At 41.5% G+C, this 138,610-nt stretch overlaps 5 protein-coding genes across 7 annotated transcripts in view; 2 read left to right on the top strand and 3 right to left on the bottom strand.

Moving 5' to 3' along the window:
• Positions 1–14,925, top strand: part of PWP1 (PWP1 homolog, endonuclein) — an 18,635-nt gene extending 3,710 nt beyond the window's left edge. The window contains exons 4-15 of the mRNA XM_061125433.1: positions 706–791; positions 892–988; positions 2,523–2,633; positions 3,447–3,577; positions 4,203–4,264; positions 6,610–6,706; positions 7,376–7,437; positions 8,937–9,048; positions 11,004–11,094; positions 11,192–11,313; positions 13,667–13,772; positions 14,576–14,925. Coding sequence (XP_060981416.1) covers positions 706–791; positions 892–988; positions 2,523–2,633; positions 3,447–3,577; positions 4,203–4,264; positions 6,610–6,706; positions 7,376–7,437; positions 8,937–9,048; positions 11,004–11,094; positions 11,192–11,313; positions 13,667–13,772; positions 14,576–14,685 — 1,187 coding nt within the window. The 3' untranslated portion in view covers positions 14,686–14,925. The remainder of the gene's footprint in view (positions 1–705; positions 792–891; positions 989–2,522; positions 2,634–3,446; positions 3,578–4,202; positions 4,265–6,609; positions 6,707–7,375; positions 7,438–8,936; positions 9,049–11,003; positions 11,095–11,191; positions 11,314–13,666; positions 13,773–14,575) is intronic.
• Positions 14,926–32,824: 17,899 nt separating this feature from the next.
• Positions 32,825–56,377, bottom strand: PRDM4 (PR/SET domain 4). 3 transcript variants are annotated; one of them, XM_061125431.1, is made up of 12 exons: positions 56,282–56,377; positions 55,661–55,927; positions 51,371–51,504; positions 49,580–49,765; positions 47,195–47,989; positions 42,810–42,959; positions 41,708–41,847; positions 40,695–40,780; positions 39,605–39,732; positions 38,579–38,893; positions 37,294–37,462; positions 32,825–34,525 (listed from the first exon to the last, which is right to left on the bottom strand). In XM_061125431.1, the coding sequence occupies exons 2-12, from the start codon at positions 55,669–55,671 to the stop codon at positions 34,213–34,215; spliced, it is 2,427 nt and encodes an 808-aa protein (XP_060981414.1). In that variant the 5' UTR covers positions 55,672–55,927; positions 56,282–56,377; the 3' UTR covers positions 32,825–34,212. The 3 variants fall into 3 exon arrangements, with proteins under 3 accessions (XP_060981414.1, XP_060981412.1, XP_060981415.1); XM_061125429.1 differs by lacking the exon at positions 56,282–56,377 and adding an exon at positions 56,108–56,186; XM_061125432.1 differs by lacking the exon at positions 56,282–56,377 and having other exon boundaries at positions 41,708–41,826; positions 55,661–56,051.
• A 4,712-nt stretch (positions 56,378–61,089) lies between these two features.
• On the top strand, positions 61,090–68,119 carry ASCL4 (achaete-scute family bHLH transcription factor 4). Its single transcript, XM_061125428.1, has 2 exons — positions 61,090–64,078; positions 64,274–68,119. Exon 1 carries the CDS (start codon positions 63,479–63,481, stop codon positions 64,001–64,003), a length of 525 nt encoding a protein of 174 aa, XP_060981411.1. The 5' UTR covers positions 61,090–63,478; the 3' UTR covers positions 64,004–64,078; positions 64,274–68,119.
• A 5,944-nt stretch (positions 68,120–74,063) lies between these two features.
• RTCB (RNA 2',3'-cyclic phosphate and 5'-OH ligase) lies at positions 74,064–91,575 on the bottom strand. Its single transcript, XM_061125427.1, has 12 exons — positions 91,397–91,575; positions 88,618–88,696; positions 87,428–87,495; positions 86,080–86,179; positions 83,878–84,034; positions 82,106–82,262; positions 80,983–81,142; positions 80,439–80,614; positions 79,438–79,626; positions 78,631–78,741; positions 76,928–77,047; positions 74,064–75,199 (listed from the first exon to the last, which is right to left on the bottom strand). The coding sequence occupies exons 1-12, from the start codon at positions 91,487–91,489 to the stop codon at positions 75,092–75,094; spliced, it is 1,518 nt and encodes a 505-aa protein (XP_060981410.1). The 5' UTR covers positions 91,490–91,575; the 3' UTR covers positions 74,064–75,091.
• Positions 91,576–94,026: 2,451 nt separating this feature from the next.
• Positions 94,027–133,714, bottom strand: BPIFC (BPI fold containing family C). Its single transcript, XM_061124162.1, has 16 exons — positions 133,628–133,714; positions 125,710–125,845; positions 123,984–124,104; positions 119,053–119,181; positions 117,259–117,414; positions 117,070–117,133; positions 114,932–114,992; positions 112,444–112,535; positions 111,243–111,419; positions 110,065–110,118; positions 108,714–108,884; positions 107,993–108,060; positions 98,010–98,052; positions 96,180–96,243; positions 95,358–95,434; positions 94,027–94,495 (listed from the first exon to the last, which is right to left on the bottom strand). The coding sequence occupies exons 2-16, from the start codon at positions 125,843–125,845 to the stop codon at positions 94,376–94,378; spliced, it is 1,533 nt and encodes a 510-aa protein (XP_060980145.1). The 5' UTR covers positions 133,628–133,714; the 3' UTR covers positions 94,027–94,375.
• Between the last annotated feature and the right edge of the window lie 4,896 nt (positions 133,715–138,610).

Below are 138,610 nucleotides of genomic sequence, written 5' to 3'. Positions count from 1 at the left end.
TAGCCTGTCAGCAGTTATGAGACATCTTGCAATAAAGAAACCCACTTCACTTTATGAGGCTCATCAGTTTACGATTTTCTTTGACCAGGCAACACTTAATGTGTTGATACCAGTGTTTTAGGGACCTATTTATTTCTGGGTCTATAAGGCCACCTCTCTGTAGCACTTTTGAATAATGATTACAAGGAGCAAGCTAGAGATCTGAGTAGAGTTCTGATATTTTCTAAAAGGAGGTTTCTTGGTTTGAGTTGATTCTTGTATTGGAAGAGTGTGTATTTCAAGACTATTAGATGTGCATTCCAGGACCAAAAGTAAATGGCTTTTAAATTCCTATTTATTATTATCTACAATTTACTTTCCCAGTTATAAATGATTCAGAGTTAGTTATGAAATAGACAGTCGGATCTAAGTTCAAAGATGGGATGTGTGTGTGTATTTTACCTGCTCAGTCTGTCCAGCTCTTTGCGACCCCATGGACTGTAGCCTGCTTAGCTCTTCTGTGCATGGAATTCTTCAGGGAAGAATACCGGAGTGGGTAGCCATTTCCATCTCCAGGGGACCTTCCTGACCCAGGGATCAAACCCAGGTCTCCTGCGTTGCAGGCGGATTCTTTACTGTCTGAGCCACCAGAGAAGCCCATGTCTTAGGAAAAATGCTTTAGTCTAAAGGACTGGCTTATTCATTTCATTGTATGAATTCTTATAGATGCTGAAACTCTTGGTGAATCTCTCTTGGGTCTTACGGTCTATGGGAGTAATGATCAAGATCCTTACGTCACTCTGAAAGATACGGTAAATATCTATGTGGTTTTTCTAATTATCCTCCTTAAGTGTTTGAAAAACCTTCCCAAATAGCTGATTCTAATCAATAACTTTTTCTGTCTCCACTTAGGAGCAATATGAACGTGAAGATTTCTTGATTAAGCCCAGTGACAATCTCATAGTTTGTGGCAGAGCTGAACAGGACCAATGCAATTTAGAGGTGCATGGTAAGTGGAATATCTCTTACTAAAAGGTTCTGTACTTAAGTGATATTAAAATAACCATCATAGTAACTACTATGGATTTCTAGGCACCAAATCCTGTTGTATCTCATTTTAGTTGATTCTGTTCATCTGTCTTAAAATTTTGAAGCTTAAAGAGATTATTAGGTTAATACCTTTTTTTATAGGAAACACAGTTACATTGTATGAAAATTAAATCCCTTGGGCTTAATGTTTATTGGCACCTTCTAGGTTACTTGTACTCTATTAACTTGGATTTCTTTGCAGCCTTTAAGTTTGTTGCAGTTAGGCCATTTTTATCCCATGGCCCATTGTGATCTATTTATACAATCAAAAAGACTTTAAATAGCAATTATTTCAATGTGAAGTTATTTTTCTAATTATCTTTGAACTTTTTACATATTTTAAATGTAAACCATGTTGGTGGGATTTTTTAAAGACCAATTCAAGTTTCAAAAAATTGGAACTATTACAGTTAGTCATCACTGATTTTTATACATTCTCATTTGAAAGTTTAGCCATTCCTTTGAATCCTGTGATTCACAGGAGCTGAGAAGTTGAAGTAAAGTAATTGTATTCCTGTTTCATTCTAAGTTAGGTCATTAATGATATGTTTTATTTGGATTTGGTGTGAATCTCCCAAGTTACTTGGTATATCTCTGTTCAGGAATAATTTCAAAATTTCTCTCTAAATCTGAAAAAAAGACATGGTCAAAAGAAGATTGTTTTAAGGTTTCATCGTCATCTTTCTTTAAAATGTAAGCTGAGTACATTGACCATCGTTGAGGTTCTTACAGGACCACAAGTTAATAATTTTCAACACACATTCTCATCATAAAGTGATGTGATAGAACATTACATGGAATCTGCTAGTCCCAAGATCTACCCCAAATACCATGGTCTGAAGAATTTTTTAAAAATCCTTAGCTCATCTTAAATTGCTTCTTTCTAGTAAAAAGCATATTGGGGAGAATTTCTGGTTACTTAGGCTCTATGTTTATCAGTGTTTCATTATATAATTTTTAAGATTTCTTACTGATTTTAATAATAAATATTAAAGCAATTTTTGATAAGCATTTAAATTTCTAAAACTATGAGTTATTTCTCTCCAGTACTGACTTGTTTTGACTTATGACCAAATAGATCTTTAAAAGATAAAATAGTGATGAAGCACTTTTAATGGAGACCTTGTGAGCGTTTTCTGTAGTCGGTGAACCAGAAGGTCGGAGCGTTTTAGCCAGGGAACATGCAGATGGAGCGTTCAGCCTGATGATAATTTTCTGTCAGTGTTTGTGTTCCCCTCTGGGGCTTACCAGGTACTAGGAATATATTAGACATGAAAAACTTTTGCCTAACAGTAAATACTTTGGAATTTCTTTAATGTCATCACTTTAAGTGTATTAAATGTATGACTTTAAGCAAGTGACTGCCATAGGTTTAAAAGGGAGTCTCTGTTCTCTTGAGTGGGATATGATTTCTTACTCTGATGTAATAAAGTCTCTTTTCCCAATCTTTTCAGTTTATAATCAAGAAGAAGATTCTTTTTATGTCCACCATGATATCCTGTTGTCTGCATACCCTTTGAGTGTGGAATGGCTAAATTTTGATCCTAGCCCAGATGACTCAACTGGTAATTAGAAAAAGATTGCTCAATGGTTCTACTCCTGTGTGTTTTTCCTAGCTACAGACATCATCTATTTTGTATGAATGTTTCCAGAATGGTTGATGTTTTATGAAGTTACAGAGTTTTCAGACCACAGCCACTTAATTGTTTGGGGTCTGTATGTCTCCAGACTTTGAACACGCTAAAGAGGTAGCTGCTCACTAGGCGGAAGGACAGGGCCTGATGAGGGCTCAGAACTGTGAGGAGGTCTCCTGAAAACCCAGTGTAAACTGGCATGCTGTGTCCATTGTCATCAGGTAGAGTTCAGTGCACGACCCTTTTCAGAAAACATGAAGTAGAACCAGAATGAAGAGAGAATTAGGCTCTTAGCTTAGTCCCTTTGGCCTTAGCGGCACACTGTTCATTGCCCCATCACACTTAATAATTAGGGTAAAAACTGTTAATACTCACACCTCACGTCTTGTTTGCAAAACTTGTTCACATTCATGATCTAGTCAAATCCTCATCCTTACCACAGCCATGAAGGTAGGAAGGGTTCTGTCATTGTATCAGTGAAGACCCTGGGACCAGGAGACGGAGTCCTTGTCACTCACGCTGTGGTCTGAGGACCAGCAGCGCAGCATTGCCGCCATCTGCGAACTGGTTACAAATGCAGTTTTAAGGCCCCACCCAAGACCTCTGGAAACAATATGCATTTTAACCACATCCAGGCACATGAAAGTTTGAGAGAACTTTCTCTAAGCCATGAGTCAGTCTGCAGTGTAATGTATTTCATTAGAAGTTATTTTTTAAATCTCAAATTATCATTGCCTCCTGTAGGAAATTACATTGCTGTGGGAAATATGACCCCTGTTATTGAAGTATGGGACCTGGATATAGTGGACTCTCTAGAGCCAGTCTTCACACTTGGAAGTAAGCTGTCAAAAAAGAAGAAAAAGAAAGGAAAGAAGGTAAACAAGCTAATAGATATTTAAACTCTAATGATAAATAGAAATAGGTTTGGGGGGAGGTGGGAGCAGGGGTTGAGAATGCGCTGTTTCAGTTAGACGGTTTTGGTGGAATAAGATAAAGTAGTTCCAGAGTTACTGTAGTTTCTAGTTTCAGAAGGCCCATCCAAGGAAAGATCGATTTCTGATTACATATAACCTACACTAGCACATTATTCATCCTTACACAAGACAAGTTACTCTTAGATTATGATCCTCCTTATGTATATAGTGGCTATTCACACTAATATGCTACTTTTGAACTTTTAAAATGTTTCTCTTTAGCCTTGAGTATGTTGAATTCTAAATATCCTTGTATTCCTATAACTTTTTAAATTGTTACATTTTTGGTTGGGGGTTGATTTATAGAATTATAACAGATAAAGAACTACTATAGTTTCTTCCCTGTAAAGAACATTTATCATATCTCTGAAGTAAGAGGGAGACAAGGTGTTTCTTTCCCTAGATCTTGGAGCAAGTTTATGTAAGATCAGAATAATCTTAAGGTTTTAAAGAATCTTTCAAATTAATAAACCAGTTTTATTGGGGTGATGCTTTAATACCAAAAGTAATTAAACAATTATTACAGAATTCCTCAGCAGATGGGCATACAGATGCTGTCCTTGACCTTTCTTGGAATAAGCTGGTCAGGTAAGAAGAAATACTATTTGCAGGCTTGTTAAAGACTGTAACCACTGTGATTTTGCCTCACGTCTTCATTCAGTCTCTCTACATTGTGTTTTCACATCTTTATGTCCTTGTTTTCTTCTCTTTCCCTGCAGTAGACATTGCTGGGATGCAGGAATGCTGCTATCTGTATCCTTGCAAGCCCCCCCCACCTGCCGTCTCTTCACTTGGCAGATGCTCATTACCTGTGTGGGGACCAGGTGCCCTTCTTCCAGCACCGCTGGGAAAACCAGCATGTGCTGCGGTTGCAATGCCAGTGGTGTGGGAGAATTGTTACTGCAGGGAAGACATTTTTCTCACGTCGTTTAGTTTTGACAACATCTTGTCCACATGTTCTTTTTTTGTAAAATATTATCATTTTAACCATGTTTAGGTGTACAGTTTTTTGGACATAGTTTTTCTGGACATCTCACACATTGTGCAATCATTACCACCATTCAACTCCAGAAGTTTTTCTTCTTCCAAAACTGAAACTATATGCCCAGTAAATTCCCCATTTCCTGCCCACCCACGCCTTAGTAACCACCATTCTCCTTTCTATCTCTATGAGTCGACTCCTCCAGGTACCTCTTATAAGTGGAATCATATAGTATTTGTCTTCTTGTGACTGGCTTATTTCACTTAGGAAAAGGTTCATCCATGTTGTAGCGTATAGCAGGAGTTCCTTCCATTTTAAGATCAAATGATACTCCATTGTACATATATGCCATATTTTGTTTATCCATCTGTTATGGACACCTGGGCTGTTTCCACTTCTTGGCCCTTGTGAATAATGCTGGTGTCATTGACATACGTATAATAACGTGGGTTTACATGTATTCGTTAGAGTCCCTTCTTCGAGTTCATTTGAATATACAGCTAAAATTAAAATTGCTGCAGCTAATGGTATTTCTACGTTTAACTTCTTGAAAAACCACCATACTGTTTGCTACAGCAGTTGCAGTTTACCTTCCAACCCCAGTGCACAAGGGTTCCAGTTTCTCCACATCCTTTTGAACACTTGATACTTGCTGTTTTTGTTATTGTTGTCTTTGTAATAGCCATCCTAACTGGTGTGAAGTGGTATCTCATTGTAGCTTTGAGTTGCACTTCCCTAGTGATTAGTGATGTCAAGCATCTTTTCCAGTACTTATTGGTCATTTGTATATCTTCTTTGGGGAAATGTCTATCCAAATCCTTCTGTCCATTTTTTCAGTTGTTTGGTTTTTTTTGCTGTTGTAAATGAATGAAATGTGGTTTCCTTGGTGGCTCAGATGGTAAGGAATCTGCCTGCAATGCAGGAGACCCCGGTTCGATCCCTAAGTTGGGAAGATCCTCTTTGCTGTTAAGTTGTAGGAGTTCTTTATATATTCTGAAAATTAATCTCTTAAGAGATTTGTGATTTGCCAATATTTTCCCCCATTCAGTGGATTGACTTTAACCCTGTTGAAGTGTCCTTCAAAGCACACAAGTTTTTCATTTTGATGTGGTGCAGTTCATTTTTACTTTTGTTGCCTGTGCTTTTAGTGTAATGGAGAAGGAAATGGCAGCCCACTCCAGTACTCTTGCCTGAAGGATCCCATGGACAGAAGAGCCTGGTGGGCTACAGTCCATGGGGTCACAAAGAGTTGGACGTGACTGAGCGACGTCACGTTCACATTAGTGTAATAGTGAAGAAATCATTGGCAAATCCACTGTCACGAAGATTTTCATCCCTTAAAGTTTTATAGTTTTAGCTCTTAGGTTTAAGTCTTTGATATATTTTGAGTTATTTTGTATACTCTGTAAGGTAAGAGTTCAACTTAATTCTTTTGTGTGTCATCCATGTATTTTTTATACTTATTACCTCAAAAGGGCCATTTTCCTAATAGTACAGTTGGTTTGAGGGGCTACTGAGGCAAGGAAGGTAAGCATTAGAATGAGTACAACTTACTTAGAGGGGAAGAACAAACTTGATTACCCAAGACAGTTTTTTTAAAGGCATTTCTATTACTCTGGACACTTCATAATTTGAGCATTCTAAGGAAGATCCCAGAGTGCTAGCTTACTGAAGGATATCCTGCCTTCTCATTTGTGTTCAGACCTCTACAGAGTTACAACTATTTGGGGAAATGGACTTGAGAACGTTGTTTAGGTTAGTATTTCCCAAACTTAGCTGCAAATCAGAACCTCTGGGTAACCTCTCAGTATATTGAAAATCTTGCATTTCTTTTGTTAAATTTACTCCTAGGTATTTTATTTTATTTTTTGGTAGGGTTATAAGCGGAACTCTTACATGTAATGCTCTTGATTTTTAAAAGATTACCCGATTTGTTTCCTCCCTTTCTCAGAAATGTGCTGGCCAGTGCATCAGCTGATAACACTGTTATTCTGTGGGATATGTCCTTGGGGAAGCCAGCGGCTAGCCTTGCCGTACACACAGACAAGGTATAGTGATTTCGTGGATAAAAGGGATTCTAAAAAGCTGGGGCATATATTGACTACAACAAATAATCCCAAACATTTATATATGACTTTCGTGAATTACAAAGTGCTTTGACATGCTAACCCACTGGATCTTCACAGAGCCCTTTGTGATAGTTATAATTATTATCCTCTTGAGCAGTGCAAAATTAGGTACCGAAAGGTAAAGTGACTAGGAACATTAGTGCTTTGGAACATTTTTTACAGAGGCTCCTAGAAAGGGATGAAGGGCGTCAGTCACGTAATGGGGTTAAAGAATTTAACAGTTGATACTGCAGAACCCAAGGATCTAATGTGCTAATGCATGTTGTGAAACTTCCAGAATGTGTAGCATTGCCCAGTAAGTTTGACCACTCCCCTTTTTCTTCTGACTGTACTTTAACATCTGAGGGACATAGGTATTCTGCCTAGCACAATTTGGGGAATGCTGCATTGGGTCTTTTAAGTATCAGCTTTTATTTAGAAGTATGTTTTGTCCTTCTGATTATGTAGTACGTTTATGCTTCTTCACATAATACATTTCAAAGGAAAAAATTTGTAGGAACACTACTAAGTTGATTCCCATCACGTATTAGGCAGTTTTACCAAAACCAAACAAACATTTATCTATTAATTTATGTTTCTTCCTCTTAGGTCCAGACTCTCCAGTTTCATCCATTTGAAGCACAGACTCTGATTTCTGGATCATATGATAAGTAAGAAAGCATTTTAGGAATTAATTGTTGTTGGTTTTTTCCCTCTTGAACTAACTCAGAAAGTGTCACTGAATGTTCAGATAGAATTTATTACTTTGGCTTTTATGTGTTTAAATCTTTACTAGTACTTATTTGTCCTTTCAGCTTGATCTTCTCAGTCTGCAAGGGAATATGGTTCTGTTATAATTCCCAGCTAACATCTTCAATTTTTAGAGGGTGTATGAGTTGGACGTTGCTCTGAAGCAAGCCATCCCCAAATTCAGTGTCTTAAGCGATGAATATTTGCTTCTTGTCCTGTGCAAGGTTGAGCTAATCGAGGCTAGATTCAACTGATAGCTCTACTAATCTTGACTTGTTTAGGCCCAGAGACTCTGCTGTTTCACATCCTTTTAAAACTAGCAGGCTAGTCCACATATGTTGCCACAGCAAGGTCAGGAGTACAAGCAGAGACACCAGGGCCTCTTAGACATGGGCTTAGACCTACTACACATCTCTCTCACTCTAGGCTGAAACAGACATCACATGGAGTGGAAAATGAACTCTGCCTTTAGGGGAGGAACTCCTAGATCACTGACAGAGGGCATGGATGTGGGGAGAGATGAAGAATTGGGACCACTGCAGTCCATCACAGGGGGTTTCCAAATCATGTGTGTGCTCTTTACGGATTGGAGATGGGAGAGGTAGCTAATAAAAACAGAAAATAAGTTGCAGTCTTTTATTTTGTATCCTTATCCTTGTGTAGTTTTGTATCAGTCCCAACTACAAAAGTCTATTCATCTGTTCCCCCAACACAGTAACCTGCTTGTAGAGAGTAAATGTGACTGAGACATGTTAACCTGGCTTCCCTCATAGCTCATTTGGTGAAGAATCCACCTGCAATGCAGGAGACCCTGGTTCGATTCCTGGGTCTGGAAGATCCGCTGGAGAAGGGACAGGCTACCCTCTCTAGTATTCTTGGGCTTCCCCTATGGCTCAGCTGGTAAAGAATCCACCTGCAATGCGGGAGCCTGAGGTTGGATCCCTGATTTGGGAAGATCCCATGGAGAAGGGAAAGGCTACCCATTCCAGTATTCTGGCCTAGAGAATCCAATGGACTGTATAGTCCATGGGGTCACAAAGAGTTGGACACAGTTGAGTGACTTTCACTTCACTTCATTCATCTGTTCCCCCAACGTGGTAACCTGCTTATAGAGAGTAAATGTGGCTAAGACTGGCTCTGAGCAGTATTGGAGAAAGACAAATTAGAAATTGTCCTTTTCTTTGGGTAATGGAGACGATTCATCTTTGAAATAGAGGATTCAATCTGGGGGAGGTCAAGGCCACTGTGACATCTGGAGCCACCAGTGTCTTCAAGTGACAGGACCAGAGTTCACCAATTAGTAAAAATCAACTCATCTGTTCTTTTAGAACCTTAAAATAGGCTGTAAATAATTGGGTCTTGATGTCATGGTGGGGGTTATTGAGCGCTTAGAACCCTGACTGTGCCTGGACACGCCCAGGTCCGTGGCTCTGTATGACTGCCGGAGTCCGGAGGAGACACACCGGATGTGGCGCTTCAGTGGGCAGATTGAGAGAGTGACCTGGAACCACTTTTCACCGTGTCATTTTTTGGTAAGAATATGCGCATTGCTGTTTATTAGATTATTAATGACTTATTTTCTTTACTTCCATTGTAGAAAAGCTTTTTCTATATCAACAGTGTGAAGTATTTGCATTTGGGGTTTATTTAAAAAAAAAAAAAAATCTCTCAACAAGAGAACAATGAATTCACCACAAAAAAAATGGTAAACATGTAAATAATTTTGCTAATTTCCAACCATTCCAAAGCATGCCACATTTTTAGTTGTAATAATTAGTTGATCATTGTAAAATTATTTTGTAATACTGAGCATGACAAATACTAAGGCACACATATTTTCTAGGTTATTTGCTAACATGGTTATCAGTACTAAAATCACAGAAATTCATTTTGTTTCCAATGATTAAATCAGTTCAAGAAAATTTTCCTTTATTTAAATATTAGTACTTCAGTGGAGCTCCAGTGATGCTAATGCTATCATGTTTAATAAATATAGCACTTACACCTTCTCTGGTGGTCCAGACAGTAAAGAATTTGCCTGCAGTGCAGGAAACCCAGGTTCGATCCCTGAGTTGGGAAGACCCCCTGGAGAAGGAAATGGCAACCCACTCCAGTATTCTTGCCTGGAGAATTAATTCCATGGACAGAGAAGCCTGGTGGGCTATAGTCCATAGGGTCACAAAGAGTCAGAAACGACTGAGTGACTTAACACTTACTTACTAATGTACCACTGTCTCCCAGATGGGAAGAAAGTTTATGATCATTTTGTGAATACCCATAATATCTGCAGAGAACAGTTTTCCATGTTGCATCCAAAGAGGCCACTGATATTTCAGTTCATGGAAAAATAAAATCCCAGCTTTTATCTAGAAGCCAAGGAATCATGTATTTCCTAATTTTCCTAAAGCAAATATCTAGTGCTTTATAAATGAGGGACAGAATTCTTTGGGGAAAAAAAAAAAAGCTTTCTTTGAATATGTGAGGTTTCAGTAAGGTTCCTGCAGTTGTGATTCTAGGGGCATATCATCTCAACCCTCTGCAGAGGTGCGTGTGATTCCCAGCCTGAGCCACCTCAAGCCAGATCCCATCTTGCAACATCTCAGGTGAAGCCCCAGTTACATTGGAGAGCTGGCTCTCAGCAGGCAGGTGCACACATGTCCTAGGTTATTTGCTGCCAAATGGTTATCAGCCCTAAAATCACAAACATTTAAGGAAGTGGAAAGTAATCAAAGTAAAATGGTGTACCTCCATCCCTCAAGTCTCAAAAGATGAAACGCCCCTCCTTTTCCTTTTTTGTGCCCATTACAGCCCCACCTATAAAACTGCATCAATTGTCCCATTTTTGCCACTCTTTCCTGACTCTTGCCCTTGGCCTATATATAGGTGCAAGTCTCTGTCTCCCATCAGTGACCAGGTCTGTCTCTTAATCCCTTCAAAGTTTTCTCTTCCTTTCTTGAAAATGGGACTGTAATCTGCCTCAGTCCTTTCCTGATTAAACCTCTTTGCCCAAACACTGACAGCATTGTCACTTTCTTTAGAAGCCTTGCCTCCTTGGGTTCTGTTATTTTCCTTCCCTCTTTGATCCTGACCTCTGTGAGCTCCTCCTCAGCCTTTACCGTGAGTGGCGTGTTCTCCAGGCCTCTGTCCTCACACGGCGCTCTAAATTCTGCACTCACAGAGCAAATCCCTTCTCTTCTCATGGATGTAACTTCTGCCTCTGTGCCACCGTATTTCTAACCCCAGTCTGTATCAACTACATTGCTTCATACTCATATCCAACTTCCTAATAGACCTGTCAGCTAAACTAGTCCTTGTAAGAGCCAACTCACCGTACCACAAGTGAATTCCTTATGTCCATGCTAGTTTTTAATAAGCGTCTCAGGTATGTCAGGTCCATAGCTGATTTTCACAAGGATTTATACTATTTACCCATTGCTAAGTTTTATTATCATGTAACATTGCTGTGCTCATCTTTTACTCTTTCCAGGCCAGTACAGATGACGGCTTTGTATATAATTTGGATGCACGTTCAGATAAGCCAATTTTTACACTTAACGCACACAATGATGAAATTTCTGGTGAGCAAGAATATGGTTTCTTTCATTTCTGTTAACCTATGATGAAGTAAATTTATTTCAAAGTGAGAGTCCCTGAACTAGTCTTATCTTCCTCTAGGTCTTGATCTAAGCAGTCAAATCAAGGGCTGTCTTGTGACTGCATCAGCAGACAAGTACGTGAAGATCTGGGACATATTAGGAGACAGGCCAAGTCTGGTTCACTCTCGCGATATGAAAATGGTAAGAATACTCATGGGCATCTTGGTTCTTTCTGTTTCTGATCTATTGTTTTTCTCTAGGAATCACTGCACAAAAGAATATGGATTTGTTGGGAAGTTAATTTGGGTCTTAGTCAAATTCTGGAAGTTTTCTAATTTAGGGCAATTTGGGGAGAAATCAATGACTGTCTGGTTCCTTTTCCAACTTTCATGATTAACAGTTGCTTGTGGAAAACCAGGATGAGGAGGAGGTGGTTTTCTAGGACAGAAGTAAAATGGCTACAAATTTTTTTTTACAACTTTACTTTGGAGTATGGTTGATGAACAATGTTGTTTCAGGTGTCAGCAAAGTGATTCAGTTATACTTACACATGTATCTACTCTTTTTCAAGTTATTTTCCCATTAAGATTGTTACATAGTACTAAGCAGACTTCCCTGTGCATTGCAATAGGTCCTTGTTGGTTATCCATCTGAAATACAGCAGTGTGCGCATGTCACTTCCTAACTCCCACCCCTGCCCCCATTCCCTGCTGGTAACTGTATGCTCCACAGCTTTTTAACCTTAAAATCAAGCCCATCTCTGAAAATCTTGAACCTTTTAGGGCACCACAGCTGTTGAGGTCAGTGTATCACCTACCTCTTTGTATAACTATTTAATAGTTCTTACTACACTGAAATTACTACATAGTAGCAAAAGTTTTAGAAATGATTAGAATTCAACAATTCATCAAATATTTATTGAGCATAGTGTATACCAGGCATTTTAAAAATTCAGCTGTAGATATAGAACACTATACAGCCGTTGAAAACTGTATACATGAATGTTTGTGTATTTTAAAATATGGGTAGGCAGTTTTATAGAGCATTTTTTCCAAGTATTTATCTTAATTGAAGGATAATTACTTTACAATATTGTGATGGTTTTTGCCATATATTAATATGAATTGGCCATAGGTATACATGCCCCCCCCATCCTGAACACCCCTCCCCACCTACAGAGCAGTTTTCATAGTATTATCCCATGCATATATTTAAATACTTAAGTGTTCAATGTTTATATGTAATTCTAGAAGACCCTGTGCCAAAACATGAACAGCTGATTATCTCAGAGTTATTTTTATACTTCTTGTTTATATTTTCTATGATGCATGTAGGCTTCCCTGATAGCTCAGCTGGTAAAGAATCCTCCTGTGATGCAGGAGACCCCAGTTCGATTCCTGGGTTGGGAAGATCCCCTGGAGAAGGGATAGGCTAGCCACTCCAGTATTCTTGGGCTTCCCTTATGGCTCCGCTGGTAAAAAATGCAATGCGGGAGACCTGGGTTCAATCCCTGAGTTGGGAAGATCCCCTGGAGAAGGGAAAGGCTATGATGCATGTGTTATCTAGTAATATGTTGGGGTCCTTTAATGGACCGGAACCTTGTGGTACGGAGTCGACGATAAAGTAAAAGAGAGAAAGAGGCTGATATCCCTTTGTTTACGCAGAGGACCAATAAAGTCCTTGACACAGAACTTGCAGCGCTCACGAAGGCACCAGGCGCCCTCTCGAGGGGGTCTTAGAAGCCCGGGCAGAAAAGTGAGCACGACGGGTCTCCACGCTCCAGAGAGTCAGCCAGAAAAAGAGAGAGAGCGAGAGAGACAAAAAAGACCCGGGGACCTAAGCTCTGATGGAGCAAAGGTGCTTTAATGATTTTCCTATGAGTATATATAGGCTGTGGTACAAGAAACTTCTTTCGGGAATGATAGAGATCAGAAAACCGAACGTACATCAACCGTTACCAAGGGAACAAGGGGTAATGTTAGTCACAAGGTCAGGAGGCAATCCATATCTCAAGAAAGGGGAACGAGACTAAGCAGTTTTGTCCTAAAGAGAATGTTTACTAAAGGAGACCCAAGCCTGCCTCACACAATGACCTCAGTCCCTGGGAGCAGCGTGCTGTTCCACTTGAAGAAGGACAAAGGACTCATGAGAGACAGCACGTAGGAATCCTCCCATCAAACATTCCCTGACAGTAATAGAGTTAAAAAACAAAACATTAAACTTTTAACATTAAATGATTGTACTATAGCATTATTACTTAAAAAGGAGAATTCGTTTCTGGGAGTATTAAGCAGATTAAATTTACTAGGAAATCCCTATTAGATGATAATAGAGATGTGAGCCTGAGTGGTCAGAGCATGCACCCAGTCTCACAGAGATAATCCCACCAACTTGACTGTTTTGACTGTGAAGTACCTTTACAGGAGCCCTGAAGGAGATTCTGGTGGGTTGGTTTTCAGTGACATTCAATCGTAGGGTCTTGTAGACAGGAGTAGGGAATCGAGATTAGCGCTTTCTGGGAAGATTGAAATCACTGACTGTGTTCTCTTCTCAGGGAGTTCTCTTCTGTTCTTCCTGTTGCCCTGATTTGCCATTTATTTATGCTTTTGGAGGTCAGAAGGAAGGGCTTCGGGTCTGGGATATAAGCACAGTCTCTTCAGGTAAGAATTCCTAATTTCCTGCTTTTTCTGGGTAAGTTCTGTAAGAGCTAACATAGAACGTGTGGCTTGAGTACATCAGGGAGACGGCAAAGACAGACCCAGTGTTCATCCTCCAGTACAGTCGCTCAGGAAACCGACAAGATCAAGTTGTAATATGGAAATGTTCATATTCACAAATAAGTTTGTCTTCATACTTTAATTTTAAAATATCTATGACAAAATTTGAATTCTAAAAATGAAAGATTTTATTTAAAAAAGGGTTTTATTGGCAAGCTGGAAGGGTATGTAGTATGATCTCCTCTCCCACACTCCCGAAATCCAGCTTCCCTGAAGGGGCCAGGTTCCCTTCTATTACTTTGATGTAATTTGGAATGCTGCAGCCCTACTCTGATTCCTGCATCTTCAATTCCCTGACGAAAACAAGTCCTAAATCCCCAAAACAATTCTATTGTGGTCATGAAACGGAGAAAGATGAAGGCAGGAAATAATCAGAATTAAGTGTAATAAGGGAAGGACAGAGTCACTGTCATGAGGGATTGGACATTTGTTATCAAGGTGGATTCAATAAATCTAGGACAAGGCAAAGAAAGTAAAGTATAAAAAAAAAAGTAGACCAGTATAAAACAGTTAACCTCATTCAGAACATTATTTTAGACTTTGAGTTGGTTACTTTCCAGTTTATAAAGTGCTAAACATGTTTTTCAAAAGAAGATCTCCCACAACAGGGTAGAGAACCTCGTTGCTCATTTTTTTATATTATTTTCTGATCTGGTAGTTTCTTAACCATTTATTTTATGTTTTAGTAAATGAAGCATTTGGAAGACGAGAGAGGCTTGTTCTCGGCAATGCAAGAACTTCGTCTATTAGCGGCCCCTTTGGGAACAGGAGCTCAGAAACACCAATGGAGTCTTAATGAAGATCATAGTTTGCTGTTTTATTTATCCTAACTGAGTTTTAAAAAGCTGGCCTAAAGATGCCCCTTGTGCAGCTGCAGCCATCCAAGTGACTGGACCAGAGCTGCCTGACCCCCCCTGCAGCTGTGGAGGCAGCACTCGGGGCTGGCCTCCATGCTGACCTCTCAAGCGTGTGGCACACAGGGCTCCACTTGCAGTCACTTCTTGAAAGGAGGAATAAAAAGGTTTTTAGAAATTCATTCCGTAAATGTGCCATCTGTCACAGGTAGTCTAGGATGTAAAATAAGTAGTACTTCATGGAATCTGAAAAGGAGAAAATCCTGTAATCTTAAGAGATGGGTAAACCTAGGCCTTGGAAGGTGGTGATTAGGCCAAGGGTCCAGAGTAGACCATGAACAGAGGTGGGTCCATGGGGGACTACACTTTCCTGACAATTGTTCTCCAGTTAATGCTCAGGAGTTAGAAATCTTAGTGCTGCTGTTCTATAAGTGGCATGCCTTTTCTGTCCACAGCATGGTATTCAGTGTTACCAAGCAAAAGAGACATAATGATAAAGGGTTCAGTCCACAAGAGGATATAACATTTGTAAATAAAGCAAATGGTAAGTGACTCATTAGACCAAATGGACTCAGATAATACATGGAATATTCCATCCAAAAGCAACAGAATACACAGATCATGTGATGTTACACCACAAAGACAAGTCTCAATAAATTAAAAATCTTACAAAACATCTTTTCTGACTACAGTGTTATAACATTAGAAATCAGTTACAAGAAAAAAGGTAAATTTTACAAACATGGAGATTAAACAACATGCTACTAAACAACTAATGTGTCAGAAGAAATCGAGCAATGAAAATACAAAATATCATAATTTATGGGCTACAGCAAGAGTAACTTAAGGAAAGTTCCTAGCAATAAATGCCTACAATCAAGAAAAAAGACTTCAAACAACCTCACTTTACATCTCAAGGAACTAGGGGAAAAAAGCCCAAACTTAGGAAGGGAAAAGGTCAGCATGGGAAATGGAATAGAGACCAAAAAGACAATAGAAAAGATAAATGAAACCAAGAGCTGTTTTCTTGGAAAGGTTAAACTGACAAACCTTTACTTGACTCAGTAAGGAAAAAAGAGAGAAGGACTTAGAACTGAAAGGGAAAATGTTATATAACCTTGATACCCCAGAAATACACAGGATAATAAGAGACTTCTATGAGCAACTGTATACCAACAAATACCAAGACTGAATGATGAAGAAATAGAACATCTGAATATACCAATTACTAGCAAGAATGTTGAATCACAACAAAAACCTCCCACCGAAGTCCTGGACCAGATGGCTTCACTGGTAAATTATATATATTAAACAAGCTAACTTTTAAACCAGTCCTCAAACTTCCATAAAATAGAAGGGAATACTTCCAAACTCATTTTAGAAGGCCAGCATTACCTTGATGCTAAAACCAGGTAAGGATGCCACAAGAAAAGAAAATTAAAGGCTAATATTAATATCCCTTATGAATATAGACATGAAAAATCTACAAAGTATTAGCAAACTGAATTCAGCAACACATTAAAACGATCATACTCCATGGTTAAGATTTACCTCAGGGATGCAAGAGTGGTTCAACATCTGTAAATCAATTAATGATACCACATCAGTTAATATGAGACCACATTAACCAAAAAGTCATACCTGACAATTCAACATCCACTTATGATAAAGTGGGTACAAAGGGAATGTACCGCAACATAAAGGCCGTATGTGACAAGCCCATAGCTAACATTCAATGGTGAAAAGTTGAAAGCTTTTCCTTGAAGATTAGGAAGAAGATAAGGATGCCCTCAACTTAAATTTTTATTCAGTGTAGTATTGGAACCCTTAGCCACAGCAGGAAAAATAAAAAGCATCCAAATCAGAAAGTAGTAAAATCATCACTGTTTATAGATGACAAGTATAGAAAACCCTAAAAATGCTACAAGAAAAACTTAGAACTAATAAATTCAGTAAAGTTGCAGGATCCAAAATCAATACACAGAAATCTGTTGCAGTTCTATACACCAATAACAAACTATCAGAAAAAGAAATTAAGGCAATCCCATTCTCAATTGCATTAAAAAGAATAAACTACCTAAGAATAAATTCAACCAAGGAGGTAAAAAAGCCATACATTTAAAACTAAGACACTGAGGAAAGAAACCAAAGACACAAGTGGAAAGATATTCAGTGCTCACGGATTAGGTGAATACTGTTGAAATGCATAAACTAACCAGAGCAGTCCACGTCTTCAATACATCCCATTTTAAAATTCAAATGGCATTTTTCATGAAAATCGAATAAATAATCCTAAAATTTGTGGGGAACCAGAAAAGATCCTAAATAGTCAAATCTTGAGAAAGAAAAAAGCTAAAGGCACATGCTTCTTGAGTTCAAACTATGTCACAAAGCTATAGTAATCAAAACACGCATAAAAACACACATAGCCCAATGGAATAGAATAGACAGCCCAGAAATAAACCCACATGTTGTTAATTTACAAAAAGCAAGGACATACAGTGGGAAAGGGCAATCTCTTCAATAAAAGTTGTTGGGAAACTGGACCACACACAAAAAATTTACTCAAAGTAAAGACCTGACTAGTAGACCTGAGACCATAACACTCTCAGTTCAGTCACTCAGTCCTGTCTGACTCTTTGCAACCCCATGGACTGCAGCACACCAGGCCTCCCTGTCCATCACCAACTCCTGGAGCTTACTCAAACTCATGTCCATTGAGTTGGTGATGCCATCCAACCATCTCATCCTCTGTCATCCCCTTCTCCCTCCCACCTTCAATCTTTCCCAGCATCAGGGTCTTTTCAAATGAGTCAGTTCTTCGTATCAGATGGCCAAAGTATTGGAGCTTAAGCCTCAGCATCAGTCCTTCCAATGAATATTCAGGACTTATCTCCTTCAGGATGGACTGGTTGGATCTCCTTGCAGTCCAAGGGACTCTCAAGAGTTCTCCAACACCACAGTTCAAAAGCATCAATTCTTTGGCACTCAGCTTTCTTTATAGTCCAACTCTCATATCCATACATGACTACTGGAAACATACACACTAATTTCCTTGACATTGGTTAGAAAAAGCAAAAGGAAAAAAAAATAAATATGTTGAACTACATCAAACTAAAAAGCATCTATGCAATAAATGAAACCAAAAAATGAAAAGGCAATCTACAGGATGGGAGAAAATATTTGCAATTATATACCTGATAAGGAGTTGAGATCCAAAGTATAGAAAAAACTCATACAACTCAAGAGCAAAAACAATCCAGTTTAAAAATGGACAGAGGATCTGAATAGACAGTTTTCCAAAGACATACAGAAGCCATAGGTACATGAAACGGAACTCAACATTATTAATCATCCAGTAAGTGCAAATCAAAACTACAATCAGATACCACCTCATACCTGCTGGAATGACTATTAATCAAAACAGAAATAATATGTTTCAGCAAAGATCTGGCGAAAAGGGAGTGTAAACTGGCACAAATACTACAGAAAATGGATGGAGGTGCAGCTACTCAGAAAATTAAAGACCACGCTAATGTATGTTCCAGGAATTCTACATCTATGTATTCAATCGAAGAAAATGAAAACACTTAACTCGAACAGATACATGTAACACCAGTGTTCACTGCAGTGTTACTTACAATAGCCAAGACACAGAAACAAGCTCTGGATGGATGAATAAAGAAAATGTATACACACAAACACACACACACAAAAACTAGTCATAAAAAAGAAGGAAATCCTGCTGTTCGTGACATGGATGTACCTTGAGGGCATTATGTTAAGTGAAGCAAATCAGAGAAAGACAAATATTGAACTGTATGATTTCACTTCTATGTGGAATCTAAAAAAAAAAAAAAAACACTACCACTCAAGATGATAGCTACAGAGAAGAAACTGGTCGTTGCCAGAGATGAGGGGAGTGGGTAAAGTGGATCAAAAGGTATAAATTTCCAGTTACAAAATTAAGTTCTGGGGATGTAATATACAGCTTGGTGACAATAGTTACTAACACAATGCTACATATTTGAAAGTTGCAAGGGTAAATTTTTTAAGTTCTCATAAAAATTGTGTTGAATGGTGTTAACTAGGACTTACTGTGGTAATTCACAATATAGGCAAAATTAATCATTGTTATACATCTGAAACTAATGTTATATGTTAACAAAAAAGGGAAAGAATGTAAACCAGTAAGGGTGTGCACCTTTAAGCAAAAGACAAAATATATCTTAACTGCCTCTGTCAGTAGACAAAGTGTATTACTTCGCCCAAACTTTATTTCTCCTAAAAGAACTTCCTCTCCTCCAGTATGAGTTAAATACAACAAAAAAGCAATGATACAACTATATTAAAAGTGAAGACTCAGAGTGCCCTAGAACTCTGTGGCAGGTTAACTGGGAGTACTCTCTGAAACAAAATCTGTAATAAATAGGGAACAGAATTATGTGGTGGTAAATCAGACTTTATTTTTTGGGGCTCCAAAATCACTGCAGATGGTGACTGCAGCCATGAAATTAAAAGATGCTTACTCCTTGGAAGGAAAGTTATGACCAACCTAGATAGCATATTAAAAAGCAGAGACATTACTTTGCCAACAAAGGTCCATCTGGTCAAGGCTATGGTTTTTCCAGTGGTCATGTATGGATGTGAGAGTTCGACTGTGAAGAAAGCTGAGCACTGAAAAACTGATGCTTTTGATCTGTGGTGTTGGAGAAGATTCTTGAGAGTCTCTTGGACTGCAAGGAGATCCAACCAGTCCATCCTGAAGGAGATAAGTCCTGGGTGTTCATTGGAAGGACTGATGCTGAAGCTGAAACTCCAGTACTTTGGCCACCTCATGTGAAGAGTTGACTCATTGGAAAAGACCCTGATGCTGGGAGGGATTGGGGGCGGGAGGAGAAGGGGACAACAGAAGATGAGATGGTTGGATGGCATCACCGACTCGATGGGCATGAGTTTGAGTAAACTCCGGGAGTTGGTGATGGACAGGGAGGCCTGGCGTGCTGCAGTTCATGGGGTCGCAAAGAGTCGGACACGACTGAGCGACTGAACTGAACTGAAGGTGAACCTGATAGGAACTTTGCACAGATGTCCCATTCAAATCTCTAGCCCTAACGCTGAAATGACCTTCCACAGAAGTCCTAAACTGTCACTGAGCCCCTACCAGCCAACCATTTGGTTTAGGTGCCCAAAGGAATAAGCGGTCTCCCTGAGCAAGGCAACTGCCATAGGCTGACAGCCATCTCCAGAGAAAAATTCAGTTGTGAGCAGTCATAGGCCAGCATCTCTGGAAAGAGGTTCATGAAAAGGATTCTAGGCGGTCCAGCCCAACATCCACTACACAGTCCAACATCTAGTTGCACAAATGCTGGACTAAGAAATACAGATCATAGGAAATCCCAAGGAACTAAGTCACTGAGGAACTATAGCACCAACAGCCAGGAGAAAAGAAACAGAAAACTGTACCAGAATTTTGGGACTATTTTTTGCTCCTTAGGAACATGTGGACTATAGAAACGTAGCAAAGGGCCTGAGAAGCTGACCTTTTTTTTTTTTCACTGAAGTGCTAGTAGGAACCAATTGGTATTGAGAAGCATCAAGTAGGTGCTACTTGAATAACCTCCCAAGGCTTTGGGTTGGCCTAGAAGTAATGACTAACCAGAAACTGTACCTCCCACAAACAGACTGAAGGCAAGTTTTGAACCATCTGAGTTGTATAATTCATGAATGTAATCCAGGATTGTTAGTACCCTTACCTGCCTACCAAAACCACAAGTTCTCTCTAGGGGAAGATAGCATCATATTGGGCCATACATTTTTATTATTTGATATGTGATGAAATCAGGGCATAAAAATAACCAGGTATAGAAGGAAACAAAACATAATTGAAAATAGAAAACAAAACAAAAAACAGATAATAGAAACACACAAGAGATCCAAACAAAGGGGTTATCAGAAACAGATCTTGGGGCATCCCTGGTAAAGAATCTGCCTGCTGATGCAGGAGACACGGGTTCAATCCCTGGTCCAGGAAGATCCCACATGCCACAGAGCAGTTAGGCCTGTGCACCCAGGAACCACAACTGTTGAGCCCACGTGCCACAACTACTGAAGCCCCGTCCCCTAGAGCCCCTGCTCCTCAACAAGAGAGGCCACCACAAGGAGAAGCCCACACACTGAAATGAAGAGTAGCCCAAGGCTCTCGGAAACCAGAGATAAGTCCAGCACTGCCAAAAATAAATAAAAGTACCTATTAAAAAAAAAAAAGGAAACAGATTTTGCAATAACTATCTTTAACATGGTGAAAAAACTTAAAATGGACAATTTTGGCCAAGAACTAGTAATTCTATTTAAGATGTAAAGTTTATATAGACATGACAAAGTCCATAAATGGCCTTAACAACAGATTAGATATAACTGAAAAGAGGTTCTCTAGAAGAGAAAGAGTGAATAGGACAGAAGCAATACATGCAAAATTACTGGCTCGTAGGTTTCCATGACTACTTAGTCATCAAATTACTGACTAAACAAATGGCAGATTTGAAGGGACCAGCAGCCCCACTACAGAATATACCAAAGAAAACCCTATTTAAGCACATGATGGTAAACTGCTGAAAACTGTAGCAAAGGCTAAGACACAACCACAGTGAGGCAGAAAGGAGAATTTATCTTTTTTTTTTTTTTTTTTGAGGAGAATTTAAAGGAGCAACAATTCAACATACAGTGAATTCTTAACAAAAATAACGGAAGCTGGAAGATCACAGAAGTATATATTTAAGGTACTGAAGGAAAACAGCAGCCAAATTTGAGTTCTCTATCTAGCAAAACGATTCTTCAAGAACAAAAGTGAACGTTACACTCAAATGAAAAACAGAACTTCCTGTCAGGAGACCTACACTAGAATAAACGGAAGAGGCAAATATTAAAATGCACAAAAGGTAATTCTGTGACAAAGAGAAATCTAAAGAATCAAAGTGCCAAGAAAGTACTGGTCAACAGTTTTATTAAAATTTTTGATATGCAACAATCAGGGCATAAAAATAATCAGGTAAAGAAAGAAACAATAAAACATAATTGAAAACTGAAAAAAAAAAAAAAGACACTAGAAAGTGCTGCAAGAAGTCAGTAGCCAAGCTTGAATTTTACTCTATTTCTTGAGGCAAAAAATATCCTTCAAGAACCATGAAGAGTTTTCTGATCACTATAACCTAAAATGGGGGTTGGCATATTTTCAAAAAATAGCCACATAGTAAACATTCTAGCTAGCTGCATATGTCACAACACACTTAACTCAGTTGTAGCACAAAAGTAGCCACAGACAACATACAAATGGACATTAAAAAGTAAGAGAGAAAAGGCAGACTGTTCATTCATTTTCAAATACCGAACACTTATTCTGTACCTAGTGCCATACAGACGTGGAAATTCAATGTGAATAAGAAAACAAAACTGTCCTAATGGGACAATTCTATTTACTGATTAAGTCCTCCTATTAAAAGTGAATTTCAGCAAGCAGTAAAAATTAGCTTATGAGACCCAAACCTAACTTGATAAAAACTATCAGTTCATGAACCATTAATATTTCCTGTGTAATTCATGAACATGACTTCAGTCATTTTAGTGTGAATCCTGCTAAAAGACGCTTGCTCCTTGGAAGGAAAACTATGACAAACCTAGACAGCATATTAAAAAGCAGAGATATCACTTTATTGACAAAGGTCCATATAGTCAAAGCTATGGTCTTTCCAGTAGTCATGTGAGAGAGTTGGATCATAAAGAAGGTTGAGCACTGAAGAATTGATGCTTTTGAATTGTGCTGGAGAAGACTCTTGAGAGTCCCTTGGACAACAAAGAGATCAAACCAGTCAATCCCAAAGGAAATCAACCCTCAATCTTCATTAGAAGGACTTATGCTGAAGCTGAAGCTTCAATAATTTGGCCACCTGTTACGCAGAGCCGACTCATTGGAAAAGACCCTGATGATGGGAAAGATTGAGGGCAGGAGGAGAAGGGGCACCAGAGAATGAGATGGCTGGATGGCATCACCAACTCAATGGACATGAATTTGAGCAAACTCCAAGAGATAATGAAGGACAGAGGAGCCAATTATGTTGCAGTCCATGGGGTTACAAAGAGTCGGACATGACTGAGCAACTGAACACCTGCAGAATGACTTGGTATAAAGCTACAGCAACTTGGGTTCACCAAAATCTCTCTAGAAAGGACTGCAGACTGAAGGATGGAGTAACTATTTTAGTTTTGTTTTGATTTGGCTTTATGACCATCCCCAGACTAGGGACAGCTAGAGGCCGACTTGGCATTTAGCCTCAATAGGTAATTCTCTCTCAAATTTTGTATTCTCCTATAAAGAATAGGTACCCAAAAAATGCATCTTTCCTGGATATCTCAGGAAAGTTCAGTTCAGTTCAGTTCAGTAGCCCAGTCATGTCCAACTCTTTGCGACCCCATGAATCACAGCATGCCAGGCCTCCCTGTCCATCACCAACTCCCGGAGTTTACTCAAACTCATGCCCATCGAGTCGGTAATGCCATCCAGCCATCTCATGCTCTGTCATCCCCTTCTCTTCCTGCCCCCAATCCCTCCCAGCATCAGGGTCTTTTCTAATGAGTCAACTCTTCACATGAGGTGGCCAAAGTACTGGAGTTTCAGCTTCAGCATCAGTCCTTCCAATGAACACCCAGGACTTATCTCCTTTAGGATGTACTGGTTGGATCTCCTTGCAGTCCAAGGGACTCTCGAGTCAAACTACCACACAATTGCACTCATCTCACACGCTAGTAAAGTAATGCTCAAAATTCTCCAAGCTAGGCTTCAGCAATATGTGAACCAAGAACTTCCAGATGTTCAAGCTGGTTTTAGAAAAGGCAGAGGAACCAGAGATCAAATTGCCAATATCTGCTGGATCATCAAAAAAGCAAGAGAGTTCCAGAAAAACATCTATTTCTGCTTTATTGACTACGTCAAAGCCTTCGACTGTGTGGATCACAATAAACTGTGGAAAATCTCAGGAAAAGTTAGGTATAAAAAATAAAGACATTTCATTATTTTATATAAACATATGGCTCTGCCTAAACATATGTATAATAATATGCATAAGGATTCTTATTTAACACATATAATAAACATTTTAAATGGTAAAACAGGACTGACATTCCTATTTCCAGCTTGAAAGTACTAGGTGTGATGAATGCTAAGTAATGGGAAGTACATTCAGAGTCAAGATAATGGGCCTCTGAAGCTACTCCTTAGAGTAGATCTGGACAGCTGGGATCAAAGAATGGGTCTAGGGGACATGGGTGTACCTATGGTTGACTCTTATTTATGTATGACAGAAAACCACAAAATTCTGTAAAGCAATTATCCTTCAATTAAAAAAATAAATAAAAGTGGCAAAAAAAAAAGAACAGGTCTAGGCTTGCAGTTGCTGCCAAAAGCCAGCACAGGCTGTGGTGACTGAGCAGACAGGCAACAGTGCAGTTCCATCGCTCAGTCGTGTCTGACCTTTGCAACCCCATGAAGTGCAGCATGCCAGGCCTCCCTGTCCATCACCAACTTCCGGAGTTTACCCAAACTCATGTCCATTGAGTCGGTGATGCCATCCAGCCATCTCATCCTCTGTTGTCCCCTTCTCCTCCTGCCCCCAATCCCTCCCAGCATCAGGGTCTTTTCAAATGAGTCAGCTCTTCACATCAGGTAGCCAAAGTATTGGAGTTTCGGCTTCAGCCATCAGTCCTTCCAATGAATATTCAGGACTGATTTCCTTTAGGATTGACTGGTTGGATCTCCTTGCAGTCCAAGGGACTCTTGAGACTGGTGATGGAAGTAAAGTCTGATGCTATAAAGAGCAATATTGCATAGAAACCTGGAATTTTAGGTCCATGAATCAAGGCAAATTGGAAGTGGTCAAATAGGAGATGACAAGAGTGAATGTCAACATTCTAGGAATCAGTGAACTAAAATGGACTGGAATGGGTGAATTTAACTCAGATGACCATTATATCTACTACTGTGGGCAAGAATTCCTTAGAAGAAATGGAGTAGCCATCATAGTCAACAAGAGTCCAAAATGCAGTACTTGGATGCAATCTCAAAAATGACAGAATGATCTCTGTTCATTTCCAGGGCAAACCATTCAATATCACAGTAATTCAAGTCTATGTATGCCCCAACCAATAATGCTGAAGAAGCTGAAGTTGAACGGTTCTATGAAGACCTACAAGACCTTCTAGAACTAACACCCCAAAAAGATGTCCTTTTCATTACAGGGGACTGTAATGCAAACATAGGAAGTCAAGAAATACCTGGAGTAACAGGCAAATTTGGTCTTAGAGTACAGAATGAAGCAGGGCAAAGGCTAATAGAGTTTTGCCAAGAGAACGCACTGGTCAGAGCAAACACCCTCTCTTCCAACAACACAAGAGAAGACTCTTTACACATGGACATCAACAGATGGTCAATACCAAAATCAGATTGATTATATTCTTTGCAGCCAAAGATGGAGAAACTCTATACAGTCAGCAAAAACAAGACCAGGAGCTGATTGTGACTCAGATAATGAACTCCTTATTGCCAAATTCAGACTTATATTGAAGAAGGTAGGGAAAACCACTAGGCCATTCAGGTATGTCCTAAATCAAATCCCTTATGATTTTACAGTAGAAGTGAAAATTCATTCAAGGGATTAGACAGGCAACAGAGGTAGTCAAACCCAAGGGATTGTGGAACATAGAGATTCAGATACAAGTCAGGAATGTAAAGAGATGCAGCCACTTTGGAAAACAGTAAAACATACATCTACCATGCAACAATGTAAATCCACTCTACATACACAAGAGAAATGTAAACATGTCCACACAAAGACTTGTATACAAATGTTCAGCATTATGCATAATAGCCATAAAGTGGAAATAATCCAAATGTCTATCAACTGGTGAATGAACAGACAAGATGTGCTATATCCATACAATGGAATTCTGTTCTGTGATAAGCAAGAATGAACTCCTGACACATACTGCAACATACATGGGCCCTTAAAACACACTAAATGAAATAAGACAGACACAAGAGATCACAGACTGTATGATTCCATTTATATTATCTATCAGAAAAAGCAAATCTGTATAGACAGTAGATTAATAGATTTCCTGGGATGAGGGGTGAGAATGGGAGTGACTTCAGTGGGCATAATGGCTTTTTTTGGGGTGATGAATACATTTTAAAATAAGATGGTGACAACAGTTGCACATCTCTGAACAGACTGCTGTGCCTGTGTGTGAAGTCACGTCCAACTCTTTGCAACTCTTTGGACTGTAATCTGCCAGGCTCCTCTGTCCCTGAGGATTCTCCAGGCAAGAATACTGGAGTGGATTGCCATTTCCTCCTCCAGGGGACCTTCCCAACCCAGGGGATTGAACCCATAGCTCCTGCACTGCAGGTGGATTCTTTACCTATTGAGCCATTTTAAATGGATGAATTTTATGGTAACTAATTACCCTAAGCAAAAGTTTGTTTGTTTGTTTTTGCTGCACCATGCACCTTGCAAGATCTTAGTTCCCCAAACAGGAACTGAAGTCAGGCCTTGGCAGTGAAAGCACCAAATCCTAACCACTGAACCACCAGAGAATCCCTAAAGCTATTTTTTTTTAAATGAAATAAAGACATTTTAAGACAAAATATCTTGAAACTGAGAAAATACATTATCTTTAAACCTACATTAAACTTAAGAGTGAAAAATCATCTCAGATGGGAACATGGAAATGTAAGAAAGAATAATGATCAATACAGGTAAATTTCAGTAAGTATTACTTTATAAAACAACAAAAAATCTGTATAGGACTTAAGATGTCTGTAAAATTAAAATGCCTGACAATAACATAAAAGGCTGGAAGTTGATAAAGCCATGAGTAATACTGATCATAAAACACACATATACACAAGTTATCAACACCAGGAACAAAAAAGGGGAGGTTGTTACAGATCCTGGAGACATTAATAATATGGGAACTTTATATTGTGAAATTTAAACATGTATAATAAGATGTAAAAGTTTCTAGAAATATATAACTTATCAGAAGTGATAAAAATAAAAAATCAGAATACTGAAGCACACTTAACATTCATATCTAATTGCCTCATAGATACATAAGCTAAGTGAGGGACCCATGGAGTTGTCCATGACTGCCCTGAAAGAATTTCTTCCTTCTTTAGCTGTAAGGCTGACAAAATGTCAAACCAGAAGCAGAGTTATCCTGTAGATTATTGTCTACAACACAGGTTGAATTCAGAGCTTCAGCAGATTTCTTGAGTGAAAATTACAATACTGGTGGGGAGGGAGTACATCCTAAAAAACGGAACAATGAGATTTAAGAGTTAATAACTCCAGTCACTCCTAAATGCCCAAAGATTTCCACTTGTCAACAGAAGCAGCTTCTCCCCTGAGAACAGTTTTGACTTTCTTGAATACCCTGTAATGACCACACCAAAATAAAACTCCAGTTCCTTTCATTTACCACTCCTACAGCCTCCTACTGCCTCAAACCTATGACTAAACCAAACCCTCAAATTCTCTATAATTCCAAAATTTGGAGAAGAAAGCTTATGTAGTAACAGGAGCTTGAGGAATATGTCCAAAGGATGCTAGACTGGGAAGGAGAAACATAGTTTCAATGAAGCTGAACGCGTTGTTTTGGGCACATTTCAATATAAGTGGTCACTGGTGATGATCTAAGTCATGTTTCAGCCAGGGGACGAGGTACAGTTTTGTACCCCATACTCTAATAGTAGCTGGATCCTCTAATAGTAGCTGGCTGAAACCCAGCCAGGTCAGACAACTAATGCAAGATCTTATTTCCATGAGGATCTACTTCCTGTACTATTTCTGAATACCAATTACGTGATCAGCTTTCTTATTTTCAGAAAACAGAATCCTCTCAAGCTAACCAAAAGGAATTTACTAAGCAGTATGTGCTGTGCTTAGTCACTCAGTCACGTCCGACTCTTTGTGACCCCACGGGCTGCGGCCCGCCAGCTCCTCTGTCCATGGGGACTCTCCAGGCAAGAATACCAGAGTGGGTTGCCATGCCCTCCTCCAGGGGATCTTTCCAACCCAGGGATTGAACCCAGGTCTCCCGCATTGCAGGTGGATTCTTTACCATCTGAGCCACCAGGGAAGCAGTATAGATAGCTCTTAGAATCACTGCCAAGGTTTGAAATGGAGTATAAGCTGAATTCTAGGAATGACTCCTAATCCCTTGCCGCAGAAGTGAGTTTGCAAGGTATGGTGCTGCTTCTACAATCAAGAAGCTACCTGTCACACGAGAAAGCCTCCATCCACAGAGCCACCAGTGCCAAAACCAGGTCACCCTTGTTAAGATCCAAGCCTACATAATAAATAGATGCCTCAGGCCCTTCCTGTTTCTGCTCCACCATAACTCAGTTCTGAAACAAAAGTCTCACACAAGTGCATTTGTTCAGAGGAACTTTGGTTTTGTTCACAATCTTAGCTCTAAAGGAGTCTGGGAAGCAGTCATCCTTTTTCACAGCAGCACTGTATTGCTCAGTATGAAAGCACCATCAATTAAACATCCCCTTTCTGGAGGACACTTAGGTTTTTTGTCTTTGCTGTTAAAAACACTGATGTATCCCTTCATCCTAACCACACATGTAAGAAAGGACTAGGATCCTGAATATATTTTGTTTTTCACATGTGTGTACAAAAAACTGGAGACTGGATTTCCTGGTCACGAGCCATTGTTTTTATCTCCCTCCCCTACCCCGTTAAAGTCGAAAATGTTCCTTTTGCAAAGAAAAAATATATATACTGAATGAATGGATCATCCTCTTATTCTTTTGCCTCAAAATATTATTTGCATTTGTGAATTTCAGATGCAAAATAGCCTTATTGGCTTTTTTTGCTACAGCCTATCTAGGTCAGGCATCTTGAAAAAGTCCCTGACAGAATATTATGTTATCAGGCATGCTCTGGACTAATTCACTTTTCATAGCTGAGTGCCAAATGTCTCTAACCAATTAAATGCAATGGTCCATAATGGTGTCCTCTGCTTATAAAAGTGCATTTCACAACCCCAGCACAAATACACAACTAGTACAGGTAGCAGTGTGGTGCACCCTGAAATGAGCTGTCAGAATGGTGACATGTAGACTCACGTGGAAGAGATCCCTGCAGGAGAGATACATACATTTTTAAATAAAGTGCTTTTTAAAAAGTGCTCCCAGGCAGCAAAGCAATGAATATGAATGTGGAAAATCTTAATTTTCTCTGAACTTCATTTTCAACAACCATAAAATAAGGGTAAAATCTACTTTTATAATATGGAGTTGCAAAGAGTCAGACAGCAACTGAACTGAACTGATGAGGACTAAACAAATGCGAAACTAAAATATACTTCTGCTGTTACAGAGGATATCCACAAATAAATGTGTCACCCATGTCCTGTAACGTGTCAACCAAGAAGGCTAGAAGTTGTCTACTGACCAGTGATAGCTCAGTCAAAAAGCACTTTCCCAAAGTTAATACTTCTTTCCCATAGAGATTTTCTCTCCTCATTCTGGCCATCAACAGATCTTGACGTTTGTCCCACCCTAAAGCCCAACTCCAGTCTATGCCTCAGGACAAAAGGCGGGGTGGGGGGGGGGCGGATAGTTGGGGGGTGCTACAGCAGAGAACACAAAGACCAAAGCATGCTTTCCACAAGCTCCCTAATTCATGTATATAAATATGCTCTGTCTAAAAGGCAATGGCAACCCACTCCAGTACTCTTGCCTGGAAAATCCCATGTATGGAGCAGCCTAGTAGGCTGCAGTCCATGGGGTCGCTAAGAGTTGGACACAACTGAGCAACTTCACTTTCCCTTTTCACTTTCCTGCATTGGAGAAGGAAATGACAACCCACTCCAGTGTTCTTGCCTGGAGAATCTCAGGGACGGGGGAGCCTGGTGGGCTGCCGTCTATGGGGTTGCACAGTCGGACACGACTGAAGCGACTTAGCAGCAGCAGCAGCAGCAGCAGCCTGCATGTAGGTCGTGGTGAGATCCCAATTTTAGGCAGGTCACTACTTAAGAATCAATAAAGGTCAGTGGGCTACGCACAGACCCCACTTACCAGCCATGTAACTTTGGCTGCTCTTTGGCTTGTGGGATCTTAGTTCCTTCACAGAGGATTGAACTGGGCTACGGCAGTGAAAGCCACAAGTGCTAGCTAACCTCTGGACCACCAGGGTTATGCCACCCCACCTATGCCTTCTTTTATAGTGATCATCACAAGCCTACTGTGCCGATTAAATGTGTTATTTAAGAACACATTTAGAACAATGTGAACTGCCACAAGTGAACACTATCATCGTAATTAAAAACAGTAAAAACAACAACAAAAAAACCAGCTACTGATCTGGTAAACTACTCATTCTAAAATGTTTGGCCTTGTATCTCAAATGTATAGTTTCAGCCTTATTTTTACTATACCACAGATCCAGGCTTGTCTCACCCACTTTTCCTTACTGTTCTTTTCTTAATCTGACAATTTTCACTCCTGCCCCTAGATCTTATGACCTCTTGTACCTGGAATACTTGCCACGTCTGGCTCACCTTAGGTGTAGGTGTCTGCACCCATCTCTTGCATGGTCTCCAACAGAAGACTCCCTCAGACCGCTTCAGGATCACCTGCTGAGTCCAGGAGGCTCATTAGTAGCCTGGAGCTACCCTTGACACCTGACTTTTCTCATTTCCTCAGGTGATCTAGCGAAGCATCCAGATCTCTGCAAATCTTTTGAGTTTCCGGACAAGGGCGTAAGTTCTGGTCATTTTCCTGTTCTCCTCCAATGCCTTTAATCTGGGCCAGAACTTAATAAATGAATGTTTTGGTTTGGTTTTGTTTGCCAATAGATGGTTTTGAAAAGAAAGTTGTCCTTGTCAGAGGACTACACAGGCCTGAGGGCTGCAAGATTGTCAAGTGTGTATATGCAAGAGAAACAAGGAATAACTAAGGAACAATTCTATCGCTTCAGCAACACACTACTGCAGATTGTCTGCCACGACACAGCTGATGCCTTGTCAAACTGTGGTGAAACTGCAATCACTCCCCAGGCAGCTGCTCCTCCATAAGCCATCTTCCTAATGATGATGTGTTCAGTTGGATAGTATTTCCTTTGCCAGGGCTGCCACAACAAAGTATTACAGACTGGGGGGCCCAAATGAGCAAAATTCTTTTCACAGATGTGGAGACCAGAAGTCAGAGGTCCAGATGTCAGCAGAGCTATTTCTTCTGAGACCTTTCTCCTCGGCTTGCAGACACCGATCTTCTCCCTGAGTCTTCCCTCCACGCTTGTCTGTTCAAATTTCCTTTTCTATAAGGAAACCAAGTCACACTGGATAAAGATGTGCCCTGAGGACCTCATTTTAATTTAATCACTCTTTTGAAGACCTCATCTCCAAATACACTCACATTCTGAGGTACTGGGGTTAGAACTTCAAAACACAAACTTTGAAGGAACACAATTCTGCCCATAACAGATATCATTTATGTTCCTGAAGATATGTTTTTGAGTCTTTGACTCTAACATGCAGCTTGATGATCAAGTAATAAACATTTACATACTTGATAAGAAGCTGACAGCTCTAGCAATGTCTCTATTCCTCAAGGAACAGTTAAAAGGGTGCTTACTGGGAAGTGTGTATAGTGTGTATATAGGTTAGTAATTTCTAGACTTTGGTCTTGAAAACTCAATTCATGCCAGTTTTACTTGTCTTACTAAAATCCAGCACTTCTTGGGTCATAAACAGCCATATTTTAAGCATAGAAACCTATGCTGGTAAATTTAAGGGATATCAGCTAGTGTTTACTGTATGGTAAACACTGTGCCAGCCCTTTGCATGAATTAACATCAAATGATACTATGAAATGCAAACTATTGAGTAGTCTCCGCTTACAGTTAAGTAAACGGAGGCATAGGAAGGTTACGTAACTTGACTACGCTTCCAGACCATCATGCAGCAAAGCGCAGATGAGAGAACACTCAGCCAGGCTCTGGAGCCCACCCTAATAATACCCTGTCTCTGCATGAGACCATTCACCCAACAGCAGCAACAGATGAGGCCACATGTGACGGGCAGAAAAGGCTCAGAGTAAAATCTTGTCAAAGGGGCAGCTCCTTATTTCCTCATCCTGTGAGAAAGACTTAGAATGTGCCATTTAAGTATGAGGTAAAAAAAGAAATGGAAGACAGTCATTAGCAAGAAAAAACAGCTTCATTCTCACTTAAACTGTTTTTCAGAAATCCTCTCCTGTTTTTGCTTGCTTTGACATAATAACTATCTTGGGCTTCCCTGGTGGCTCAGACAGTAAAGAATCCACCTACAATGGAGACCCAGGATCAAGTCCTGGCTCCAGAAAATCCCCTGGAGAAGCGAATGGATACCGACTCCGGTATTATTGCCTGGAGAGGTCCATGGACAGAGGAACCTGGTAGGCTACCATCAATGGGGTCACAAAGAGTCAGACACGACTGAGCAACTGACACTTTTAACTATCTTGGGCAGCATTCCAACCAGCATCTGGAGATGATGAAGCTTACCTCAGCAGGAGTCCAAGAGAGAAAGGGCACTTGGAGCTCGGGCACCAGTGGCTTCCCGGGGACAGGAGTGGCTGCCACTAGGACGCCTCTCCCAGCTGGAGACGCTGAGCGTGGCATTGCCTCAGCCCCACCAGTGCTCCCTAACGGCGGCTCAGGACCTCATGTTGACAGCCACCTCTAACCACCACCACCTCACCCACTCCCTCGGCTGCAGACCTGGACTTCTCCATGGAGGCAGCAAAGAAGAGGCATTACCTTAGGAAGGAAGAGGGCAGGGGCGAGAGCTGGAGACGCAGGAAGCACGATTTGTCTGAGCACTGTTCTGCGCAAGCATGCTAAAATTTAATTTCAAAGCTAAGGTACTTAGGAAATACTTTCTCCAACTTCTGACCTTAGAAAAACTCAAGCTGGACCTCATTTTCCCGTAAAAGCCTCAATCCTCTCCTTCCACAAAATGAGATTACAAGAGGTATCGCATTTTTTAAAAAGTTTTTATTTTAATCCTTCCTAGAGGAATACAGATTTGAATGAAATACATTCATTCCATAAATATATTAGCAGCAAAACCTTCCCACCAGAGTCCTCTCCACTCCAGCCCAGAGGTTGCGCCTTAGAGCAGGAGAGCATGTTCCATCAACCGTTGACTTCAGGATGTGTTCGCTTCTTGGTGAAAGCAGGCTATACATGAGAAAGACCAGGTGACAGATAGATGGGTAGGTGAATTAAGCTGGAACCCTGAAAATACATACACAAGGTGACCATTCGACCTTCTGCACTTTCCAAATCCTCTGGAATCCACCGTGTTTAACTGATGAGGTCTTTCATCACAGACAGCTGGGAGCGCCTAACCTTGCAAATGCACCAACGGGTCTTCTGACTTGGCAACATTTTGATGGTGTCTTGACCCTTTCCAGAGAGTGTCCAGATAGAAAGGATCACTCCCTCCTCCCTTTCACGGGCCGAGGTACCTCCTTGTCAGTTGGTCCACATGCCCTTGCTATCCGGAGACAACATAGCAGGCATTACTTGGCTTGTTACACCTCCAGATACTCTCTGTCCGGGTGCTAGAGGCTTCACTGGAGACAGAGATGTGTCGAAACCTTCAAAGATCTCTCAGAACAATCAGATCTCTCAGCCCAGCTTCCATCAGAGCACAGGAGAGAAGCCCTCTGGACAGTGGCCCAGGCGCCTCTCCTTTTTTTCTCTCCACCAGGGCATGCTGCCTGACTGCTCCTTTCTCACCTGCCCTCTAGGAGCCTGTGAGATTCTGAGAAGCAAGATCCACCCTCGACTCCCCAGCAGCCAGGAGAGATGAAGGCAGGTGGTGCTTTAAATATGTGAGCCGTGGTCAGAGTAACAAGCTTACCCTGTTACGTTCCAATCCACTCTGGGATGAGTTTAAGTCACAAGTCTGCATAAAATGTAACACCAGAACCACAATCAGGATGACTGGGACACAGGGACCAAGTCAACGGTTGCTACCAAATCAATGGGTTGGGAGAAAAACGAAATAATCAAAGAATTTAAAATAAATCTCATTTGATGGGCAGAGGGCAGCTCTGACTCAGGTATAAATGTTATCACCCAGATTATCATGTAAATAAAGAATAGATCTCAAAAGCTGACACTTGCCTCCCCATACACCACTTAAAAAGAGGACACGTGCTCTTTTCTCAATCTTTATAAAAGTGTTTTCATTAGGATACTCTTCTATAAGTGCTTTATCCATTCCCATTTAGTCTGTTTTGACTGTTGGCTGGAAGGAATCAAACTATTTTATATAAAAACCATTGTAGTGAATAACTGGTTATGTGTTTTTCCCTTTTGCATTTTCTATCCAGAAGTCAGCTTCTTTCTCTTCTATTTATGTGCAGAGAGAGAGTCATCTGCTGAATACACAGCACTGCCTATGCGACAGTCCTCTGTCCCCACCGAGTCCGCCAGCTCTTCCTCCTCTGAGTCGTCTTCCTCCTCCTCCTCCTGTGCTAATGAACTGGAGGTGGGCCCTTTGCAGGTTTTTAGGTGTCGGGTGAGATGATATTTGGTAAGATAAGCCTTTGTACATTTTTCACAGACATAATCTCGTTTTCCTTCATGTGAATTGAGATGTTTCTTTAAGTGATTTGTCCTCAAGAACAGCTTGTCACACTTGGGACATTTGATCTGGCGTTCTCTAAGAGGAACACAAGGAAAGAACAAAACAAAACATTTGATTTGGGGTTACAAATACAACTGAGGCACACACTTTGCACAACCTGAAGACCTTTGTCTGAGAAGCTCTACCCAACTAGAATCAAACTTCTCTATAGGAGATGCATCACATAAAACAGTCATAAGACGTGTGCAGTTTAAACAGCACAGACTGATTTTGCCTGTTTTAGAATTCTAGGTAAATGGGACTGTACTGTATGTATCTCTTTTGTGTTTTTGCTTCTTTTTGAAAATCAGTCAAGTTGCTTCCATGGCAGGAGGCTACTTACGAATATACCACAACCTGGCTGTGGCACTGGCTCTGTCTGTGGTTAATGGGTTCTCTGGTGGTTTTGTTTTTTATCACCACAGGCAAGACTGCTATGTGAACATTTCTACACTGGTATGTGGGTCTGTTCCTCTAGGGTATATACTTAGGAGAGGCACAGCTGGATCCAAGGATATGTACACCTTCAGTTTTACCACGATGATGCTAAGCTGTTTTCCAACACTGTTGTATATTTCAATATCCATGTCCATCAACAGCCATTTCAGAGCTCCTGTTGCCCCACATTCTTACCAACTGGAAGACTCAAATTTGAAAATGTTTGCCAGCTGACCAACATAATGGTATCTAACTATAATGTTAACAGTAGCCCGTAAAATTATCCAATTCAAGATGTGAACAGCATCAAGGCTGGAGTAATAACTCTGGCCCAGACATCTTAGAGCTGACAAAAAACTTGGGGATCATACAGAGTATGAATTTTTAAGCTTTTTTTGAGCATCTGAACCCTGTGTCTTAATGAAAATCCAACATGTTAAACAGAAAAAATGGGGCACTCAACCCTGACTGAACCTTAGACCCACTTGGCGAGCTTTTTAAAAATAACAAGGCCAGGGCTCTGCCCCTGATCAGAATCCCTGGAGGTGGGGCCTCGGCACCAGTCATTGTTTCTCACATTTCCCAAGTGACTATCATGAGCAGTGTTAGGGGCTGAATACCTAAATTGGTATGCTGATGCTTCAGCTCATAACGTGATGGAATCTGGAGGTGGGGACCTACGGTTAGAAGAGGTTATGAGAATGGGACCCCCATGATGGGGTTATGTCCTCAGAAGAAGAGAAAGAAAGATCAGAGCTTGTTCACTCTCTCCTCCACCTGAGCACATAACAAGAAGGCAGCCAGGAAGAAGGCCCTCATCAGAACCCAACCATGCTGGCACCCTGGTCTCAACTTTCAGACTCCAGAAGTTTAAGAATATAAATTTCTTTTGTTTAAGCCACCACTCAGTCTACAGTATCTTCATGTGGCAGCTCAAGCTAATATAAGCAGCTAGATTAAATGACCCCAGAGAGCTCTTTCAGTTCCAACTATGTAAAACTATATATAAAATTTGATAATTAATGTATCTAATTTTTAAAATTTCATACTAATGAAACCACTTAATGAAAACTTTGTTTTAAAAGGTCATTCTGAGAGTCAGGAATGTAGATCCAGACTCCTTTGGTATTTTAGTGTTTCAGGTTGCACTGTGATTACAAATCATATAAAAGAGCTGACATGAAAGCAAAATATTTATCTAAAACCCATGATAAGAATAAAAGTTCCATTTCTGATGTATTTCTAAATAAAATACAAGCTAATGTTTTCTCCCACAGAATCTGCTCTATTTGTCACTGTAACTAACACAGGTTGGACAATTAATTACAGTTGGATTCATGCAATAAATTCCTAATGGCTGTCCAATATTTGGCCTTCTCCTCCTTCCACCCCCTTGTCCTGCTGCCAGAGTAGTCTCTATAAAACAGACAACTCACCATGACATTCTTTCCCTTAAAATCCTTCAATGCTTGTGCAAGAATGTGAATACATTTAACATCACTGAACTACATACTTAAAAAGGGTTAAGACAGAAAAATTTATGTGTTATATACCATAATGAAAATACACACAGGCACACACACGCACAAAGCCGAGTAGTTCCTGGTACATGGGGAGGAAAAATGCCCCATGACTCTCCATTATTCCCAGAATGAAATTTAATTTTGAACTGGATAAAAGGCTCTTCATCATTTGGTTGCTGCCTCCCTCTATCGCTCTCACATACATGGGATGCTCTCACTATAGAGAATCAGTCTTATTTCACAGTCTTTTTCACATTCATGTTTCTTCATACCCCATTTCGTCTGTCTAGAAGACTGTTTCCTGAATAATTCTAATTTACCTTAATACTTAGCTCCAACTACCAGGAAGCTTTCTCAGGACACTCACAGACTGGGTAAGGTAACCCTCTTCTATAGTCTCTCAGGATCCTACACTTACTCTAACATCTGCAACACAGCATGGCAATTATTTACTCTTCTGTTTCTCTTAATGGCCTCTGAGCTCTTTAAAGCCAAGGACTATTCTCATCTTTGTATTTTCACCACTTAGCAAGTCACTGGACTTCAAGGAGGTACTTTAAAAGTCGTTAATTAAATGAAATTATGTTTCAAAACTACAAAAGAAAAAAGGAAATAAAGAGAGTAGAAGTGAAAATGAGAAAACAAAGCAAGCACGTCAACTCTTTCAGGATAAACCAGAACCTTAGCTTTGTGACCTATGTGGTCGGAACACAGTCTGTGTGGTCAGAGAACACAGGCTATGTGGAACACAGGGGATACAGGCACCACAGCGGGAGAGACAGTGAGCCGGCACACACAAGCCCCATTCATCACCCAAGCAGCCGTCAGCTACGGGTCACTCACTGTGTGTGGATGAGCACGTGCTGCTTGAGGTCCTGCCTCCGCATGAACAACTTGTCACAGTAGTCACACTTGAGGTTCTTCTCCCCCGTGTGGATGACCATGTGGGATTCCAGGTGAGCCTTCTGGGTGAAAGACTTGTCACACAAAGTACACCTGTAGTTCTTTTGACCTGCATATTAACCCGAATGATCACACTGTGAATCAAAGTGCCACGAGCACTCTCAGCATGAAGAGACACATTGTACAGGTATGTGGCAGAGGCAGGAATAAAACAGAACTGACTGGTAACTGGAACCTCACATTCTAGGACTGTCTACCTAGAGCCACTCAGAGCCACTGAATTATATGCTACAACTAAAGCTAGAGAAGTTAACAAACCTGACCTATGACTGCTTACCTACACACACACTCTTTACTGTTTATAGCTAACACATGATACAAGTTCTGGGGGGAAAAAATCACTTATAACCCTAGTGCCTAACTTAATTCAATCTTTTTTTTTTTTTTTAAAAAAAACCTCAAGAATTTTGGTACTTGTCCACAAGCAAACATATTTTTACAATCTAAATTTTAGTTTTCTCTTTTAAAATATATGTCTTCATAAACCAAGGATGAAATAAAATCTTTTTAAGAACGCAGGAAAAAAGTTACTCAGGGGTTAACAAACCTTTTCTTATAAGCCATTCCAAATATTAAGGTTTGTGGGCCACACACACTGCTGGAACTACTCAGTCTTAATGCAAAAGAATAAGGAACAATTTTACCTTCAAAGTTTTGGAGAAAATGACCCAACCAAGAAAACCAAACTAAACCAGTTATTGTTATAGTGCATATGATAGAAACTTATGCCTAAAAGAAAGGGTTTGGTGTGCATGGAGTTTAGAAAATAGAAACTCAATAAATTCTGGTGGTGTTCAACAAACAATATTCAAAGGATAGAAACTGGCTCTGGCTAGTGACAGGGGTGACCTCTAATAGTACGCTCTAGCTGTTTCTGAAGAATTACCTTCAGGTCCAAACACACAGATGAACTCCCTGATTATTAAATGCATTTTCCCAGTCACATTCAAACTATGACTAGGCCACCTGGAAGATGGAGCAAATTAGTAATATTCTCTGAGCAGGCAGTTACTCCACACAATTCATGACCCAATGAAGTCCTCCTGTCAGCCAGCCGATTCTCTAACATCTGATCTCAACCCTATTTGCCAGACTTGTCTTGCTGCCACACCCTTACCAATTTGTAATTTTTCAAAATTCCACTTTATGGTCCAGGACAGCTTACCTGTGTGTATCTTGAGGTGGGTCCGCAGGTTGCTGGGATCACTGAAAGCCTTGCTACAGAAATCGCACTTGTGGGGCTTCATACCCATGTGACCCATAAAGTGGACGTGAAGTTTGGAAGGAGAGATAAAAGCCTGGGGGCACATGGAGCACTTCCACTTCCTCTCTTTGCTATGGCTCGGCCCATGGCTGTTGCTGTGGCCGTGGCTAGGAAGGTGGTTATGGATGTGGCTGCTCAGGTGGGCTTTGAACTCAGTATAGGAACTGCACTCCTTGCCACAGTTACAGAGGTGCACATCTGGGTGTTCAGGAACACCTTTAAAAAAAATTACTCAATGTACTTACTTCAATTTTAAAACTCAAATTTTAAAACTTAGTGATTGTTGCTTCTAATTTTCCCTTCTATCAAAATTTCCAGCTTGCCCACTAACTGTAAAATTAAACACATTTTGTTCAATGCTCTAATCCCAGCACCTCAAATAGTCTGTCAGGCACATAGGGAACACCTAGTAAACATTAAAGTATAAGGCATCTTCCTAGGCAAAAAACTGAAGATTTTGTTGCACGCAAACTCGTGTGTATGTGTGTCAGAAGTTTTATTACAGTGAAAAAGGACAGAGAATGCTTCTGACGCAGACATCAGAAAGGGGACAGAGTGTTAGCACTTGTCATTATGACACAGTGCAAAGAAAGACTATGAAGGTTAAACCAACTCACAGCGTTGTCCTTTATGAACTTAAAACTGTAATGGTTGGAAAAGGAACTCAGGAACTTCAAATTCCCCAAATCAAAGTCCTAACACAAAGCTCATGCTGCCTGGCTGGTATGGCTGCCTGGTTCTTCAGCACGTGAAGAACTTCACAGATCTTAACACTTCTATCGTAAGGTTAATACTCTGCTTTTACATACACAAAGGCATGTGATTTGCTTCTGCTTACACGTAAATCATTACCAAAACTATACTACTGATCCTCAGTATTTTTACTGTGTCACATTCATGACAAACAAGTCTTATATATAAACTTACCAATCTGCTGAGCATAATCCCGGCTGTAATAAAAAAGCAGTTCATTTTCAGGAGGGATATCTTGGGAGGTGCAGAAGTAGATTTTTCCATCATGGGGATAAGCCACCAAATTCTGTTCTTCCCGATTCCTAGGTTATCACATTTAACAAATCAAGCATATTAATTTTATATTATTTATTTACTTAAAAAAATTTTTTGGCCACACTGCATAGCTTGTGGAATCTCAAGTTTTCCATCCAGGGAATGCCCATCAAGCATATTAATTTTGAAATATATACTAAACACATCATATCCCTATAGCAACATCTTATATGAAAACTTAGATGTACTATTTATTTCTCTGGGTCATTTCTCCAATTACCTATATTACCTGTTAGGGTTAACTTGTTTAGAAACAGAATTCTTACTTCAATATATCAGCTCACTGCTCTTTATAGTCAGAAACACTCTAATCTATTGCTAGAAGAAAAGTGAGTAAAATGAAGTCTTAAAACAATATGACAAAGACACAGAAATAGATAGCTCAATAAGAATTAACACACCAGCCTAAGGGGTTGATTGCATGCATGTGTGCTAAGTTGCTTCAGTTATGTCCAATTCTTTGTGACCCTTCAGACAGTAGCCCTCCAGTTCCTCTTCTCCATGGTAATTCTCTAGGCAAGAACACTGGAGTGGGTTTCCATGCCCTTCTCCAGGGGATCTTCCCGACCCAGGGATCAAACCTGCATCTCATGTCGCCTGCACTGGCAGGTGGGGTCTTTACTAGCGCCACCTGGGAAGCCCAAGGGGCTGACCAATAGCCAATATAAAGAAAAGGTACCTACTTGCAAATTCAATGGTAACTGTGTCATTTTTTATTGCACTGGTAAACTGAATAAACTGCTCATAAAAAAGGGATAATTTCTATTTTAATTTATAATCACCATTAGTCAACAACTACTGGGGTGAAGAAAATAAAAAGCCTTAGACTTTAAGCTATGTTCAGATATCACTGTCATTGGATTCTTCAATTCTTTCCTATTTTATTCAAAGTTTTCTACTGAAAAATATCTGAATCATAACTATTTCTTGCATCCAAGTCTACTCTCACCTGGCTTTGCGCACAAACATCATCCAATTACATTCATTTTCATCAGTTGTAATGATGCAGAATTCTAGGACACCATTGTGGTATATCTGCCAACAGAAGGCAAACATACACATCAAATGAACTGACAAGTTCTAGCAATAATCTCATTTACTTTGCAGTAGGTACCAGCTTTCCTAGTCAGTGTGAAAATACATGGTTGTCTTCTCATGTGTCTGTCATTTCACCAGTCACCCTATTTCCAGCAATACAATAAAGACCACTAGAGACCTACAGTTAGTGCTCAGTATACAGAATCACGTTGCTCTTGATTAGTCACATTTTGGCTTGACTGGAAAAGACATAAAAAACTCTAGTTGTCTTCATCACCCACCACCACACAAATGGACATTAAGGTCAGAGAACCACCTCTTCCTATTTTTTGCTCCAGTGAACCCAGCATTCCTGCGTTCTCTTCTGGACAACACAATTAAAGTCCCCAGTGCCAGTGGCACTTCACCTTTTCAACTATCACAAGACCCACTTCTGCCTTAATTCAATGTTAACAAGCATCATTCCCAATCTACTAAGATTCTATACAAACATGTAATAGGAATAGGTGTTTATATCAGAAACTTAAGTTTTCAGTCCCTTTCATTAGAAAAATAGAGAAATAATTTAGCTTCCAAGTCTAGAATTTTTTCCCAAGCTAAATATTTGAGGAATGCTTTAGCTGATTACAAAATAAGACTTTCAACATATAAACAAAGTCCAAAGCCTGAGCTGCCACAAGTAATAAAAAGGAGTAGTCATTGGGCTACTAACAAAATGGAGACTAAAACAGTTTATCTTATATTCAATATCTGACATTTTGTTATGTATTATAATTTGGCTACCAAGAACAGAAAGTAGTATTCAGTGACTGATGGATGAATGGCACTGTATGAATCTTGGCTAAGTGACTTTTACATCGCTTTTGACTACCTCATTACTATAAAAGCATCCAAAAGTCACAGAAAAATTTCAACAACACTGACCTTCCAGATATGATTAACCGCCTTGTCTGTCCATTCTGCTACTTCCATGGAGTGACTTTGCTGGCCAATGAGAGGCCCAAAGCAAGTCCGAACAGGGATGGTTTCTCCAGTCCACACACCTAGCAGTGGAAGGACACCAACTACACAATCAATGATTTAAACATCTAACAGGATAGAGAAGAGTAGCTTAACTCATGCAAAGAATCTTATTTTCAATGAATCTATGAACTGCTGATATTCTAGCACCTCTGAAAGGTAGGTAAGTCTTATGAATTCTATTCTATAAATCAGGAAAAAGTAATGAACAAAGTAGACTGGGTTCAGAAGAAATAGGCAGAGTAAGAAGCAGTATCAGAAATTCCTGAACCACTGTTTATACACAAGGAACCAACCATGTCCCTCCAAGTTGATACATAAAAAGGACTAGACAATATTATTATAAAAAAGTAAAGCAATTACTACAAAATAAATCAAACTTTTAAGATCATTTGTGCTTAAAGCACCGCTCTTTATTATCTAAGAGGTTTAATGCTTTCAACTGACTGATGCCTAAGCTACACCTGAAAGAACAATGAGTCTAGTATCGTATTTTCAAAGAATGGCACAAAAATTCAGATACCATGTTACATTCCAGTATGGATAAGCATACTGTGGCACTCTGTATTTCTTACTCTCTTTTCCTAAGGAGTATTAAGCAATTTATAAACATTTGATAGAAGTATTTTTGGTGATAAAAAGTTATAAATGGTGAATTTTCCGTGTTTTATAAAAGAAACTAAGTTTCATGGAGTGATCTGTCATGATAACTGACAGTGGATGATACAGCTGAAAATAAAAGCCAAGTCTTCAAAGATTCAGCCTTTGAGGATTCTCTCCTCTAGTCAATCCTGATCCTAAAAAAGGGGAACTTTTCAATAAAGTGTTCAACTTGATTTAGTGCTATCACCACTGGAAAAGTATTCCGTAAAAGGATAAATCTTTAGCCATAAATTGACTTTTGGATCAAGTAAGTAATCTCTAAAGCATACACATCCACTTTTACAACTCTACCCTACAAAGGAAGAAGAGACTTTGATCGAGTTTTATGGTTCCAGGGTCTTACCAACATCTGCTCCCACCATTGACTGGCGGAGAACAAGCTGCTTTGGGAGAGAAAGCCTGGCTCTGCTCTCTATTGGACTGTCAGGAACAAAAGTCACCGGTCCGTGATCAGGGCAGTCTGAGGGATAGGCTCGGTCACAGAGAGTGCACCCTGCAGATGACAAATGTGAGACATAAATGGGGTCAGTTCCAGCAGACAGATCAATGACCACCTGCTTTATTTAAATGTGAATTATTAAAATGTAACCAGTATGAACCAAGGTTCTAGGAGAAATGCTCTGATCAAAGGACCACTTTATTACACTTACATGTATATCCACTCATATCCTTCTTCAGCAAGATTTGATTTCTTTGATTTTTTTTTAAATACAACTGGACAAGTGTCCTATTCAGTGCATAAGAAAAACACGGATCAAAAAATAACACTACATTACTTCAGGAATCAAGTGTGTTATTTCTTACATTAAGTGGGTAAGAAATTCCTTCAGATACGATGTTCTGAAGTCAAGAGGATTCAGTCTACCAAACTCTAAGAGGAAAGTGAGCTGAAACACTGCTGGTGATGCAGCGACAACACAGCACAACGGAGTCAGAGATGCTTGTACCACCGCTCGCTCCTGCTTCACTGTTAACAAGCTGGCTGACCACGTCTGGATGACAGGTTCTTAAGGCAAAGAAAATACGCAATCTGCTCTTTAGGACAGCAGGTAGGATCATATTCTTGCAGACATATTTGTTTAACATTCTTAATTTCTTATTGTTCATATGGTCTTTTTCTATTGTCAAAAAAAAAATGTTGACTTCATACATTGTTCTATGCTTATTGTAACTTCACATTTACAAGCTCAGGAGTGTCCTCCTTCTCCACAAATCTTTTGCTCTTTTACTTTACTTTCTCCTTGATAAGGAGTAGTATTCATGATCCTATTTAGTCACTGACTGTTTTCAAACTTTCCAAATTCATTCACAAAATAGCTGTAATACATAAACCTTAGAACCACAGTCTTCTAGGTGCCTTTATTCCCCTAAACAACCTATTAGAAATTACCACTTAAATGGCATAAAATATCAGTTAACTTTTCATATTTAGCCAAAGTAGTAATAATATATTACTTCTTCAAGTACTGCTTGATTTAAAATTCTTTAAAATCAGACTAGAGATCCCCTACACTCTATGAGGACTTATTCTCCAATGCTTTTAATTATAAACCATGTTAACTCTTCAAACAAAGGAGATTCAGATTTCATACGGCAAGAAAGAGTCACAGGCTTCCTTCAAAGAGAATACCAATGGCGACTAAGTACGTGTAAGATGCTGAACATCATTAGTCATTAAGGAAATGCAAATTAAAACAATGAGATGCCATTTCACACCTACTATGATGGCTATAAATAAGCATTTTTTTTTTACAAATAAGATTCAATTATTACTAGGAAAAAAAAGGAAATCTTGGCAAAGATGTAGAGAAACTGGAACCTTCATACACTGATGCTGGGAATATAAAATGGTGCAGCCACTTTGGAAAACAGTCAGGTGATTCCTCAAAAAGAGGAATTTCATTCCCATATATATCCAAGAATTAAAAACATTCATTCATTCAAAAACTTGTATGTGAATGTTCATAACAGCATTGACTATAATAGTCAAAAAGGAGAAACAAAATGTTCATGAAAAATAAATGGATAAACATTAAAATGTGGTATATCCATACAATGGAATATTATTCTGATACATGCTATAACATGGATAAGCCATCATAACATTATGCTAAGGGAAAGAAGCCAGGCACAGCCATATACAGTAGGATTCCATTTATATGACATGTCTAGACTAGGCGAATCCATAGATAGCGAAGTTTAGTGTTACCTGAGAAAGGGGGGTGGGGGTGAGAGCGACTGCTAGCAAGTTTTCTTTATGGAGTAACAAAAATTTTTGAATTAGATAGTAGTGATGGTTCACAACCTTGTCATTATACTAAAAACTACTGAAGAGTCCACTTTTAAAATGTGTATGTGAATTATATTTCTTCTGAAAAACACTCAGAAGTAAGAGGTTCCACTTGCCCACTTGAAAAATGAACAGACTTCCCCGGCAGTCCAGTGGTTAAGACTCTAGGTTTTGACTGCAGGGGGCACAAGTTTGATCCCTGGTCAGGGAATGAGGATCCCACATGACACTAGGTATAGCACCCTCCCCGCAAAAGGATAAATAGACTGATTTAAGCCACTTCTTACCTTCTCCTAAATTAATGACCATACATTAATTATAATCCTAAATTATTTTAAAATTATAAATTTGAGACTTTAAAGGGTTAACACAAAAGGTCACCCCACTGCCTGGCTTCAGTAGTACCAGAAACCGCCTCCTACTTTTCTGACCATCCTGTTCAACTTACTTCAGAAGCTCTTCCTCTGCCACTGTACCTTAGCATACCTAGGCTTGTCATTCCACACACTTAACTAGGATAGGATTTCACCTCACTTCCATGGCTATGATTAACACCTTAATGCTAAGGATTCCTGAATTATTTCCAGATAGATCTCTGAGCTCCAGATTCAAGTTCTCATTTGACATCTCTAGGTATCATTGAACACTGAAATCAACATGTTTGACACTGGACTCACCTACACTCGTCAAAAACAAAACAAGGGACTTCGCTGGTGGCCCGGTGGATAGGAATCTGCCTGCCAGTGCAGGGGACATGGGTTTGATCCTTGATCCGGGAAGATTCCACATGCCTCGGAGCAACTAAGTCCACGGGCCACAACTACTGAGGCCCATGCTCTAGGACCCGTGCTCCACAAGAGAAGCCACAATGAGTAGCCCCCACACTGCAACCAAGAGTAGCCTTCACTGGCCACAACTAGAGAAAGACCTCGCAAAGCAAGAAAGACCAAGCGCAGTCCAAAAGAAAGAAAAAAAAATCCACTCCACCTCCATCATTCATTATCCTAAGGAATGGTCACAATCCACCTAGTTTCCCAGCCAGAAACCAGTAATTTCTCCTTAAACCTTCTCTCCTCCAACTTCACCCAATCAAGAAGATCTATTGAGTTTTCTGTTAATATTTTCCATCATTATCTGTATTCTAGATTGAAATACCATGACCTTACACTTAAACTATGGCATCGCCATCTTTACCTCTCTGCCACTAACAAGCCTGCTACCCTCACACAGCAGAACCCCTGTCCCAACCCTCCCTCCTCAAAATCCCTGTCTGCTCTTTGAAGACCTTCTGGGTTCTGGCTCCTACTTCTCTCATCACATACCCTCTCCCCACCTCTGTTTATTTTTTTTTTTTTGGGGGGGGGGGGGGTTGTACTTTTTTTGGTTGTACTGTACCACATGTAGGATTCTAGTTCCCTGATCAGGGATCGAACTTGTGCCCCCTGAAGTGGAAGCTCAGAGTTCCAACCAATGGACCACCAGGGGAGTCCCTCCCCACCCGTTTTATGCTTCAGCAATTCTGAACCACTCACGACTCTTTCAAACTATAGGTGCCAGTTCCCATGGGGGATGCTGCTCCTCCTGATTCTCCACTTTGGACATGTCTGCTCTTCAGGTCTGTGTTAACTCGTATGTAGTCTTCCCTGTGCTTTCCATGGTCTGGTGAGATGCTCCCCCGGCTCAGGCTCCTTTAGCACCGTACACTTAATCCCATCTTTTCACTCAGTACACCACAATGCAATAGCCTGTTCACTGGCCTGTGCTTCCCTTTGGACTGTGGGCTCCTTAAAGCCTCTTGCAGATTACTTTTTATGCTGCATCTAGTACACAGGCTGGTGCTTACTAGCACTCAACATGTTGACTGCATGGATGAAGCAGTAGTGACACCAACAACTCGACTATTTTTATATTTTGTTACTATTGCCCCATAAAAAGAGCTTTTACATGCCAAACTGTGGTAATTTATATGCATTCTGAGCAAAAAAAAAAAAACACAAAATTTCACTTGTATCTACTTACATTTCTCCAGGGGGATGAAAAATTACACATGATCTAATAAATTTGTCTTATGTAGAAAAAGCACATGGCAGGTCACACAGAACACCTTACTGAAATTTACTTATATAATTAACTCTGTGAAATCTTGGGAAATACCTTAAGTATTAATAGGCTAAGCTTATCTGTAAAATACAGAAATGATTGCTTCCTTACTTCAGGAAGATGCTCTAAGAACCAACAGAATGTCTATATATCACTTGGCTTATTTGAGAAAAAGGCACCACATTAACACAAAGGACAGTACATAGGCAAATAAAAGTTTCAAAGTCCAGTTACTTTCTATACTTCCTTAATTAACACCTGACCTTGTGACTAAACCTGTTAAGGATGATGACCCTTTGTATCAATATCTCCAAAAGAAAAAGGCTAAGCACACTCACAAATTGTAAACAAGGTTGCCATATTTTCCTTGTTTGAATTGGAGTCTTCCATTTGCAGTGAAGGTGGTACAAAAGAAAGACTGTCTGAAGACACATCTACATGACCCGTCCCCATGGCAACCTCCTGGGTGATGGAGGAGACAGCCACAGGTTCTAGGCTGAGGCCAACTTCATGGAGGGAAACGGACTCTAGGGAGGCGAGGTTGTGTGAGGTAGAGAGTGCCACGCTTACAGAGTTGGTGCTCATGGCCACGGTGTGGATGGAGTCACTGAGGGCACTGTCAGACATCCCGCTGACCCGGCTTGCAATGTGGTCTGTCTCCATGACCACAGGGAGCTCCAGGCCGTTCCCATGCATGGGCATCACACCACCATGGCCCACAGTCTCCGCTGCAAGGTTGCTGCTCACAGAGTCCACAGACAGAGGTTCGTGACTTCTGGAGCCATTTGGGATCTGGGTGTGCTCGCCTGCAACACCATCCATCGCCAGCTCTTCTGCCATTCCATCCGTAGAGATTGGGCTGGTGACCCTAGAGACGTTCTCCATGGTGATTGTTGTGTCCAAGGCCACCTCATGACCATCCGTGGGATGAAGACTCTGGGCACCATGTGTGTTCACAGAGCGAGAGTCTATGGAAACAATGCCTGGTTCTAATCCAACATTTCCATTGGACTGATAGGGATCTAGCGCTGAAGGGTTATTGGCGATAGATAATGCTGTATTACCATCAACATTTATGGAGTTAGGGTGAATATACTGAGGAGGTGGCCTGTCAGCTAAATAAGACAAAATGCCTGGGAAAAGGAAAAGATGAGATATCAGGAATTTTTCAGTGTATTAAGAATTCCAAATGCTAAAAGCTATTTTTCTTACAAATGCAACTAAAGTAAAATAAGCTCCTATCTATTTCTTTGGTTTGATATATACTTTATAAACAGCAACATAATACACCATAATTCAGTTTTGTGAAACTCAGAAATCATAAAAATTAACTATGTTCCTTTGAAGTCACTAGAAATTAACCATTTCTGCCTTTAATAATATATACATGGTTGGAATTCCTGAGTCCTAAGATGCTGAAATTTGCTCTGTAAGAGTTAAAAGGTCAAATCATTTAAAAGCAGATAGTCCATGTGAAAAATAAAATTTAATTAAATATAACTAAATTTTTATTTATTAAACTATCAAGCAACATTAGGCTCTATTCAAAATAAGTCACAATTATACTTGCTTTATTAAAACAGAAAAAATATTTGAACATTCCTGTTAATGAGTATGTGGTGAAATGGTACATGTGGCATCTCCAGTAGAAGAAGCCCAGATTTCTAAAATGTCTTTGCAAAGTATTGAGTATATATAATAAAGACCTCAAAAATATTCATGCCCTCTTGCATTAAGAAACTCCACTTATGGTAAACAGCCCTAAATGCATTTTGTAAATAATATACCCAAAGACATTTACATAACAGTAATAAACAAACTGATAAAAAGTGCCCATCAATAAAGACTGATATAATAAACCAAGGAATGAAGTATCAGTAGAATATAATGTGTCATTAAAAAGGATAATTATGAAAACCATGTAGCAGCTGGGGAAAATAACTATGTAAAAATAGAGAAAAACATTAAGTGAAAAAAAGGGTACATAATTGTATTGCAAGTACTACAGTCTTCATTATGGAAACAGTAAAAACCCCTACACAAAAATAAAAGGTAGGATGGAAGTACACCAAAAAAATGGATAATGGGACTATGAATAATTCCCCTCCCTCTTTATTTGCTAAATTTTCTGAAATGGGTATATAATATTTTAGAATAAAAACTCAGTAAACTTTATAATAAATAATGACACTATAGCAGGACATGTGGTTGGTAGGAATTACAATTGGAGAATTATAAAAACTGAACCAAGAAGGTGCTGGAAGAGACAAGGGAGAAACTGTGCCATTAAGAAATTAACCTTAGTCAAACTGCTATATTAATAATATCCATATGATCTAAGAGGAGAAGTACATAAATACAATTTTCTTCCCCACATAACTTAGTATCTAACAGTGACAAAGAGAAAAAAGCATCATTCAAGTCTTCGAGAACTGAAGTTAACAGTCGGCTGCTATAAGGACTTCCCAGATGGTCCTGTGGCTAAGACCCCACACTCCCAATGCAGGGGGGCCTGGGTTTGATTCCTGGTCGGAGAACTAATCCCACATGCTGCAGCTAAGATTTTGCATGCTACACCTGAAGATCCCACATGTCTTGACAAAGATCGAAGACCCCAAATGCCACAACTAAGACCCAGGGTATCTAAATAAATAATTAAAACAAAACAAAAAAGGGTCGGATGTATTATTTCTTGTAAATTCCCAAATAACCATAACACTTACCAGGTAGAATGGTCCTGAAGTAACTGCTCTCAAGGTGGGGGTAAGGTGGTGGAGGTAGGGTGTAGTTTCTTTCAGGTAACCCACACATCACCCCTCGATCCCCAATACCCATTGGGAGCATCAGAGACAAAGCAGAAGGTAGAGAGCTCAGGGAGGGACCCAGGTTTGGAATCGCCACTGGCAAGCCTACAAAAAAAAATTGTTTTCCTCAATTAAAAGTAAGTACTTTAAAATTCTGTAATCACTGGCTAAACTCTTAGGAAGGTTTTTGCAACAGGCAAAAATCTCACCCAGTAGCCTTTTACATCCCCAGATAGACAGTACTGGCAGACATCCACAGACAAGCCCTAAATTTAGTCCACAAGTCAGTTTTAAAATGCCAACTTGATCGTTCAGTTATCTGTATTGCTCTTGGGTACAAAAACATTTAACTACAATTTAAAACCTAGTTTAAATACAATTTAAGAAAACAAATTATTTAGACATAAAAAGAATGGGAAGAAATATACGCCAAATTTCAAAGAAATATATCAAACTTCAGAGTGGTCTCTGAGTAGTGACAGTACAGATTTCTAAAAAATATTTTTTATTATACTTTCCATTTTATATGGTGAGAATGTATCACTTTTAAAAATTTCACAGATATGCTTCTACTTGGGGAAAAAACCTAAAGTTAGATGTAAAACTGTACATAAATATCTTGATATAATCTTTTGCATATATGCTCTACTTCATGATTTTTAAAAATTTACACATTATATCCACCTTGGACTACATCTATCCACACAATGCTGAAGTGACCCTGTGGCTTCCCATCATAATGAACTCACCAACTTGGACAGTGCAGATTTGCACTATTTTTGCCAGTGGCAGTATTTTTAAACAGGTTTTTCCTCCTTAATAAGAGTGTCTACTAAATGGAATGCCTAAGAAATAAAACAAATTGAGTTAAGAACTAATTTTTTAAAAATTTCTTTTGTGGACACTAAAAGGAATACAGAGACCCTAATTTAGATGACTCTTATTTAACTGCTACATTTTAGTAATTAAGCAGGTAATTCTCTAGAGAGAACTATTTACACTTGTAGATTTAAAATATTCTTAAGCATTAACTCATATTTTGATAAAAAGAGTCCAATACATTACAATGTCAGAGACCCGCAAGAATCACTAGCTTACTGCTGTAAGACTCAAGAGCTTGCTTCTTTTCTATTTCAATAGAAAGAAAAAATTCAACTAGGCAGATAAAAAGGTTTTAAATGTACAGTGATGGGGGAAAATGAGCTTTCCCTACACTATTATTCTGTCCGAGTTCTGAGGCTCAGGGGGAGGTTCCATATAGGAGCTTCATCTCTGAGACCTCCTCTTTGGCCATAATTCTAGGTCTGGCGCATTTGTGGTTAGTGCCGGTTTCAGGCATGATAGGGAACAAAGCTGAATTTCTCATGTGTTCTAGGAAGAGTTAGTACAGTAACTCTGATTCTCTTCTAATAACCCAGGGACAGAATGTCAAAGGCAAGAATAGATGAAAGGGCAATCCTAGATAAACCGCCAAGTCAACTACAGCTCTGGACAAAAGGGCACTGACTCAAGAAGAGCACAAGCAGGACAGCCTGCCGCCCCATCGCCCACTGGAGCCTCAGCGCTCCACAGAGACTGCTGCCGCAGGTGAGGCCGCCACTGACCTGCGGGGCTGCTCCCGTCCTCTCGGAAAGGGGCTCTGACCCGCTCCACTGGGAAGGGCTAATGCAGTCAAGTGCTGAAATCCAGTCCCTCTCCCTTACCACTCACCTGGAGCAGGGATGGCATTGTGAGTGGGTGAGGCAGCCAAGCCCAGGTGACCCCCTGAGACTGGCAAGGCATTGCTCACGGAGGATGAAGTCAGCTGCTCCATCCCCACAGGACTCAGGTTCATTTCATTCATCCTAAGAAAGATTGGACACAACCAGTTATACAAAAATTGCCTCAGTGACTGTTCAAGGTACCGAAGAGCCTAAAACAATAGTGGTGCAGAGATTCGACTTGATCAACTACAACTTCATTTCTAAGCGCACAGCTCTCCAATATTCTATTGATAAGGAAATTAGGATTCAAAGATGTTAACTTGGCTGTCATACAGCAGAAACAGGATTTAACTCAGGTGTGCCTTGCTCCAAATACTAAGCATGCTATTTATAGCAAAGTTTGCAATCCTTAGAGTACACTGGCAAAGAGGCGTTTTTGTGTTTTTAATTCACCTGTTTTCTTTCACAGTATCTCATTTCTCCAACTGGTTTATAACTTCAAACCAGGACTTGTTTTAACTTACTCAAAGAATTTTTACTGACTCTTTTCACCAGAAGGTAAAAGTGATACTGGGCCTGAATTAGACTGCAAACAGTGTGAAGAAGCACCATATCTTCTCCATGGAGCAGCACTTTATTAACACTCTATATAGATACCTTAATAATTAATCAATAATCTTAGTAAAATCTTCTGCATAACAAGGTTCACTAGGTAAACTGTGCTAGATACTTTATAAAAAAAATTACTTCATATTAGCTCACTAATTCTTCAAAATAAGGGAATTGAGGAAACTGAGGCTCAAAGAGGGCTTATCATACACCCCAAATCACATTGCAATTAAATGGAAGAACACAGATCATGCTGCCAAACACTGTCAAAAATACATCAAACTTTTTAAAATCTACAGAACATTTTTAGCAAGCTGAAGAATCTGAGAACTGCCTTTTCTATGCAATCCATCTTGCACTGTCATTAGCAGTATCATTAGAGTAACAGGAACACTGAATAAGACTCTACTGGAGGTTATCAGTAAGTATTAGTTCCTATGTTGGAATTTAAAGACTGTCCAAAAAAAAAAAAAAGAATTTAGAGACTGCCGTATCATAAATAATTTCAAGAGGCCAGCCAACAGGTTACCCAAAGAAGGTCACCAGGAACCTCCAATCCTTATACTGAATATCACAGTGATGCAAGGTCTTATGTGTGTGCCTAAGTACACGGGAGGAGTGAAGAATAGGAAGGGGACGGAGGATCTACATACTCCCTAGCAGTGAAAACAAAACTTAATAGATTTTTAACCTGAAAAATGGCTACATCAGCTATGAATCAACATGAAAATAGTAATAACTAACACTGATTACTCCCTTACTATAGGTGTTAGACACTGGGCTAAGTGATAACATGTAATGATCTCACCTAATCCTTGTAACTGGGCTTCCCTGGTGGCTCAGTGGTAAGTAATCCACCGAGCAATGTAGGAGACAGGGGTTCTATCCCTGGGTTGGGAAGATCCCCTGGAGAAGGAAACGGCAAACCATTCCAGTCAGTATCCTGTTTGGGAAATCCCATGGACAGAGGAGCCTGGCAGGCTACAGTCCATGGGGTCTCAAAAGAGTTGGACAAGACTGAGGGACTAAAGCAGTAACAACAATCCTTATAACTACTGTGAGGTAGGTATTATTGTTAATTCACTTTAGAGATGAGGAAACTGAGACTAAGAAACTTAACCCAAAATTACATTAACTAGTAAGTGGCAGATTTAACTCCAGATCTGCCTAATTTACAGAAGTCACAGAATTGGCATTTAAATCCAGGTTTACCTAATTTGAGAGAGCCAAGCTCTTAACTAAGATAATTACAATAAAAGAACCATTTTGCCTTTGACAGTTCCAACACTTAGGATCTATGGGTTTACATAGTGGAGAACGCTTAATGTCTGACATAAACCTATTCCTCCTGCATTATTCCATATTCACAGACTTCAACCTTAACCCAGGCCAGGTATCTCATAAACTTAAACTTCCAGACATTAATAAAGTGTACAAAGCTAACTGAGGACACTACCCTGTACAGAGTAGGCACTCTGATTTGGATGAAGCAATGCAAACTCATTCTTACTAAAAAGGAAACTAGAATCACATTAGCAAACGAGGTGCAACTTATGAGGGATGGCACAATAACTGTATTTAATCATGACATACAAGGAAGATCCCACATGCTGCCGGGCAACTGAACCTATGTGCCACAACTACTGAGCCCGCACGCTTTACATACAGCCCGTGCTCCGCAACAAGAGCAGCTACAGCAATGAGAAGCTGGTGCACCACAACCAGAGTAGCTGCCGCTCACCGCAACTAGAGAAAGCCCGCATGCAGCAACCAAGACCCAGCACAGGAAGGAAGGGAAAGGAAAGGAATGTAGGAATTCCCTGGCTGGCCAGAGGTCGGGGCTCTGTGCTTCTACTGCAGGGGCCATGGGTTTGATTCCTGGTCAGAACTAAGATTCTGTATGCCATGAGGAGAGGCAAAAAACAAAAATTAAAAATAAAAGAAGTGACTTGACAGAAAACAAAATTCTGTAAAGCAATTATCCTTCAATTAAAAACATAATTTTAAAAAATAAATAAAAGAAGTGCAAAACTCCATACAAAAGACACCATAGCTACCATAAATTTGAGTTTCTGGGTTTGGAGTGGTTTAAAACAGACTTCTGTAACTCTTTATAGCTACAAACATTAAAACTTTACAATCAGTAGAGCAGGAATGACCTACAAAAAAACGATTACAGTAATTCTTTGAAGTACAATTAAAAGCTTCCTGGTGGCTCAGATGGTAAAAAGTCTGCCTGCAATGCAGGAGACACGGGTTCGATCCCTGGGTTGGGAAGATCCCCTGGAGAAACAAATGGCAACCTACTCCAGCATTCTTGCCTGGAAAATCCCATGAACAGAGTTGTCTGGCAGGCTACAGCCCAGACACAAAGAGTCAGACACAACTGAGCAACTTTCACATACATACAATTAAAAGTCTGTAGCTTCAAACTCTATACTGAAAATTCCTGAGTATTAATCTGTGCACATAATCTCAAGATAAAAATCAAAATGGTGTTTCTAGGCTGACTCTTAGGCCTTCTCAAACCAGTTCAAACCAGAGTTAATGTGAGGCTCAGCAGATTTCTGCTTTGTTGTGAGTCACCAAAATGTGATGATCTCAGCAGCCATAAACCAAAGGTAACTAGTATCCCACAGAGAGAAAGCAGATGAAGGGAATTTACAATATGATCCTCTTAAGACACTCTCATTCCAAAGTGCAATTCTATCCTAGCTACTTTTCTTATATGGGATTCTAGGAAGCAATGCTGGGAGAAGGGCCAGAATCAAGATACTGTGCTAAGCTCGAAATTCTTGCCTATGTATATTCGTTGTAGAATCATTCCCTTCATATTCTCTAGTTTACATGACCTATGTATGACCCATGGGGCTTCCCTGGTGGCTCAGACGGTAAAGAATCTATCTGCCTGCAATGCAGGAGACCTGGGTTCAATCACTGGGTTGGGAAAATCCCCTGGAGAAGGAAATGGCTACCTGCTCCAGTATAGGGCTACAGTCCATAGGGTTGCAAAGAGTCCAAAACAACTGAGCACACACACACATGTACGAACCATTTGCTGACCTTATTAACTTTTTGTTAGAATGACATATAAGAACCTAACTGAAATGCAGCCACTTTGCAAATGCAATGGACAATTTCCAGTAATTTGAGTGAATATTTTTAATCTTCCTTATTCTCAACAGCCTATGAAAGGGCCCTTAAAAAACAGCCAAATGTAACTTTTTCTGGCACACTTTTATACTGTAGGGTATAATACTTTCAACATTAACATGAAGTCTGAAGAATTAAGAACTTAATTTCTCTCCACTACCAGCCAAGCCAGATGGTAACCAGCAAAATTCAAGGTGAAATATGGTGATGAGCTAAAAATACAGCTTGAAACTCAGATTCAAATATTAACTGAAGGCGCAAATAACTCAAGGGCAAGGATAAAGATGCACAATAAGTCAATAATCAACGTGTGGCTATTCGGAACAACTACTCACACGTGGCGCAAATCAAGCCTACTGAGAGCATATTCAACCCAATACTGGTCTCTGGATTTCCTGTTCCCCTTCGGACAAATCCATTTGCAAATCGCACCTGTAACCTGCCCAACAGCACCAAAAACAAAGGCATTCTAAAGTCTTATTTGCTACATGTTTTCCAAACATGTCACCAGCGCTCGGCCCACCAAGCTACTCACCTGTGATGCATCTGCTGGGGGCCAAGGGTCAGAGAAAAGCGCACACGGGTGGCGGGGAACCGGCATCAGGGTCTGCGTTCCAAGGTCACGTGCTACCGCATCTTGCTTACAACCGCTGCACAAACGCGGCCACTCGTCCCCGGGACCGCCCGGGACCGCCCAACTTCTCCCGAGGGTCGGCGGCCGCGCACCCTGCCGCGAGATGGGGCATGCCAGGGGACACCCGGGGCCTTTCCTCCAGAAGCTTCGGGAGGCGGGCTGCCCGACCTGAGGGAGAGGACAAGGGCGGTCACCCACACGAGGGGAGGATGCAGCCCCCGTCCTCCGCCGCCGGAGAGCCTGGGCCTGCGGACACCGCCTCCCAAGAGCGGCCAAGTCGCCCGCCCGCCGGCCTGGGGCTCGCAGGCCGCCCTCGCCCCGTCCCGGCCGGGCCCGCGCGCAGCCCACCTGCCGGCCGCGCGGGGGGGCGCGCGCGCCTGCCCCGCCGCTTTGTTCCTCATCCGGGCAGAGCTCGCCTCGGGCCCTCCCCGCCCGCACGACCCCCGCGCCCCGGGGGCCGCTCGCCTAACGTTTCCCGCCCGGCCCGGCCCGGCCCAGCCCGCGGTCTCCTCAGGGCCGCACCCTCCAAGGCGCGTTTCCGGCTCCTCAGCCACTCTCGGCGCCCGCCGCTCCGCCCCTCGTGCGTGCGCCCCTCCCGGCCACGGCCCGCAAGCGGCGCCCGCGCGCTCACTCCCGCTCCCCTGGCCCATCCCCCCACTCCCGCGCGTGCGCGCGGCGGGGACCCTGACCGGAGGGGGCGGGCCGTGAGAGGCTCGACCTGGAGCGTCGCGTCTTAGTCCGGCCTGGTCGAATCGATCGCCGAGCAATCGACCCCGTTGCTAAGTAACCGGGGCTGGCCTGAGCCCTGGGAGCCGGTTCTGAGTCGCAAAAATCCCCCAGACTTTGGGTTTCGGTCTTCATGGCATCCTTCAGTTAGGAAAGCGTGGGTTCACGCAAGCCTACAAGATTTGAAATAAGGGATTTAACCAGCTATGTTGGCGGTGTTGCCCAGGAGGAATTGGGATTGTATCCAAAATATTTGTCACTACAAGTTACATCTGAAGGTCTCTCAATTTCCCTGCTTGAAGTCATAAAGGGTGGTTTTCGGGATTTTTGTACAGATTACCTTTCCATTCTCTCTTTGCCATTCTTTCCCTCCTGCAAGCCAGGCGCTATGCTAAACCCTAGGGATACTGAGATGGCTTTAAAGGAAAATGATCCCAAATTCGCAAGGATTGGATATTGTCTGTAACACACTACCTGGTAGCCTCCTTTCACCAGCGGAATAAAAGAGACCCAGGAATTCCTCCTTTCATTCAGAAGACACTGAATTACATCTCAAACGTAGGGATAGAAAAGAACACACAGGTCTTGACTTTCAACAGCTTGCAATGTACTGGGGACTGATGAGTTTTGAAAATTCAGTCTCACGTGGAAACAGAGGCACATCCAGTGTTTTGGACGAGAGCTAAGAGAGGTGTCAACTAACATTAATATTTCCCTTCCTTCTCAGAAGGAGAAGTTGAGGGAACTAATCACTGAACGTTTGGCAGGTCACATTGGTTCCGCTCTCCTGTTGAGGACAAATAGAAACCTAAATCAAGAAAGTCTCCATATCACAAGAGAGAGACACTTTTCCCTAAAATGTCACATCAAACCTGGGGCCTAGGGAATGCTGATGTCCTATAAAAGCTAAATAATTTCATTCTGGTTTTCCATTCTGCCTATTTTTTTTTTGAATAATTATTTCAGAAGTGTATGTAAACATACACTGAAGCTGAAGCTCCAATACTTTGGCTATCTGATGCCAACAGCTGACTCATTGGAAAAGACCCTGATGCTGGGAAAGATTGAAGGCAGAAGGAGAAGCAGGCAACAGAGGAAAAGATGGTTGGATGGCATCACCGACTCGATGGACATGAGTTTGGGCAAACTCTGGGAGATGGTGAAGGACAGGGAAGACTGGTGTGCTGCAGTCCATGGGGTAGCGAAGAGTCAGACACAATTTGGCAACTGAACAACAACAACATAAACATCAGACCAGATAAATATGAGAGCTAAAACTATGTTACTGACAGAAGAAAATACAGGAGAAAACCTTTACAATCTTGATAGGAACAAAAATCAAGAACCATTAAAAATTTGACAAATTGAACTTCATTAAAATTAAAACTTTTGATCTTGAAAAGACACTGCTGACAAAATGATACATCAAGCCAGAGATAGGGAGAAGATATTTGCAAAACAAATATCCAGCAATCCTGTACGGATGTGAGAGCTGGACCATAAAGAAGAAAAGAACTGAAGCTATCAAATTGTGGTGCTGGAGAAGACTCTTGAGAGTTCCCTGGACTACGAGGAGATCAAACCAGTCCATCCTAAAGGAAATCAACCCTGAATATTCATCGGAAGGACTGATGCTGAAGCTTCAATACTTTGGCCACCTGATGCAAAGAGCCGGTTCACTGGAAAAGATTCTGATGTTGGGAGAGATTGAGGGCAGAAGGAGAAGCAGGTGACAGAGGACGAGATGGTTGGGTGGCATCACCGACTCAGTGGACATGAGTCTGAACAAACTCCAGAAGATGGTGAAGGACAGGGAAGCCTGGCACACTGCAGTCCAGAATTGGACGCGACTGAGCAACTAAACAACAATCAACCACAACAATGGAGCTTACATAATAGTGAAGAAAGACAGACAATAAACAAGTACTTAAATATAAAATATACCAGATAACAATAAACACCAAAAAATATGGCAAGGAATATAGCCAGAAAGTGCCCAGGGATAGGAGCAGGAACTTTAAATACAGTAGACAGAAAAATTGTCATTGAAAAGGTGACATTTGAACCGAAAGAGATGAGGGAGTGACCCATGTGCATGTTTGGAAGAATGTTTCACTCAGAGGGAACGTCAAGTGCAAAGTCCCAGAGGCAAGAAAATCCCTGATAAGTGTGAGGAACTGCAAGGAGGCCAGTGACACTAGCGCTGGATGGTCCAATATGGGAGCCACTGGCCACATGTGGTTATTGAGCCCCTGAAATGTCCCTAGTTAAAACTGTATAATTTTAAATTGTGTCATTTTATCTTCTAAGGAATATGTTACTGGCCCCAGTTCTTCACTCCTCTTCTAACCATGCCCTTTGCAAAGAGACTTCATAGCTCAATCATCCTAGGAAAAAGAGAAAAAGCTTTTTTCTGCCCCTTGATTCTGAGTTTGCATGTTAGACGTATACTACAATTCAGCTTAAATCTTTGCCCCTCAGGCTCAAGAATTAAATGATTGTTTATTGTCTTAAGCTACTGATTCTTGGGATGGTTTATTTGATGGCCATTCTGAGAGGCTGCCTGCCTTTTCCTGGATACCACTGATTTCCTGCTTTGAACTTTGGAAACCGTTACATGGGTATAAAAGTAAGCACTGGTGTTTGGAACATGGATGCAATGAACGTGAACTTGAGCAAACTCCGGGAGATGCTGAGGGACAGGGAGGCCTGGCGTGCTGCAGGCCATGGGGTCACAAAGAATGGGATGACTGGACAACTGAACAACAACAAGTTCCAAGTATTTGGTTTAACTTTTCTAAGGGTTGCAGAATGGCTTGTTTTCAAAATGGAGTGGGTACGGGACTAGACCTGGGATAATTTTGTGTGTTGTATGGACTTAAAAAGCAGAACATGCGTGTGGCTGAACTAATTCCATTCCTCAGATTTTAAGAAGCTACATGAATTTCAGTGGATGATCACCTAGGCTAAAAGTGCTGAAGGAGCCTGACTTTGCTCAGGCTTGGCAGTAAAACACCTCTATTTGAGACTGAGTAGAATCAGAAATTGGGGGAGAATAATCTGTGGAGTTTAACCAAAAAAATGTTGATGTTGATATCTTTGAATATAAATCTATAAGGTAAGGTTATTTAGGCTCTAGGTTTTAATTTATCCTTTACTGTTGTTTAGTCATTGTGTCCAACTCTTTTGTGACCCCATGGACCATAGTCCACAATGCACCTTTGTTCATGGGATTTCCCAGACAAGAATACTAGAGTGGGCTGCCATTTCCTACTCCAGGCAGTATTCCCCACCCAGGGATCGAACCCACATCTCCTGCATTGGCAGGCAGATTCTTTACCACTGAGCCACCAGGGAAATCTAAATCTTATTTCTATCACGAGGTAATAAAACATGTTTCCCTGTTCCCCCTGTGGCAGCTGGTGCAAACTGCAGGTATGGTGCCAGGAAGGTGTGCAGCCACTGGTTTAGGAAACCAAAATCTGCAATATGATATCAAATACTTCACAAAAAGAGCCAGTCTCTTAACCCCACATGCTTAAAGCAGATGATAAGGGACCCATCTGAGTTTTAGGGGTGGAAAGTTAGTTTCCTTGGCCTTAGAGATATCTTTAAATCTACTGACCCTGACCTTTGGGGGAATCTATTCCCCCTTTTACAAGCAGATCTAAATTGGACTACACAAACCTAGTCCTAAGCATTCTTGGCAGTTTTGCATATCTGTTACTTGATCTAGCCAGTCTTAAGAAAGACATTTTTAAAGTTGGAGAGAACATTTGTCTGGATCAAAACTGACTGGGGAGTGACTGGAAGTCGGAAGCTATTCTTTTGATCTCTTATGTAAAAAAGAAGGCAGTTCCTCCCCCGGACCAAGACACCCTACTCCCACCACACACACATATACATACTCACATCATGCGAGTAAAACAGTGCTGCTTTCATTGGAAAAGCCACTTATTTCCAAAGCAGTTGCACCTTGAAAAAGTGTAAGAAAGAGTGCAGCATTCTTTGTCTACCATGTAGACCATGTAGTAATCATAATATTACTACACCCTATGAAAACACCACTATGGGATCAGGATGTGACTATTTTTGATTGTGATAGTAGTTGTGGAAAGAGCTTTCCCGGTGACTCAGTATAAGGAACTGCCTGCAATGCAGGAGACAAGGGTTCAATCCCTGGGTTGGGCAGATCCCCTGGAGAAGGAAACTGCAACCCACTCTAGTATTCTTGCCCGGGAAACCCCATGAACAAATGTGCCTATCAGGCTACAGTCCATTGGGGTCACAAAAGTCCGACACTAAATAACAACAAATTAGTAGTGGGGGAAAAAATCCTGTAGATACTTATTTCTCAGAGAGAAAATTTTTAAGAAGCCGGAAAACCTGGCTCAAGCACTTTAAATTATGTGATAAATCTGTTGATTTGCGTCAAACCAGACTATCATTTGAGTTTTTTATATATTTTATTTTAGTATTTTAAACTTCACTAGATCAGAGAAAAGCAAAAGTAATATTTGTTTTCTGTAATAATTTAAATAGTAGAAAGATCCATAAAGTAAAATGAACCACCGCCCCCCCATCCCCAATACAATTTAGGCAGCCAATGATAAAAGTTTAGTATGTGTTTTTCTAACTTTTTCCTCTGTGCTCACACAGACGCATATAATGACAAATGCATCATCCAGTTTAAGTTCATGCTGTGTGTTAACTCTACCATTTGCTTTTTTTTTTTCTCACTTAACACGTTATGGTGGCCATTTCTGCAATTTCTTATGTGTAGATCTAATCCATTATTTTTAATAGCATAATGTTCTAACAGTATTAGCCCTTTCTCTACTGATGGACATTCAGCCTATTTCCATTTGTTTTCTTGTTTTAATCACTGTAAACAATGCTGCAATAAATATTATTATATGTAAATCCACACTGGTGCATTTATTTTTGCAGGATAAAACTGTAGGGATCTTGAGGCATAGAATATGTGGTGTGTACTATTAATGTTAGCAGTTACTTTCCCCAAAACTTGTAGAAATGTATGTTCTGCCACTTACCAAATCCTTGCCTGTCCTGGATGTTAGCAATCTTTTAATTTTTTGCCAATCTGAGGATGAAAAATGGTATCTGTAAGTGTGCTCTCTTTTGTTCCCCTCCAATCTATTCTCTATTTGGCAGCGATCTTTAAAAAAAAAAAAAAAAAAAAACTTTACCATGTCATCTCTCTGCTCGAAATGCCTCATTTATTTCCCATCACTCTTAGAATCATGGCTAAGAGTCACGCTTGGACATGGCCAAAAAGCAACTTGTGGTCTAATTTCTGCCTCTCTGGTGGGGTTTTCGCCCAGTAGGGCTTTCCTCTCCTGAGAAATCAAGATGACATATTAGTTTGTTTGCTGGTATGAGTCTCAGAGGAAGCTACTCCTTTTTAAATGTGACTAACTTATGCCTGAAAGGAATAATTATTTCTATTTTATTTGCCTTGATGGAAGCGCTTTTCCAATTGCTTCAGGCTGATCATTTAGAGTAAACAGGGAAGCATAGTACTTGTCAAAAAAGCATGTTAGGGCGACACCTTGGCTCCTGAGGAACAGGCAGAAAGTCTGATTATAAATGTAGGGGGAGGTTGCGTCTCTTGTTTTTAAGTTGGACTTTTAAAATGGAAGCTGCCTTTAATGTGCTGGTTTGTAGAACAGGAAATCTGATTTTCAGTGTGATAACACATTCTTTGACATTAACCAGTACAGTTGGATTTTTAATGACACTTTCATCTTCAAAGCTCTTCACCAACAGGGTGGATTAATTATTCATTTTTTAGTTATGTTTTAAAAAGACAGTCTTCAAAGCCATCATCCTTTCTCCTTGGAAATGGGGCTCTCCCCCTTTCAAATGTTGCTTTCTCACCCTCAAGGGTGAAAATAAATTGCATCTCTCTCTTTTTTTTTAAACAAAAATAATACAATAGAAATATACTCTTTACACTATGGAGAGATGATGTCCTTATATCCTGGGTGGGATTAGAAGAGGTCTGGAAGCAGTGTTTAAGCTGTGTTTACAGTAAGCACTGAGAAATAACTTTGGCTAAAAGTATTTGTTACTGCTCAGCCTTTTGATGTGCTCTTAAAAAGTAGCACAAATACATCACCGCCCAGTCTTCAACATAATAATATGCAGACCCTTATATTTGTTGCTAAAGTGTATTTCTTTTCTGTTGCCTTCAAAAAATGTCTACTTGGGTTTTTTAAAGGTTTAGTTTTGGAGAAGAAAACCCTCAAACTTTCCACGAGGTCCTCCCTGACTTGACACATTTTTTAACCACAAGGGAGCAGTCTTCCCTTTGATGAGGTCTTCTCTCCAACTCTCCAGAAATGAAAGAGCAAGTGTAAGTTTGCAAACAGTCTAAAAGCTCCTTCCATTAGCCCTGGACGCCGGAAACCACAAAGGGCAGTCAAGTTTTGATTTTCAAGGAGAAAGCCTCTGGTAAACTTTCGCTCAGCCGCCAGTAGATCTGTTGGTTCCTGGGAGGAGCTCTTCTGAAACCTTGAAGATTTCTGTGTTCATGAAGACCCAGAGCGGTGGATTACAGTAATTGTAAAGCTTTTGATGGCTTTGGAAGATCACCCAGTGTTTGGTGTGCATTCTCATTTCCAGGCCACGAGATCGAAGAGAGGAACCCCTTTTGTTATCTTTTGAAATAAGAAGATCAGAAGGGAAGAGAGGGTTTGAAGTGTGGATTAGGGGGGGTCCTAAATCTTTGCCTATCACCTTCTCCTGGATCATTATAAAAAGATCGAGGAGTGCAATGAACTTAGGGAATCCTACAACGTTTTCTTAAAACTTGTTCTGAAACCTAGCTTCCGGGCCCAGAAACTTCTCCAAAAGCTGACCAGCAGTGTCAGGCAGTCTGAATGGACCAGGATCTCCGCTTTGAAGATTTTCAGTCTCATCTTCTGCTGGGAGATTCATCTCTGGGGTGATTGGTTTTCTCTTTGGCGAATGATGGAGAAACGTCCACAGGCCGGACTGCTGACCCGGCCGTATCACCTGCGCCGGGTGCCCCTGGGCTTGCCGAGGTCCCTGCCCCGCCTCCCCCTGCGGGACTCCTTCAGAGTCTCCGTGAGTCTGGACCCCGCGAGCTGGGAGCCGGCGCTCAGCGGCGGCGGCGCCCCGAGGCGGCCCTACCTGCCCCTCCGGCTGGACGGCGCCTTCGAGCCCGCCTTTCTCCGCAAGCGCAACGAGCGCGAGCGGCAGCGGGTGCGCTGCGTGAACGAGGGGTACGCGCGCCTCCGAGACCACCTGCCCCGCGAGCTGGCGGACAAGCGCCTCAGCAAAGTGGAGACTCTCCGCGCCGCCATCGGCTACATCAAGCAGCTCCAGGAGGTGCTGGAGCGCCACGCGCGAGGACAGGAGGGTGCGGTCGGTGCCGGCTCCTCGCGCAGGGCCGAATGCAACAGCGACGGCGAGTCCAAGGCCTCATCGGTGCCTTCGCCCAGCAGCGAGCCCGAGGACGGGGCCAGCTAGCGAGCGCCCGCCCGGCCCAGCCCGCTCCCGCGGCTCTGCGCGCATTTGGCGTCTGCTCTAAGGTTCCCTCCGGAGGTAGTTTGCGTTTGCTATCTTCCGCCCCCCCCCCCCCCCCCCCCAGAAAGAAATCTTAGGAAATAGAAATGAGTGCTCTAGGGGGAAAAAAGATTTTGACATTCTATTTGTTTCCATCCACACTCCACCACCACCCCTTGTTATGTGCCTGCAACTTAAAGATGCTAATGAAACTCTTCCTGTATCAAATAAAAGCTGTACCAGATTCAACGGCTTCCTGATGGATCAACGGGTAAAGAATGCGCCTGCAATGCCGGAGATGCCGGTTTGATCCCTGGGTCCGGAAGATCCCCTGGAGAAGGAAAATGGCAACCCACTCCAGTATTCTTGCCTGAAAAATCCCATGGACAGAGGAGCCTGGCAGAGGTAATTAACAGTCCATGGGGTCTCAAAGAGTCGGATACGACTGACTGAGCGACTATGCACGTACCAGACTCTGAACTGCTCAAAACGGTAATTTGCCACAGTCAGCAGGGGTGGGTAAATTAGGGATGTAAATACTGAAACAAAATTCAACCAAAAACCAAAGAAGAACTTTCAGAACTAACTAAATGACAGCCCTAAGATGAGAGGAAAGGTTTTCCTGCCTTTGGGAACTGATGAGAAATGCAGTGACGCCGTGCTTTGGATGAAGGTGATCCTAGGCTGACACTGGAGAGCACGTTTGAAAGAGCCAGCCAGACCAGCCTGGGCTGTTGACTGAGCGTGTTGAACCTCGGTACTAGAAAAAAACATTACATATTTGAAACATCCTGTTTTACCAAAAAGTGGCCATGTGAATAATAACATATGTTAGTATCAATGATCTTTTTGGAAGAGAACTCAGATTTGTATGAAAACTTATTTCTCCAGTTGTGTCCATTTTCCTTTCATCTCCCCTTGTTCTCACTCCACCTAACCTTCAGTTAAAGGAACACTGTGACTGTAAAATAGAAAAGGGAAAAGGACCTGCTCCTTTCAACCAGATTGAAGGGGAAGGAGGGATGGAGGCTGGTGCATTCTCAAACTTCTATCACCTTGAGGGCTTTCAACCAAACTGCAATTGAAAGAATTTGACAGTCTTTTAAAAATACTTAATTCTGGTCTTTTGTTTGTTTGTTTGTTTCCTGAGAAACAATTATAAATTCAGTAGGTAAGTCAAATGCTTGTTGACATATGAAGATAAGCTTCCTCTCGTTTGAGTCCCTCTCAAGTTTTCTAATATGCCGCATTCCCCTTTCCACAGAGACAGCTTTGCTAATAAGGGGGTGGGGAGGTGGAGGAACCAGGATAAGGATGAAAAGAGAAAACTAACAAGGGTGAGCCTTTTCCAGGTATTCACTGAAGTTCTACACTGAGGTAGGTTTTATTACCCCCTTTCTTCAGATATGTGAACCAAGGGATGCTAATAAGCAATGAACATCTTTTCAGAAATTGTGCTGCTTTTCAGATTTTGCCCAATTTATTCTCATAAATCTGTGAGGTGGGTATTATATGTATTTGGAGTTAAAAAAAAAAAAAAAAAAAGACTGGGAGAGATTACATGCCTTGCCCAGGTTAGTGTTTCAAGAATTAGCTGAGCTGAGATCTAGTCCAAAGTCGGCCTAACCCCAAAGCCCAGGCTTGCTTCTCTCTGACTTCTCTCCCCTGCCCTGTCATTTGCCAGCTGGGTGACTGAGCAAATGCTCCTTAAACTCCCTGCAACTCAGCTTCCTTGTCCTTGTCCTACTATTTCACAGAAGCGTAAATTAAAGACCTTGGTAATCTGCAAGCTACAATCCAATGATTAAGTTAGTAGTGTTATTTATTAGCTCTATGGAAAGTAGGCCTGGTTAAAAAATGATCTCTAGATGGAGTGTGATTTCCTCAGTGTTTCAGAAGCAGGGTAGAGTAAACCACTCTTCATTAGCATTCTATCTTCTATTGTAAGGTCCTAGGAGACATGACTGGTTAAATGCTGAATCCATGTTAAAATGTATTATTGATATTTATCATGATGAATTATGGGATTCTATTGTTTCTGGCTGCTCAGATAAATGCTGTACCATGATTTACCACCAAGCTTTACTTTTTCTTAAGAAGCAAGTGGCAATTTGTGGTTTGAATGAGCAAGAAACAGCTATTTTCCTACCCATTACTTAGTTACATTCTCACAAACTCCTGTAATGTATCCATTTTGTTCTCCAAGCCATTCTTACTCCAGTGGGGGTTTCAGTGAAGCAAGTACGTATAGATGAGATATATTTTCTAATTAAGAAAAAGAGAAAACACTCATGTTATTATACCTTCCTGGCTGAGTTGGAGGAGGGGCGAACTAACCACGCTGTTCATTGGAGAACCTTGAGAGACTCTTCTCAGGAGTCTTCTATAGGTGATAACACTGTTCATTCCTTTTTTCTGCTCCAGCTAATGGGCAGGCATGTTGACATTCTCTTTTCTATAGTAGTAATAATAATAAAGTATACTTTCTTAATCTGTACAGGTTATGTGGTTGCTTTCAATACAGGAAAAAAGAAATATTTTTTTTTCATTTACTTCTTCAAAATATGTGTTATGAAATGTGTGAATAAATATACTATACTTGGCGGACATGAGTGGTTTACAAAGATAACAGGGGCTTCTCTAGCGGTCCAATGGCTAAGACTTCAAGCTCCCAATGCAGGTTCAATCCCTGGTCAGGGAAGTAGGTCCCACATGCCACAACTAAAGATCCCGAGTGCTGCAGCTAAGACCTGGTGTGGCCAAACAAATTTTTTTTTTTTTTAAAAAAAAGGGGTGGGGGGAGAGGACAAAGCAGTTTTAAAACAGAACTTTCTTTCTGGATAAAATGCCTTGAGAGACATCTGGTGAGACTTTTGTTTTCAGTCCTATTGAGAATAAAGCAATGATTTTGAGAAACCTTTTGGAATAATAATAAAATCCCATGTCAATCATGTAACTTTTTTTAAAGGGGGAAAAAAAATCAGGCAGTTTTTCTGCAACTTTCCTAATGGCATAGGGAGGCATGCCAATCCAAGAATAAGACCTCTTAAAATGTTCAATCTTCCCCTTCTATGATTGAACATCTAACTAACCATGGAACAATTTGATTTTCAGGAATTCCCCAGTGGGCCAGTGGTTAGGACTCTGAGCTTTCACTGCTCAGAGGATCCAGGTCCTTTCCCTAATCAGGGAATTAGGATCCTGCAAGCTGTGTGGCAAAACTGAAAAAAAAAAAAAAGACTCAAAAAGGACAAAATTACCAAGTGACATAAACGCAATGGAGTGAATGGGAGTTTTAGGGAAATGATGCCTTCATGAAAGGAGAAACATTAATGTCATTCAAGATCTTGTTTCTTTGGATACTCAGCCCAAATATAGTAATTAATTATACTGTATTGCTTCTGGAATATTCATAACACTGATTAACAACTGTGACAACTTACCCCCACCCTGAGGGTGCAAAGGCAGAGGGGCTGTCGCGGGGTGTGGGCAACTTTGCCCTCCGGCTTGGTCTCTCACCAATCTGGTAACCTTGGGCGAGTCCCTAACTTCAGTGATCTCACGTCCCCATGCTAGAGCACATGAAGATTGGACTGCATGATCTTTTAGGCCTTCAAGCTGGAAGATGCCTTTCTTCTGATCTGTGTGAGATCCTACACTAGGGGAAACATGGTGGTAAGACAGGCCCACTTCCTGCCACACAGCTCAGTGGCTCTGTGCTTGTGTCATCTCTTCCTACTGGAAAGATCCAGTCCCAGAGCAGCCGTTTATGCTTTACTGAATCCTAACTGCTATCACAATGCTTCATTTTAAAAAGGCAAGCTTCATAATCTTATGTGGAGTAGACTTTGAAGAATCTTACGATCTGGAAGAAAAATGAACCCATTTCAACCTCAGTATGAAAAAGGGTGTGTGTTGGAACTGGTGTTCAAAATGAAAAATGTTATGACACAGAGAAAAGAGGCATTTATTTTATCTTCAAATGAGCAGAGGACTAGGAGGAAAGGCATGGGGGGATATAGCCTTAGGCATATGGAATACACTGGATTTCTCCCTAAAAGCAAGGAACTGTATTTAGAGAACAGAACCTGAGTAACAGGAGATTAGAAATGATGGTTGAGGAAAGGTTCTGGGAGGCACTGAAAGCCAGGTGAAAATAACTTGAAGTTTATTTTGTAGACAGTGGCAAACTATTAAAAAAAAAAAAATTGGGGGGGGGGGCTTGGAGAGAGGGTAAACTGTTCAGTGCTGTGGCTGAGGATCACTCTGGTGGTAGTAAGCGGCAGACCAACGGGGTATTGCAATCATGAAGAAAGAGGAAGTGAGGGCTTAGACAAAGGCCTTAAACAAAGAGGCGGTGAGAATGGGAAGGGATGGATTGGGAGATAAAGTGGGAGTAGCATTGATGGGTCTTGGCTACTCATAGAGGATGGGGTGGTGGATGAGGACGAGGAAGAAGTTAAGAGATGCATCTAGTGAGTTCTCAACAACTGAAGTCAAAAACACAAAAGAGAAAGCAGGTTGAAAAGAGACACGTCTTGTTTTGGGAGACGCTGGGTTTATAGTAATAGGTTACTCCCGTCCACAGTTGACAATGCTGACAGTGCAGTCAGGAGGGAAATCAAGGACAGCTGTAGGCTGAGAGGCACAGGCATATAGACTTGGTGACTGAACAAGAAGTAGATGAGATTTCCCAGGGAAAGAAGGCCTGCTGTGAAGGAGTGGCACAAGAAAAATGCCTTTGAAGAGGACCAAGGAGCTGGAAGGAGAAACAGGCTGTGTGAGACCATGGCAATCAAATGCAGATGTCATTTTGCAAGGAGAAGGGAGTGGACAGCATCATATGAGTCAGAGCTGTCAGGGGATTTAAATGTGAGAGGGACCCATTAGATTTAGCCATTAAAAGATCACCTTTGTGAAAGGAGTGGGGTGAGAAAACAGAGGGAAGGCTAAAGACTGCCCTTTCAAGATGCATCACAGTGAACAGAGTCGGAGAGCTGGGCTGATATAAAGGGGACCAGCTGGAGGAGAACATGGCACATCAAAGAGTTCTGAGCTTGAGGTCTTACAAACAGTTCAAGTCAACACAGAAGCCCAAGGATGACAACGTTTTTCAAGGAGTCTGAAGTCAGGTGGAGGTGAAGGTCCTAGAAACTGGCAATATTAAAGATCTGGGAGGGCACCAGATTAGAAGGTAACCAGTTGAGACTAAGGTGGGTGTTTTAAATCATTGAAGAAGATGAAGCAGATGTCTGCAAATGCCTGCCACTTGTAGGAACAGCGATGACAATGAGAAAAGGGCTGTGTGAAAAGTATGACTGTAGAGTTTAATACTGTCCTGTAAAAATGTCTGGCTTCAAAAGCATGGAATTCAGTTTTTAATGACTTCGTTAAAAAGTTGCACAAACTCCTGTGATGATACAGAAACTTAAATGATATTTGTATTTAATATTTTATAATTTTGTGATTATAATTAACTATGAAAGTTCACCGGTGTTTATTATATGAGATAATGGTAATATACACAACACACCTTGCCTGAGTCAGGCAGGAAATAACAGATGCTCAATAATTAATTTTTTCTCTGTAGCTTCTAGGGCTAAAAAAAAATTCTGAGAGACTAACTTTTACAGAACTGGTATAAAGGAGATACAATGTATCAAGGGTTGGTGAGAAAGAAAAAAACAGTCATATTTTCTTACTTTTGTAGCGACATCTGGAGACGGGAAGAAAAAATAACTTAGGAAAAAGGAACAGGGTGTGGAGGGGAGTAGAATTGAGATGCCCTTTGCCTGTTTAGATCTGGAGAGATGTCGTCTGCTTCTTTGGCCTAGCCATTTCTGATCTGTGGGTAACATAACTTCAAAGGGCTTCCCTGGTGTCTCAGTGGTAAAAAAAAAAGAATCCACCTGCAATGCAGGAGAATGCAGGAGATTCAGGTTCTATCCTTGGGTCAGGAAGATCTTCTCGAGAAGGAAATGGCAACCCACTCCAGTATTCTTGCCTGAGAAATACCATGGACAGAAGAGCCTGGTGAGCTACAGTCCACGGGGTTGCGAAAGAGTCAGGCGTGACTTAGCAACCAAACAACATACCTTCAACTCAGGACACTTGAACTTAACATTCATCCTCCTGACTCCAGGTGCTATAAACCTTAACTGAATTTGAGACCAAAGTCCCACCAGGTCTGGGAAGGTATTTCATAGGATGAGTCAGCGTTACCTAGCTATAACCAAGTCAGCCACGGTTTCAGATGGTGCATTTCAAAAGCTTTCCAAGCTGTTTGTCTAGACAAAGGTTTTCTTCAAAGCTCCCAAAGTTATTGTCTTCTCCCAAAATGGGTAACACTCCCACTTGTCACCTTGGGAATGAGACTTTCGATGGAAATGTGGATCAGTGGAATCCTTCGCAGAATGATCACTTTGTGACCCTTCGCTTTTGGCCATTGCCAGCCCTTTCATGTCCATCATGCAGACAGGCTTCTGGGAGAGGGCAGAGGGCCTGACGCTGCTTTATTGGTCCATGAAACTGTAGAACCATTCCCAGGTCTCTGATTATCATTGCTGAGTTGTGTTTGTTTTTACGCACAGGCTCTCTGGGTGGTGAGAATGATTTTTAATCTGTTCGTAGCTATTTAGCTGCGTCCTTTGCCGAAAACCTGTCAGCAGCCTTTTCTTGTTGGGTTAGTCACTGTCATTAACCATGGTCAAAATGAAACTTAAAAAAGCAGCAGAAGTGTGTCTGGACAAACTGCTTTTTGCCTGCAAAGCAAGCCTTTAGGGGGGCACTGAAGCCATTTCTTATATCCCTGACAGTAGAAACACCTCTGAAGAAGGAGTCAGATCTCAGAATCACAGAACTAGAAAGGGCCTTGGGAAATGACCTGATTCAACCCCAGGAGTTTTAGTGAGATGAAGGATTTACCCATGGGCAAAAGCATACCTGTTCTCTATTAAAAGACCTCTAGTAACAGAAATTCTCCATCAGCTGACATTTCCTGGGGGCCTACCTGACAGCAGGTTGGCCCTTCTATGTGTTATTCTCATTTGATCTTTACAACCATCCAACGAGGTATGTATTACATGTCGCTTTCATTTTAAAGATGAAGAACTAAAATTTAGGGCATTAATGTATCATACAGATCAGTGGTAGTTAAACCATCTATGGATGGCCTTCATCCATCCATTCATCAATCAGAAAATATTTACTAGTTGCCTATACGGAAGAGTCAGTAAACAAGCATAAATATGTTTTCAGGTGGCAATAATGGCCAAGAAAAATAAAGCAAGGATTTTTCTAATTCAATGACTTTTCACTCTGATTTTCAATCAACATCTCTTCTTACTATTCTAAAGCAGCCCTGTGCGGATTCAAATGACTAGACAAATCTCAAACAGAACAGCCGCTCTGAGGAGTCAAAGAAAGAAAATTAAACTTGGGAGTCAAAATACCTAGTTCTCCATGCCTGGCTCTGTCATTAGTTGGTGCCCTTCGGCAAGCTACTTGATCTTTCAGGCTACATTCCAATTTGTAATGAAGGGATAATACCTACCATGCAAACCTAATTAAATTTAAGTGAATGGCTCACATAATCCTTTCTCCCACCCTCCCTCATTTGTTTGTTGGCTTGCTTGTTTATTTATAGGTAACAAATGAATTTAGAGATGCACATTCCATAGACAGAATACAGTCCATTTGAAAAGCTGTGAGGCCCTGAAATATGGAATGGTTAGTTTTCGCAGGCTGGGTAATTTCACAGGCTAATGAGTGGGAGGATTATCCCAACTATTACGGGGAAGAGGCGGCGATGTCCAGGAATTGGGCCACTGCCCACTTTTTGGCCTTTCAGTGGTTGGCCCTAGAACTGTCATCGCACTGGTGGGTGTCATTTTGCATATGCTAATATATTACAACAAGCATATATGGAGGCTCAAGGCCCATTGGAAGTTGAAGCTTTTGCCATCTTGGATCTAGTTGGTAGTTGGTTCTAACCAGTTTTTGTCACATCCTATGGCTGTCATTCTTTTAATGGCTGTTTAAAGGGGAATGCCCCCTTCCCTCCAGTTTCATTCCCTCCTCAGAGATTTTACTCCCATATTCTAATGGGAAGCAGAGGGGTCAGTCTTCTGAGATTGCTTCAAGGCTGAGTAAGGGCATCAATCCTGCCTAGCCCTCCCTCATTTATTAAGGAATAAAACCATATGTAAAAATGCTGGGTACACTGCAAAGCAGGAATGGTGATTTTTACGTGTAAAGCACCTACTATATGCTTGGTACTTTTTTCATTTACTACACTTCTATCTGCAAGGTGCAACTGCAATCACCACTCACCTCTCTATGATATGTCCTCCTTACAACACGATCTTCAGATCACTGGTATTTCAGATATTAGTTTCAAAGCAAGGGCCTTTAAAGATCAGAAACTATTAATAACTTGGCACACTCCAAGGTGCTTGATTAATAATTAATAGCATCTTCATACTCAGCTGATCCAGATGGACTCAAATTATGCTCTCTGGACAACGTGAAAATCCTATGTAGTCAAGCAATGGAACAGAAGCAAAAATAAGGACATAAATAAGTAAGGACAGAGGGGTAATGTGAGTTTTGTATTGGAGTATCAGGCACAGCGAGTTGTAAACACTTCAGCAATACAGATGATGCTAAAAGCAATTTTCAGAAATTGGAGAAAGTAACTTTAAAAAAGCAGTCTTAAGAACAAAATAGGAAAACCTAAAAAAAAAAGTTATCTTGTATGTAAGCTTTTAAAGGTTATATGAAGATCAAAATGGGAGCATCTTAAGATCTGCAAGATTTTACTTCAATATTTGAATCTTCAGTTCCTTGTTGCTCGACAAAACATTTCACAAAATTAGAAAATTAGTGAGTGTTCATATTTTATGTCTCATAAATTGGTTTTTGCACCCACATGTTGATGGCAGGAATGACACAGTCCATCATCAATGTGTGAATGTCAGTGCTTTTCAAAAAGATATTACTGATAAACCTACTGACTTTAGAGGCCTGAAAAAGATGTGCACAGTAATAAGACTCATTTCATGCCTGGTGAAATCAGACAGTCCCTTATCAAAGTGCATTCCCAGCTGTGTCCATGTGCCCAGGCATGGGGAACATTTAGAGCAATAGAAACAGCTGGTTACTTCAACTTTGTTTGAACATTCATTTTTAAATGGCATTTGCCTCAAATGAGAAAATGACATCTTTAGAACAAGGAAAACAATGTTTGTAGTTTTCTTTTTGAACTCAAAATATTAACCATTACCTCCCAAGGGTAATAGGGCCAAGTTTAGGAGAAAAGCTACATGTAAGAAAAGCTTATAATACAGAAATGCCATGGCACAAACCATTTCTATTTCTCTACCTCATTTGCTCCCCTCTCCACCCCCCAGAGTGACTTTCAAAGTGTCCAACAGGATGTAACATATGTATCTTGGATGACCGGCAGCATTTCCTGCACTGACATCACAGTTCTGCAAGTAGATTTTGCTAAATGACATCACTGGGAAAGCCCAGTTAGAGGGAGTCCACCCTGATACTCACTGTTGCCTCATCTCTACAGATGAGAACTGAGCACCTGCCAGAAGCCTGTTTCTCATCCTCAAATGCCCTCCAGTGTCCACAGGTAACCTGCATCCTTAACTCATCTGTGCATAATGATCACTGGTCCAACCCAGAGGCACAAGTAATATACAATTACTGTATTAAGATTACTAACTTATTGGTAACTTTCAAACTCTAAACCCATTAAAGTTACTGAGTGCTCAAAGTAAAGACATGCTATTTCATGTCACATTTTTTCAGAGAAGTCTGCTTTTCTCTAGCTGGCATTTAGAAGATACTCCAATGGGGGATTTTATTGTAAGTTGAGGGATAAGTGTTAGAAAAGAATATCTTTAAGGCACATCTCTGAAAGCAACCGGGGAGAAAATCAGAAAACAGAAACACTGACCAAAGTGAATCAAGTGGAAATACTGTCCTAAGCTATGAAACATTAAGCATGAAATATAAACAACATACTACAACTTTATTAGATTTTTCCATTTTAGTGTCTGGACTCAACTATGGCCTTAGTAACCTATAACTTTAACATCTTCGGGTATCATAGTACATAGCACCTCATCTGATTAGGTGTCACAAGACTAGTCAACCTGTCAACACAGAGTAACCATTAGCATCACAGCTGTGGCCATTTGATGTTTTATAGTAATTCAATCGCAAATGTAAAGATACTCAGTATTTTGTGGGGGTTCTCTGATGCTGCTTTGTAAGTTATTATTCAAGAAAAGTCTACCTGACCAGGCCTAATTAATGACAGACACCAGCTGATGCCATTTTTACAGGTAAGTCAAAACTCTGCCTTATATTTAGAACGACAAAGGTAACAAGTCTACGAAGAGTTATTTTCTTTTGGGTACCCATCCCTACACCTCCACACACATCCCTCCTCTATAACTTGTCCCATTATCCATCTGTTCAACATCCTGCTTTGACCCAATTGTATATGCCAAGTAAGAATAGTATTTAGAAAAAAAAAAACAAAAGAATAGTATTTAGGGTTTTGCTCAGGGCAGGACAAGGCAGTTTAAGAGTGGACAAGTGGACAAAGTGACAGAGGGAAAAAGACATTCCAAAACCTTCCTATTTAATGGAACGTTCTTCACAATACCTCACAGGCTGGAAACAGAGGCTGGCGTAAAGAACTTCATTCTGATGACAAGACTCGTGTGACTGAGTAAGGCAGTTTCTTGACTTAGCCTCACCCCCTAACAGATTCTTCTAAAAGTCTGTGGGATAATCAGGGAGGAAGCATATACATTTCTTTCCAAGTGGGGGCAACATGACTCCTTCCGGAAGGAAAGTTTACAACACTGACTCCAGAATTGGAAGCCGCCCCACCAGCCACCTTGGAACAGGCAGCTAGAGCTGCATACCCTGGAACCTGTCAGGGCTCGAGTCTGATGTCTGAAGAGCGTTTTTGTCCACTTCCACTTCAGGGAGGGTCAGTGGTGTCCGGTGGCCGTGGTCAGGGTTCTATCCTTTGATAACAGCAATTGGCCTCAGTTTAATGGCCTTCTTGCTGATTCCGGCATCATGGCAGGTGTTCACCACATCCGTCACATTCTTATAGGACTCAGGGGCCTGTAGGGGTGGAGTTAAACATTGCGAAAGTCTACTTAAAATGGACTCTCAAAGTATTAATCTCCACGTGTAATTATAGAAATGCACATTCAAACAGCACTGAGTTGGTTTTTTTTTTTTTTTGCCTATAAAATAAGCAAAGATTTAAAAGATGATTAAGTTCAGTGTTGGTAAGGGGGCAGTATGATAAACATTCTCATCTTGTTTTATATTTTTTCTGTATTTCTCTAAATTTCCCCAAAGAACATATATCATTTACATAGTAGGAAAAGTAGTAAATGTAATTGAATAAGGCACATACACCAATATCCAACTGAAAGGAAATGTACCAAATCATTCTCTAGTGGTAACTGTCTTTGGATGGTGGAGTTATTAACAATTTTGATTTTCTCTTATTATGTTTCTATAGTTTTCAAAATTCCTGGAATGAACACATAATTCCTTCACAATAAGGAAAGGTTATTACATTCACATATATAACTAACACTGTATTCATGCATGTGTACATGTGTATATATACATACACCTACACACAGTTTGTCTCTGTGGTTTCTAAGACGTCCCCACCCTCCTTCAGCCTCGCCACCATCAGAACAAGCCTCTTCACACACACCTGTCACCTCCACGCCTGTCAGCACAGCAAGCTTAGAATCTCACTGAACCCCACGGGGCTGTGTGCACATCCCTTCTGAAACCCCGTCTCTCATCCCCTTCCAGTTCCTGAAATGTTTCCACTGTGACCCCCTGAACTCCTTTTCACTGAGTCAAAGGCAAAGAACTTCTTCCCTTCCTGTTTAAACATTCTCTTTGCCTTCTTGTTCTTGCTGAAACATGGATCTACCCAGAGGATGTTACTTCTGCCTCAACTTTCTGAAGTGGCAGCTGTTTTCTCTCCCAAACTGGGTCATGCCGTTAGGTTGAGAGGTGGGACAGGTGTCCCTGCTCTTCCTGGCTCCTTTCAGACCATCTGCCCTCCTTTCTCCCAGTTCTGAATTGTGCAGTCATCCTTTATACCACCCACTACTCTTCCTGCTGCAAGCATCTGCTAGAATCTGTTTCCACTGTTACTTGAAGATTTCTAGCTCCTGGGTCATCCTCAGCCTCTCCAGCTATAATTCTGAACAATTTCAATATCCAGGAAGAGGATCCTTTCAGTACCTGGTTTCCAAGTTCCTTGATTGCTGCTCCTTCAATGCTTACCTCAGCCATTCAGTCCCAGAGTCATATCCCAGGTCTAATCACCAATGCTTACAACTCCCCCAGTCTCAGCTCCCAACATCCCAGGCTGGTGAACACAGCCTAGGTTTTCACCTCCAACAATCCTTTAAACCTCACGAGACCCACAATCTTTCTGCAACCCATCAACAACCTTGATTATCTTTCATTGTGCTGTACGTGCAACCCCGGCTAAAGGAAACTCAACATCTATTTCACGCCTCCACCTATAGAGTTGAACGTAGCTGAAAAACACCCAATCACTGAATTTAAGTTCAAGTGGATCCTTGATACTGTCTTGCCAATCACCTAAATTTCACTAAGCCAATCACTCTCTCTCAAATGATGATTTCATCATATCTGAGCTCCCAGCAAAGACAAACCCCATGAGATCTCACCTCCTTTCATCTCCTCAAGGATATTTCTATTAGCAATAGTAACAACTGCTGTCTCTGTATACTGGCATACATTATGAACAGCTTTATGGTGCATACTTATCAAAATTTCACTTACCTCTTCCATTACCAGCTTGGGTGAGGCGACACGGATTGCAATTCCCATGTCTGCCAATTTGTCGAGGACATCCTGGAAATCTAAATTACGTCTTGACTTTGCTCGGGACAGTGCACGGCCCTAGGTTGGGAAAGGAATGAACTTCATTTATAAATTATGTTCAATCCCAGTGATTATTTAAACCCTTAGGATTATATGCTTTTTCCTTGACTTCTTTTTAAACTACAAAAAGAATTAAAAAACAATCTTTTCCTATTTCATCAATCTTATAATGTGCCTTTTGTTGTAAGAGTCATATCTTTGTGGAAAACAAATTTGCATTTACAAAGCATTTTAAGATTCAGTTTTGTGATTTTGATCACTATTAATTATCAAGTAAATACAAATATGTTAATTTAAAATTATAAATGGTAAGTCTATCATCACATTGTCTGTGATTTAAAACAGTTTCTCAGCCTTAGCACTTACTGACATCCTGGATTAGGTAACTGTCATACACACTGTAAGACATTTAGCAGAATCTTTGGCCTCTACTCACTATATGCCAACAGCAAAATTCCCTTCCCTGACTGTGACAATAAAAAATGTCCTCAAACATTGTTGATGTGTGTGAGGGAAGATGATTTTGATCACTGGGTTAAAAATTAGGAGTTGAGAGGCAACTGGAAATAAGAAAGGGTTAGAGGAAAAAATAGTATGGTTTATATATGTGTGAGGGCCTGTCTGACTGAAAAGATATCCTAGACAGTTTCTATTTTCCACTCCATCACCAGCTAAGAACGTTGATGGCTTAGAAAAGCAGTTAGAAAACTGGTCTGGGGGCCAAATCTGGCCTACTATCTGTTTTTGTAAATAAAGTTTTATTAGACACAGCAAACCCACTTATTTATGTACAGCTGCTTTCTACTAAGATGGCACAATGAAATGGCTCCTACAGAGCTTCTGGCTCAAAAAGCCTAAAGTGTTCACTGTCTGGTGCTTTATAGAAAGTTTACCAACGCCTGGCTTAGAAAAGGCAACATACTGAAATAGGTGAGCAGTCTGCACATGGGTCCTGATTTGCAAAATTGGGCATTTCCTCCAAATCTTGAGTGGATCTACCCAGTAAGGAACAAATTGTGCTGACGGCTAGGTCTGTAAATCACTGAGAAACACTGTGAGGTAAACTTGCATCAGATTGTTTTATCAGTTATGCTAGTGTGACAATTTCTCAATCTGCATTTTGTGGATTCAGAGTTGAGGAACAGTCCCTAGCCATACAATGAGCTCACTAAGGTTGAGATACTTGGTGACCTCAGTATATATTACTAGACAGTATATATTCACTAGACAGTATATATTATGGGGATAAACTCATGTAGAAGACAAGACAGATCCAAACCTCAACTTTGTTAATGTTCAACCAAGGGCTTCCCTGGTGGCTCAGACGGTAAAGAGTCTGCCTGCAGTGTGGGAGACCTGGGTTCGATCCCTGGCTCTTGAAGATCCCCTGGAGAAGGAAATGGCAACCCACTCCAGTGTTCCTGCCTGGAAAATCCCATAGACAGAGGAGCCTTGCAGGCTATGGCCCATGGGGTCACAAAGAGCTGGACACGACCGAGCGACCTCACTTTCACTTTCAAGGTTATTTTCCCATCAAAATGCACAGCAACGACTACACTGAAGAGAGCCTTTCTGAGTGAGCTTCTGTTTTCATAACTCACCGCTCCATGGCAAGTTGTTCCAAAGGTTTCAGTCATGCCCTGCTCAGTACCAGTAAGAACATAGCTACAGGTCCCCATGGTGCCACCAATGAGCACTGGTTGTCCAGTAAGCTGAGGAAGTACACAAATCAAACATGTTAACATTCAGAAATGCATGAACTTTCCATGCCTGAGATTTAAATTTCCTCTTGCACTAAAGGACTGTGGAGAAGCCTGGGCCTCTAAATGCATTGCTCTTAGAACTACATGAAGACAGTATTTTGATCCTTTGATAACTGAGAGGTAAGGGTAGAGGATGGGAGGGAAAATGTGAGGACCAGGAAGATAGAAGACAGACCAAAGGTAAGGGCAAAACAAAACTCAAATGTGTAGGGAAGTGTTTTTAGGAAGAACCATCCTGAGCAAGCATGGCAGCTGCCCTCTCAGGCTTGTTTCCTGATCTGTGAAATGGCTGGTTAAGGGTCCTTCTAACTTGATCACAGCCAGATATCAAAAGGAGAAGAGGAATGAAACAGACTGAGTTTAGTCTTAACCTTGTCTTCTAATCATTCAAAGGCCTTAAAGAGATAATCTTAATGTTATCTTAATGGAGCAGAATATTCTCCATGCAGCATTGTTTAGACGGCACACTGCAAGCACAGATGAAGGGTAAAGTTGTGCTTCAGAGAAGACTGGAAATCACTGTTCTCATGGATGACAGACTGTTTTCTTTTCACAATTGCTGCTTTCCTGTTTAAATTCGTCCATATTTAGAACTGTCCAAATCATGCCCCCACTGCTTAAAACCACAAATGGCTCAGTACGTACTTGGTAATCAACCGCAATGAGCGGATGGTGAGGAGGGAAGGCTCGGGTGGACCCCTTCCTGTGTACTAACAGAGTCCGCTCCTTCCCGTCCACCACATGCTGTTCTACTTTGGCAATATTGTGAGAAACATCATAGATCACGTGCAGGTCCAAGTCATCAGGGGTTGTGTTGAAGACCTTGGCAAAAGCCTGAGAGAGAAAGTTTAATGTTAATAGTGGCCAGAACTAGCTCTTCAGAACTTACTGATTCTGAAAGCTCTGTTCCTGAAGGGAGTGAGGGATCTAAGAGTTCAAAATTAACAAAATTATTAATCTTCACGCAAAGGACAAGAACTGACTTTAGACCACAGAGCAAATTTCACCGAATAAACTGCAACCACTCTTGGGACTTCCCTGGTGGTCCAATGGCTGAGAATCTACTGGCCAGTGCAGGGGACACGGGTTTGATCCCTGGTCCGGGAAGATCCCACAAGCCACAGGGCAACTAAACCCACAGGCCATAACTATTAAGCCCACAGGCCTAAAGCCCGTGCTCTGCAACTAGCGAAGCCCCTCCAAGGAGAAGCCCGTAACTTCTCCGTAACTGGAGAGTAGCCACTGCTCTCTGCAACCAGAGAAAGCCTGAAAGCAGCAACAAAGACCCAGCAAAGCCAAATTTTTTTTAAAGAAACCCTTCAGGGAGGAAAAAAATATTACAACTACTCTTGATCTCACTCTTCAGAGCGCTTCCTCCTCAGCCTTCTGAATTTTAGGGAACAGGACTTCCACCCTCTCCACTGCTCAAGGCAAATTCTAGGAATAATTTTAGTTTCTCTTCTCCCCACTCCTGATACCCTATTGAGTGAGCTTAAGGACATGACAAAAGCTTGGACTCTTTGCCAATATTCTGAATATCTATTACACCAAAACCAAATTATATAGGCTTTGAGTTGATTACACTGTTTTAAATCATTTAAGTTCCTCATGTGTAACCAGGAACAGACGAGCAGCTGCAACTGTACCTGACGGGTTAAGAAGGTCATGGAAGAGCGGTTGACCCAGGCATAGTTCCCAGCCGCTGCCATTCCCTTCAGGTAGTCCTGACCCTCTGGGGAAGCGATCCGAGCACAAGCCAGCTGACGGTCGTTGACTATGATCTTGTCTCTCTTCATGGCTTTTTCCATAGCTACAAGTGCATCTGAAAGGAGAGAGCAGCAAGTCCAGGTCAGCCGGCTTTCCCTTTATAATCTTGATAAATCTGCATCTATCATAAATTCTATAATTTAAGATTTTTATTGCTCTTTCTTGGTCAGACAGTAACAGTAATCTGTGAAGTAAACATAAAAAGTGGAGCTTTTACAACACCATACAAAATAATTACTATTCTCATTTTTTCCCAACAAGCAAGTTAAGGTCTAGTGAAGTTAATTTGTTAATTTGCCAGTGAGGAGAACAAGGGTAAAAAACTACAAGTACACTTTCAGCACTTTATCCCTTAAATTTCTATATGGTTCCCCATAAAATGTACTTTTTAGCACCAAGCCAAAACTTAGGTCCAGAATATACCTGTGGCGACTTGGTGGCCCAAGCCTCTGCTTCCACTGTGGATCATCACACACACCTGTCCCTTATGGTCAATGCCCATTTTCTTAGCAGCATACTCGTTGAAAATCTCATCCACAACCTGGATTTCTGCATAGTGGTTGCCTGCTCCCAGAGTCCCCAACTACAAAAGTGAGAATGTTTGATAAAACAGCAGCTACTCTGGTTTGAAAAAATCCATTTAAAAAGCAAATAGGTAGGAACAATCAACAAAAAGATAACCACACAAACAGTGCTTTATGTAATAAAGAAACTTCTAAGCTTAGAAAGGTTTCATTTATTTCAAGTAATATTCCGCACAATTAACATAGTATACAGCAGTTCCTGCAGTTTGCTGTATCATTATTTGCTTGAGGTACTACACATTTAAAGCTTCATCAACCTAAACTCAGACCATCAGATGGCTCACAGGACAATTTAAACATCATGGAGAGAATGGTCAAATTTTGGGATGAACTCTGATGAATGCTGACTCTTACACAACACATCGCTGGAAGGATATATCCCATAATTGGAGCTACTAGATGATTTAGGGACCCAGAAAATGGCAATGCAACAAGAGTCTTCAGAGGTTGCCTAGTTTTAACTTTTATCTCAATTTTCAGCTAAGAAAACAAGACCCAGAAGGCAAGAGACTTGCCTAAGGTCATAGTGAATTAGTGGCAAAGCTATCACAATTTGCATAAATTTCAAACATCTGGTATATTTTTATCTCATGGACACCACGAACTGACAAGATATCTGTTTTCAACTTAGATGCTAGAAAACTTTCAGCCAAATCTGTAGACTGTCAAAGTTTCTACATTAACTAATTTTGGTATACATTTTAAGTCTTATAATCATATTCCATTTTCTTCCCATTCACTTCTAATTCATGACACCTTGTTTTATTTTATGAATATCTGCAAGCTCCTGACAGCTTTTTAAAAGAATAAGAATGAAGCATAAATAAATTTGTGTTCCTTTCAATGTACTCTGAAAAAAGTTGGGGATATACTCTCCACACACGGAAGACAGACTTTTTTCTCCACCACCCCCTCCAAAAACATGAAAAAAATGAACGTTTCCCCTCCAAAGTGAGTGTTACCTGGGGAAGGCCTCTTTTTTTAGCCCTGGCTGAGACTTTATTGGGATCAGCTTGCAGCATCCTTCCATACTCCTCACAGTGCTCCTTGTCCTCTGCCCAGGCATAGCCTTCTCTCAGGGACCAGTCCACACCCATCTCCAAGGCCTCCTCCAAGTCTCTGAGTGAGTAACAAGGTGAAGGTCACTTCACAGCCAAGGCAGATCAAAACCTAAGAATGACCACATCTCAAACGGCAGAGGAAAGCACTACCTTTATCGCCTGTGCCTCAGGCATCGTGTGAGACATAGTTCGTGCTATTAGCAATTCTAGTTTTTTGAGGAAAGCAGTTTCATAAATAATTGAATATTAAAGTACTAAATGCCACATTGGAGATGATTATAGTTCTTCACATTTTTACAGCCCCTCATACTTTTCAAATTTTATTTACCTCTCTGATTCTGAATTCTATGATGCAGTGATTAAGCAGCCACAGAAAATTTATAACTATAACCAACAACCATTATCTACCACCAACTTTACCACAGTTAACAATAACTTTTCACAGTAACTTATGAAAAATTACAAATAATAGATAAAGCTATCTCAATGTCCTCAGGCAACATAGGGTAAATTTTAAGGTTTATTCCTACCTTCACAGAAGTACTACCAAGCTTTACTGTATCTGCATTTTGAAGTTGAGGTGTATACACATTAAACTCCTAGAAGGAAAAAGCTCTCATCTTCACCTAAGGTCCAGCCTTCTTTCAAAATACTATCAGGAGCAATTACAGTGATCAATGTGCCCTCCCCACAACAGCTCATTTCAAACATTACCTATTAGGACAAAATTCGTATCAAAAATATTTGTAAAGATGCTTGGAATTTCCTAGATGTTTCAAGCACACTTTTCAAAGTGGAACTACATGTCAGGGACCACATAAAATCACAGTATAAGCATCTTCCAAATGTATCAGTTTTACTCTAAGTGTTTTTTTGGGGAGTTGTATTTTGCTTTTTGGTAAACAGGAGTTGTATATAACAGGAAATAGCTAAAATATTTTAATATTGATGTCTGTACATGTATCTGAATAGAACACAAAATTCACACAAACTTTAAAGATAAAACAGAAGATATTAAAGAGGAACACTTATTAAGCACACCCTGTAAAGTGTAAGGTGGACAGTTTTACACGAGACATGACACAGTATATCAATGGCCACTGAAAGGCCACTGCAGTGTAGTCTTACATGGAATTCTCTACTTTGGAAATACATATTGTAGGTGAAGAACAAACTCAGGGCTATTACACAAAAAGGAAGGTCATCAATAAACACATCTTCATTGACAAAGGACAGTGGTGTTCAGAATATAACCTCTGAAGCCAAAGGATCCTCGATGTGAACCCTGACTTTACTTACTAGCTTACTTACTATTGTCTCTTTAAACCTCAGTTTCCTTTCTTGTAAACCAGGGAAAATATCAGCATTATTACCTACAAAAAATGATATACACATCCACCACCACACAATGCTTTGCACATAGGAAATGCTCAGTAAACATTAGTGGATATTATTCTGTTTAGAACTGTATGTCAAAGGCTGTCACAATGAACATGAATTGACTAATGTTTCTAACAAACGTTATGGATCTCATGCTTAAAAAAACAACTCATTACACTTACTGAAAAGTGACTGAACAATCCCTGTCTCCTAAATGTCCTACACTGAAAATGAACGTGAGGATCATGTGATTATTATCACTCATTCCATATATTGGAAACTTTTGTTCTTACTTGGCATTCATTGGGATGACACCTTTTGACCCCACTCCCACAGGAATGTGGTCAAACATAGCTTGGGCAAGTTGCTCTTTCACAGGCTGAACATCACTTTCATCTAAATTGGTTCTCAGCAAGCGGACACCACAGTTAATGTCAAATCCGACACCACCTACAAAATAGAGAAAAATTAAGTTAAATAATAGCAAAACCAGGTGCTTAGGCATTGTTACCAGTGGTTACCCATTATGAATAAAGGGTTTAGAAGATAGCCACTCTTAAAGATAACTATGTTTTAAAGTAGCTGACAAAGTAGCTCACAACATAATTTAAACACATACTAAAGGTACTCTGTGGGCCAAGGAGGCAAAGATAACCATAAGTAACATTTAGACCAGAGATTAAAATGTGAATTACGTGCTGCTCTTTTTTTCTCTGTCACTCTTATCAAGGGTTCATGAATTCTATTAGTCCTTTCAAAGAACCAACTTTTGACTTTGTTGATCCTTTCCATTGTATACTGTTTCATTAATCTTGCTCTTATTTCCATCTTTCTATCTTTTTGGATTTAATTGGTTATGCTTTCTGTTAACTTTTTGAGATGGATGCTTATATCATTGATACTGCAGCCTTTCTTCTTTTGTAATCTGTGCACTGAAGGCTGTGTATTTCTATCCAAGGATGGTATTAATACTAACAATTTTTAGACAGGTTATTTTAAAAATTATCATTAGTTAAAATTATTTTGTAGTTTTCATTATGATTTTCTTTAACCACAGGTTATTTAAATGCATGCTGTTCAATTTATAAACATATGGGGTTTCTTCCCCTTAGTTGTTAATGTTCATGATTTCTAACTTAACTCCACTGCGGTAGGATACTACTCTTTGTATCAGTGGTTCTTAGGTATGGCCCAGAGATCATTTCAAGTCTTTAGGATTAACTATGTAACAATGCTAAGACATTTATTAGCCTTTTAAATGCATCCTCTCTACTGTACAGTGAAGTTTTCCAAAGGCTACATGACATGTGATAACATGTTTGCTGTGAGGCATAATGAAACATGAAAAGTGTCCTTACGTGTTACTGCTTTAAACTTTTTCAGTTTTGATTTCCAGTAAGGTAAACATCGATAAAAGCCTTTGAGACCAACCTTCAATAATTTTAAGAATGTAAAAAGGTCTCAAGTCTAAAGTTCGAGAACTCCTACTCTGATTTCAATGCTTTGAATTTGAGACCATCTTTGTGGCTCAGTACGTGGTTTAGTTTTGGTGAGCATTCTATGTGCACTTGAGAAGAATGTGTATTCTACAATTCTTGGATGCACTATAATGTGGGTGCATATACAACCACACACATATCTTAGAGGTTACGGTGTCAAGTCTGTAACAGGATTGTCCACACCATTCGTGTCCTTAAAGACAAATCTCCCATGACCTCAAAAGAAAAACTACAAGTGCTAAACACTGGGCGCATGTACCTGCACTTTTTCTCTGGATCTTAGCCTCACAAATCCTTACTGTCTCAACAGTTTTCTTATGGTTTCAACAGATGTGTTTTGGTTTTGTTTTGAAAATTTTACACAGCTTTTCTCATTATTCTTGGCAGAGGATTGCTCTAAAATGATCCTGTCCACCAAAACTCTCAACATGTAATTTATACTTTCATCTTTTTTTCCAGACTCTTGAGAGCAAAGATACTACTTCTGGTGTGAAGTATTTTCAGTGAAAGCACACCACAGCAGAAAAGAAGTGTACTAGAAGTGGATAATAACGATGATAATGAGAGCAGATGCTCATCAAGTACTTCCTAAGTGTCTAGCATTGTACTAAGTATTTTAGCATAGCTTAATGCATTTAATCTTCACAAAAATATTATGTCATAAGTAATATCATTAGCTCCAATTTGCCCAAGAGGTAACTGTGACACAAAGATGACACATTACCCAGGGAAGTGTTTTGGTTTGTTTTGTAGCCAATGTCTGAATAATGCCTGGCACAAAGTAGGAGCTCAAATAGTTGTAAATAAATAAATGTTTTATTTGATATTTTAATAGCCTCCAAGTGTCCACAATTAATCCTCTCAGTAAATGAAGAAAAGAAATGATAGAACATGATGAGGCTGACATGCACACACAAAGCAACCACAATCTATTCTAGAAAGGCTATGATTCTGAGAAGCTACATGCCTGACAGCAGACGTGCACAGTGGCCTTACCTGGGGATACCACTGCTTCAGGGTCATTCATATCAAAGGCTGCCATATTTCCAATAGCAAACCCATAACCTGAATGGACATCAGGAAGACCAATGGATCGCTGAAAGAAAATCAGAAAAAGAAATACAGCTTTCTCCACCTGGGATTCTGGCTGCCTGACAGATCTCACTCTAAAACATACTGGGAATTAAAACCTTCCCCAAATTAAGATTCTGTTTTCATGAAATCTTCTCTATTGGTGGAAATTGGGTATAAAAATTCCTAATCATAAAGCTAGATATGGCAGGAAAGACTTTTTACAAAGTCTGACCACTGGGATTTTCCCAGTGGTCCAGTAGTTAACACTGCTTCCACTGCAGGGGGCATGGATTTGACCCCTGGTCAGGGAACTAAGATCCCACTTGCAGTTCAGCCAAAAGGCAAAAAAATCCACAACCTTCCTCGCCCCTCAAATCCTGACCATTAACTAAGAAAGCTGAAAGGAGAAATGCCTCAGTACAACATGATATAGGAGAACCACACACTAATTTTAATACTATTACATTTTAAAGATGATGCTTAGACATTGACAAATTGTGGTCATGTCAGCCTGACAGGAGAGAAATGCCAGATTTACAAAGGTCCTCCGTGTTTAAGAAATCAGACAAATGTAACACATCTGATGGAATGAAAACTGTACACTGTCTACATCTGGGGCCTAGGGAAGTACCCTGACTCAGAGAATGGAGATCACAATGTGGTAGGGATATATGCAGACACCTGAACACTTCCTTAAATGTACAAGCCATGTCTCTTCATTTCTTCCCACAAGTGCTGAACATAGTAACCTGCATCAAGACCTTAAAACATGTTTGCTGGATTTAACATCTACCCCTACTGGTGGAATCTGAAATGTAGACTCGGGTTGGGACCCCATTTCTATCCCCAGCATCCCCACCAGCCTCCTTTTCCAATCATATCCTCAATAGCTATATTGTGCACCTCTCTTCCTTCCCTCAGTCCTAACCCTTATACTTCTTTCCAATCTTCCTCTTGAATAGGGCTACACTGAAATTTTGTGAAAGTGTGGTACACTAATACAAGAATAATGTGTACAACAACAAGAAACAAGAGAACAAACTCTACTCCAAAGGTTCTCAAACACTTAAGAGATTCTGGCCAAAGGCAACCAGAAACTGAGATATTACCCAAACTCAATTATTTCTTTAAATTCCACAGTTATTTCTAGATGTTTGAGGGTCACTGTCTAGATGATACCACTATCAGCTAGGCATGGCCATTCACCTATTCAATAAACTTTCAGACTAAAAGAAAACATAAGTGAATAAAGCTCTGAATACGGACTCACATGAACAATCCCAGGCAGGGCAGCCACGTTGCCAATTTGTTTCATGGCTGGCAGGAAGCCACCAACACCTGAAAACAAAATTTCAATGTGAGAAAAGTGAACACATTTGATTTTTGGCAGAAATATAGTCAAACTTTTCTAGACTGGATTAAATGAAGGGGTAGTGCTTAGGACTACAACAACAAAGTCTTCATGAGTGTGTTTGAGATGAAGTGGGCAAGGAAGGCAGCACACACCCAGGACAGCAGTGAGGGCAACCAGACTAATTACAAGCATGTTGTCAGTCTTCTGTGCAGACCATGAAGGTTGCCTGCAAATACTGTACTTGGAGTTGTAAAACATAATCACTACATCTTATGTTGTCAATATAAAATAAGCATCCTTTTAACTGTTCATAATATTTATTAAAAAAAAAATTAGTTTTACTCTAAACGACAAAGAAGGGCAATTAGGAAGTGTTGCGAAAACACCGCATGGAAAGTCAGGGGATCTGGGGTTGTAATAACAGCCCATCATTTTAGACAAGTCAGCATGACGTGGTGAGACAGAGGTGAAATTTATTTTAGGTTGGTTGACCTAAAATAAAAGGGTTAAAACTAGACTTCTATTTCACCACCATCATCAGAATGTTATACATATATATCTATATCTCCCGGTAGTCTTGCAAGATAGGTGTGATAAACTCTTTTTAACAGATGAAATAACTGAAGTTTAGTGAGACTAAAGGTATACTGACTTTGTAATTAGACACAACTGGATCTGAATTCTGGTTCTGTTGCTGAGAAACTATAGCCTTGGATGAACTAAAATGACTTAACCTCACCGAGCCTTGACTTAAACATCTGTAAAATGGAGATATCTTCCTCTCAGAGTTACTCCAAGAATTACATGCCATAAGCTATGTAAATGCCTGTACATTTACATAGTAAGTGCACAGTAAATGGCTGCTCTTATGGTAACCGTCAGAGGTTAGGTGCAAAACCAACCAGGTCTATCCAGCTAAAGTGCTTTCTATAATGCCAGGTGGCCAAAAATGTGATCACAAATAAGTAACAGGCTTTTGTCTCACTTCAAGTCTTGATCATTCCTCGACAATACTTTTGTATTTTTAATTATCTGAGTTACCATTTTCAGGCCACATGATACACACTAGTTGTACGGCCACATGTAAAATTCTATAATATACGTACCACCACCTCGACAGGCATTCCTTAATTCTTCAAACATTAATTTTTCCAGAGAATCATTTACATAGAAAACTCCTTCAACCTGGTATTAAAGAAAAGGAAAAATTATGTCAGAGCACACAGACCTGATATATAAGTACTGGATAGAATATAAACACTGCAGACAATATTTATTTTGCTTTACTCTTCATAAAACACTTTCACACTACCTTTAGTAGCAGAAAACTTCCTACAAGATGTTCCCATCTTTAAATATATCTTTAAAATGTATTTTACAATGTTCCACAAGTCATTTTGTTTATTCTCCTACTCTCATAAGCCACATTTAAAAGTTCAACAGGTAAAATATTTTGTGTGCATGTGTGATTAAGAAAAGTCTTTCAATAATGCTCTCACTAAAGCCAAAGGTCTCAGTATTCTTGTGCTTCTAAAACATCAGTAGGTTTTGAAAAAAAAGAATCAAAAACTCAGATCTAAACATACAAATGCAATCATCTGACCTAAGCATACTTTTTCCATGTCTAAGACAACAGCACACTACACTTTACTGTCTTCTGTTCTGATTTACAAATCTGTACTTATATAAAGTGAATTAAAAAAAAGCTTAGTTTTACAATCTATGTAATTTTAAGAGAATAAAAAAGCTTGATGATAGAGGCACACACAAGACAATGGAAGAAATAATTATGTAACACCAAAGGCGAGAACATGTTAATCAGGGATCAAATATTATGAAGGATCTGCCAAGGAGTGAAGAACCAAAGACTTAATAACCATCTGAACAAGGAAATTGATTTATCAGGACAACTTCTGCATCTTACCACTGGGAGACTAACAATACCAGTTGATGGAAAATGTCTCCAGCACAATTTTCTGAAGGGTCGCATTTATTATTCACCATTTACTGAGGACTCATTATGTGCAGGCACTGTACTGGACAGTAGGGGAGATACAGAAACTATGCAACGTTGTCCCTTTGTGCAGTTTCCAGTCTAGTTCGTGGCCCAGACTAGAACATGCAGAGTGTGCAAGGAGGCAAGTGCTGTAATAGAAGCACAGAGTTCTACAGAAAAATATGATGTAGAAGGGGCTCAACAGTCTAGGATGACGGCGTGGGGGGGCTTCATAGTTTGTTCCCTTTGTGAACACGGAGCTGGCTCTTTAAAAACAAAAGACATTACTGGTACCGCAACATACTTAGGAGCTGAATGGAAAGATGACATAAAGATGGGAGAGAACTGTTTTTAAGCAACAAAGAGGAATTTTTAGCGCAGCACACGGTTCTTGTGAGAGGAATGGAGATTAAGAGAGAGATAAGAATTCTAAGTGTGAAATTCGCTACTCTTAAAGAGAATGGGAATTCCACACAAGCCTAGCATAAAGGTCAGTAACTTTTTAAGAGCAATATTATCAACGTTTCAACTTTCCATTCCCGAGAGAGGTGGTAGCAAAGTGCCGTTTAAATAGTTAATGGAACGTGCTGAGCAAAATCAGACTTGCTCCCATGCAGAATTAGCAGGAGAGTGTGAATTAAAAGTTAAGCGAGAACTGCTGTCAAAACATGACAATGTGTGTCACAATCCTCTTAGGATGGTCATATGTTTTTTTTATTTTCTACTCCATTCAGAGAACCGGATTTCATAAAAAGAAAGTACCAAGGGAAAAAAAAAACAGAGCAAAAAGGAGGTTTACCGCTATGGTCTTTTCCTCCCCTCAGCGTCTAGCTAAGTGCTTTGCTCATAGGCGACACTCAATAATAATATTGAGTTAAAGAGTGAAGTGGCTCTCAAGAACTTTTACCAAGACGCAGAATCACAAACCTTCAGTACACATGCAGGGTATCTAAAGGGATTTCAAAAGCCATTTAAGAACATATGCACCAAAACCTCACAAATGCTTTCTTTCTTCACTTTAATGAAAGATAGTAATCACAAATGGCAAGGAAGCCCCAAAATAACAAGAGACCAGGTTTTCAAACCCTCTAGTATCAGGGTCCCGAGTCTCCGTTGGGAATACATTATCCTGTTAGACGAAGAAGACACGAACTGTACACCATGTCTTAGCTGAGCTTCTACTAGGTGAGTGAAGGAAGCTGTGCAACCGACTGACCCTCCAGGCCCTACCGACAGTGCCTGTGAAAAAGAAAACACCCCGCCCTGTGACCGTTCTCGTCTGTTTCGAGAAGCAAGACTGTTCTATTAAAACTCCGCCTGTCAAAAACAAAACAAAACAAAACAAAACAAAACTCCGCCTGTCAATTAAAACAAACAAACAAACAAACCACCCACCCCACAAAGAACAGTACGGTGAACTAAAAAACTTGGTAGAGTGAACACAGGTCCGTAAACGTTACATAAATGACCAGCATGACTCAGAGGAGCGGCGTTCGGCCCAAGCAACTCCACTCCGGACTGGCTGACCGCCTAGTGGAAGACCACTGCTGTCTCCAAGACTCAGAACGGTCCATTTATGAGACTTCCGTGTGAAAACGCTTTGCAAAGGCCAGTTTCGTATTTATGTGGATGCCCTGGACGCATTCCGCTTTCTTCACCCTCACCGAGCCGGGACGTCTCCACCGGAGACCTTGGGTCCGCAAGGATAAAGAACTCACAGGCCGGAGGGGAACCTGGGGTGGACGCCGGAGACCTGGCGGAAATCCGTTGGCGGAGGGGGCGAGGGCGGCCCCCGCGCGCTAGGGGTCTGGAGGGGTTGGAGGAGGCCCCGCCCGGTGGGCAGGGAGGCGCTGCGGACCCCAGCCACGGGCCCTGCACCCCCGCCTCACCTGCATGTTGGGCACGAAGCCCTTCTTGATTCTCCAGCAGTTCTTATTGATCTTGTCCAAGAACTGCAGCTCATCATTATAACTGCGACTCATGGTGGCTAAAACTCCCGGCTTGGCTTTGAGGAGCCACTGGCCGCGTTGTTCCGCTGGCTGAAACACCGCCTTCCGGCACTCAGCGCGCAGGCGCGGCCGATTCCGCAGCAGGGTGGGCGACGGCAAGCGCCGAGGCTCAAAACTTGTATCAATCGCGCGCGAGCGCTCTCTCTCTCTCTCTCTCTTTTTTTTCACTAGTTAAGATAGACCATCCTCTAGCGTTTATCTTTGTGGATGTTAACTAGTCACTCTCTTCCAGCTAAAGCTAAGCTAAATCCAGTAGTTTTTAGTATGATCTAGTTATTTTTCCTTTTGGAAGTGCTTTTCAGCACTGAAAAACGCACTGAATCTGGATCAGGTCCAGCTGTTTAAGGAATCCATCTGCTTGGAGTTTCACTTCAGTTCAGTCGCTCAGTCGTGTCCGACTCTTTGCGACCCCATGGACAGCAGTACGCCAGGCTTCCCTGTCCATCACCAACTCCCTCAGCTTACTCAAACTTATGTCCATCCTGTCGGTGATGCCATCCAACCATCTCGTCCTCTGTCGTCTCCTTCTCCTCCCGCCTTCTATCATTCCCAGAATAAAGGTCTTTTCAAATGAGTCAGTTCTTCGCATCAGGTGACCAAAGTATTGGAGTTTCAGCTTCAGCATCAGTCCTTCCAATGAATATTCAGGACTGATTTCCTTTAGGATGGACAGGTTGGATCATCTTGCAGCCCAAGGGACTCTCAAGAGTCTTCCCCAACACTACAGTTCAAAAGCATCAATTCTTTTGAGTTTGGAGTTTACACCCCACAAAAGCAGAGACATTACTTTGCCAGCAAAGATCTGTCTAGTCAAAGCTATGGTTTTTCCAGTAGCCATGTATGGATGTGAGAGTCGGACTACAAAGAAAGCTGAGCCCCAAAGAATTGATGCTTTTGAACTGTGGTGTTGGAGAAGACTCTTAAGAATCCCTTGGGCTGCAAGGAGATCCAACCAGTCCATCCTAAAGGATATCAGTCCTGAATATTCATTGGAAGGACTGGTGCTGAAGCTGAAACTCCAATACTTTGGCCACCTGATGCCAACTGACTCGTTTGAAAAGATCCTGATGCTGGAATGATTGAAGGTGGAAGGAGAAGGGGACGACAGAGGATGAGATGGTTGGGTGGCATCACCGACTGGATGGACATAAGTTTGAGTAAGCTGCAGGAGTTGGTGATGGACAGGGAAGCCTGGCGTGCTGCTGTCCATGGGGTTGCAAAGAGTCGGACATGACTGAGCGACTGAACTGAACTGAACTGAGTGAGGGAGAAAGAGATATCTGCAGCTGAGAAAGAGAAACATCTAAACAGATACCACAATGGAAATTTTGTAATGTTTCAAAACGAATTTGTGAACACATTAAATACTTTTGTCAGAAAAGAGCATTCCAAAGAACGAAACATGACAGTTTATCATTTATTCCAACAACACTGAGGAGGACATCTATTGAGGTCAGATAAGCAGTACAAAGATGAATAAATGGCAGTCGTTACAGATGTCTAGGGCTTCCCAGCCTAGTCTTCTCTGATGACTAAGTACTCTATGAACGTGCTTTTATACACACTGCCTCTTCTTCACAGTGATAAGTGAGCCTTAAGTGTTTTCTATTTCCAATCCTACCTCATGTAAAGAACAGCGACGTTGGAATCAGAAAGGCTTGGATTGAATATTTACCGTTGCTGTTTACTAGCTTTGTATGAAAAATCTCTTTTTAATAATTTTTGTTTCCTTTTCTGTAAAGTGGGATCATAATTCTTCACAAGTGGCCATGAAGATTAAACACGGTAAGCCCTCCAGTAAACAGCTGTCTTCCGTTCCCCCACTGGATTGTCAGCATCACAAAAGCAAAGTGTGGATTCTATTTCCTACAAGTGTGGATTCTGTTTAGTTCCCGTTTCCTCCTCTTCTGCCCCAGTTTCACCCCATTGATTTGTTGCTCCAGCAACATTGATCTATCTATGATTTATCCGGTACTCTGCATTGCCATTTCATTTAATTTGGGAGAGAAAACAGCCTAAAACTTAGAGTGATACAATTTGTAGAGTTTCCTGCAATCACTCTTTCTCTCCAGACACATCTAAGAGACAACATATTCCCTTTTTAAATCAAGTTTTGAAATCTGTACAAGCTCAGTTTGTGGTAGTATTAAAAACACTAGGGAATTTCCTGATGGTCCAGTGGTTGGAACTCTGCATTTCAAGAGGTCCATCCCTCATCAGGGAACTAAGATCCCACAAGCCAGAAGGCCGTGCAGCATGGGAGAGAAAAAACAAACAAACAAACAAACCCTTAAGGACACTACATTCTCTTCTTACCTGTCTTATTTTATTACAAAAAAAAAAAAATCAGGGACAAGAAACTTTGCAAATGAAAAGGCAAAATTGACTTTGATAGAAAACAATTTTAATTAAATACAGGGGACAGTAGCAGTAAATATAAAACATAAAATCCAGTATGCAGGGAGGAGGGAACCCTAGAGAGCTGAAGAGGATGAAGGGATCTCCGCTGACAACTGATGCAAATCTGTATTTGGGACCTTCTCCCAGACCTTCTTAGAAGTAATACATGCCTTGTCCTTGGCCACAGAATCTCATAGACACAGGAGCACACAACATGCACTCAAACATGAATGCACATTCGAACATCTACCCCTCCACACATGTGGGGACACACACACATCCTGATATAACCCTTTCATCCAGTTTGCCTCCCTCTATATTCCTGAGGCCTTGAAAAAGAAAACTCGGGGTTCCACAAGGGCTTTACAATTCCAGTGTGTACTATCTTCCAGCTCTGGGTTTATAGGAACTGTGGGATTAAGGGCCATTTGCTTCCTGGAGTGGACTCTAAACAGGCAATCATGGGGTTGGCTTCCCACTCCACTGTCCACTTATCAGGTGCAGACCTTCCCAACCATGGAAACCTGGCCGCTGCTTTGATGTTTTATACTTCAGGTCGGTGGAGATCAAAAGGAAACCCTGAAAAGGATGCAACAACAAAGACGATGTCAAACTTGGGGGAGCCAAAGGATGTCTAAGTCTGCCTGAGGGGTGAGGGGGCGGGGCTTCTTTACCGGGTCCTACTGTATCATCCCCTCCTCTAACCCCGCCCCCTTGTGAATGCCTCAGACCGAGGAACAGGCTATTTTGGATTCTTGTCACCTTGTGCGACTTAAGCAATTATAGAAGGGGACATGGGGAGGGAGCAGGGGGTACAGAGTAGTATATAGGATTGGAGAATTCTGGCATAATCTTACATCGACCTCCCCAAACCAAGAAGCCCCAGAAGGGAGGAAATAAGGTGTTCTGAAGTTTGTGAATAATGATTAACCAGAAAACCACTTTAAAGCAGGTCCCTGAACCCAGAGGAGTGTCTTTGGTTCAGGCCAAAGTTTACTCACTAAGGGAATCAGGAGAGCCAATCTGGTCTCGAATATGCCCTTTCCAGCTGCATAAACCTCTTCACCTCTCTGAGTCTTCCTTTCCTCATCTATAAAATGGGATTCATAATCCCAGCCTTACAGTGTATCTTGTGGAACAAATAAAATAAAGTGCCCTAGTGCATCTTCTTGTACTGTGGTGTGAATAAACTTGGTTTTCACAGGCAAATCAGATTGGGTCTGACGGTTGTTTTTTTTTTTTTCTGATGTGATTTTTAAACTCAAGTTTAAGGGCTTTTCATGATTAATTATGAGCTTTAAGAGCTAAATATCTTGATTATAAAATTCCTTGGGCTGGGAAAAAACAAAGCAGAAGAAAATAAAACAAAAAGTAAGCAAAATAGGAAGAGGCACATTCTATGATGGAAAGAAATGGGGCAATTAATATTGATAATTCTCACCTCAAGAACTTCAATGTCTGAATTGACGAGTGAGATTCTGTGTGGGTTTGGTAGCGGAAATCCTTGCTGCAATTTTGCTAAAATACAGAATAAGATGTGAAATAACTGGGCACCGGCATGGAAGATTTGGTAAACTTTTTAGTAACAGACTAACAAAAAACTTTCTGATAATTTATCCTTCCACTCTTCCTGGTTCTGTGTCTTTAATTCTCTCTGATATATCCCTAGCATTTTGCTGAAAGAATGGTTAATTAATCTGTGCTTAATAAAAATGTACTCGCAACTATGTGTATCTGGATGGCAGAAAAAAAGATAGCAACTCATCCAATTTGTATTTTGAAAATACCTTAATCAGTGGGTCCTGAGAATATTTTGATCTCCAATACTTTTAACCAAGCCTCACTCAAGATGCCACTGTTTGTGAACAATTGCAGTGTAGGTCTGGGATTGTCATTCGTTAAAACTCTGTCTATTCCAATGGTGATCTTTGCATAAGAACCACAGAGACACCCTCAAAGGAGCTTCATCTCATTTCTGGCTGACCCAAAGGAGACTCTTGACTGCTTGAGGAGAATGGTTTTAATTTCCTTAGCTCAACCAGAGTTAGCGGTTCTTGCTTGCAAGTAGGGTTGCTAACAAGGCTTGAAGCTGGAATATCTAATTTCGAAGCTATATAGTTGATGGTATCAACTCTGTCAATTCTGGCCCTGGCCTGGATTCATAATAACACATTAGAAGTACAAGCTTCAGGATGGAAAGTCCCAGACAATCCCCAACACATAACCAGTGTCCGAGTTACATTGTTTCCCCAGACTCTCTTACCGTTGGCTAGTGGGAGGACTCCAAAGTGGAGAATGGAGGACAGAATATTCTCAAACCTCAAGACCTAAAATGAAAGGGGAAACTGAATCAGTTGTTAAATGAGGGTATTTTGAAAGTACCATGCCTGGTTTGGACATGTACTCTCCCAGACCATATCGGAATGGGCAGCAATAATCAGCATCTCCCTACAGACATATTCTAGGTTTCCAGACACTGAAAGCTATTTTGTGGAAAACCATTTTCACAGGGTTTCCTAACCTTTTTTCCTCATTGAGGATTGGCATTTCTGCCCTCTCTACACTGGATCATGGTGACAGCAAATGCAGAGGGACCACAGAGTGGCAGCAAACGTGGCAGCTTAGGTATCAAGTAAGACAATCCAGAGCGGCCAATAGATGTTCTAGTTAGTGGTTTTTCATTAATTCATTGGGGACTCCAGTCACAGGGGTTTCCCCATGTTGTGCTCTATAGTTAATGGCACCACCAGAACATGCAATTTATCTTTAATAAGCTGAGTAGTTGCATAATCTTACCGAAATGCTTCCCCCATAGCTCAGTTGGTAAAGAATCCACGTGCAATGCAGGAGACCTCGGTTCTATTCCTGGGTTGGGAAGATCCACTGGAGAAGGGATAGGCTACCCACTCCAGTGTTCTTGGGCTTCCATTGTGGCTCAGCTCATAAAGAATCCACCCGCAATCCGGGAGACCTGGGTTCAATCCCTGGGTTGGGAAGATTCCGTGGAGAAGGGAAAGACTACCCACTCCAGTATTCTGGCCTGGAGAATTCCATGGACTGTATAGTTCATGGGGTCACAAACAGTTGGACATGACTGAACGACTTTCACTTTAGCAAACTGCTCGTTCCTGGGAAGACTCGGGTATTAAAAACAAATGGACTATGATGAACTTCAGTTCATTCAATGAAAGTTTTTTTCATCCAATGAATATTTTAAGCATCCTATATGCTTAGCAATAATAAGAACCTCTTTGCAGCTTTGCAAGGATGGCTCTGAAGCAGACTTCCTAGGTGTATCTCTTGTTTTGACCACTTTACTGTGTGATGTTGGGAAAGTTCCTTAACCTGTCTGTGCCTCAATTTCCTCAACCATAAAGTGAAGATAATAATACTAATCCCTTGGGGTTTTATCAGGATTAAACAAGTTAATATTATGTAAAATTCCATATATACACCATTGTCATTTTTTCAGAGATGTCTACAAACATTGCTAAATGCTCCTGAAGGGGAAAATTGACCCTAACTGAGAACCATTTCGCTATAACGTAAGTGACATGTAGAGACAGGGTAGAGACATAAATTGGTGATTTGGTTGATCTTCGTGAAGCTTGGGACAGAGAGTTTCCAAGTTGTATGTTGGGATGACCTCTTCCAATTAGGAGGTCACCAGGCTAGACCCCTCCAAAGAGGCATCTACACAACCAGCCTTAACTTAATTTTAGGAGATGGGTAGAAAATCTTTGAAGAGAAAACTGAACCATACCTAACAATTCATATAGAGCATCATCCTTTGGTAGTCTGAATCATAAACTCTAGAGGATTATTTTATCCAAAAAACGACATGTTCCTGAAAATGTATGTTCCCTCCCCCAGCATTACATACTCTTAACAATCTTTTGAATTCTTTTTAAAGTCTTTTTGAATGTATACAAGGGAATTCCTTTCTTGCTTAATGGTTAATGGGCTTGGTGGATGTGTTGCTACATAAAGAATTTTAAAGCCTACACTCACAGGCAAAGAAAACAATTATCCAGCTACTATATAGATTTCTCATTTTTCCCTAGGTAGGAACTTGGACAGCACTGATTCTTACCTCAATATTGCTGCGATTGGACTCTGGCAAAGAAAGGCGGAATCTGAAAATGAAACAAAACAAAACAAAACAAAAAGGAACAAGTTCCAGAATGGAAGGCTTAAAAACAAGCACATCAGTAGAAAGAAACAAAAATAAAAAGAAATTTTTTTTTCAGTTTTTCGTTTTTTTTTTTTTTTTTCAGTTTTTACTTACTGAACAATTTTTTCAGTTCAGTAAGTAATTATTTAAAAGCCACACAAACTTGTGAGAACATCGAGTTCTAGTACATCTTTTACCCTGTATCTGCTGCTGAAGGAGCAGGGCAGGAAAAACGGAAACAGGATGGGTTGTCCAAGTGCACTTGCTATAAGGGACTTACTGTTGGCAACTTGAAACACAGAACATTTTTGTTTTGGCTGAGATATGTGGCATTTGAGATCTTAGTCCTCCTACCAGGAATCAAACCCAGGCCTTGGCAGTGACAGTGCCCAGTCCTAACCACGGGACCACCAGGGAATTTCCCAGAACATTCTTAAGAAGCAGTTTTTATGTCTTCTTGCCCTAAACTCAACCTTGTAACTTCTCCAAGTTAGACTGGTCCCTTATTAATAAATATGACAATGACAGTGATGATGACAGTGGTGGTGACACGGACTCTTCTAGAAGCTATATGAACATTTAAAATGTAATCTTCCCAATGACTCTGTGAGTGATGCTACTATTACTGCCCCTTTGGCAGACAAGAAAACTGATGATCAAGGAGTTCACATACAACATCTAAGTGTCTCCCTATCTATGCCCCCTTTCAATAAGGTGTGGCCACTTTACTCAGCTGTGCCTCTCCCAAGAATGTTTCTGCTATAACATTTAAGAAATAAATGTGCATGGAAGAGGTAAGTTTGCTTATTATCAGCTAATATCATGTTAGTATGAATTAGGCTTTGAGGTTTCTTTTTTTTTTTAAGGTGACAGCTAAGAGCAAAAACTAGAAAGACTGTCAATTCTGACAAAGATCAGAAATGGTACCACAGGGAACTTCCCAAATATAGTGTTTCCATCTCAGGGGGACGCAGGTTCAGTCCCTGGTTGAAGAACTAAGATCCCACCTACCCTGAAGTGCGGCCAAAAAAATAAATTAAGAAAAAAGAAAAGAGGTGATATCAGAGGCCCTGTGGCACAGATTGGTCTTACTAGAAAGTGAAGACCAGACTTGTTAGGGCAATTGTTACTTGAAGCAAGTAAGCTGAGCAGTTGAACATCACTTGAAGATACTGCTGGGGAAATGTGAGGGGGCTGCCTCCCCCTGGTCAACCTGCTTCTTACGAGGGACAATCTAGGGCAGCCTAGAAATTAGGCCTGCACGAAAGAGGAATATACTTGTGAATCTCCTGTTCTTTCATTATAACCCCAAGCCATGACTGGTTACCGTCTGAGGTTTCTACAAACCAACTATCCTTTTCTTGCGCACGTGTGCTCAGTCGCTAAGCCATGTCTGACTCTTCTGAGACCCTGTGGGCTGTAGCCCGCCAGGCTCTTCTGCCCGTGGGACTATCCCGTCAAGAATACTGGAGCCCGTTGCCATTTCCTACTCCAGGGGATCTTGCCAGGGGATGGAACTGGTGTGTCTACTGTGTCTCCCGAGTTGCCAGGCGGATTCTTCACCACTGAGCCACCTGGGCTTACTTCTGTTTCCTAGTTCTCGATTTACCCCGTTAGTTCACTAACTAAACTCTTCTTGTCCTGGCTCTGAGAAACACAAAAGCTCAACTCAGACCACTAGGTGGCAACCAACTTCACTCCTCTGACCTTGTATTCTCCACTTGGCCCCTAACCTGTTACTTCAAGCCCGGCTGTGCTGGGCTGTGTTTAGTCGCTTCGTCGTGTCTGACTCTTTCCGACCCCGTGGACTGTAACCCGCCAGGCTCCTCTGTCCATGAGGATTCTCCAGGCAAGAATACTGGAGTGAGTTGCCATGCCCTCCTCCAGGGGATCTTCCCAACCCAGGAATTGAGCCCAGGTCTCCGGCATTGCTAATGGATTCTTTACAGTCTGAGGCACCAGGGAAGCCCTAAAGTCCTGCTACTAGCAGCAATTTTTATTAGAGAAACAGAGAGTAGCTGGGGAGAAAGGGAGCTCAAATGGTTCTATGTTGCAGACATATAAAAGTACAACCTATTTTATTTAATTTTGGCTATGCCACATGGCATATAGGATCTTAGTCCCCCCGACCAGGGATTGGACTTTCATCCCCTGTATTGGAAACGTGGAGTCTTAACCACTGGACTTGGTAGTCCATGTAAAGCCTATTTTTAAGGGTTTGGGGGCTTCCAAGGCTGTCTGGTAGTTAAGACTCCACTTTTCCACTGTAGGGGGTGTGGGTTTGAACACTGGTCAGGGAACTAAGATCCTGCATGCCACATGGCAGAAAGAAAGAAAGAAGGAAGAGAAGAGAAAGAAAGTTTTGGAGAAGGTTTACTGCTCTGATCAAACCAGAGCTAAAGTGCAAAATTTAAAACACAGCAAAAGACAAAGGTTCTTCATATTCTGAGTTAATGTAGCAAGTGTGACATAATGGCCAAGTGGACCAAAACACAGACACTCACAATGCCATTCCTGCAACCCCGTGGCCATTGATAACGAATTCCTGCATGCAGTCCCTATAATAATTGCTTATGTCTTTGCCCTCTGACTATAAGCTCCCTGTGGGTTGAGATCCAGTCTTAATTCCCTTTGTATTCCTAGGATTGAGTACAGAGCATGACATATATCTCAAGTAGTGTTCACTCATTCACTCGTTGATTCTTCTAGCAGATATCTATTGAATACCTAGTATATGTCAGCCCTGGAACTGGTACCAGAGATAGAAGTGTGAGTAAAAACCAAACACAGTCACTATCCCATGTAGTTTACAGTCCAGTGGGAAGGCAGACATTAACCAAATAATTGCACTGATGAAGGCTTAATTAAAGGTTAGATAAAAACTCTGAAGGAAAGAAATATGTTAATTGAGGTAAATGACAAAGGAACCTGATCTAACTTGATGGATGCAGTAAACTTTCCAAGAAAGGGCTGTGTCTTAGAGTTGACATAAGAAGGATGAGCAGGATTAAAAAGGCAAAATGCGGAAGGAAGGGGGAAGGGGTCTGGGCCGAGGTTGCAAATGTCTGCGTAGAGAGAACAGAAAGCTAGGGAGAGAGCAGCGGTATGATGTGACAGACAGACAGTGGCTGTCTGTCTGACAAGGCTGGGCTTCTCAGGCCATGTTAGAAATGTCATGTTTATCTGGAAAGGAATCTATGGAATGTTTCTAAGGAGGGGCGGGGGATGTCAGGGCTCTGTAAAGATCACTCTAGTTTCAGTATGGAGATAAGATTGGCAGGGTGAGGTTCCCAGGTGCTTCTTCCATGCTCAGTAGTGTGCTAGGCAATATGAAGTTTTATTGATATCTGTATTTATGAGGGATGGGGAGAAACTGTATGTGCAGGAAGCAATTATAGAACATCACAAAGCAGCTTGTATTCAGGGGCTGTTTTATGGGTTTACACACTACTTGTTGCAGGAATTCTGGGAAGGTGTGAAAAGGTGATAAGACCAGAGTGGATTGTGTGTGTGTGTGTGTATAATATGGGGAAAAATAAATTGTCTTTTGAGAGAAGCACTCTGTATACTACCACGTACAAGCACCCCTACCCTATCACTTAGCACCCAGTACTGTATTTGCTTGTTAATCTGACTGTTACCCTCACTAAGTTGAGAATCTGGAAGGTAGAAACTATTGTTTTTCTCTCAACTCTCTGTATCAAGAACAGGGCAGAACATATACTTGGTGCTCTATAAATTCTCACAGAGTGGATGTATGGATAAATGAGCAGATAAAAGATGGATGGGAAAGTGCATATTGCAGGGTCCCCAACCCCTGGGCCATGGACTGGTACTTGTTAGGAACTGGGCTGCATAGCAGGAGGTGAGCCGTGGGTGGGCGATCAATGCTGTTTGTTCCCCATAGCTCCCCATTGCTGGCAATACTGCCTGAACCATCTCTCCCCATCCCCACACCCCCACCCCAGTCCATGGAAAAACTGTCTCACACAAAATCAGTCCATGGTGCTAAAAAGGTTGGGGACTACTGGACTGCTGGACTGAGGTCACCTCGAGGGTGAGGCAGCTGGAGTGGTATGTTCACTTTAGGGAGGGAAGACAGGCTGGTTTGAAAGGCAGGACCAGATGCTGAAGATCTTGAAAACCCTAGGCTGTGGATTTCATCCAATGATGAACACTTTTGAGGGGAGGCAGATGTTGAGCCTCCTCCAGAAGTAAAGGATTCTCTCGCTGAGGAAGAGTTCCCCAGTATTTCAACCCCATTGCCTTCTGCAGTCTAGAAATCCGCCCTCCCACCAATGAGTCTGGGAGAAAGGGAAGAAGTCACTGGGGGCTCCTTCTCCAATAGGGGCCCCCCTCTGTGGCCTTCCTTTCCCCTGGCCTCAACCGTAGCTCCGTGGGAGGGTGGAGATGGAAATCGGCCTGGGTGCCAAGCCTGAGCTCTGCTGGCCTGTCCGAGCACCGTTCCAACAGAAACTGAACCCATTCTTCCCAGACCTGTTTTCCTTTCTGTTTCTCACCAGATGGCTCACGTTGGGAAAGGTTTGTCTGCCCAACTGTGAGAAGTAGAGCTGGGTGTGATGCTATCTGCTTGTAGGCAGCTCTATTTGCATTCTCTGACAGTGTTGCGTGGGAAGGGTAGTAGAACAACTCTGTGTGTGTGTGTGTGTGTGTGTGCGCGCTCGCGCGCGCGCACCTGTGTGTATGGTAGTGGGGTGGGGTGCAGTTTGGGAGCATCCAAATTCTCGATGGTGGGAATGTCACAAAAATGTTCCAAACTCTAAATGGTTAAGCGGTCATGTGCACTGGATTGCCTTGAGCTTTACACGTGATTAAGAAAAAGGGTTAGAATTAAGTAATCTGTATGAAGGCCATAAAAGGGAAACTGTTGTTTAATTTAGTCTCCGAATTAGTCTCAAAAACGCCTACTACACGACCAATCTGGATCCGAGTTACCTCCAAATAGAACTGTGTTTGGAAAAAAAAAAAAAAAGACTTAAGTGTAAAAAGAACTGTAAGAACTCGGAAGGCCAACTCTACAGCTTTTAAGACCCTCCTGACTTGTCATGTCTTTTGGGACCGATTTCTCCTGTCTTATTTGGCCAAACTTCGATCCCAGAATGGGGCAAGAATAAAAAGCCCTACTACTAGCTGCAACAAAGTTTCTTGAGCACTGATTATGTGCTGGGAGCTGCGCTTTTCATACATTCTCAGCTCTACGGATACAACACTCTAAACAGGGGCTCTGTTATGCTGAGGAAGAAACTGCTTCTTAGAGGGCTCAGTGGACATGCACAAGGCCACAGTCAGCAAATGACTGAGGTAGAATTCAAAATGAGACACGCTTGACTCCAGAGCCTGTGCTTCTAACTGGACATACCAAAGAAGTCAAGTTTGTTACTAATACTCCCAGCTTTCGCTTTCTTTATCTTTCCTTCGCCGAGTTTCTTTTAATGCGATGAGAAAAGGGCTGTGTGCTTTTACCATTTTAAGACACACAATGCCAGTGTCTTCTCTTTTTTTCTATCAGTACTTAAAATTGAGAAAGGACATGCTGCCTATTTCACTTTAACCTGACTCCATGCTCTTGGTCTCCTCCTCCAGGCAAGGATATTTATTTTATACGTTGAAGGTCTAAGTGTCATTTTCTAAGTCTTAGCTATTCACCACATCAAATACAGTATAATGTAGCAAGTAAACAAACACCCATTGCTTTGAAGACTCACTCAGATTCAAGTTCTAGCTCTGCCATTCAATAGCTCTGTGACTCATGTAAAAAATTATTAATAAATAGAAAGCTTGATTAAATTGAGCCAGGAAACCAGAAGGGGGAGCTCTCACACCCTGGGACAACAGCAGAGCCCAATAGGAAGAAGGAAACCTCTTCTTTTCTAGCAAGGACTCAGTTGAAGAAAAGTCATGAACTCTTTATTACAGCCCTCTTGACTTTCTTGTCCCCTCTGTAAAAGGGTTCTCCTTCCCTTGACATGTGGGGGCTTGTACAAGTCTCCCCATGGTTATAGACCCCAAAATGCAATTCTCTGCTTGTCCCAAATTAAACTATCTTTGCTGGAGAAATATCTGGCAGTCTATTTATGTTGGTCAACACTTAGTTAATTGACCCATATAAACCATAAAATGGGGATAATAAACTTCCTCTAGGATTAATCATGGTGCTGGGTTCTGGAGATACAGGCTGTGAGATTTAAATAATATATGTGTGATGCTTGGCACAGGACAAGCAGATAGTAAAGGCTCAATAATGAAGAGTAGTTATAAATAATAGAGCAAAAGGCTATTTCTCTAGTAGCCATCACTGGGCAGGAGGCAGAAGAATGAGGTATTTTCTGAATAAAACTCTTGAAATACTCTTGAATAATTGAATATTGCCTTCCCCTGGCTGAAGCCAGCATCTGAGTTTTAAATTGTCATCTTTTTTTTTTTAAAGACACTTAACATGCACTTTACATGTATTAACTCACATATTTCTTACAAGTCCTTAAAGTAGGTTTTACTATATCATTTTACAGAGGAGAAAATGTAGGCCCAGAGACATTAAGAAACTTGCCTGAGATCCCACAGCTAATGATATCTGGGCTGGGACCTGAACCAGCTATTCTGAGCCTGTGATTTCACCTCCTCTCTAAACTCTCCACCTTGGATTCGCCTCTGATTTCTACATCTTATATCTAGGGAGCCAGCCCTGAGCAGCTCCAGAGAGCCACCCTCAGGCAGAAGATGGTTAGGAAGGCTATGGTGTTCTGGGGGGATGTATTCGGAGACCCTGTGTCCCCTGGTTCTTCCCAGGGGTGTTTCACTGATCCCCGTGCTCTTCACATGCCTTCCTGCTGTGTCTCTATGACGTTGTGTGTGTGTGCCTGAATGCTAGGTGGCTTCAGTTGTGTCTGACTCTTTGCAAGCCTATGGATTGTAGCCCGCCAGACTCCTCTGTCCATGGGATTCTCCAGGCAAGAATACTGGAGTGGGTTGCCATGTCCTCCTCCAGGCGATCTTCCCCATCCAGGGCTCAAACCCTCATCTCATATCTCCTGCATTGGGGCAGGCAGGTTCTTTACTACTAGTGCCACCTGGGAAGCCCCTCTATGATGTCACCTATCAGCAAACCAGCTCCCCCTGAAAAGCCTCTCTCCCAGAGCCCAGGAGCAGAGGCATGGGCGTGTGGGAGACAGGGTTACCACTCTTGCTGCCAAAGATTAAAGCATTCTGTCAGCACAGCCTCTGCTCCTTTGCAGCCTTGCTTCTGGGTTTGGCTGGACCTGAGTGATGCCAGGCCCACCAGCCTTGCCCCCAGTCTGCTCACCTCTGCCTGAGGTTTGCTGTTGTACCTAGGCAGGAACCACCCTCAGACTCAGCGCATGTGGCCTGTGCAGTGCTCAGAAGGACTCCGTGCTTAATTTAATGCCCTGCTGTCTCCATCTTGCAGTTCTTCATGATTTTTTAACAGGGGGGTCTGCACTTTCATTTTGCACCAAGCCTCACAAATTATATAGGCAGTCCTGTTCAGAGACCACCAAGGCCTCAGGGTACAGGAAGCCTGCCCAGTGACCTGAATCTAAAGGAGGTCACAGGGGACTTGGAGGAGACTTTGGGGAGGCAGGAGTTCTACTTTTAGATTTGCGTTTGCAAGGTCAAAGCAGACTTGTGGACCTCAGGAAGCTGGAGAATGAATTCAAACATTTCTTTGGATGATGTGAAATTAACAGGTTACCATCAGTTTTCCTAACTATTCCTGGTGGCTCAGATAGTAAAGAATCTGCATGCAATGCAGAAGACCAGGGCTCCATCCCTGGGTCAGGAAGATGCCCTGAAGGGAATGGCTGAACACTCCAGTATTCTTGCCTGGAAAATTTCATAGACAGAGGCGCCTGGTGGGCTACAGTCCATTGGGTGGCAAAGAGTTGGACATGACTGAGTGACAAACACTTTCACTTTTCTGTAAATAAACATAATGCCCACTGTACCTGCAGTTTCTTACTGGTAGGAATGTTGGAGTTGAGGGTCAGCAGAAAAGCACCTGGGTGTCTCTGCAACTCAAGATCTTTGTTACCTGCTTGCCGCAGCCTGAAGTCCTGTTCTTATTAAATCCTTCCTTCTCATCCTGACAGGAAACCAGACCCTGGCTCAAGGGCAAATATTATTTCTACCTTCTCAGAGCTTGCTGCCTCAGTCAGCAGCCTTGCCGCAGGGATCCCCCATCACTTCAGACTTCCAGCTCCCCTTTCCTCTCAGCCATCGGATGGAGGTCTCACCTGTACTCACAGGACTGTGACTCAGGCAAACCAACTTCCAAATTCTGGCCTTTCTCATGGCCTAGCTCAGATACTGCCAGCTCCGCACCTTCCATCCTTTCCCCTCTCTCTTCCTGCTCTCTGGCTTCCACCCTTTCAACCATTAAAACTGCCATCTCAAAGATCACCCATCAAGGTTAAGAAATTCATCAGCCTTGATCTTCTAGAAACAGGGCTGTATCATGACATCTGGTGACCTGAAACCTTTGGGAGTTCTTCCTCCATAAAAAACCAAAAAAAAAAAAACCCAATATTAAAACTGATCTTCGAAGACTAAGGTGTTATAAAGTCATGGTATAGTCCAGTCTGGGTTGAATTCATTTTAAATTTCTTATTTTAAAATATATGAAAACATTTTCATGTGTCTCTGAAGTTTCATAGGCTCTGGGCACCATGCCTATTGAATTTAATGGAGAAATCAGTCCTTTGAAAACCTGGTAAAATTGAGGAGAAAGCCTTCATGAAATCTTTTATCTCTGGGAAACCACACTACTTTTTGCTTTTATCATTCCTTTTATTGGAAAAGCAACATAGTTATAAAAAAAGTTTTAAGATAACAGCCAACTCATAATCTCATATCCTAACACAATCCTTCATTTGTAATTCACCTTCTCGTCCAGATGGAAAGCTACTTTACATGGTTGATGGTTGTGTTTATGCAGTTCTATATTCTGCTTATTTCATTTCATCTTATTTTACTGAACATATTTTCCGTGTTCCTACAATAGTCTTCCTAGCCATCAAGTTGACTTATGGTGATTGGCTTAACTTTTCTCCTCTGTTGGTTTCCCAGTCTTTTCAGATTCTGATTTGTCTGTTTTATCACTTCCTCTTCCTCCTTTCGTGGATTTAATCTGTGCCATCTGATTATTCTGTATATCCTCACTCCTAGGTTGTCTGATTCATGACTTCCACTATGGGCTTTATAAGGGCTGAAGAGAATGAACTTTGAAGATGATCCTTCCCAGTGGCAATTAGTGTTCAGTGATCTATATACATGACCTGCTCAAACTCTTTCACACTGCATGGCTTGCATTTGAGAGCCAGCCAGGCCACGGGGCATGGTCTAGTTAAACGCTACACTATAGTAATGGGATCTGAATGTTCAGAGACTGAAGGTAACTCAGAGATGATCTTTATGACTTCGTTATTTTACAGATAAGACAGCTGAGGATCAAAGAGGTTAAAAGACTTGATCATGGTTCTGGAACCAGGGAGCAGGGGTTTGAAACTTCATTCCTTGACCTCAAAGTTTCATTCTCTTTCTTCAATAGCATCCATTTTAAATTTGTTGAAAAGGAAATTCATTTTTTATTGCTGTACCATTAGAATGAGAATTTACATTGTAGAATTAAACTTATGCTAATTTTGTTGCCAGATTTATCTGAATATTGTTTACTAGGAAGAAAAAATTCATAATACAATTTTCAGTTAGATCCATACTTTGAAATTATCTGGACTGTTACAGGAGAAATGCTTAATGATTCATGTCTATTGGATGATAACTTCACCTGTGTTGTGAATGTTCACCTGTCTCTTGGCCTGTTGATTCACTTGTTACTACCATCCAACAGTCATATCAACTGAGCTTACCTGTTCAGAGATAAAGAGCAGATCAGTCTTTGTCCCAAAATAGCCAGGGCAACATTGGTACTAGCAACCTGCAGCGAACAAAGACATTCATTAGTAAGATGAGTGAATTTGTCCATTTTGGTCACAAATATCACTACCCATAGCAGAAACATAAACTTCACTTTCATCTCAAAAAACATTGAAAAGAAACAGCTCTTGAAAATACTGTTTTGCAGGTAGGGAGACTAACTATAAAGACTTTCTGTTTGAAAATCTCCTTTAAATTATTTTTCATTTTCTTCTAATCTCTCTTGTCCATGTATGTGTATGTGTGTGTGTGTGTGTTTATGTGTGGGTTTGTGTGTGTGTATGTATGTGTGTGTGTAGCATCTCACTTAGGTTCATTGTTCAGTCATTTTCTCTCAGATTGCATTTGGCCTTCATCTACTCAAATAAACTTGATCTCCACCTTGATGGACTTATTAAAAAAAAAAAAGAAATTTGGTTATTAATGTAACTGAAGAAAAGGAAAGGGCACACAGCATGTGGCGAAGGGTTGAGAGCTATTGAATGAGAACTGGCCTCCATACCTCCCTCTGCCTCAGTCTCAACCCTGCCCACTCCTGTAATTGATGGAGCTCATCCCATCCCTCCAAATCTCTAGTAGAACCTGCAGGTCAGTGGTCTACTGCACAGACAGGATTGGTATCCATAGGCTGCCCTCCTGTCCCCGCAGACTTACAAAGTCCATGGAAACGATGGTTTCTGCAGTCGAGTTCTTGGGCTGGGTGAGTATCATGATGGAGGCGGGGATGTCCAGGGTGAAGTTACCTGGAAGTAAACGGACCACAGGAGGCTCTGTTGCCATGACCTGTACCATGAAGGGCTGGGACAAGATGTAGAGTTCTGCAATCTGCAATCCACATTCAGGGAAAGAGACAGAGATCGGGAGTCATGAGATGAAGAGATATCACAAATCTGGGGTGGCCTGTGGTGATCAATCTTACATCATCACAGTTAGAAAAAAGCTCTTTAATAATAATACCAGTAACAACATAGCAATAAGAACAGCTGGCATTTACTGAACACATGCTGTGTGTCAGGCACATGTTAGGACTTTCAGTATTATTTCATTCAATCTCCACAAAATCTTTGTGAGGCAGATTCTATCAGGATTCCCATTTCACAACTAAGGAGAGTGAGCCTTAGAGAGATTAAGCAATTTTCTCAAGGTTTCAGGCAGGTAAGCTGTAGAACTAGGGTTCAAGTCTAGGTCTATCCGACTTGAGATCTTTGCTCTAAACCCAGGATGCTACACAAGCACTTCTGGGTCCTCCAGGGCAAACCTGAGCCTTTCAGTACACTATGCCCAATACTTAGGTGCCACGCCACCATGATCTTAGTAGTTGCTTTACTAAGGTATCAAATGGGTTCCTGGTTGCTCAGATGGTAGAGAATCTGCCTGGAATGCGAGATCCAGATTCGATCCCTGGGTCGGGAAGATCCCCTGGAGAAGGGAAAGGCAGCCCACTCCAGTATTCTTGCCTGGAGAATTCCATGGACAGAGGAGCCTGGCAAGCTATAGCCCATGGGGTCGCAAAGAGTTGGATACAACTGAGCGGCTAACGCCACTATTACTAAGGTCACAAATGTAAGCCCTGTTCCTTCCTTTCTCATTTAAACTAATTATTTCAAGTGTGGTGGAATTTATAGAAGGAACAGAGGATTTATTCTGTGAACTTACAATGTCTTCACTAGTAACTTGTATTGTATTGTTCAGTTAGTATTTGTAGATATCTGATTAAAAGACAAAACTCTTGGGGCTTCCCTGGTGGTCCAGTGGTTAAGACTCCATGCTCCCGATATAGGGAGCCTGGGTTCAGTCCCTGGTCAGGGAACGATATAGATCTCACATGCCATAGCTAAACACCCCGCATGTGGCACTATAAATAACTAAGTACTTTTTAAAAGACAAAACCCTTAAGAAGGGAAATATGGATGCAAGCTTGAACCAAAAAGGAATACAAAGTCTTCCAGAAGTAACTGCAATGAAAGCAAATATACCATTAAGGAGTCAAACCCTGAGCACTCACCCGGGAGAGCATGTTGCCAAGGGCTTGAGAGTTGTGAAACAAATGGTTGGAAATCTGGAAAATCAAGAATATCATGTCACTGGAAGGTTTATACCTGGGTTGTATTTTCAAGGAAAATGCAGCATTCTCTATAATTTTTATGAATCATGAAGTTGTTGCACCAGAAATGCCTAGTGTTTGAAGGTGATCTATCATTTCATAGCCCAACCACAGGAACTCAGAGGCCCATAGAAGTAAAGTGACTTGCCCTTAGGTCACACAGGAAGTTACATTGCTTTGAGAAGTAACTTTTAACCTTGGGAACACAGTGTACATCATATAGGTATGATCCATATGTAAATGTTTTACAGTGGTTAACAAGAAGTCTTGTTTTATCTTCCTCATTTTCAGAGATTACTGAGATAAACAATACATAAACAATTTATCTTCACAGATGAATGGTTTTCAAGTCTGAAACTAGAAATATCTCATTCTCAGCAGTGTCTGGGAGCTTGTATTGCCACCAGCATTTTGAACATAAGATTTATAACTACATGTATAATTAGGACCTAGAGAATGGAAAGAGTCATGAGGGATGCTCAATGAAAGTTGTTAGTTGACTGGCTGGAGAGAGTGTTCTCATTATAAAAGGGAGGGGCATGACAAAGAGGATCAGTGAATATCTGTGCTATTTACTGATCACTGTCAATGTCAATTGTAATTACCAATAGGAGAAATCTTTATGTTAACATAACACAAACAATAATAATAAAGATGTATGGAGCATGTACTTTACATATATTTAAACCTCTTTAATACCCAAAACAGCCCTATGAGTATGGGTTTATTATTATTCCCATTTTCCAAATGATGAAAATCTGGCATAGAGATGTTAGGTACATTGAAATTGCCAAAATTTCACAGGTATTCATCACAGGTAATAAGTAGTGAAGGGAGTTCTTAGTATTATTTAAGATCAATCTAGAAGAACATAAAACCTGAAATTGGCAGAACTGGAAACCCAGCAACTCTCCAACTAATATCAACATTCATTCTGCAATCCCTTTATTCATCATCCTGCTAGAAGTGATAGTGTCTACAATGGCCCGGGAATAAGAACATTACAACCCCCATAATGGGATACTTAAAATAAGATTAAACGTTGGTGTTGATTGTTATCATCCATTAACGTTCCTCACCTCTTTTGTGGTGAGAGTGAAGCTGAAAGCCCCAGCTGTAAAATAAGCATAGGATGCAGATTTAAAGAAATACTTGGAGATTCCAATGTAGAGCATAGAGTCACTGAGTTCCGGGAGCACAAAAGGAACTGATGGGAAGGGGGGATATTGGAGACTTTTCAACGGGTAGAAAACGCCCTGTGGGGAAATAGAGAGAAAGACCAGCGGATTAGGGGAAGAGTCAGCCGTGCAGGAGGTGGATCCACTCAAGTCGGAATGTGAGAAACTGCGGAAACTCAGTGGGGATGAGAAGACCACGAGTCCTCTGACTCCTTGCCTATGGACTGTGTTTCAGTGTTTTGATCACTTCTTGAGCACATCTGAGCATGTCTTGTTCACTCTGGGGCGTAATCTGGTGAGAGTGTCCTTGTTGGTCCTCTTCTCAGAGAAAGGAAGGCAAGTGCCTGTATCTGGAGGGAACAGCTCTGGGTAGGTCCCCAAGTGTCACATAGAGAATTAGAGATGTCAGACCTCTGACTGTGACTTCTGAGCATCTGGGGCATCATAGACACAAAAGGACCCAGGGTGCTGCGTGGCTTAAAGCGTTTTTGTGACATTTTAAATGCTGACCTCATTAGCTATAGGCTGTTATTACAAAATGGTGTCTCGTGTAACATTTAACTCATTTGAAGGACTCTGAGTCCTTGAAACATAAGTCTGTATGCATTAAAAAAAACAATGATATTAACTTTGGAGCAAATTAAATGTAACCACAGTTAATTACTTTCCTACAATCAACAAACACCATTATCATGAGCTAATGGCCCTGATCAAGATCAGCAGCCCTCAGTTAAATTTACTAACCTGAGAGTTAGGAATAAATAGAAGTATCAATATTTACAATATATGGATCTGTTGAGTTCTAATAAATGCAGACTATCTTACTTGCTGCCTCTTAGCCTCAAACCTTACTCCCAGAGGTAGACAATATGATACTCTTCTTGAAGAAGGCAGACATATGTTATGTAATCCAAACAATCATTTACCAATCAAGAAAGTGTTCAAGAAACTTTTAAAGGAACGTAAACATGAGAGAATTTCTTAAAAGAAAATTAAATTATTGGAAGAGAACGTAGTTATATTTCCTTCTGCACATAATGTTTGTTCCTCGGATATTGGCTGCTAATGGCCAAAATCAGAACTCTGATGATGACAAAATTACCTTCAAATTCAGGTCAAAGTAATTCTCAGTAATTTCTGGGGAACTGACTAGGGAATAATCCAGCAGAGTATAGTTGTCAATCTTTCTTAAAACTAAAAAACAAAAAAAAAAAAAAAAAGAAAATTTACATTCATAAAGGTATAGTATAATGCATGATTAATGTTTATCCAGGACAATATAATTCTGAATCCTCTGTTATTTAAAACAAAAATTAACTATTACCCTACTTCTTAAGTAACACTTGCTCACTTTTCAAAACTCAGGAAAAGTAGATAAATCAAAAGAAGAAAGTAAAAACTTTCATTTGTCACATTGCCCTGAGAGAAACATCAATAAAATTTCGGTTGTTGTTGTTCAGTCACTAAGTTGTGTCTTGACTCTTTGCGAACCTGTGGATTGTAGCGCCCCAGGCTTCCCTGTCCTTCACCATCTCCTGGAGTTTGCTCAAATTCACGTCCATTGGTACACCAAATTTTCATCCATAACCTTTTATACATGCTCCCAGAGGTGAAGAAATTTGCCCACAGCAAGCTAGGACATGGGACTCTTCCACAGGTTCTTTCCTCATCTTTTCTGCATCTCCTTACTCTTTCCCTACCTCGCCAATCTATTATTTTTTATTCATCTATCTGCATTCACTCATCAATCCATCTGTCCAGACACCATCTCCTTTCATCCCTTATGTATTAAACTACTATGAGTTAGGCACTGTGCTGGGTGTTAGAGACACAGAGAAGAGTCAAAGTTCCTCCCCTCAAAGAACTCAAGGCGGAACAGGAAATTAACACAATGTAATAAGAGCAGATCTATAGCTGAGCTCTGGATGGTCCAACTACAAACTGAGTCTTGCAGTCTTCCTCACCTTGGTATCAATAAATCCATTTCTTCCAGTTTTCCAGGTGCTCAACATAAACCCTGGGGTCATCCATCCCTGATTCTTTTCATGATCCACATTCAATGTGTCAGTAAGTATCACAGTCTCTACCCTCCAGGTACATCCTTAATCTGAACACCTCTCACCATCTTCCTCACTCCATCCAGGTCCCTCTCTTCCTTGCTCATATGGGTCACTGCAGTAATCTCTTAAGTGGTCTCCCTGCTTCCACCTTTGACTCTGTCCTATAATTAATAGAAGCCAGAGTGATCTCCTTAAAATATAAGTCAGGACATGCAAGGTGCGACCAGGACTCTCCAACAACTTCTCATCTCAGACTAAGAGTCAGCCTTCGTGATGACCAATAGAGCTCTGAAGCTCTAACCATCTGCTTTCCCCTCTTTGACCTTGTCTCCTGATACTTCCCCCTTGTTGCTCTGTTTCCAGTATGGTCTCCTCACAGTTCCTCCAAGGCACTCAGCATGCTCCCACAGGGGCCTTTGAGCTTGAGTTTTCCTCTGACTGGAAAGTCCTTCATCCAGATTTAGGAGCAGTTGCTCCCTACTTCATTCAGGTCCTTACTCTAATGCCACTTGTTCAGGGGTGACTTTCCCGGCCAGGGTATTTTAAACAACCCTCCCTCCCTGCCCTGCCACCAGGCAGTTCCTTCCCTACTTTAGTTTTCTTCTTACCATTTATTGCACTGATATTGTAGATGTTACTAATTATCTTGCAGGCTGTCTGTCTCCTCTCACTAGCCCCATGAGGGCAGGTATTTCTGTTTCCTAGGCTTACTGCTGTATCTCCAGCACCAAGAATAGCACCCAGCCTATTCCAGGGGCTCAGCACATCATTGGGGGATGAGTGGATGGAGTGCAAAGAGATAGAAACACCCAAGGTATCATGTGAGGATTGAGGAGCTGGAACTATGCTTGAGCTGAGCCTTAAAAGATAAAGAGGAGGGAACAGGGCAAGGAGTGGCTGAGAGACAGGAAGCAGAGCTGTGCTTAGCACAGTGCTGGCAGAGAGACAGGTACTCAGTAAACATCTCTTAAGTGAATAAATGGATGAAGAGGAGAGAAGGCTTTTCTAGGCAGAGAGGACAGCAGGATGGGAGGCAAGGATGTGAGGCAGGAGAAGCAGTTTGATGGCTGGAGCAGCTAGAGGTGGAAGATGAAGCTCAGAGAGGTTAGAAGGAGCTGGACCATGACAGGCGGGTCTTATAGTCCGTGTTAAGGGATTTGGACTTGATCCTGAAGGCAGCTATAGGAGCCACCAAAGGGATTAGAACCAGGGGTAACTGGTCAGGATGAGCATCCATCATTCTGAAGAGGATGGATTTAATACCAGAGCTGGGAATCAAGCTCACGAGCATTTAATCCTCTGCCTTGCATCTTGTCACCTGAAGCCATCTCCTCCTGCAGTGAAGCTAGCTAACCAGCAGAAAAGAGCAGGCCCTACACACCCAGGTCAGTCCCCGCATGCCCCTTCCTGCAGTGGCACTAGTTTGCCGAGGGGAAAGCAGACAGGAGAGTCGGAGCAAAGCCTGCCTGGAGAGCACCTGAGTGTGGGGTGGGTGAAGAAGCACCCGGAAGAGACGGCTCTAGGACTCACCCTCCAGCTTGCTGAGATTGGCATTCAGTGCCTCCACCTCACCTGTGATGATGGGACAGAGCTGGCCATAAAAGGAAAAAAAAAAAAATGCAGGTTATCACATTGTACTGGACATCTCTGTTTCAGGGCCTAGACCCTGCCCACAAAGGCCTTTCAGTGAGAAGACCTTCTCCCTTTGGACTTTCCCTTAAATGAGTTGATGTCCATGGGCCTCAAGTTCCTAATGAGTGGGTGGTGTGCCATTGAATGCTGGCTCATCTTCAGAGCAACTGGGACTACACCCAGCTTGCCCCATCAAAGAATGAGCTCTTGGCCTTCCTTCCTGTGGCATGACAGGATGTGTGCCCAGTCCATGTGCTATGACACCTGGGGAACCTGCTGAGCCTCTCCTGATGGCAGGGACGCCCCTGCCTCTCCCCTCCACTGTCAGCATGCCAGGCCCTGCCCTGGGAGAGTTAGAGCAGGGACTTGACTTCCTCGCTGGGCTGCTTTGAGAGCTCATTTGATCAGACATCTTAGATCAGAACCCCTTTTGGAATCAGAAAAGCAATCTTGAATCTCTCCCAAGCACATCTGTAGGAAGGAGAAAAGGACCAAGGCGGGTGCCGTGTGCTAGGCGTGTGCTGAACATTCAGTGTGGGGGCTACACGCAGAGGCTCAGGAGCCTGGCTGCCTGGGGTTGGATGCCTTGGCAAGTTCCTTGGATTCTTTGGCCTCAGTCCCCTCATCTGCAACATGTGGATGATAACTGCATCTGCTATGTCATAAGCATTCAGTGAATGTTAGCGATTGTTAACCTCATTTTGTCTTCACTACAGTCCTGAGAGGCAGGCACTACTGTCCCTTATTTACAGATGGGAAAATTGAAGCTTAGAGAAGGTGAGCAAGTAGATCAGCAGGATTTGAAATCAGGTCTGACATGGCTAGACCACTGTGTCCTTTTCCAGTGACACAGAGGGAACCCTAGAAGCAAAGCATCTATGAGCTCTGTGTCATATACAAACTCCAGGCAAGCTTAACTACTGGCTTCTTGTTGGAGGCCAAAGGACCATGGCTTGTTTTGAACAATGGATGAGCAAGGGTGGGGTCTCTGAAGGTGACAGCACTCTTTCCCAGCCACTCTTTAACATGCACGTTTGCTGGAAGTCAGCACCTTTCAGGTCAGGATGGAGAAAGATAGGAGAGCTTCAGCATCCTTGGACCAGCCGGGCAACCTTGTTGGACAAGCTGCTTAATGTTTCTGTGTGTTGACTTCCTCATCAATGTTCATTATGCACCTCCTGCCTTCTGAGCATTGAATTCAACACAAGGAGGATGGAGACAACCAGAGACCATCCTTGGCCCTCTTTTCCAGAGATGAATCTCCTTTCTTTTCCCTGTCCTCCTCACCCCTCTCCTTGTCTCTTCAGGAACATGTGAAGTGTTCAGGGAAGATACTGTCAGAATTGGAAAGAGGGCTCACCACCAACTCCATCTTTTCCTTCTTCAAACACTGACTTCTGGAATCAGGAAGTCACCTTAACTTATACTGTTTCACTTGGCTGGAAATATCCATTCTTTTCTCCTATTCCTTACCTATTCAAATCCTACCTGTAATTCAAGGCCAAGTTCAAGTCCTGTACCCTCCAAATATATCTCCCAGGATACTTCCAGTATATATTTATTTAATTTTTCCATTTCTCTGAACCCCTTCAGTTCAATCTAAAGACCACATAGGTATGTACAAGATTCAAGTACTTATTCAGTTAGTTTCACAAGTCTGAACTGGGTTTTCCTAAACAGATGAGCTTATTCCTTTTTCATATCCTCAACAGACTCTAGCCTAGTGCTGGGCATGCAGTAGGCACACAATAAACCAAATCTTTTTGATTGTTTGCCCACCCTGAGGTGAGGATTTGAGGGAGGGAGTGCTGTTTTATTTATCTCTATATCTCTAGCACCAATCATAGTATTTGGCACAAAGCAGGCATTTGAGAAACTATTAAGCTGCAAAGGGTAATGTTTGTGAAAGTGCCTTGGGGAGTGCTTAGCACACAGTTGGTGCTCAGGCAAGGTTTATTGACTTAGAGTTCATCAAAGCATGGTAGAACTGCTGCTGACAGCATGTCACTGTGGCTGGATAATCTTTAAGGACTTACCATTTCATTTAATTTCTTTAAAATGGGTTTCTCCATGGGCTCAGCAAAGGAGTTATACAGGACACTAGGGGAAAAAAAATTTTTTTTAAAGGCTTATACAGAGTCATATCTAGTTAATAACCACCCCTTGGAGCTGCCTGAGAATCCAGCCACAGTCCGGCCACTGCCCCCCAGGGTCCCCTTTCTCACCTGAGCTCTCCAGAAAATGAGACGTCGGCATGGCTCACTTGAGCATAGCAGTCTTGGAGCTTTAGGATCGGGTGACCAAAGTCATTTCGGGACAGGACAACTATACCGGTGAAATAGACCCCAGAGAGAAACAGGTCAGCTGCTCCTGTGTCTTGGCTATTGAGAGAAAAAGTGCAAGGTTACCCATGCCTGGGCAGGGGTGGAGATGGATCTTGTTCCTCTGAATCTATGCCAGAGGAGGGCTTACCCATAGGCTCTAAGTCCCACGAGGGCAAGAACATCATCACCTCTGGATTCCTGGCACTTACAACACATAGGAGTGGAGCTGAATGGCTACTTACTGAACAAATGAAGTAACAAATATGTGAATAGTGACAGTTCTAGGGACCTTGTAGGTATTTCATCCTGAGTGCTCTGGCCCCCATCATGGTTGGGATGTTTTAATATTAACCACAATTCATATATGAAGCTTGTTTAGAGGGAGAACACAAGGGTAAAGTGGCCACAACTTATTTAGGAGGGGCATCTAGATGGGCAGGCGACACTTAGATGTCGTCTGTGAACTCCTTGATGGAGTTCATCTCCAGGCCCCAGGATTTACCTTGTGGCCTGACACAGAATAAGCACTCAATCTATGGTTGATAAGTCAGCAAAGAAAAGAATAATACATGAATCTCTGCTTCTTATCAGGAAAAATGTCATTTTTCTACTCTCTGCAAGACTGGAGTTCTTGAGAGGGAGATGAGTGGTATTCAGTACCATTTGTAAATGGATGCAGTAGGCACTCAATCAATGGATGTTGAACAACCAAATGGGTGAATGAATGTGTTATCCTGGGGCATCAACCTAGGCAGACCTAAGCGTTACACCCAGGATAGTGACTTGCACATAGTAGGCAGTTTGTAAGTGCACCTTGAATTTGATCCTTTCTTTGTATAGAAGAGTGCAAAGGCCTTTTGGTAGAGGCAGAATTGGGCTGAAGCTGACTACCCTCCTCCAACCTCCTTGTGAGGTAGGAAGACTTGTTTCTCAGCAGTTGCCCTTACAGTTAAGGAAGCATGTTCAAAGACTAGCTCAAGGTCAGATGGTGATTCACTGGGACTCTGAAATGTTAAGCTCATGCCCATGCCTCTAACAATCAGGGACTTCTAGCTCTTAGGAAATCTTAAATGGCACATTGATCAGTGACTCTGCCACTCGTGCTTTTCAGGCCCCTCTCCCTTGTCCCCAGAAAAGATATTCTGTTTTAAATCTCTCCTTGAAGAATGTGCTTGAGAAAGATGGTTAATGTTAGGTAGTTAGAATAGGAAAAAGGAGTCCAAGATAGCGGTGGTTAAAAGACAAAGAAAGGGAAAAGCCCGCAAAAATAGAACAGAGTAAGGTCTGAGGACTGGAGTGAAAACATCAAGTGAAACAAACAGCCCTCCTGGTTAGCTCAATTTACCTAGGGCAGGCTCAGGGGGAGGAGAAAAAACATAAAAAGAGGAGCCAAAGTTGAGCCTCTCTCTTCTTTTCTCTTCACTTCTTTTGGGTTGGCCCGCCCTACACTCAAGGATGTGTTTTCCTTTGCTTGCCAAATAAAACTGAGCTGTAATCGACCTGTGACACTGGTCCATCCGTCGCTTCAAATTTTTGCTATGACGAGACAGAACCAAGGAAATCGCACACTCCCTCGACAGTTAGCAATTGAGGGAAAGAAGCCTAGTGTCAAATACATTGGCAAACATGCACAGTTTTGATTTTTTGCTCCATTTCTCCCCAAAATAGCAGCAGAGTTTTCAGTGAAATACTCACAAAAGTGGAGACTTGACTTCCCAGTCTGTGCTGATGTTGGTAGTTCCATGGTTGGTCAGGGCCCTGATTCCAACGCCAGGAACAAAGGCGAGTGAAGTATTTGGAAATGAAAAGGCATTGATTTTTATGCTGTAAAACAAGAAATAGAAGAATTAGTGCAACTCTTGTAGCACATATTTCAGTAAGGCAAACTCAAAACGCAGTTGTAGAACTTCTGAGAGGAACAGGCAATTATGAATTCCTATAGAGGAAGGGGGCTTCCTTGGTGGCTCAGATGGTAAAGAATCCACTTGCAATGCAGGAGACCCCAGTTCAATCCCTGGGTCTGGAAGAGTCCCCTGGAGAAGTGACTGGCAACCCACTCCAGTACTCTTGCCTGGAAAATCCTATGGACGGAGGAGCCTGGTAGGCTGCAGTCCATGGGGTCGCTAAGAGTTGGACACAACTGAGTGACTTCATTTTCACTTTTCACTTTCATGCATTGGAGAAGGAAATGGCAACCCACTCCAGTATTCTTGCCTGGAGAATCCAAGGAATGGGGGAGCATGGTGGGCTGCCGTCTATGGGGTCTCACAGAGTCGGACACAACTGAAGTGACTTAGCAGCATCAGCAGCAGCATAGAGGAAGGGGTCTTCCTTGGTGGCTCAGATGGAAAGAATCCACTTATAATACAGGAGACCCCAGTTCAATCCCTGGGTCTGGAAGAGTCCCCTGGAGAAGTGACTGGCAACACACTCCAGTACTCTCGCCTGGACAATCCCATGGACTGAGGAGCCTGGTGGGCTACAGTCTATGGGATCGCAAAGAGTCGGACATGACCGAGTGACTAATACTTGCTTGCTTGTAGGTATAGGAAGGACCCTCAGGTTTGCACTGCAGCCTCAGGGTACTGCTTCCTAATTCCCTTCAGACCCTTGGCAGGAAGCCCCTTGTATCTAGTGGAGGGGAGAAATGAGCAGGTTTAGAAGCAAATTTGCAAGTTATCAGTCTCCTTCAGTTTCTTTAAAGACAGAACATCGGCATCAGGATCTTTCCCCTCAGCTGTCCCAGTGTTTCTCAATGGGGGGAACATTCATATTTTGGATGGGACAACTATTTTTTGTAGAGGACCGTTGGCAGGATATTTGGCATATATTCCAACTAAATGCCAATAGTTCCCCCTCCCTCACAATCATCAGGACAGTAAACAGCCTGCCTTCCCTCCAAATGCCCTCTTATGTGGACAGTGTCTTCCCTAGTTGAGAAACTTACTTTATAGTATGAACTCCCTCTAAGGATTCTCTGAGTGGTCACTGGCCACACAGGTAATTAGAGGCAGTAGGTGGCAAGCAACAGACATAGTTTGATGGCCATGTGCCTTATGATAAGTTATGATTATGACCATTGATTGAGCAATTGCTACCTGCTTAGGTACTGGAGTAAGCACTTTACATGCATTAGCTCATCTTAACCCTCCCCATAATCCTAGGAGGCCACTGCTGATTTTGTAATCTGCCGTTTAGTGATGAAAAGATGAGAAACTTGGCTGAAGTCATATATAAGTGGTAGAACCAGACATGGAAGCCTCCATCTGTCGTGAGGCCTCTTAACCACTAAGCTATTGCACTACAGATAACATGCAAAGGACACTCAGCTTGGAGCCAAGTTTTCTGCTAGCTGTATGGCTTTAGCGAAGACATTTAAACTCTTCCAGTCAATCACTTAAAAGAAGAGTGTCTCATGGGAAGGCTGGGAAGACAAATGAGATCATCTGTATGTAACTGTTGCACAGGAGAAAGCATTGTTATAAACTAAGATTAGGGAAAATTTTAAAATGTGACAGTCGAAAAGACATGATTATTACTATTTCCTCTTTTTGGCATCTTTTCCTATCTATTCTCTGTCAAATGTCCTGAGTATCACTGTGGGAAGACAATGGTAGAGATTATTGTATCTTGGAAATATTTTCATTTTGATACATATAGGTCTAACTCATTCTTTGTAATTGCTACAGAGTAATCCAAGCTGTGGATTAAAAAAAAAATCTTTGCTTTGTGTTTGGACATCTAGGATGTTTGTGTATCTCTGTATTATAGACAATGCCACAGTGAACATCCTCATTCATGCTGTTTGTGTATATGCTTCTCTAGGGAGGAGAGTTGGAATTGTTGGGTCAAAGAGAACACCTAAAAATATCCTTGCAAATCATCTCCTAAAATAGCACTGCCTGAAAGAAATATAATGTGAGCCATATATATAGTTTAACATTATCTAGCAACTTAGCAGCAGCAGCAGCAGCAGTATTAAAAGGGAAATACTATCATTTCAACATGTAACCAATATATGAGATACCTTATTTTCCTTTTTTGAAAATAAGCCTTCAAAATATGACATGCCTTATACTCATGATATACTTCAATCTAGATATTGAATTTTCATCATAAGTTTTTTGTTGTTGTTGTTTAGTCGCTAAGTCATGTCAACTCTTTGCAACCCCATGGACTGTAGCCCATCAGGCTCCTCTGTCCATGGAATTCTCCAGGCAAGAATATCGGAGTGGGTTGCCATTCCCTTCTCCAGGGGATCTTCCTGACCCAGGAATTGGACCTGGGTCTCATGCATTGCAAGTGGATTCTTTATTGTTTGAGCCACCAGGGAAGCCCTTCATCAAAACTACTTGACTGTATTTAGCGTTGATAAACTTTTCAGCTGAAAAAATTAAAAAATACGGTTCTCAGTTGTACCAGTCATATCTCAAGGGCTCAATAGTCAAATGAGGCCAGCAGCTCCTGCTTGACAGCCAGATCTGAAATTATTGTCCCAATTTATCTGCTCCCATTAGCAATGCATGAGAATACCTGTTTCTCCTCATCTTTAACTTCACTTTATATTATGGGATTCGCCCTGGATTTTTCTGCTGTGGCATTATCATCAGTGTAATTAAATCACTAATTTTGTAAATATATATTTAACGCTCATCTCTCTCACTGGACACAAAGAGCATGTCTGTGTCATTCTCTGCAGTATAGCCTATGACTAGAACAAAGACTTAGTACACTGTAGGTGCCCAACAAACCCTGGTTGGATGGCTGGGATGCTGTGATGGTGGTTTAGTCACTAAGTAGTGTCTGACTCTTGCAACCCCATGGACTGTAGCTGGCCAAGCGTCTCTATCCATGGGATTCTCCAGGCAAGAATACTGGAGTGGGTTGCCATTGAATGACCAGCTGTAGAGCATCTGCCATATTAGACCATGAGGCAACTGAGGCCAGAGGCAGAGTTAAGGATGGGGGAGGAGAAAAATATAAGACAGTTGTGTTCTGATGAAACTGTGGGGCTTCAACAGGATTCTTCCACAGCTTCATTAGAGCTTATTATTTGTGAGACAAATCTGTACCCCGAGTTCATCTAAGTCACTCTCATTTTCTGTCATATACAGCCAAACCTTACTTCTGATTCGTGCTATCACACATAGATACCCCAGGGAACTGAAAGACCTCTGCTTTAAACTATTTCTCTTCTTGATCCAAAACACCTGATGATTGTTGAAGATTATCAGTTATACCTCAAAGGAAATGTGCCAGTTAATGCCTTGAACTGGTTGTGGCCTGAGTGCAAGAGCAGTGTCAGTGTCACGGAAGTCTAGACGTGTCCGGAAGTTGCCTCTACCTCATTGCCACGTTGAGATCTCTGCCCACAGCAGGTGGACTGGCACCTCGCTGGGCACAAATAGTGCTGGGTGCACTGGGTGCACAAATAGGCACTGTGCGTGCAGCACTATTCCTGACAATCTCTGCCCTTTGCCCCAGTTTCTGATGTTGCACCTGCCTCCTACCTACCCCTGAAGAGTCCCCCACTTTCCTCCCATGGGGAGCATGTGTCTTAGAGCGTGGGCTCTCCTCCTCCATTCCTTGATTGATGACTAAAATTTCTGCTCTGCTTTGCTGAACCTGGTCTCAGCTGACACAAGCAGCATTGGGCAAGAGAAGGACCCAGTTGGGGTCTCCTCAATGGAAGAAGGAGGGTAACAGTATAACCTCAAAACTCTATGCTGGGTGAAACAAGGATCTGGATCAATGTGGCAATTCTGTTGTTCTTACATTGATGGTTTTACACTATCATTAACTCTATTAAACTAATCCATGTTCAGCAGCTTCAGATTCTATGAAGTATCTTCACATTTGTTATAACATCTGACTTTTACTGTTTACTGATTTTGACATTTGATTTAATTGCTTTAATGTGGTAGAAAAGATTGTAACTGCCTCCAGAATTCTTCTTAGGAAAAGCAGTTTATTGGAGAGAAAGTTACTTGGAAAAGCATTTAGGAAGATTCTTTGGTACTCAGGAGTGGGTGGAACTGCTACGCATGAAAGCAGGGGAAGAAACTTACATTGTTCCAGAGAAGCAGAGAAGGAGGGGAGGTATAGAGAGCAAGAGGGCAGAAGGCCACGTGCCTTGTAACCCATTCCTATGACCTCTGACGTCTTGACTAAACTTAACTAAAGTAAGATAAGACTTGATGAGAGTAGATTATGAAACTGAGATTGAACCCTGCATCCAGGTTTATGGGGGTAAGCAATGGAACGAACAAGAATTTCATTTAGAATCCCGGGGACAAGGTGGCCACAGTTAACATCTACATTCAGTTACAATTCTCATTTTAGGGATGAGGAGAGGACATTGAGACTCTGAGCAGATGTGTCAGGGGCACACAATGAGCATGCCGCAGAGATGTGACTTGGCCCCACGTGTTCTGACCCAAATACCACACGCTCAGTCAACTCCATGACTCCTCTCGCTTGGGTGAGTCATCTGATAAGCCTGTCACCAAAGGTTGGTTAACTTCTCCTCTGTCTTGGTGTTACACCAGGACTCATGGTGGCATAGCCACAACCTGAGATTTTAAAGATTAATTTCACTGCTAAAAATGCTCTTCTCTTTTACTTACTTGGTAAAATTGTAGTTCACATAATCGATTTTCAGAAATTCAAGAGACTCAGAACCTTTTAAATCTGGCAGCTTTCTCTCCTTGGCCATTTGTTCGATCATCTCCATTCCAGCTTGAACAGCTGTGAAGCAACCAAAGAAAATGATTATTTTTTAATTAAAAATTTTAACTGGACTTTTTAAACTGTTTATTTGGTTTTTTTGGTCATGCTATGTGGCATGTGGGATCTTAGTTCCCCACTAGGGATCAAACCTAAGTCCTCTGCATTGGAAGTACAGAGCCTTAACCACTGGATTGCCAGGGAAGCCCCAGAAAATGTTTATTGATAAAAAAGATGCTGATGGCATAATATCATTAAACACATAAGTGAAATTTATTAAGTAAAATCATGCCCCTAGATACTTAGAAAACAAGATGGATATTATTGTTCCCACTTTGTAGAAGAAAACACTAGTCCTCAGAGAGGCTAATGAAATTGTCCGAGACCGCAGAGCTAACAGCATGAGAATATGTTAACACAGGACAGTGTTAGGAAAAATGTAAAGTATCATTATTATCTTGTTTTGCAGATGAAGAGACTGAGCCTCAGAAAGGTTAATTCTTGCCTGAGTCACACAGCTGAGAACCGGGGGAGACCATGGTCAAATCTGGGCAATTTGACTCCAGAGTTTGTGCCTGATGGCCAGTTCCAGAAAATGATATTACACTGTCCTCTTTCTTGCCCAGATTCTTTAAATTCAGGAATTTTGGATCTGAGATCCTTGGACGATTAGAAACTCTTCAACCCCCTAAAATTCTAATAAAATATTGTGAAGTGTGTGTGTGTGTGTCCATCTAATTTTTCAGGGGAGAGGGTTCACATTTTCATCTTATTCTCAAAGGATACCAGCACCCCCCAAAATTGAGTAACGACTGCTTTCGTTTAATTCTGGAATAAGCCCATCTTTATATAATAGCACCACAGAACATGCTTCTCTGAGCTTGTGGAGAAATAGAGCCTTCCTGCCCATCAGAATGCTTGAGAAAAGTAAGTCACACAATAACAAAGAATGATCTTTTCATTTTAACCTTCTCAAGGAGGAAGCTTTGTTTTTACTCCTTTCATTTTAGCTTAAGCTCATTTCCACTTTTCCATTCTTGTTGGAAATTAAGAAGAGCAGATTTATCCTCTGTAACACTGTGAATAGCATTATAATATGGAGATATAAAGACAGAGGTAAAGGATAGAAAGATGGAAACAAAAGCACTCGCAGACAGCTTAGGTTTGAATCTCAGCACTTTGGCTCACTAGCTTGTGTGACTCTGCAAGTTACAAAATCTCCCTGTCCTTCACTTTCCTCATCTATTACATGGGGATGTTAGCAACTGTGGCGCCATCTGTTCACATATGTGAAAATAAAGTTGGTAATCTTCATTGGGAATTTGCTATTGTAAGATTCTGTTCCAAGTGCTTTATACGCCCTAAGATGTTCACTGTGTATGCATGTGCAAGGGAAAGAGAGGTGGGGGGTGGAATACGAGTCTGTGGCTGTATTTAGATATACCTATTGTCAAGAGGATTATTTTTCAAGCAACACTTTCCCCTCAGCCTTCTTAACATCTCTGGATCAGCCCACTGTCGAGCTTGTCTCAGTCATGAGATACCCCAATATGAGCTTCTGGATTGGGGTCAAAGACTCCACTTGGGTGGTGAGTACAGCCTGGCTTATGAAAGCATCCAACTCACCGTAGTCCAGGGCCCGCTGAGTAGCCCTCGCCTTGATTCCAGGGTAAATGGCCTGAGCAGATGAGATGCAGAGATTCCACAGGAGGAAACATCCCCAGAGGACTTGGACTTGAACTTGGGCCATCTTTGTGCACATCTGCAATTAGCCAACATTTAGAGTTCCTTTATTATTATTATGCTTTCTTACTGGCCAATCCAACTTAGCACTTCTAAGTTTTCTTATTTCATTGCTTACTTCCAGAACTCACTCACTCACTCCATCCATCCATCCATCTAACCATCCATCCAGTGATCACTTATTGAACACACCAGAATATGTTCCAGGTGCTAAAGATGTAGAGATGACCCATGTGTGACGTCTGACCTCTGCTTCCCACAAAATAGTGGATGAATCAGACAAATATACAGATGATTGTAACACAGTAAGATATAATGCAATGCAATACAAGAGTCTTACAATAAATGTAACAACTTGGAGATGTCTTGGGAAGGATATGCTTTGGATATGGCAGTGGGATGGAGGAATTCTTGAGTTCTAGAAAAAATGAGTCAGGAGTTTGGAAAGGTGGCCTCAGCGGATGTGAGACCAACACTTATCTGCTTTAAGATTCTTGTTGACTCTCCTTTGCCCACAGGACAAACAGGTTTAAGCTCTTATCATGGCAATCAAGGCTTTTCATAACTGGCTCTGGACTTCTTCCGTGCTCCTGACCCTCCTCTCCTGTCTAAGTGAGGGTAGTGCTCTGAGCTGTCCACACCGAGCTATTTGCTATTCTTCAGTTTGCCAGTTCTTTCACAATTGAGGGTTTTGTCTTTAACCCTCCCAATATAAAAATACATGCACATGCATCTCTTTCTGTCTCTCTACCTTTGGGTCACATACCCACATCTGTGTGGTGAATGCATCCTCCAGGGCCAGCTCCACAGTTCCTTCTGGGAAAACTTCCCTCACCAGGCCATTTTGGGCTCTTTGCTCTCTCCTCTGTGCTTCCACCCCACTTTGTACAACACACAAGCGTCCATCTAGGCATTTGACACAAGATGAACTTGCAGGCAGGCTCATGTCTTCCACCACTATACCTCCAACTACTGCACCAGCCATTATCACTTCACACTCACTTCACACAGACAATTACAACTGTCTCCTCACTGGTCTCTCTGCTTCCCTTGTCCCCTTCTGGCTATTCTTCACACCAGAGTGGGCCTTCTAAAATAAAGTCAGATCGGAATGGGGAACACATGTAAATCCATGGCTGATTCATGTCAATGTATGGCAAAAACCACTACAATATTGTAAAGTAATTAGCCTTCAACTAATAAAAATAAATGAAAAAAATAAATAAATAAAATAAAGTCGGGTCTTGTCACCTCTGCCCCCATCCTGTTAAAGCCCTCCAGGGGTTCCTCATCTTGCTCAGCATAAAATCCAAAGCCCTTCTACCGACTGCAAGGCCCTGCCCGGCCCACACCTCTACCTCCTCCTTTACTTTCCTTTGCAGACACACCTGGCTCATCTGGACCCAGCCCCACCGGCTAACTTCATCTATCTTGATCACTCTAAGTAGCCTGGATCTCAGGTCTTTACACTTGTTGTTCCCTCTGCCCGGCAGAGTCACCTTCCAGAGCCCACGTGGCTGGGCCTTTCACTTTCTTCAGGTATTTCGAGTGTTATCTCAGTGAAGCCTTTCCTAATCTGTCTAAATGAAACACACTCCCCCACGATCTCCATATTCCCCATGCCTCCCTTGTTGCACTTTTCTCCAAAGCACTAGTTATCACCTAGCATAGTTTCCAGTTACTTGTTTATTTTCTGTCTCTCCTACTAGAATTTTAAGGCTTCACCCAGAAGGGCTTCATCACTTCAGCACCTTGAACAGTGACTGGCATCTATAGGCAAATATTGATTGAATGAATGAATGGCTTGTCTCTTCCTTGAGACCATGCAGTGGGCCAGGTGTGCCTTTGGAGGCCCCACAGTACTCGGTACAGGCCTTGATTTTCACATGTACAGTCCTGCATTGTGATTGTCTTGTCTGTCTTACTTCTATAATTCCAGAGTCTAGTACAATACCTGGCACATGGAAGACATGAAAAAACTTACTAAACATCTTCTCCAGAGAGAAAGACCACATCTTATTCACTATTACCTTGCTAGTGGTTGACATAGACCAAATGTTCAATGTACATATACTGAGTTAATGGATTCAATGAATAAGGTCACTCCATTTTCTTGATGAATGAAGCAGAGGTAGCAACAACATCAGGGATACAGGTTTCTCCTAATGACAGTAGAGTGAGTAATGCATTTACAGGCCTGTTTCTAGTTCTGGGAGTTTACAAGCTGGGGGACCTGTCATTCCTGTATTCACACAGATACCCACGGAGTTAACACACAAACATGAAACTAGTCAGGGAAGCACTTGAGGGGGTGGTCAGGGAAGAGGAAGTTATAGGAGCTGTGTATTTAGACAGAGGGAGGAGTCAGGCCAGTTGGGGCAGGGAAGGACCCCAGAGGGGCTGGGATTCAGGAGCAGTCCAGATGAAAGGGAAGGTCACTGTAAGAGGGGTTTGTGTGTGCGTGTGTGTGTGTGTGTGTGTGTGTGTGCATTAGAGAGAGAGAGAGAGAATCTGTGCTTGGCCAAGATAAACAAAGGACTTCCCTATAGCTCAAGTGGTAAAGAATCTGCCTCTGATGCAGGAGACCGGGGTTCAAGACTTGGGTCGGGAAGATCCTCTGGAGAAGGGGATGGCAATCCACTCCAGTATTCTTGCCTGGAGAATTCCACGGACAGAGAAGCCTGGCGGGCTACAGTTTATGGGGTTGCAAAGAGCCAGACATGACTTGGTGACTGAACAACAACAAAGAAAACGAACATTTGTGTGTGCCCTTGGGTTTGGCCATAGAAGTGGGAATGCGATGAAGCAGACAAAGGCGCGTTGCAGAGAATTTATCTGAAAGGAGCACAGCGGTCTGACCAGGGGAGGGAGTGTCCGAGTAGGGCTACTGCTGGCTTATGTTGGGCTTTTGTGTGAAACGAGAAAGGGTGCCCTCTGGAGATACACCCGCCTCTGTGGGATCAGCAGAGAATGATCCAGGCAATCCCCACACTAGTGTATCCAGCTTGGCGGCAGAGAAAGGGCTGCTCCTCTCACCCCTGGGGCTGGCATTCTGTCCAGTGCGCAAGCTGCCCCACTCATGCAATGGGCTTATGCTCAGATTGGTGAATACTTATAGGGGGCATTTTGCTAGAGGGCCATGAGATCGAGAATTAGAGTCTTGATTTGTCTGTTCTGCATTGCATAGATCCACCTTCAGGTATGAGAAGAGGCTGGTTCAGTCAACCTGCTTACATTTGTCAGCTGATCTGTATATCCCTTGTCCAGAGAAGTCCCCAAACTCACCCCACTGTTGTTGTTGTTTAGTCACCAAGTCATGTCCGACTCTTTGTAACCCCGTGGATTGTAGCCTGCCAGGCTCCTCTGTGAATGGGATTCTCCAGGCAAGAACACTGGACTGGGTTGCCATTTTCTTCTCCAGGGGATCTTCCCAACCCAGGGATCAAACCTGTGTCTCCCTCATTGCAGGTGGATTCTTTACCATTGAGCCACTGAGGAAGCCCCAAACTCACCCCATGTTTCCTGATTAATACCCACACTTAGGCTGTTGCCCTTTACTTAGCCTACAGAAAGTCGATGCATCCTTAAGTTTCATTGTAAACACAACCTTCCTTCTGAAGCCATTTATGACTTCCCTAAGCTAATCTTTGGAGAAGGAAATGGCAAACCACTCCAGTGTTCTTGCCTGGAGAACCCCAGGGATGGGGGAGCCTGGTGGGCTGCCGTCTATGGGGTCGCACAGAGTTGGACACGACCGAAACAACTTAGCAGCAGCAGCAGCAGCAAGCTAATCTCATTTCCTTCTGAACCCTCAGTCAAAATATATATTTATTCACGTGCCTATATTTCCAGTTTTTTACTTATTGTCTGTATCCTCTACCAGAATATAAGGGCTGTGAGGGCAAAGGCCTTGTCTGGTTTGGAGGTTTCAAAGCCTGGCTCTCTCGGAGTCTTGGACATAGTGAGTGACTGATAAGTACTGATAGAGGGAATCAATGAATCATAAGCAAAGAAATAGCCTTTATTTTTTCCTTGAATATGACATACCTTATTCTTCTAGGAACACATTCAAGAGAACCCCCTGCCCACCTGAACCAGGTGCCAAAATGTCCAAAAGAGCAAAGTGAGCCCAGAAGAGAGATAAACACAACATAGATATTCCCAGCAGAATGCACATACATTGAAGTTTATTCATACAGTGGAATATTATATAGCAGTGAAGATGGATACCTCTAGCCACAAACAACTAAAAGGAATAGGATTTATTTCACTCTACATTTTATTATAGCTCTTTGCAGAGGTGGTTAAAGCATTTATACACTAGCAGAGCATATTCATCCATTAGAACAGATGCTGGCCACAGTTCTAGAGCAGGGCTGGGGAGGTGAGGTCCTGGATCATGGGTGGGACAGAGGAAGTCTTGGAGGAGTGGCCAGTGCGGGTATACTGGGGGTGGGGTGGGGGACCCAGAGTAGTGACTATGTGCTATTAGATACTGAGGTATTGCAATATTTTAAAACTGCTATGACCTCATGCATTCAGTGTGGTGTCTCGGCCGTATGGAATTGGCCTTGGTAGTAAAGGATAAGCTACAGAAAGAAACTGGACAGTGCGGAGGGCAGGGCCAGGGGTGCAGCGTGAGGGAGATGAGGGTGAAGACAACACTCAGGAAAGCACAGAGGAACGAGAGTGAGAGCCGAGGAGAAGGAATTCTGCTCGAAGAGGGTCTCTCTGCTCAAGCAATGAGTGATCTGAGGGTTGGGGGAAATATGAGGGGTGGGATAAATGAGTGTGAGGCTCTCCATGTTCTGGGAGACAGGATGACATCAACAGCATCTTATACTCAGGGAGGATGCAGGAGTTAGGTCCAGCTGGACACTACTGAGTGACTGAACACGCATAGCACGCCATCTATCCTAGGCCTTCCTTGATCCTTTAGCTATCCTGGGAGTGGTCCAGGGGTCCTTGAGAGAGGGATAGGTAGGGATGGATGGGACAATGGGAGTAAGAGGAACACCCCTGGGGCTTAGATTAGTGGCTATTTACCAACTGGTATAGAAGTATTTCCACATTTTAACAAAGGATGAGGCCAAACTGATGTGTAGTCATGTTAATATCACTGTAGGCAAAGAATTATAAATGGATGAGTCATGCCTAGGCAGACATAAGAGAGTTTTTTTAATTGAAGTATAGTTGATTTACAATATGTGTGCAAAGCAATTCAGTTATATATATATATATGTGCATATATATGTGTGTGTGTATATATATATATATGTTTGCTCAGTCTCTTCAGTTGTGTCCAACTCTTTGCAACCCCATGGACTGTATATATGTGTATATATATATATATGATATATGTATCATACACAGACACACACACACAGATGCACACACATATATATGTGCTGTGCCAATGCAGGAGACGCAGGTTCGATCTCTGGAGGAGGGCATGACTACCCCCTCCAGTATTCTTGCTGGGAAAATCCCATGGACAGAGGAGCCTGACAGACTACAGTCCATGGGGTCACAAAGAGTCAGACACGACTTAGCACCTGAGCATGAGCATATATGTATATGGTTATTTTCCATTATAGGTCAATATAAGAGAGGGATTTTTAAAGTTAATTTATTTTTTAATTGAAGGATGATAATTGCTTCACAAAATTTTGTTGTTTTCTGCCAAACATCAACATGAAGCAGCCTTAGGTATACATATGTCCCCTCCCAGAGAGGGATTTTTTAAAAGGAGGAAAAGATTTCATAATAGTGGAAAGAAATGAATGTTAGACCAAAAAGTCTATACTCATTAGATGTATGCAAAGTAAGGCAGAAATTATCTCTGCCTGGTATATAGTAGGACCTCAATAAATATTTGCTAACTTACTATCCAACTGGTTACAAGACTCTTGTTAGCTAAGGAAAGTTCTAGAAAAGGTTGAAAACAATGAGAAAACCAAACCATCATATAAATAGTTCTCTATTTCTACAGTGAAAAACCACAATAAACCAAAGCAGAGATATTACTTGTGAGTGGAAGAGCAATTAAAATGATAAATTTATATTTCTTCACTATTCACAAAACTCACAACACTAGTATACTTCTGCCATTTTAGACATGTGGACACAGAGGCTTAGAGAGTTCAAATGACCTGTCCAAGATCCCAGAGCAAGTCAGACTCTTGGGAATCAAACCTGTTCTTCTGGCTCCTAATCCTAGTGTTTATGATTTTTTCTTCATTTAATGACTTGATAGTAATACACTTTTCATTTTCATCTGGGAATTTTAAATAGGGGTTGCTTGATGCCATCTTTTATGTGGAAAGATTCATTAAGTGTCTGGAAATTTTCAAGTATCAAAGTGCAAATCCATTTGTAATTTCTTGGGCACAAATGGAGTTTTAAATTTCCTCCCAGCAGCCAAAAAACTTGTTTTCACTTCTCGGTTCAAGGAAGTTTCTGAAGTGGTCTACTTTGACGGAGATTCAGGAACTCAAAGCTGCATAGAGAAAACACATATTTTTCCTCTCGAAATTTTATGAGTGAGTAAAATTACTGGGCTATAAAGGAATAGATTGTATGTAACTTTCAGTTGAATTGTTTGGTTAGGATGATGATTTATGGGCAGGGGAGGAACGGAACCTTGTCAAACAAGGAGATGACTCCTAAAAGGTTAGGTAATTTGGCTGACAAGTAAGGACAGGGTGAGTTGCCTGTTAGAAGAAGGGATCCAGGATGATTTAAAAACCTGCCAGCAAGTTCCCTGTTTTGTTGCTTCTGAGGAATTCTTCTTTCCATTACTCAAAACCTCAGAAGGCATTACATTTCCATACCAGTGTCCACACAGAATAACACTTCTAAATTAAATGGCTTTTGCCTGAGCCATTCTGATGACTAGAAATAAGAAAACTCACATACGACTTAGGAAAGTCCTGAGAAATATCAACTTACCATTACTGCTCTTGAAGGAGAGCTTTGGCAGACTCCGGAAAAATTAAAAGGTGTGTTGAGTGAATGAAATGTGTAGCCTTTAAAATAAAGGCAAAGTTTGAGAAATTAAGTTCAATTGGTTTAAAGAAGCCTAGTCTATAAGAATATTCCAACCTAATGGTTAAGACAGATAATAAAATTGGTAAGAAGTTTAAATCAACAGGTATGGAATATAGGCAGACTTGAAGAATATTTCAAGGGATTCAGCCTACACATTTGATTTTATACCAAGATCTCTAATGACAAGGGCCTTGAAAATTTACCCCAAGTCTCCCCACCCTTGTCCCCCCAAACTCCATACTTTACACAAAGGAGTTACAAAATTCAGGTAGATGGGAAGGCTGTTTGCTCAGCAGGATCCAGGTCACTGTTGTGGTTTAAGACCTGATCCCAAAGCACAGAGATCACTGAAGTTCCCGTCTTAACCACACCAGTAGAGAGACAAGTTAGAATTTCTTGCCACTGTGCTGGGTTCCCCACTGGAATGGAGGCAAAAATAGAAGTCCAAACTACTGAGCCCCACTTTTGAAGGATGCAGAACTAAGCATGTAGTCTAAACCAACTCTCATTTCTATCTCAGAGCTGTTCACGGTTTTCTGGGTGGGCTGAGTGACATAAAGAAATAAAGCATAGGTAAAGCTAGGCAGACCAAAATAATTCAGGATATGTGACGGCTGGCTGTTCAAGGGGTCCTACCAGATCTGGGTCATCTCCAGCAAGAGAGTAGTTCCCGCTGGGACACTGTGTACTGGCAGAGACTTTAAGGTGGTTCAAGATTCAAGTTGGTTCAATCTTGGTTCAAGATTCTTACCTCAAGAAGAGGAAGTATCCAAAGCCAGGGAGCAGCTTCAGTTCCTTCTGCCTTTGAAGTCGATGTGTTCTCCACTGGAGCCTTGAACTCATCTGCTGCAAAGATGATAATTAAGTCTGAATCATCTAGTTGTGAATCTTTTTAAAAAGCCTCTTTCAAAATGTGATACATAATTGCTTCACTTCAGTTACCCAATGACACGAAGACATGAATGAACACTTCAGTCTCTACCTAGATGAGCAGACAATGCCACCTATGCAACAATTATCTCCCTAACACACACACACACACACATACATGCACGTGCACACACACACACCCATCTTGAGAAATTATTATGGCTACTTTACCAGAAAGCTTCAGAATTCCAGTATATTACAAAAAGGTGCTAAGTTGTATTGAATTGGAAGAGGAAGACTTCTTTCTGGGAGATTAAGTTGGTTTCCCTTGGTCAGGCTGCCTGCCCTGAATGGCGCCACTACTGGAGGTACCTTCAAGGATACCTTCTGGACTTTCAGTGGATCAGATTCACTCTGAAAGCATGAGGTTTGATAACCAGGCCAACCTAGTTACCGTCTTTATCTCTCAGGGTAGGATCACAGAAAGTATCTCTAATTATCGGCTCCTTTTTCAGATTATTAATGACTTTCACTCCCAGCATTCCTTCAAAGTCAGTTTAGGTGGGCTCACCAACTATTTTGGGACTTGGTATCTACCCATTCCCCACTCCCACCCCCCACGTTTTAGTCATTGCACTTTAGATGGCCAGGTATCTGATTACATGAAGCATCTAAGGTCTTAAATTTACAATTTAAGATGGGGTGATCCACTGTTCTGGTTTACCCAGGACACAGGATTTTCAGTAATAAAACCAGGAAAGTCCAGGAAAACTAGGAAGAACAACGCGTATGTTTGCTTGGCATTGTCTGTACTTCTGACAGCTTTTAAGTTTCTCATCTAGCACAGCTCCCGTTAAAGGTACCTGTTTAACTTCAGTTTTCCTAGGGGTAAAGTGGAAATAAAAATAGCATCTACCTTAATAGGTGCTTGTGAAAAAAAGACGTTGATAGCTGTCTTAGTCTGTTCAGGCTGCTATAAAAAGTTTCACAAGCCAGTCTAAGCTCAGCTAAATGTATAAGCTAAGACATAGCTTATAAACAAGAAATCTGTTGCTCACTGTTCTGGAAATGGGAAGTTCACAATCAAGGGGCCAGCATATGTCTTGGTTAGGACTCTGTTGCTCAGCAGGATCCAGATCACTGTTGTGGTTTAAGATCTGGTTCACAGCTAGATTCTTTTGGCTGTGTTCTCACAGGGTGGAAGGACTTAAGAATAGTTTTGGAGCCTCTTTTAGAAGAAATGAATTCCCCAAGTGCTACCTACTAATAACATCACCTATGGGGTTAAGATTTCAACATATGAATTTTGGAGGGACACAAACATTCAGACCATAGCAGTAACCTAGGAGAATGTGTTTTTGAATTGTAAAGCACTATAAAATCTTTATTCATAGGTATGTGGTCATTTCAATGGTGATAGGAGCCTGAAGATACTCTCCTCATAGAATCAGTTGTTGCCAGTCATCATAGACTAGTTCATTCATTAAATCCACAAATATTGGGCACCTACTATGTACAAGTTCATTTCAGTAAAACAGACAGAATTCATGTCCACATGGAGTTTATCTTCCAGCGGATGGAGATGTAAAATAAACAGGCAAACAACAAGACAAACCAAATGTGTAGACTGTGATGTGCTAGGGAGGAAATAAAGGAATGTAGTGGTGAAGGAGGTGGTCTTATAATTGGTAGGGTGATGCAGCTGAGCGGAGAAGTGCTTCCTCTGTTAGGATGGCTCAGGAGGGCTTCTCCGAGGAGGTGTATCTGAGTTCAGATCTGAGCGTTAGAAGCCAGACAGAAAAAGCCCTGAAGGGATTGGGTGGAGGGAGTAGCCAAGGTGGGCAGGTGTGTCTGGAATGCAGTAAGGGCAGAAACGATGATATTAGACATGTAAATGGCTGCATCAGGTGGGTAGTTGGAGTTCCCAGGAGAGGTCGATGAGAAATAAGAATTTCCGAGTCATCATCCACAAGATGGAATTAAATCTGTAGAAGTGGTTCGGTCATCTGAGGCAGTTTCCCATGGTACATGCCCTACAGGAGGAGTATGGGGTCATTTCAGGTGCTACACAGATAAACACGTGGGATTGTAGTGTATTTTATTTATTTTAGTGTACTATAAAAAACCAAGAATCAGACATGGAAGAAGATGAATGACATAATACATTGTATGGGAAAAAAACTTATCAAGTATCTGTGAACATTCCTTTCCTTCCCTCTGAATCTTCCCTCGGAGGCAGCATTGCTGTCTCTTCTCTCCTGCCCCTCTTCTCTTTCTGTCCCTCATTCCCCCACCTCCCCAGGAACTTCTTACTTCTACCTTCATCTCCTGCTTCCCCCAACCCCGTCTTTCCCATCCTCATTCCTTGTTTCTGTCAGGAAGACTTAGACCTTGATTAGCCTCCTATTTGCATGTCAGACCCATTAACCAGCTGCATAAGAATCTGCTCCACTTAAAAGCATGCTGAAGATTGTAAAATACTAATAATTGTATTTTTTCTGATGTAAATATTAATTTTTATTTTTGGCACAAAGTACTGAAAATCTAACTCATCAGTGTTGTGAATCCTGGGATTTTTGGCATAGGATTTGGACAGAAGTCTTGGGAAGCATGGCCTGGATGAAGGAGAGGAGACAGGATGTGAAATGGGGGGAGGGGGAAGCCTATCCTGTAGTCCGTGTGGTTCTGGACTCACACAGACTTGCCCTGCCCACCCCAATTGCCCACTCTGGGAACTTGAGCAATTTACCTATTTCCTTTGGGTCTCAGAGAATCTTCTATAAAAGTGGTTATCACATTTACTTTGAAAAGTCATTATGAGAATTAAACTAAGTGAGATAGCATATGTTAAGTTTTTCCTTCACTGTCGATAATTTAGATGCCCTATTACTTGTATTTTCTCTATTATTTTCAATTAATAATTTAAAAGATGTTTTAAACAACTTTTACTTTGAAGTAGTGTACAGAGGTTAATGTTCATATTTATATTTATTTTTTACATTTATCCTCTATTAGGAAATTAATAAAATTTCCCCTTTAGATAGTTTTCCCTTTTAAACAAATTTATATACACTTTAAGAATTGGGTTGATTTACAAAGTTAATAATAGTACAGCTCATGTGTGATGTGGAATAATTTTGGAAAAACAGTCTCAGATACTTGGAGTTTAAGACACGAAGATAAAAGAGAGTACAGCTGGTCTGTTTTTATTTTATTTGTAAGGGGCCTTAGACATTACCTCAAGCCTTCCTTTCTGTTGGAAGAATCATTTTCTGGTAATTAGCAAAATTCATCGTTAAAAACAACAAAGCCAGCAACATGATATCCAGATATCCAGTTTCATTATTTATTTTAGTCTTCCAGATTTAACTAAGGATTTGCTGGGAATTCCTACTTATCCAGCCTACCTATGATGACAATTGAGAATGCAAGATTAATTTGGTTTGTTTTCAGTCAATAAGTAATGTCCAACTCTTTGCGATCACATGGACTGCATCATGTCAGGTTCCTCCATCCTCCACTATCTCCCAGATAGTCCACTGAGTCAGTGATGCTATCTACCCATCTCATTCTGTCGTGCCTTTCTCCTCCTGCCTTCTAAATCTCCTAGCATCAGGGTCTTTTCCAACTGTTGTAGGAAGGGGGATCCCTTCCAGGGCCGGAAACTGGACTCTTGTCTACCACTCGGAAATGAATTGTCCGAGGAGACACATGTGCTGACAAAGCAAAAGATTTTATTGGGGAAGGGCACCCGGGTGGAAAGTAGGAGGGTGAGGGAACCCAGGAGAACTGCTCTCCCGAAGTCTTGGGTTTTATGGTGATGGGATTAGTTTCCGGGTGGTCTTTGGCCAATCATTCTAATTCAGAGTCTTTCCTGGTGGCGCAGCATCACTCAGCCAAGATGGATGCTAGCGAGAGGGATTCTGGGAAGTGGACGGACAGGCAGTGTCTCCTCTCGACCTTTCCCGAAATCTTCTGGTTGGTGGTGGCTTACTAGTTCTGTATTCCTTATCAGGATCTCCTGTCATAAAACAACTCATGAAAATGGTTACTGTGGTGCCTAGCCAGGGTGGGCGGTTTCAGTCAGTGTGCTTCCCCTAACAACTCCCCCCTGAGAGACTTCATACTCAAGATATTTCTTGGGAATTGGGGTGGAGGTCTCTTTCTTCTGTAACTTCTAATTTTAGTATATGTGCTGCCGAAGCAAGCACTCTTCTGTAACTTCTTCCTACTGTGCATGGGCATAGGCCTGCCTAGCAGAGAAGAAGTGTCTCTCTACCTGATCTAAGTCAATGTATTTTTTGTCTGAAACCAGCATTCATCCTTGTAATAACAGCAATTTAGTTGGAAACTGTTGGCTCCTCTCAGAGATGAAATAGACAGGGGCCAAACAGGAAACCTAACAGGATGGTCATCACCGGTCCCCAGAAACGGGAGGCAACATTTGGGGTGAGGGCTGCAGGGTTTGTGACTTTTTTTTTTTTTTTTGATTGGTTGGTGGTGAAGCAACAGAGCTGTGCTCCAGGAATCTTGTGTTTAGTCTGAAGTTACCATCCTCCACCTGGGTGGGGGCTCCAGTTCTGTACAAGAACTCAAAGACACTGTTATGCATATTTCTTTGAGGTAGGAACAAGGACCCTGTCTCAAGGCTGTACCACATTTGATTGTTTCTCCTCTGTTTCTGTATCCTCTCCCTTCCCTGAATACCAATTGCTTGAATCCACCCTTTGGAACTCAGGGAAAGTCAAGGAGGCTGAATGACCCTATATCCTACAGAGAAGAAATGGAGAACACACAGCAGATCTGTACTCCAGAGCCCCACAGCGTCTTGCTCAGTTTTAATTTAGGGATCTGGGCAACTATG

The sequence above is a fragment of the Dama dama genome, chromosome 22 (genome assembly GCF_033118175.1).
Source record: "Dama dama isolate Ldn47 chromosome 22, ASM3311817v1, whole genome shotgun sequence".
Lineage (NCBI taxonomy): Eukaryota > Metazoa > Chordata > Mammalia > Artiodactyla > Cervidae > Dama > Dama dama.
This window is presented reverse-complemented; position numbering and strand designations above follow the sequence as displayed.

Coding starts and splice junctions, on each gene's coding strand:
- PRDM4 (XM_061125431.1), bottom strand. Junction 49,766..51,370: donor CAATGCCATCCCTGCTCCAG/GTGAGTGGTAAG, acceptor TTTTTTTTGTAG/GCTTGCCAGTGGCGATTCCA. Junction 37,463..38,578: donor CCACCTCAAGATACACACAG/GTAAGCTGTCCT, acceptor GTTAATATGCAG/GTCAAAAGAACTACAGGTGT.
- ASCL4 (XM_061125428.1), top strand. CDS start 63,479: ATGATGGAGAAACGTCCACAGGCCGGACTGCTGACCCGGCCGTATCAC.
- RTCB (XM_061125427.1), bottom strand. CDS start 91,489: ATGAGTCGCAGTTATAATGATGAGCTGCAGTTCTTGGACAAGATCAAT. Junction 88,697..91,396: donor GCTTCGTGCCCAACATGCAG/GTGAGGCGGGGG, acceptor CTTTAATACCAG/GTTGAAGGAGTTTTCTATGT. Junction 75,200..76,927: donor CCAAGCTGGTAATGGAAGAG/GTAAGTGAAATT, acceptor CCACCCCTACAG/GCCCCTGAGTCCTATAAGAA.
- BPIFC (XM_061124162.1), bottom strand. CDS start 125,845: ATGTGCACAAAGATGGCCCAAGTTCAAGTCCAAGTCCTCTGGGGATGT. Junction 117,415..119,052: donor GAAGTCAAGTCTCCACTTTT/GTGAGTATTTCA, acceptor TTCTCTCAATAG/CCAAGACACAGGAGCAGCTG. Junction 108,885..110,064: donor TTGGCAACATGCTCTCCCGG/GTGAGTGCTCAG, acceptor TGTGGATTGCAG/ATTGCAGAACTCTACATCTT.